This window comes from Cricetulus griseus, assembly GCF_003668045.3.
Source record: "Cricetulus griseus strain 17A/GY chromosome 1 unlocalized genomic scaffold, alternate assembly CriGri-PICRH-1.0 chr1_0, whole genome shotgun sequence".
Classification (NCBI taxonomy): Eukaryota; Metazoa; Chordata; class Mammalia; order Rodentia; family Cricetidae; genus Cricetulus; species Cricetulus griseus.
In genome coordinates this window covers 177,314,876-177,439,879 of record NW_023276806.1, presented here as the reverse complement: position 1 = coordinate 177,439,879, position 125,004 = coordinate 177,314,876, and the positions used below count along the sequence as shown (strand labels likewise).

General features: G+C 36.5%; 1 protein-coding gene across 4 annotated transcripts; it reads left to right on the top strand.

Moving 5' to 3' along the window:
* Positions 1 to 59,010: 59,010 nt before the first annotated feature.
* Hgf (hepatocyte growth factor) lies at positions 59,011 to 123,849 on the top strand. 4 transcript variants are annotated; one of them, XM_027393482.2, is made up of 19 exons: positions 59,109 to 59,264; positions 59,509 to 59,643; positions 65,965 to 66,130; positions 69,715 to 69,827; positions 71,338 to 71,452; positions 76,781 to 76,908; positions 81,356 to 81,476; positions 82,798 to 82,916; positions 95,227 to 95,401; positions 99,676 to 99,803; positions 103,543 to 103,645; positions 106,026 to 106,159; positions 110,030 to 110,068; positions 110,997 to 111,093; positions 112,738 to 112,812; positions 116,162 to 116,308; positions 116,807 to 116,913; positions 117,037 to 117,182; positions 120,142 to 123,849. In XM_027393482.2, exons 2-19 carry the CDS (start codon positions 59,553 to 59,555, stop codon positions 120,307 to 120,309), a joined length of 2,172 nt encoding a protein of 723 aa, XP_027249283.2. In that variant the 5' UTR covers positions 59,109 to 59,264; positions 59,509 to 59,552; the 3' UTR covers positions 120,310 to 123,849. The 4 variants fall into 4 exon arrangements, with proteins under 4 accessions (XP_027249284.1, XP_027249285.1, XP_027249283.2 ...); XM_027393481.2 differs by having other exon boundaries at positions 76,766 to 76,908; XM_027393483.2 differs by lacking the exons at positions 95,227 to 95,401; positions 99,676 to 99,803; positions 103,543 to 103,645; ... (6 more) ...; positions 117,037 to 117,182; positions 120,142 to 123,849 and adding an exon at positions 84,266 to 84,514 and having other exon boundaries at positions 59,011 to 59,264; positions 76,766 to 76,908.
* The last annotated feature ends 1,155 nt before the right edge of the window (positions 123,850 to 125,004 follow it).

Below are 125,004 nucleotides of genomic sequence, written 5' to 3'. Positions count from 1 at the left end.
GCTGCCAAAGGTGAAAGCTGTCCTGACAGCCCTGGAAGAGGAGGCCATGATTTTAAGAACTTCAAGTGTTAAATGAACTTCTTGGAGAATTTACACAAGACATTAAAAAGGGATTTCCTCCAAAGATATTGCCAAGTACACAGGAAATGCAAACCGAACATGAAATCAAAGAGATTATCAATAAACCTAGGAAGAAATAATGGAACAGAAATTAGAGTACAAACAAGAAAATAAGACGAGGGCAAACTCCTATCACCACAGAATTAGCATGTCAGAACAAAAAGCACGGTGGAAAGAATATCTTTAAGGCACATGGAAGAAAAGAGTGCTTATATTAAGTGCACAATCAATATTTTACTTATAAAAATGAATAGGCATAAATTGCAAAATGAATCATGAGAGGTGCAGCAATCAGTTTTATAAAGTAACAATTGTCACTTCCCACAGATGCATCTAGCAACAGCAGAAACATGAAATGTTCACAAGTCTTTCTCAAAAAAATAAAAAATCAAGCAGCCAAAAAGAAATAATTGTATTCGGTAATTAATCATATTTACCAGACTAACACTTCTCAGATTACTTTAGCAGATTTTCAAATAATGTATTTTTAGACAGCACATTCCAAACTGTGGAATACACCATAATAAATTATCAAAACAGTACTTACTGTAGGACATGTATCCATACATATGTATATGTGTTTATATGAACATACATGTGTGTATCTATTCCTTCATTCATGCATACACCCTTTCATATTTAATTATGTTCTCATATACTCCCCAATTTTAGTTTTTATGAGTTGCTCACAATTATTTTAGATCCTTATCTAAGACCAATGATGATCTCTTCAGTACATATTTGAAACATTTGCAAAATAGATATAAATATTCAAAAAGTTTCCATCATCCCCCCAAAATACACATGAAACACAGCTAAAAGTGACTGAGGTAAAAATTCATGGCCTTGTACTTTCCTTCTATTTAATACATAGTAAGTATGAAGAAGTTAAAATTTTAACAGAATGTAGAATTACATACAGAATGAACCTAAAGAAAAAGGAATAAGTAATACAAGTAGAGAAATGTCAAATCATACAGCCCTGATGAATAAGAGAGTCAAAGAGAAAAAACATAATTATAAAATAAAAAATACAAATTACAGAGAGAGGTGATTTAAATAAATATTTATGTATTTATGTAAAAGTATAGGAATGTAGAAGATGTAGAAGCTATCTTAAAGTGAAAACTGAAATTATCATTAAAAACAACAATAAAAAATGATAGAGAAACAAACACTGGATAAAACAGCTCCAGAAGCAATTGGTCATTGAATTAACACACTTCTCAGTGTGCCAGGCCTCAACAGTCTCCCAGGAATCTTCCAGAACAACCAATGCTGCTATAAGCTCATGATCTCTCGCTATGGAAATAACAAATGTTATTAGAGTCACTCCGTAATCTGTACAGCAACAGCTAGATTTTAAAAATCCAATACTCAGGATATTTTTGGGTTTCCATATTTCCTACAATTTCTTACCTTACCTAATTCCAGTATTGTAAAGTGTTTCCTGAGGTTATCTATGCTTGATATGAACTTGACAATCTATCAATAATAACTTTTTAACTGCCTTGCATGACACATACCATTTCTTCTCACTGCAAACCAAGTCATATTTATATATTGTGAAAAGACAAATAAATCCCAGTTTCTAGTGGTCTGCATACACTCATAAATGTATATTACACACACCCATATATACTACTACATATAATTTATACATCATTCTTTGTGAACATGTGAAGCTGATAATTATAGGATCAAATTAAAGACTAACTAAGTAAAGTTAATAAATGTCAAATATTCATCTTTCTCTGTCTGGTGAAAGTGCAGTCCACAAAAAATCCTGGGTAATGTTTATGAACAACATATCGTGAAAAGATATTTTGTTAATGGTAGCGATAATAAATAAGAGGACTATGAGGACTCAAAATAAAACAATATCAAATTATCGATGAGAAGTTGATTTTCTTTAAAAATAAAATGAAATCTTGAATTCTTAAGATGTTAACTAATTAGCTAAATTTTAAAAATTCATATTATGTATTATTTCACATGTAGAACCACACTACGCTAAAAATAAGCAGAGGCTGTTCATGCGAAGTAATTTTAAATTTCCTAATAAATGAGTTAAGCAGACACCATTTTGTTGATAAGCATCATATGGAAGAATAGAGGACTAGCTATTGTGGAGAAGTAAATCAATCATAGGTTTGAAAATAGAATCCACATGTGCAGAACTGCAGACCTGCCTGAGCCAGCAGCCAACACTCTCATCACACCGTTAGCTCTGTGCTGTCCAGGGAAGGATTGTTAATGGGGAGTCTGATTGGAACATGAAACTTGATCCTTGGGAAACAGACAGAACCACCATCACGGGCGCCATTTAAGATCACTTTAGGGTCTGAAGGATATCATTTGGTGTCAAGAAGTAAATAAAGAGCTTAATTATCCCGAACTGTTTGCTAAGTGCACCCACCCTGCATAAGCTGCCCTCACAGTTCTGAGGGGCTATACCCTATTATGAGCAGTAAAGTGAAGTGTGGTCATTTGAAAATAACCAGGGAATTCTCTCAGGTAATTTTTGTTTGTTGTAGCTAAAAGATAACAAATTTTTGTTATATTTAGCCGGCTAACATGAAATAACTCTTTCCCCAGTGTTGTGTTTGTCTCTTTATCCAGCCATCACCCATCCACCCATCTTTCCATCCATCCATCCATCCATCCATCCATCCATCCATCCATCCATCCATCAATTTATCTTAGTTAAGGTTTCTATCACTTCGATGAAACACCATGACCAAAAGCAAATTGTGGAGGAATGGGTTTATTTGGCTTATATTTCCACATTATAGTACATTATTGAGGGAAGGCCATGACAGGAAATCACACAGGACAGGAACCTGGATGCAGGAGCTGAGTCAGAGACCATACTGCTTATGGGCTTGCTTCTCATGGCTTGTTCAGCCTGTATTTTATAGAATCCAGGATCACCAGCTCAGGGATGGTACCACCCACAATGGGCTGTGCCTTTCCATTCAGTCACTAATTAAGAAAATGCCCTTGCAGGCTGTCTCAGCACCATCTTAGTAAGGCATTTTAATTGTGGTTCCCTCCTCTCAAATGATTTTGGCTTGTGTTCAGTTGACTTAAAGTTATCCAGCACATCATCTATTTCCTTCTAATCATACATGAATGCATTTTCTCCCAAGTACTGTCACAAAGCACACGATGCAGTTTGTGTATCATAATATAGTGGCAGAAAACCATGATCTATTAATCCAGACTTTGCTGGTTGGAAAAGATGTAGTCTCAACCCAAGTTATTTTTTCAGAAAAAAATTCATTGCCACAAAAATGTTAATATATCTAAGAGATATAGGAATCTCTATAGCCACAGCAATACTAACTAGCTTAAACATTATAAAGTAGCTTGCTATGCTACTTTGACCATAGATTAAATGTAACTGTGTTTTAAAACTCAAGGCATAACTTTAGTGTTATCTTGTCTTCCTTAACCCTTTCACTTCTCTAGCATTCAGAACACCACATCCTTTGTATCCTGATCAAGCTCATTTGTTTCTATGCCAGAGTTACACAAATAGATTCCATGAACATTTCCATGGTGGATATTTTTATTTTCTGTTTGTTTGTTTCTTTTTTTGGACAAATTCTTTCTGTGTAGTGCTGGATGCACTACAGCTGGCTATGTAGAAAAGGCTGGCATAAACTCACAGAGATCTATTTGGTCTCTTCCTGAGAGCCAAGATTAAGAGCATGCACCACCATGCTGGGCCATGATGGATATTTTAAAGATCTCTTGAATTGTTTTTTAAAGTTACTTTTTCTGACTTTGGTCTCTAAGGTTCAGGTAGAATGCACCTGAGATAAATATAAGACTTCCATCAAAGACCCTTAGAAGATACCCTGGGATTAACAATAGAGGCATCAAACTGAAAAGCAAAGTATGTTATAAGTTATTGGATATTAATTAGAAGATCGATGAATCATTTTGTTTAAACATGTGTTTAAACATTGTTTAAACAGTAGTTCTTAAACATTGCCGAGTTCCACTGACGCTTGTTACAACATTAGCAAGAATTCAACAGGAAGTAAGGGTTAGTGATGCTGCTTTCATTGTTGGACTAGTGCCCAAAGACATTGTGGATAATGGAAACTCACCTCTTAGCTCCATTGTCAATATTGTGCAGAACATGAAGTCTATAAAGGATATATGCATTTTGTATTTACTTAAATTTACCTGATTTTGATTTTCAGACTTTTTTGTAGCCCAGGCTTGCCTCAAACTCACTATGTAGCAGAGACTGACCTTGAACTCCTGATTCTTCTGACCAAGTCTCTCAAGTGCTAGGATCATAGGTGCAGGTTACTAGACTTTTGTGAAATGATCATTTTAGATGGCAACAAATATTAATGAAGTCTAGAGACTCCTGAATGGTGACAAATATATGCTTTTCCCACTGAGCTAATGTTTTGATATAATGAGACTCTGGTTCATAAAGTTCTAAAGTTGTTTTTTTTGGACACATTTCCATTGTCACAATTCTTTCTGAACATAATTTTTTCCAATTCCCAAGAATGTGACTTGGTCTTAATGGAAGCATTCTTGCATTGATGGAGATTTTTGATAATACTCTTTGTAGGTGGGTGGTTCTGTATTACTTTTTCTTGCTAGAAGAAATTTTTAATGCTTATATATGGGTCAAAAAATGGCTAAGTGGGTACTTTCTAGTAAGCCTGATGGAATAAGCTTAGTCAAGGAGCAGAATGATGTAAGGGGGAACAGAGACCTGGCAGTCATTCTTTAATATCCACCCATGTACCATGACATGTACAGCCCCACCTGCCAATCAAATACATTTAGTTTAAAAAATTAACAGAATAAAATAAACGCTTCAGATATTTTCATTTGGAGAATCACAAAGATAAATCAACTGTGTTTGCAAATTGTCATCCTCTTACTAAGGGCACTTCCAATTATCTGTCTTATTTTTTTAACAGATGAAGGAAACAGGAGAAAAAGATTTAGGGAAGTGAGAAGCTGACTTCTTTCATTTTGGATTAAAATATTTTTCTCTATTTTCTCTATTCTCTATGGTGAAATAAGAACATATATTTTACTATATGTGCTTGTGTGTAAGTAATTTCTAGCCCCATCTTCTATGAAACATATACTTTTCTGGTAAATATATCATGTGTTACTTTAAAACTTCAGTAAGTGTTTAAGTTTTGAATGCTATTCTGGACCAGATATGTATGTTAAAAAACTAGCGGGTGTATCTAGTCACCATGCAGCAATATATGATGACAAGTGGGTGCTGAGAGCTTGTATAACTGTAATTAACACAGTCCTTTGGAAGTTGAAGTATAAAAACACAAGACAATATTCCTAGAGGTTGAAGCACTATTTCTTAAATTTACGCCCTAATATGTTATTTTTGATTTTTAAAACTCAATATGACTTTAGACACACCATTGGACTTCACTGAAGTTGATTTTTATGAGTAAAATTAGAATATCATTTTAATGCACTTGTGATGAAAAATATACGGGTTGGCCACATATCATTTGATTTTATGTGTAAGAAACTATTGTTTTATGTGTCACACTATTGTGTGAGAAAACATCCATTGAAGAAGCAAAATAGATGCTAGCACACAACACAATCAAATGTGGTGATGATGCCTTGAAATAAAGACAATAGATGCTAGCACACAACAGGATCAAATGTGGTGACAATAACTTGAAATAAAGACAATATTGTCTGAAAATAAAAAGTGTAGCAGTGAGCTTTTCAGACGTTTAACAAAATACGAAAAGGACTCAACTTACAAACTCTCAGCTCCTGAGCTTTCAATTCACAATCAACTGGTTCTGTAGATCTGGAATTGTGTCTGGCCAGTATAGATGCTTACATATTGGAAACTCTTCTCCTGCTGTGGTGGCAAAAGAAAGGAAAGGGAGAAGGGAAAGAAGGGAAATTGGCATGAACCAGTGATCTAACTTCCAAAAATTTATACCATCCTCCTGTAATGCCCCCAGCTGGTGAGCAAGTAAATGCACGGATCATTCGAATATACAAGTTCAAATTACTGATAAGTGGTTCTAAGCTACAGGTAATCTGGGAAGAGTCCCATAAGTGCACATTCATGAAGGCTCAGGGAGTCTGAGCTGAGGATGTAAATTGTTCAGTCAGGTCCCGGTGTTATCCTTATTGTCAAGGTGAACACATTAAATTGTTCCCAAGCAACAGCAACATACACTAAATGATTTACCAGCCATTCAGGGTGCAAACTGCTTCTATTACCATTACCCCTTTTTGTGTTGTTTATTACATTTTTTTCCAAACAAATGAAGACTTGTTTGTGTCCCATGTGTAGGGTTCATTGTCAAGGAAATGATGTAAAATAGAAAAGGATGAACTATAGAATAGTAAAAAGTGAAAACTGATGTTGACAATTTGTCTGGAGTGCTTTGAAAATAGAAAGGTTTGCCCCAGGATGAATCATCAGCTGGTGCAACTAGATGATCTGAGCTACAAGTAACCCCACAGTGTATCCTCTTTATTAGCAGAGCAAATTCTCCCCAGTTTAGATTTGGTGATTATTACCTCTATGTGCGGTTTTGATCTTCATGACAATCCCCCAAAGACACAAAACCAGGTTGTCATATGGTACAATGTTTACAATATCCAGTTCAACTACAGCACTAGTTGTCAACTAGTATTTTGTTTGTATAGTATTTTATAGAGATAGTCATTTTGGCAATTGCAAAGGCTATTTTGAGCCAGACAGATATATAGTGCACTTATGCTTGGTATGTTGATGAAATAATGTTTCTATGGTATTCCTTCTTGGAAATGTGATAATGCTAGCTCTAAGGGTCTTATCAAATGATGGAGAACCCAGGAAGCCAGCTAACTGGTAGGACCCTGACAAGTCAGTGGTGCTGTCTGTAATGAGTCAGGTCTACAGCTTCTGTTTACATGCTATACTTTTAATTAGCATCTGTAACCATTGAAAAATAGAGTGAACAGATTTGATTACTCATTCAGTCTCCAGTTTCCCTCACAAACTTTCAGAAAAGCTGGACGTTGAGTCAGCACTTTTTTTTTTTTTTTTTTTTTTTTTTTTTTTGCTGTGTTGTCTCTGTGTTGACATCATTGCCTAATCCATAGCAGTCTGTTAATAGGAATTGTGTTGTATGTCACTGCATCAGGCCTTGATGATAGGGGTGAGCATCCAGATAGACATTGCCTTACTTGTGAAAGAAAGACGAGCACTCTCTTTTGCTTGCTGTTCCCCCCCACTCAATTAGAGAAAGACTCAAGACTATAAATAATACTTAAAAAGTGTTCATTTCCTGCTGCATCCACAAGCAATTGCTGTGTCGTCTGAAGTGTTGGGGCACCACATGATCAGTAGAAACTGGTGGGGTAAGTCTGGCACTGCCCACATGTCAGAGTGTCTCAGCCCGAACCCAAGACAGACAAAGGGCATTCTGAGTATAGTACTGCTTGTTCTTCAATTTACTGGGAAAAAATGAAAACAAACACCAAGAACCTTTACTTAGATTTTAGTTTGTACCACATTTATTTTCATGGCAAACCCAACCAGAAATATATATGGCATTGTAAGTATATTTTGTCATAAATGTGTGTTAAATTCCCTGAAAATAACTTCAGTGTGTCTGATGTGACAACATACAGAGATAAACTTCCCCTACCTTGCGAATTTGTCAGGGAGTCCTGTAGGGGACAGTAAGCTACGCCTGTTAGGGGCTGGCTACAGGTGTGCCTGATCACGACTGTCAGGGCGTGGTCAAGGTGAGGTCAGGATTTGGGATAGATTCTTAAGTGGCTTCGAGCACATGGGAGGCCCCTTCTCTCTGGCCTCACTGCTTGGCTGCTCTGGGCACGCTCTGGCTTGCGTTAGGCTGGTATTTATCTGAATAAAGATATCTTAAACCTACAGGCTCATGTTTTGAGTCGGATCCCAAGTCATCTCATTTTAGTTCTAGGTGGAACTATTTTTAAAAGTCTGAGAAGGCCTCTCTGGTGAGCACAAAGGTGCCACAGATGGCCTATAAGCCCACAGCAGTGCAGCCTTGAGACATTCCGGCTGGTGTTCCAGGATTCTTTTCTCTAATGTTCAATTTAATATGTTTTAGGAAGTCTACCAAACAGACTGGCCTCGCCTTGGAGCCCGCTCTCTTCAAAATGAGACCTGAGTGGAGGTTGTTACAAACCATCTGATCGGAATCTGAGGTGATTCCTTTCCTTCGCTCTGCAGCCAAGTATGCTGGGCCCTAGCCCCTGCCTCGCAGCCTGAGCTCTGAGTGGCAGAGGAAGTTGTGGGAAATCCAAAGTGAAAATTAATTCAGCTTTATGGCTTTTCATGTTTATGTGCATCTTAAACTGTGGTTTCATGTATCCCTGCGGTGAGAAGGATAGGAGGTCACGGTTGTGGTGAGGTAGTGGCAGTGATTGTGGGGTGTGTGTGTGTGTGTGTGTGTGTGTGTGTGTGTGTGTGTGTGTGTACTTGTGTATATGTGTATACACCTGTACCTGTTTCTAACCTCTGAAACGGCAGTATCATATGTCTTGGGGTTCTTAAGACAATTTCCACAGCCTCAAGTGCTAATTTTTTTTACATGAACTGTCCTCTCTCAACGTCGTGGTCAGCATTGCATCATTAGTTCTGTTTCATAGATAAAGCCATAGGGAACTAAGTCTGGAAGGAAAACCATAATTTCGTAGCTGCCTTACTCCAGGGTCTACACACTCTCTATCCTATCTCAGAGCATCATAGACGATGCTTTTATAATTGACACTACACGAAAGAAATTACAGGTGCAAGAGTATGAAATAGAGAAAATTTAAGTTTAAGTTTTTGACTTAGTTTTGACAAGTATTGATTGCTAGAGAATATAGTGTTTATAAATGATTTGTATAAAACATTGCATGATAGAAATAGCAACACAAAGCTGGATTTTTGTTTTCTTCAGGATTACACTAGAGAAAATAATGCTAATTCAAACATGCAATCATGTATCTTATTCATTGAATATAAAATTATTACAGAAAGGTCATTTGTTTAGCAAAACTGAGCTGAAATTTATTAAAAAGAAATATGTAAGTATTGTTCAATTACTAAAACATTATATTTGAAATTATAATGCAATTTTTAATTCTATTTTTACATGGAATTAACAACCCCAAACATAAAACAATTCTAGTATTGAATTATTTTTATGCTATAAAGGGCTTTTTTTTTTTTAGTTGGATACAGTGTCCATTCATAATTCAGACTAACACCATACATTCTGCCTTGGATGGCCGATATGTGCAGGTATATCTATCTTATTTAAATCATTATTATTTTAAAGACCAACAGACAATAAAGCTACATTTATTAAAATATTCATGAATTTCTTTTCAGTTTGAATTACTTGCTTTTGTTTTGTTTTTTGTACCCAATGGAGCTGGCACCAGGGAACATCCCAGGGTCTGTTCTGATGCCGCTTTAATGCTGTTATTTTAGTGTTATTTGCGTGTACAGGAGTGGACAGCTAGGAAAGAGAAAGTGCTACCTCCAAAGAGAAAATAGCAAACTGGGTAATGATTGTTCTATGATTCATCTTTGGGACCTTCACAGTGTCTGCCCACTTGTATGAAATTCTAGACACCAATTCATTATATTCTTGTTCATTTTTTTTTTTTTTACTTTCAAAACACTACCTGGAGTTGTGAATGTAGCTCAATTTATAGATAATTTGTTTAGCATGTCTAAGGCTGTGGGTATCCCCGACCCAAAGGCTTGGCTTGGATGTGATGGCAGCAGCACTGAAGGTCATCCGTAGCTACATAATGAGTTTGAGGCCAGTGTGGATATGTGAGACAATACCTACAAAATATAAAACTATAAATGTCTCAATATTTAAGGAATGTTTAACCTTTAGAGAATCATAAGGTTTTTGACAAAAATAATATTTAGTTTGTAATATGGTTTGATTTGCTAACATCATTACATCATCTGCCATTGAGGACAGCCCATATCCTAAATCATTTGTGTCAAATGGAAATGCCATAGAATTTTAAAGATTGTACCTAATAATAATAAGTATCATGTGCTCTAAACCTATTTCCCATTCTAATGTTCACATGAGCTCAGTAATATAAATATCATTATCCTCAGTTTACAATGAGGCAGTGGGATTTCGGGAAAGGGATAAGCGTAAAATGACCATTAAAAAAATGGTTTCGCCTGTTACTATTGCAGAGTTGAGACACAAATTAAGTTCTTTCCCATTGTGGTTCATCACTATCTCCCACACAAAACTATAGAGAAAACACGATATTAAATTTGAAAATCAAGAAAAGAGAAAACATTGACGAATTCTAGTTTAGACTTTTAAATATGAATTAAAACCTGAACTTAACAGTGATACTAAAATCTTTCAGCTTTAAGTGATAAAAACCATTTTACAGTGTATAAAATAACAGAGAAAATGTAAAATTAAAGCTTTTAGTGACATAAGCTTTTCTGTCCTTTATATAGAGACCTCTGACCTCCAGAAGGTCACACACAGTGTGAGGGGCAGAAAACTAACACTTCTCATTTTCTTATGTTTAAATTTATTTTATTTTATTATTATTATGTCTGTGCATGAGCAGGTATCTGAGCATTCACTCATGTGCACATGCTGTGTGTGTGTGTGTGTGTGTGTGTGTGTGTGTGTGTGTGAGAGAGAGAGAGAGAGAGAGAGAGAGAGAGAGAGAGTGTACATACGCTGAGGCTCATATACCACGAAATACAGCATGCATATGGGAGTCAGTGAATAGCTTTGGGCAGTCAGTTCCCTTTTTCCCCCTTTCTGTGGGTTCCAGAGATTGAACTCAGGTCACCAGACTTGTGTGGCAAATGCTTTTACCAACTGAGCCATCTCACCAGCCCCTCTCATGTATTTCTTATTGCTCTATCTCTCTGTGCCTGACTAGATGGGGACAAACTATAATAATAATAAAAAGGACTGCCTTTTTCTCTTGGCCAATATTTCTTAAATATTTTCTACTCATTGTTGCCCATGATATTTTACATATATTTTATATGTAGATATAAAACATAGGTATGCAAAACACACATTTACTAGTAATAACCACGAAGAAATGTTTACTACAAGTCTTTTGTATGCACATAATCTTACCATTTACTAGAGATTAATGTGAATATGCATATTAATGAGCTAGAAGTGCTTTGTTATTCTTACCAGTGAATTATGTCCTGACTGGAGATTTGGTACTTCAGGATGCAGAGAGTCTGCATGCTTTCCAGAGTTGACTGATAGTTCCATTTTATAATCACCAGTGCTGATAACTCCATTTCACACAAATATGCCATATAAAGTGCCAGAAGTATGTTTATGACTATTTAAGAAATTCTTGGAAGTTCTGCTCTACTTCAAACACAAAATTTGTTTAATTTTTTTAAAGGGAAAAATCAAGTAAGTAACTCAATCAGCAAATTTTGAAATATAAAGTTATAACACAATACAATCTGATTTGATATTTACATGCTGAGGAATAAGAGCAGGGATGAAATAAGATTGTTTGGTTCCCATAATTAAACCATCATGGTTCTATAACAGCAGAAAACTGAATGTACAATAAAATCACTACCAATCATAACAATGATAGTCTTTAATATGATTTGAGACGTTCTTGGCAGTGACCATGAATGCTGCATGGTGTGACTGCATGAACAACAATGCAAAGTGTAATTTTGTGTTCAGAGTCAAGGCTGCAGTGATGTCATGTGCCGTCTTTCAGAGAGATCTCTGATTCACTACTGAACTCACAACTGAATTTGGCTGGATTTTGGCCATTGATGTAACTTTAAGTTATACATCCTTGTACAAAATATGGGTCTATGGTGCCCAGTTTAAGAAGCTAGAATGTAGGCTGAAGGAAGTGTGTTTAATTCCTGAACCAAAGTTCATATAAAGCAAGACAAAGTAGACACAACAGAACTCAAGAATCAAAGATTGTGGCATGAGACATTGGAGTGGCCCATCAGAGTTTAGGGGACAACTTTAGAGTCCTCCTTGAACTGGTTACACAACTCTGTGATAAGGTGTGTGCCTAGTACGTGTCATAGGACACCCTGCAGTCACTCTCCAGTAGAGCAAATAAACAAAACAAAACAAAGCCAAACAACAACAAAAAACAACCAAATAAACAGACAAGAATAACAAAAAAAACAAATAAAGCACACCATGAGGACAGAAAGAGATGCCTTTGATTTTTTTTTCCTTTCCCATGATTTATTCTTCTTAACTTTCCTCTCTGAGTTTTCTGTCACAGTTTGATATCCAATAACTTGTCTATTACAGCAGAAGAATCAATGCATACTATAGTGGCTAAAAGCTGACTCAATAGGGAAGGAATGTGCACACTCCTTTTCACTTATCCCCATCCTTTCACATAGTTCTAGTGTCAGCATACTTCACCCTACCACTTCATTCTCCATAGTATGAGAAGCAGACAAGATAACATGGAACTGTTTTGATGGGAGATGTCCTTATGTGTATGTTTTTCTTACTGGTTGATTAATACAACACTGATTGGCTGATTGGCCAGGCGGGAAGTATAGGCAGGGCTAGGAGATGAGGAGAATGCTGGGAAATGTAGGCAGCCAGATTCGTCATGTAGAGCTCTGGAAGAGAGACGATCTCTGGTAAGCCAAAACCATGTGGAAATACATAGATTAATAGAAATAGGCTAATAATTAAGACAGAGCTAGCCAATAAGATGCCCAAGCCACCAGCCAACAGTTTTATAACTAATATAGTGTCTGTGTGTTCATTTGCGGCTGAAGGGTGATGGGACCAGCTAGGACAAAGAACCTCCACAACAACACTGTATTGTTCAATGTTGTTTAGAGATCAGTAGGATAAGACATCTGCAATCCTCAGACATAAGTACCTATAGCTGGCTAAATGAGGTTTCTAGCAATAAGTGTCTAATGCAAATTTGACTACTATTCAGAACCTGTTGTATGTAGTTTGCAACAGTAAGAGATAGTACCACATACAGAAATAAAAAATATTTTTCACCTAGTGACTGGTCCACTAACTGGTAATCTTTTACAAGTATAAAAGATAATTTGCATAAAAACATTTACGATTTTTAGATGGGAAAAAGCCAAGTCATTATTTCCTGTTCAAATATGAAGCTGATGTAACAAGGAGCTCAAACATGAATCAGGAGTTACTTAGGTGTTACATTATAATAAATGAAATGCCTAAATATAGTATTTTATTTTCCTTATGACAAAAATAAAATTAATTTAGGTCACCTGTTTTCCAGTTTATTTCACACACACACACACACACACACACACACACACACACACACACACACACAATGAGCACACATTTGAAATTCTTCAATGGTTGTCATACACACATATATAAGTATAATAGCTTAGACTTTCAAGGGTTCTCTTGAGACATATTCATAACTGTTTGCAGGGTGTTGCCACTAAACTGTCTTTCTATTACATCAAATTTATTAAGCCTTAACTGCACTATATCTCTCATAGATGCTATTATTCATCTAGTCATGTGGATGAGACTAGAAAATTTTGAGTCATCTTTTACTTTCTTCACTCTTTCATCTTCTAATTATGACCTGTCTCCAAGGCTTCATCTTTGCCCCACTTCATTCTCTCAGCTTTTCAGTACCTCCAGCTTTCATCACCTTAGACGTAAATTACTGGGAGAGCCTTTAGGCTCTCTCCCTTGCCTCCACTCCATCATCCTCTGCTCTGGCTTCAGATCATGGGCCTGTCAGTTTCACAGCCACTGGCTAGTCCAAACACTTCTTTGGGGGAATGTCTGCATTGTTCTCATCTAAATCTGTTCTCTAAAGTAGCCCAGCATTGACTTTAAACCCAGGGGAACCCATTTTCCACCCACTCTTGCTCAGATCATTCTGTATCTGTTTCAAATCCTTGTCTTGAGTTTATCTCTATTCCTTTCTTTCTCTCTTCCTCTTACTCATATTGTATCCATTATCAGAAACTCAACTCAAAATTTGTGTCCCCCGTGTTGGCATCTTGACAGCAATTCTCCAACTTCTTAAGTCATGATTTTCTTATTTGTCATCTACCTTGGCCCTTCATTACTCTTAAGCGTATTAATGTGTTTATCTTACTAAAAAGGTATATAATTCTTGTGTAACATTAGTGTTACTTCTGTCTTTCATAGATGTTATAAGAATAAATGATATTTTTACTTATGAATGTATTAAATAAGCATCGTTGCTTTTATAAATATATATGGAAAGTGGGGAAGATTTTTCTTAATGTTAAATATTTCATGACTTCTTTAGATTTCATATGTCTAATGAGTTTGGCTTTATTTATGATTTTATCCTGACTGAAATAATAAGAATAATCTTCAGTCAAGGGGAATATAGTGATAGGAGACAGTTTACTTGAGGGGGTGTATATATATATATATATATATATATAATATATATATATATAATTATTTTTTATTTTATTTTTCAAGACAGATTTTCCCTTTTAGGCTTGGCTGTCCTGGAACTCTCCCTGTACACCAGGCTGGATTTGAACTCAGAAATTCATTCCCGTTTCAAAATATATTTCTGTAGTGTGTGGTATAGTACATTTTCTACTTGTATTACTGCATTGAAATATCAAAACAGAAACATCTGAGTCTATACACATACTTAAATATCTTTAATGATTTGTATCAGCAGTATAACTTCGCAAAGTAAAAAATTAGAAGATACATGACTTGTAGTTAAGTGGCTTTGGATTTAAATAAGAACACTGCTATGTCAAGCTTGTGATTTTTCTGTTACTTACTCAAAGCTTTTGTGAGCAAAGACAGAAAAGAAATGAGTTGTTTCTAGTAAAAGGAAACTGCATAAAATCCCCAGCAGTTCAAACCTTGGCATTCTGGACTTTTTCACAAATTACAACTGCAAGTTTAACAGCCAACCTTTGGGACTTCATTGCACCAGGTAAGGGATATTGTTCCATAGAATAATTGCTCTCCAGGGAAAGGCATTTTGGTGACTTTCATGTTAGAAGCCAGCACAAGTCAGTGGGTCATTTATCATTAGTGAGTGTCACTGAAGAGGTAAAATATAAAGAAAAGGGCCCAATGACAGTAACTTTCAGAGGGAAACATTGTACAAATGTTTGTGATAATCTGACTTGCAATGATGCTTCTTATTTAAATTATATACAAGTATCAAGTTTTAAGGGAATCTGATCAAACAAATTTTGAAAGTTATTTTATTGACTAAAAGTTTTATGTTTCTACAATTAATTCTTTAGGGTCAGCATCAGACAACAGCAGAGTAAATTGACAAGGAGTCACGGTCTTAACAGGCTGAAATGAAAATTTATAATTTCTCTTTTGTAGAATTTCTGGTTTTGTATTAATAAGCATCAACATAAAAGAAGCAAAATGTGGCAAAAAGGCAACTATGTCATCGCAAATTGAAATGATGCTGAAAAGGTGCTAATAGTAAGAGCCAAGGGTATTGCTTTTCTGGTTGTCATTCATTTTGAAACTGTAATTCTTTTGGCTTTATTTTCCCTCTTTTTTTTTTATTTCTGAGATTGTAATTTAGTTGCAACACTCCTCTCTTCCTTTTACTCCTTACTAACCCTGTCATATATCCCTCCTCCTTTTCTTTAATGTCATGGCCTCTTTTGTCATTAATTTTTATTGCATGTGTATATGTCTTTATATGTCCATATGTATTCCTAAATACAGCCTGTGGCATCCACATAATTTTACTTGTATGTATGTTTTCAGGGCTGGCTGTTGGAGCTGGACCTCCAATGGGTGCCCTCTTCCCTGGTGTGTTGCTTTTGAGTCATGTGGCATCCCAGCTTGTAGTTGCCCACTGCAGTCATGGAAGAAGTCTATCTGCAAACTTTCAAGAAGTGAATGGAGGAACAGAATAGATGAAGAAACCGCTTGAATCCTCAACCAGGTTATTTCAATCTTTGTTATTAAGACGATGATGACCATTCCCTTTTTTGCAGTATTTCAGTCTCACTAGAACAAGGTAAGATGTGTCACCAAAGTGGAGAGTGTAGGGTGTCTCTCACTTTTCTTCTGTTGATGTTGCTTCTGTAATAAGTACTCACGGTCAGTCACTTCGAAACTGCTAAACTTCCCGGTTGTCACCAACCATACCTCCGCTGCTCTATGTTAGTAGCTACATCCATGGAGATCTCATTGAGGCCATTAATTTGGTAGAATTAATTTGGCCATGCTTAAAGATGAAGAGATATTGAACAGAGAGTGAAATTTAGTTAGCTAATAAAAGCCTACATATCACTGTACCATGTTGTGGAATATTAGTTTAAGATGTGTTACATTTGTTTATGTTATAGAATATTTGTTTAATGATGCAAAAATGTGCGCATTCTTTTATGTTGCATTTGACTAACTCTATGAAGCTATGTTACTTTGCCTGTCTAAAGCACTTGATTGGTCTAATATACAGTGGTAAGGCCTACAGCTAGGCAGGAGAGAGAAATAGGTGGGGCTGGCATACAGAGAGAATAAATAGGAGGAATCTAGAAAAAAAAGGGAAGAGAGAAAAAAGGAGGAGAGGAGGACACCAGGGGCTAGCCACCAAGCCACACTTCCAGGCTTGAAGTAAGAAAGAATGAAAGATATATAGAATAAAGAAAGAGAAAAGACCAGAGATAAAATATAGTTAAAGAGAAATGGGATAATTGAAGTTACAAAAGATGGCCAGAAGCAAGCCAAGCTAATGGCAGGCATTGATAAGTAAGAAAAAGTCTGTGTGTATTTATTTGGAGCCAGGTGGTGGGCCACTAAGTATAAAAAACACCAACTACAGTATCAGACACAGTTTATCAGAAGAGAATGTAACAAGTTCACTTGGCCTCTTACTCTTCACTTCTCTCTCTGTCCTCAGGCTAGAGAGGGAGGAATAGATATAAACGGCCCCAGGTCATGCCTGCTGTCTGTAATCCCATCTCAGAAATCTGAAGACAGAAGCAACAAGGTCTCCATGAGTTCCAGGCCAGTCTAGGTTACATAATGGATGCATCTCTCAAAACAAAATAAAACTACAGCAGCAAAATTAACAAAAGCCATGTTTAACATTGTTTTTCTTTTTTAAATATCCATCTCTAATAGAGAAGTGGCATACAGGGTGTTTTAAAATGGCTCCATAGCTCTACAAATCCTAATATTTAAACTTGGGAGACAGTGATTAGCTGAATGTGGAGGCCACAGGAGGATCATCTATGCAAGAACTTCTCTTATGTAGGTTACCTCCAAGGACCTCACCATCTCCTCTAGTGGGAAAGCAGACGTGGAATGTATAGTCCCAGTCAATGTTATAGAATGTTGAAAATGGCAGTTTACATAAAGTATATGATTCAGAGAAGGAGGCAGGGGCAGGGGTAGGGTTGGAGAGGACTGCTGGGCAATCAGTGCAAACAGGATCTTCATCCTATGCAGGTGGCACGGGCACAGAGTGGTGACAGAATCTTACTTACCTGTTGGGGACTGAGGGCTTGCATTTAGTAATTATCACAAGCTCTGCATAATCATGGCACTGACTGTAAGGGTGAGTTAATTGACACAATTTTCACAATGTCTCAGATAGTCCCTGTAGAACCAAGAACTGACTTTAAGTCCCATCGCCTTAGTTCTGAGAAAGACATCCAGTTACCTTTTAAAAATTAGACACAGAAGCGATGAACACACAGCTGCTTTTCAAAAATTAAAGGCAAAAGCCAAGCTCTCTGTATATGTAAGTATACACTTAAATGTATTTTGAGAATACATCTCTCTCTCTCTCTCTCTCTCTCTCTCTCTATATATATATATATATATATATATATATATATATAGCTTTAGTATTGAATTCAAAGAAAAAAGCTAAATAACCAAGGCAGTAAAGACTAATGCCATTTTATAGAAATTAAGAAATGTCTTAAGAGAAAGTTTAAAGTTGATCTCTCTGAAAGATCTGATAAACATACCTTTCTGATTCTCAATTGCTAGTCAAAATTTTCTAGGCTTGAAGTTTTAGAAAACTGTAGTAGTGACTGTCCCTATTTCTTCTGATTAGTTTTGGCTTGAAGTCTATTTTGTCAGATAATGTTATTGTCAGCAACACCAGATTGCTTCTTAGGTTCATTTGCTTAAAGATTTTTTTTAGATTTTTAATTTTTGTCTTACCAAAGGAAATCTACAGATTCATTGCAATCCCCATTAAAATCCCAACACAGTTCTGGAAGATGGAAGAGACATGGTCTCAGGGTCAGGGAAGCATGGTTAGGAAACAGCCAGGAAGTTGCTAAATAAAGAAGAGACTCCAGTTTTGCAGCATGGAACTGAGAGCTCTCTAAAGATGACAAGATTCCTATGTCTGGTCTCCATTGCTGTTGGGTTACTAGGAATTTCCAAGTCTAGGCTCCCCCACTGAGGCCAAACCTCATGGCTTCCATGGTTTGGAGATGAGACATGCCAGGCCACAACAATCACCCAGCAAACAAAAGATATTAGTGGATAAAAGACCTCAATATAAATCCAGATACATGGGCTGGAGAGATGGCTCAGAGGTTAAGAGCACTGACTGCTCTTCCAGGGACCCTGAGTTCAATTCCCAGCAACTACATGGTGGCTCACAACCATCTACAATTCAATCTGGTACCCTCTTCTGGCACATAGGCAGAACACTGTGTATGTAGTAAATAAATAAAATAAATAAATCTTAAAAAAAAATCCAGATACACTAAATCTGAAATGTCCTGACCGGCAGGACATCAGCCTGGGGCAAGAGAGTCAGGGATAGGGAATGGGGACAACAGACACAGAAAGAATGACCACAAGACAGGATTCTGATCAAGTGGCAAACTTTATTTTTATCTCAGGCTAGCTTATATAGTCGGCAGAGCAGGATATGGGGAGAGGTAGAATAGGTTATTTGTGATCCAGGTGTTAGTGTAAGCAGGATATTAGGAAGCCACAAAGAGGATGTTTGGCAGGATAAAGAGTTTATGAGTAAGAGGTCCAGGAAGGGTTGCGTAGGTGAGTGAGCCTGTGGGTGGAGGACTGGGTCAAGTTGTTTCTTTTCTTGAGCTGAGGTTCTAATGAGCTGCTATGTAAAGTTTGACTATGTGGCCTGCCAAGCATGGCTTAGGATCTCATGCCAAGCCCTGAGATTTGGCTCCCGACACTGAAAGAAGTGGAAGTGTGAAATAATCTCAAACACATTGGCACAGAATTCAATTCCCTGAACAGAATACCAATAGTATAGGTACTAAGATTGACAATTAATAAATGGGACCTCATGAGATTGACATTTCTATAAGGCAAAGGACAAAATCAATAGGAGAAAATGGCAGCCTACAGAATAGAAAAAGTTCTTCACCAACATTATATCCTACAGAGGGCTGATCTCCAAAAAATATAAAGAACTGAAGAAATAAGATATCAATAAACTAAATAATCCAATTTAAAAATGGGGTACAGATTGAAACAGAAAATTTTCAATAGAAGAATCTCAAATGTCTGAGAAACACTTAAGGAGACATTCAACATTGTTAGCTATCAAGTAAATGCAAATTATAATGACTTTGAGATTCTGTCTCATACCCCTCAGAATGACTAAGATCAAAAACACAAGTGACAGCTCATGCTGGAGAGGATGTGGAGCAAGGAGAATATTCCTCTACTGCTGGAGGGAGTTCAAAATTGCACAGCTACTTTGGAAGTCAGTGTGGCAGTTTTTCAGAAAGAAAATGTGGAACATATATACTGTGGAGTGTTACTCAGCTGTTAAAAACAAGGACACCAGGAAATTTTAAGGCAAATGAATGGAACTAGAAAAACATCATCCTGAATGAGGTAGCCCAGACTGAGAAAGACAAGCTTGGTATGAAGTCACTCATAAGTAGATATTAGCTGTAAAATAAAGGATGAGTGTGCTACAATCCACAAACCCAGAGAGACTAGGTAACAGGAGGGTTCATGGGTGAATACCTGCATCTCCCTGGGAAGGAAAAATAGAAGATATTTCATGAGTGGGGATGGGAATATAACTGATCAGATTGTGGGGTGGTATGGAGGGATAGAGTTCTGAAAGTGACTACTGGAAAGGGGAGTGGGGAATTCATGGTCAGATAAAAACCTGGTGCAAGGGAATCTCCCAGGAATCTATAAGGATGACTCCAGATAATACTCCTCAAAATCAGGGATATATAGACCAGATTGGTGTCTAGCCTAGTCATCAGAGAACCTTCATCCAGAGGGCCCAGAGAGATGGTTCAGTGGTTAAAAGCACTGGCTGATTTCCCAGAGGGCCTGGGTTCCAGCACCCATATGACAACTCACAGTCTGTTACTCCAGTTCTGGGTCTTCTGACACCCTCATACAGATATGAATGCAGGGAGAACATCAATAATCATGAAATTGAGAAAAAAAGAAAAAGAAAAATCTGGGCAGTGCTGGTGTATTTCTTTAACTCCCAGCATTCTGGAAGCAGAAACAGGTGGACACCTATGAGTATGAGACCAGTCTGGTCTACAAAGTTCCAGGACAGACAGAGTTGTTACACAGAGAAACCCTGTCTTGAAAAACAAATAAACAAACAAGCAAATATTTACATGCACTCCTTTTCACCAGCCATCTAGGTCCCACTGCCCCTTTAGCCCCCAAATATTACACATGAGACACTATATTAATTATAAACTGTTGACCGTTGACTATAGCTTCTTATTGGCTAGCTCTGTCTTAATTACTAACCCATTTCTATAAATCTAAGTATTTCCACATGGTCTTATCTTACTGAAGAAAAGGTTTGGGCTTCTTACTCCATTGTGGTCTACATTGTGTCTCTCTGTGACTACATTTCCCATAACCCTCATCTCCTATAACCACCTATCTTGCTTCCCTATTTGTCCAACAGTGCTTTATTCATCAACCAATAAGTTAAACACATTAACAGAATGACATCTCCCATCATCTCCTCTTTTCTGCCTAAATAAAAAGAAAGGTTTTAACTTTAACATAGTCAAATTATATATAACAAAACAGTTATTAAATAAGAACTATATTTAGTCCAATAACATTTAGCAAGATTTAAAGACAGTATTTTATCTATCCTATCTTTGTGAGTCTAACGTCTTATACGTAATTTATCTTTTATCATAACAAGGAAAAACTATAACCATAACTATCTGTCTTCAACTCCATCAAAGGCCATAGAAGGATAATATATAAACTCTAGAATTGACAGAGACATCTTGCTGCCTGGACTGTCATCCAAAGTTCTTTCGTAATGTTGGGGCATCAATTTTCAGCCCATAGGCCATAGTTTGTCTGGCAGACTCCTCAGCAAAGCAGAGGAAACTGTCCACCTGTATTGGCAGTTTGTCAGTCATTTTTCCCTGTGTCCTGTAGGATGTCTGGCAGATTATTCCATGAAGCAGGAAACCTGCAGCAATGTCTCATCTTGTTTCAGCAGTCAGTCACTTTTCTGTGGACATGCAGGAGCCTCTTAAAAGATCCTTGCAGTTTTTTCCACTTATGCTGAGTCAGGAAACTTCACTTAAAAGAGCCTCTCAAGTCTCTGCTTGTCTCTAGCGAAACAGAGCCCACCAGAGAAAAATGCTGTTACCAAGAAGACTTGCTTGTCTCTGTTCTTTTGTTTCTAAAATTCCTTTTTTAAGTTTTTGTGAGACTCTAAAGGGAAGTTCTTATTACCGATGTTGCAGGCACCATTATGTAGCATGTACTCTTTCCATCCAGTATCTGGGTCCCACTGCTGGTTCAGGCCCCCAAATATTACTCACAAGACACTATGTTAATTATAAATATTGCCTGTTGACTAGGGCTTCTTGTTTGCTAGCTCTGTCTTAATGAAACAAACAAACAAAAACAAAAGAAAAAAGGAAGAAGAAGCACAATCATTGAGGTGAACCCAGGGAAATGTTTCCTCAGGATCAGCACACTGATCATAATCAGCTGAGGTTGTGCCTTGTGCTGGCAGCTGAATTTGGTAGTGTAAGAGTCAACCAGTTGGTACTGGTTTTGAAGGCATGAAGGGGTTATGGAGAGCAGCTGAAGCTTGGCCCTGCTGAAGAGAGCCCCTGAGGAGTGGCTAATGGTAAAAATGCAGCCCAGTTGCAGAAGACCCCAGCAGTTGTGGAGATGCCAGTGCCATTGGATAGCCACCAAAAACAGCAGCATCAGTGGAGTGGAGAAAGCTGAAGCCTAGAGGACAAGCTGTGTGTGTTGCAGAGGGCAGAACTGGGAAGATGCTCCAAGCTCCTTGAAGGAGCCTAGAAGGTTCAGAATGTGAGTGTGCCCTGTTTTTTCTCTCTGGAAGTAAGCATGTATTTGACTTATTTTTTACTTTATAGGAGACCACAGTTGGGAGACTAAATTTTCAAAGATTTTTAAGTTTAAAAAAAGACTTTGAATTGTAAAAAAAAAAAAAAAAAAAACTGAATTTTTAAAGACTGTGAAACTTAAGTATGCAAAATATTTTATATTGTGATGTTGAAATAAACGTGTCATCTTGGGGATGAACAAAGTAAAGGTTGTGTCTTTACAGTGATTTGTTTGTCAAGTTGACACGTAGTCAGTTGTGCTGGATAGAATTATGTAAACTTGACAAAAACTAAAGACACTTAAGAGGAGGAAACTCCAATTAAGGATGTCTCCATAAGATCTGATTGTGGGCAAGTCTGTAGGGCATTTTCTTGTTTAGAGGCTGATGGCCTAGCCCATTGTGGGTGGTGCCATCCCTGGGTTGGTGGTCCTGGGTTCTATAAGAAAGCAGATTGAGCAAGCCATGATGAGGGAGCCAGTAAGCAGCTTCTTCCAGGGCCTCTGCATCAGCTCCTGACTCCCAGTTCTTGCCCTATTAAGTTCCTGTTCTGACTTCCTTGTTCCAGACCGACGTCTTCAGGACTGTGAACGGAGCCAGCTGTACAGTCCCGGGTCCGATTATGAGTGGAGGTGTGTGGACTAGTGGAGTGTCGTTTAATTACCAAACGACGCTAATGATGAGACAGGAAACACCATATCATTTCAGGAGGGCTCCCAGCTGATGCAGAGCAGCCACATTTTATTGAGAAGTCAATTTAAATAGTCCTCCAAGGGCAGGGACAAGAAGTATCTATTATAATGTATATACCTAACATCAAGTGATTCTATTACCTAAACAACTCTTGGTCACATAGGCTGAGTCCTCAGTCCAGGCATGGGCCTACTCAAATCTTAAACTACAGAGATGCAAATTAGGAGGCATATTACCCTGAGGCCATGGCAAACAATAGTAGCCCTACTGGCAATTAACAATACAAAGGTGAGCCGGTGTTTTCCGGTGCCCCTGTTTATAGGAGCTAGAGGTTGGGCCCCAAAATATTCCATAACAGAATTATTTGGTCCCCCAAACTTCCTTTGATAATGAGCCTAGATTTCTCCTCCTATTCATTCTTTCTGCCCACCAGCCACACCTATCCATTCTCCTGCCTATTGTCTGTCATGCAACTCTTAGACCAATCAGGTGTCTTAGGCAGGCATGCTGAAACAAGGGCAGCACACCTTTATATAATTAAACAAATGCAGCATAAACAAAAGTAACACAACGTTACACAGTTAAAGTAGTATTCTGAAGTGTAAACAAATGTAATACATCTTTGCCTGATTAAAATAATATTCCACAACACCTCTCCAACTTGCTTTTGGTCATAGTGTTTCATTACAGTATAGTAAAACTAAGACATCATAGTATAGTAAAACTAAAAAATTCATGCCACTCAAGTGTTTTCATTTTAACTTGAATCTTTTAAATTGATGAGTTTAACTTTAGAAATTTGTACAGGGCAATAAAATTCGGAAATAAGCTTTTCATGCTATGACATATATACTAGCTTATTATTTTGCTATGATTTTAAGTATATAAGTCACAGTGATTGAGATGCTGATGCAAAGTTTGAATACTTTTGAGGCAGGCACGAACGAGGAATATTTTAGCAACACAAGAAACTCCTTGGCTTGAACAACACACATCCCCATTTTCTAGTAATTCATCCAGCAACCTATTGGTAACCTAGAACCATACTCCAAACAATGGGACAAGTTTCTCCTCTCAAAAACTCCTCTTTCAGCTGGGTGGCACTTGGTAGTCAGAGGTGTTATTCTTTTGTTTAAGCTTCAGCTGCTGATATACAGAAAGGAACAATGGATGAACAACCCATGTGGAGTTTATTTACCAGAAAGGGGGGGAGAGAGGGGATGGGTAGTCAGCCAACCTGAGAGGAGCCAAAGAGAAGGGAGGAGAGATGGGAGGCAGGACCTTTTAAAGGGGAGGTTGCGTATGCCCACTGGGGTTTTGCACCTGTGCAAGAGTCCTCACAGGTCACAATGCATGGAGGGTGCATGCCCTGTCATTAGGGGGTGGGGTCATCCAGGTGTATTGTTCTTACAAGAGGTAGGCAGATCTCTGAGTTTGATGCTAGCCTGGTTTAAAAATCGAGTTCCAGGATAGCCAGGTTTACACAGAGAAACACTATCATGAAAAAACCAAAATAGAAAAAACAAAACATACCCTTTCTTTGAAAGTTTCTTGTTAATGTCTTTCCAGGTATGTCAGGTATGAAGGACAGATAGTGCTTAGACTACTTTCTAATGTATATGCAATAAGGCAAACTATGTCCTCTGAGTAAACTGTTAAGGAAAAAATCCTTATTTGCCAACTTATGCCTGTTCACAATTGTGCATGCATATGATTAAAGTCAGATACATCATGGGAATAAGCAAGCCCGCCAATCAAAACTGAGAACCACCTATGTTATAGCCTTTGGTAACCAAGTTGTTCCTTCTTTTGAACTCCATAAAAGCAAGCCCCAAGCGATAATTGGAACCCTTGAAAAATCTTTTACTTATGTGGCCTGCTGCCATTCTTAACAGTGTATCCAACCTGTATAATTACTGTTATGAATACAGCAACATTGGTACAATTGCAAAATTGTAATCTGTGTGCACTTTTCTTTTTCTTTCTTTCTTTTTTTCTTTCTTTCTTTCTTTCTTGTTTGTTTTGGATTTATTGTTGGTGGTGTCATTGTGTGTGGATTTTGCCCTCCTGTTTCTTTTTGTGTTTGATAAAATTAGATTATCTATTCCCTGTGTTTTTGTGAGTGTAGTTATGTTCGTTGGGTTGGAGTTTTCCTTCCAGAATCTTCTGTAGTGCTGGATTTGTGGATATGTATTGTTTAAATCTGTTTTTGTAATGGAAATTGTTTTCTCCATCTATAGAGATTGAAAGTTTTTCTGGGTACAATAGTCTGGGTTGACATCCATGCTCCCTTTGTGCTTGTAGGGTATCTATCCAAGACCGTCTGGCTTTCAGAGTTTCCATTGAGAAGTCGGGTGTGATTCTGATTGGTTTGCCTTTATATGTTACTTGGCCTTTTTCCTTTGCTGCTCTTAATATTTTCTTTTTATTCTGTACATTTCGTGTTTTGATTATTATGTGTTGGAGGGACTTCTTTTTGTGGTCCAGTCTGTTTGGTGTTCTATAATCTTCTTATACTTTCATAGGCATATCTTTCTGTAGGTTGGGGAAGTTTTCTTCTATGATTTTTGTTGAATATGTTTTCTGTACCTTTGAGCAGTGTTTCTTCACCTTCTTCTATACCTATTATTCTTAGATTTGGTCTTTTCACGGTGTTCCATATTTCCTGGATATTTTGTGTTAGGGATTTGTTGGACTTGAGGTTTTCTTTGGTTGATGAATGTATATCCTCTAGCGAGTCTTCAGGAGCTGAGATTCTCTTTTCCATCTCTTGAATTCTATTTGTTATACTCACATCTTTAGTTCCTGATCGTTTATCCAGCCTTTCCATTTCCAGCATCACCTCATTCTGTGTTTTCTTTATTGTGTCTATTTCAGCTTTCATGCTTTGAACTGTTTCAAGAGCTTCCTTCACTTGTTTGGTTGTTTTTTCTTGGGTTTCTTTAGATTCTTTAAGAGATTTGTTTATTTCTTGAATTTTTTGGTTTGTCTTTTCCTCCATTTTGTGTAATTTTTTGCTTGCATTTTCTTCTATTTCTTTAAGGGATTTTCTTGTTTCCTCTTTAAAGGTCTCTATCATCTTTCTGAGATAAATTTTGAGCTCCATCTCCTCTTCATGCTCTGTGTTGGGCTTTTCAGATCTTGCTGGAGTGGAGTCCCTAGATTCTGGTGGTGTCATATTGGTCTTTCTGTTGTTGAGTGAGTTCTTATTCTGTCTTCTTCCCATATCTTCTTTCAGTGGGTGCAGGGGGGGTCTCTCTATCTCCTCTTGTGACCCAGTGGTATGTGTGGGCCAGGAATTCAATGTCTGCAGCTCTGAATGGTCTTGCCTCTCCTGGTAGTCTCCTCATTCTGAAGGACTTAGGCCTCCGTAGGGGTCAGGTCAGTGGGACAGGAAGGAAGAGTGGGGTGTTTTGAGACTCAGGGAGTTCCTCCCTGCCTGGGCAGGTCTACCCCAAGTAGGCGGAGGCCCTTAGAGATTGGAGTGAATGGGGCTTTGGACAGGAGTTGGGTAAGAGCAGAGGATCACTCACCTCATTATGGATCAGAATGGCAGAAAGCAGAAATCCTTGTCTCTTTTAGGAGTTTCTCCTATGCTACATTGAGACTAGGCCTTCCAATCATACTAATAATGTTAGCTATAATTTGTCAAATTCCTTTGGCACAATAGGCATTTGACAGACATCATTTGTCTATCAAACCAGCACAATTCTGAGAAATCTTTGTTGTTTTCATGGTTTTGAGATGAGAGTAGTATGGTTCAGAAAACTGAAACAAATCACATCGATGTTCTATCTGGTTTCAGGGTTGTTGTATCAAGTCGTCTAGGAAACTTCTCTTAAGACCTTGAAGAGAAAATTGACATAACTTTACATATTCTTCTTACAGAGCTTTCTCAAAACCAAAGCAGCCTGGATCTCCTGTGGAGTTTAAACTCATTGTATACGTAAAGGGTTCTGGATACTGTTTGCATTCATATTTATTTCCTGACTTCTGATAGTTTTCCAGATCCATTCTCCTTTAGTAATACTTTCTAATTCTTTTGCCAAATTTTTTGATTACAAGGTAAAAATTTCCAAGTGCTTTAACTTAAAAACAGAAAACAAGCCTATGCTAGAGAATCTTGAGTTCAATTCTTTCAGTATTTAGCATTTACATGGAAGAAGTACAGATGATAAAGACAGATGAAATTGATTTCTTTAAGAACCAAGAAAAAGAACAAGAAGAATTGGATGGCATTAAGAAAGCACAGCCATGAGAGAATGAGGGTCTGAACCACAGAAGTGCTGAAATTAGTGGACTTCACACAAAGTTTCCCATTTTAAGGCTTGTTGCATATTAGTCTTTATGTTATAAATATTCTGTCTTGGTATATAGATTAATTCTCTAGGTCAGGTCAATTATAATTTGATTTTTATTTCTTAATTTAGTCTGAAATTCTATAGAATTCTCACAAGTAAGAATGAGAGTGAATGGCACCCTGATTTCTCTTGACCCTCTCCCATTTGAATGAGCAGCTCTTTAACTCATAGGATCCCAAAACAAGCTGTCCCTTCCTACTCTAGCTCATTTATGGACTTGGGTCCACTTGTCACAGAGAATCATAAATATTGGTAATAGAACAGCAGGAATTGAACTAGTTTATTTAAATGACAGAGAACTGTTAAATACCTCATGTGTTAGCAGTAACACATTACTTTCTCAGGCTGGGACTGTTGCTCAGTTTAAGTACACTTAATTGTCTAATGTGTATGGGGCCCTAGGTTTAGTCCCCAGTACTGCAACAGAACAGCTAACATCAAGTCAATCAACACACACAAAGAAAAGCTCTCAATGATAACAACAAAGAACCTGTATGTTGTTTAATTAGAGCACTTCTTTTCTTTGCCAAAAGTATCTAAACATGGTACCTTTTCCTATGTGAGTAAATGTTCACCACATCTTATATTGCAATTATTTTAACCTCTAGTTAAGTATGCCCAGTTTTTATTTTTATCACTTATACAGATACATGCAGGCTACTTCATGAGAGACACCATGGTAATTTTTTTTTAAGTGTTCTGGACTTGAGTCAGACAAGCATATCTATTTAGTTCTACTGAGCAGTGACTGATTCTGCACACAAAACATGTCACTCACGACAGAGCTTTCAGACTTAATTTCTAACCCATGAAGAGTTCCTTTGGTTAAACTATGACTGATCACCCTGTGTCTAGGACTCTAGTTTATCTCTGTTTTTTTTTTTTCCTTTCTTTTAGTAGGAAGTTGCAATAATGAAGAAAGAGAAAGGAACACCTCAGAATGTAAAGTTTTATTTCATTTTATTATGGACCTCAGGAAAAAAATAATCACTAGTTATTTGTTTCTTTATGTCTATCTATGAAACTTAAGCATTAGATAAATTCACTGGGTGTTCTTTGGTAGACTGGTAACTATTAACTTAATGTGACATTTCTTTCTTATTTTTCTTTCCAGAGAAAAAGAATCAAACTTAAAAGTAGACACTGAAAACCTTATTATTTCCTTCTCTGTAACTGCATAAAATGGCTTAAAATGAGATTAGTATGAATTTGAGAGAGAAATTTGCAGTTTAACCTTCTTGATATTAGTTAATTGTAACCTTCTGTTAGTCTGTAGTAACCTTATTTCCAGGGGCTAGAGCCAGTTTTTTCTCTTTCCCTTTTTTTTTCTTTCTTTTTTTTTTTTTTGCATTAGTTCTTCCAAAGGGACCACATGTCAAAGATCCTTGGAACAGGGTATAATTTAAATTACTGGTGGTCCACTAGTTATTTTCATTTTAGGAGAACAAACACCAGATGTATTGTGGACAGGCTTTAAAGAGCATTTGAAGAGGCTGCAGGGGACAGATAGTGCATTTCTCAAACTGTGGGATACACACTGCATCACCCTGCATAACAATCTCATTCTACACGAATTCAATTCATACATCATGTTCTTTGAAATAATTCCATGAATAAAGAGTCCACATATAAAGTATTTTTTATAAAAGCAAGACATGATTCATTCTTGATCTCTAGCAAGAGACCCAATTTACATGCCTGAGCAAAAGTGAGGTTGATGCTTGGTAGGAAATCTTATTTAAGGGTGCTGGATAATATCCAGTTGTTTTTATTTATTAAAAAAACAAACTATTTATTAGCTCAAGAAGCAGTGTAGAGCCATTATCTGTGGAAGAATTCTGCTTATTAAGGATCAAATGAGTTTTAAAACCATCTTTCTTGCCTAGTAGATGAATACATGGCTGCTGCTATGTTTAGTTTGTCTCTTTCCAGGCCAGGCTCTTCACCATTTCCCTTCTCTATTCTGCAGACCTCTGCTGCTCTTAGGGTGACATTGACACTCAGCATAGCCACTAAATGTGGTTTTGCTAACTGCTCCATGAGGGCCAGGTGTGAACTGAGCAGCCACTGTGGCCAGCTGTGTGGTGCCTTTGATCTTTTATTTACATGTTGGTTTCATGTTTTTGGTGCTAGATGGTTCTTAGCCAATCTTGGCTAAATGGATTCTGAGTTTCCTACAAATGTTGGATTTCACCACCAACTGATACAGGGAAACCTGTTATTAACACTTTGAAAATAGGGCTGTGGCACAATGAAGTAAAAGTCTTTCATTTATGCTTCCTAGTCACAAAGAAATAAAGACCCCTTTTCTGTGGCAAATGGATTTTCTATTTTGTATAACTATTTCCTAAGCTACATTTCCACTGAGAGTGACTTAAATACAATTTATTATTTGTGCCCTTTCATGAACTTAATGGGACGATCTGGATGATATCAGAAACAAAATTGTACTTTAATGTAACAGAGGAAAATGACTTCATGGTGTTACTTAGGGAGATCAAAATCTTTGGGGGGGGGGTTCTAAAACCTGTCACCTTGTCTACTTTTAAATTCTTTAAAATAAAAAGAGTAATATGAGGAATCTAGAGGCATGGCTCAGTGTGTTAACATTTAAATATTGAAAGTTTAAGAGTTTTAAAGCATTTTGATTTTTTTTAAAGAAAATTATGGTTTTTTTGTGTGTTTGAAATCACTGTTTATAGGACTAGGGCCTGTATCAGCAGTACACTGCTTACCTAGTTTGTACAAGGCCTGGGCTCAATCAGTAGCATTTCGAATAACACAAAAATTTGTGGAGCTGTTGATTGACCTACCACTGTCATGTGAATGAAAGAATTGCACAAAACACAGACAGTTAGAAGCAATAATACTATTCTTTCATTTATAAATGCATTTCAAGGCCTAGTTTCTACAATGTTTAATTTACTTAACTTTTTAGTGCTAAAATATTGTTTTAGAATGGAAACTGTTAGCTAGACCCAGACTTCATTACAGTAAATCCAGAAACAACCAGATCAAGAGTAAGCACTTGGTTACCTACAGGGATGTAATGATTGACATGGTTATTAGCCACTAAAGACTCCACTTTTATCCTGGGCAAGATGACTGTGGCTTCTGCATTTATTTTGCAAATTGGACAAGCAATGTTAAATCAAATAGAGGTGTAGGTATTAAAAAACAAAACAAAACCCAAACCCAAACCCAAAACCAAAAATGTAAAATCAAAGATAGTGTTTCAGGTGCTCCCCTTGGGATTTTATTTTATTTTTTTACCATGGTCACAGTATCAAAGGTCCACACTTCTCCTAATTTCAATTTGCCGTGCCCTGAAGACCTATCTGCAGGTATAGATGTTTGCTATTACTTCTGCTTTTACATTTTCCCCATTTGATTTCATTTGTTTTGGTGATAATCTGAGATGCTGTTTTCTATTGTTTGCTTGTTTTGTTTTGTTGGTTGGTTTTGTTGTCAGCCTCTAGTTTTGTTTTAAGATCTTATCTGAGAAATAGACACAAATGCTTCCATTTGTGGAAAGAAAGTACTGCCAGAAATCTTGTCTGAATAGATTGTGGATAGCCATATCAGGAACATTGTTAAAAGGCTTTCTGGAATTGACTTGAAGATTTGGCAAACTTTTGAATTTAAGAAATTCACTTAAAAGATACTCTGAATTTAGGTGTCAGGGTTAGCTGGTTAATATTTTTGTTTTGAGAAGAAAGAAATGATCACACCACAGAGGGGATAGATTGTAAGAATGAGTCAGAACCTAATTTGTTTCTTCCAACACAGTGAGTGAATGATCCAGAAACATTTCTGTGGGAAGCTCAAGGCACACTCATATAAAGTTTTCAGTAGTTCCCATTAGCTTTGCCATTGTGTTGAGTCATGAAGACTAGACATTCTGATTGGAACCATTTTTATTGGGAAGAGGTTTATGTTCCAGACAGTGGAAATCATGAGAATTCATCAGGAAAAAATTATCATATGGTTATATTTCAAGATCAAAAAACTTTGTCATAAGATAACTTCAAGTATAGTTAATGGAATCAATGGGAAAATGTAGACTATTAATATAGTAGCATAAGAAACAGGCAGCAGAATATAAGTAATATGGAATACTGTTGTGATGAAAATAATGGTAACTATTTGCAAAACAAAATCTATGAAAAGGCATTTGTGACTAATTTAACATGAAAGGGGGAAATATTGTGGTATGGGCTTTTTAATAAATTTCTGTGTGTGTGTGTGTGTGTGTGTGTGTGTGTGTGTGTGTGTGTGTGTGTGTGTGTGTTTGTTTTTGTTTTTTGAGACAGGGTTTCTCTGTAGCTTTGAAGGCTGTCCTGGCATTCACTCTGTAGACCAGGCTGGCCTGCAACTCACAGAGATCTGCCCGCCTCTGCCTCTATCTCCAGAGTGCTGGGATTAAAGGCATGCAACACCAACACCTGGCTCATATTTCTTTATTTTTTATTATTTTTTAAATTTCATTTTACATTCCAATCAGAGTTCTCTCTCTCACCCCTCCTCCTGCCCTCCTTGCCTCTGCTTCTACTCTTCCCAACAGGTAAGGGTTCCCATGAGGAGTCAATAAAGTCCGGCACATCAAGTTGGGGCAGGACCAGGCCCCCAACACTTGGATTAAGGCTGAGCATGGCATCCCCTCCTAGGGAACAGGCTCCAACAAGCTAGCTCGTGCACCAGGGATAGATCCTGGCTCCACTGCCAAGGGCACATCAGCTAGTCCAACACTCCTCAACTGCTGGTGGGAGTGCCAACTTGTACAGCCACTGTGGAAATCAGTATGGCGACTCCTCAAGAAAATGGGAATGAGTCTACCACAAGATCAAGCAATCCACTCCTAGGCATATACCCAAAAGAAGCACATTCATACAATAAGGACATATGTTCAACCATGTTCATAGCAGCATTATTTGTAATAGCCAGAAACTGGAAGCAGCCTAGATGCCTCTCAGCCAAAGAATGGATAGAGAAAATGTGGTACATTTACACAATGGAATACTACTCAGCAGAAAAAAACAATGGAATCTTGAAATTTGCAGGAAAATGGATGTAACTTGAAGAAACCATTCTGAGCGAGGTAACCCAATCACAAAAAGACAAACATGATATGTACTCACTCATATGTGGACCTGCTTTATGGTACATAGTAGTGACCATGCTTTATCAGAGCTGTTTTGAATGATGTTGCTCAGAATGGTTTCCTCCCAGATGATGACTGAGACCCTAATTAAAAAAAAAAATGGTGCCAAGTACCACAAGAGTAACAGAACTGTGCTGTTTTCTGGGATTTTTTTTTTACTTTTATGTTGTTGTTTGTTTGTTTGTTTGTTTGTTTTTTGTTTTTTAAATGGAGTGTGCTGGATGTCTCTACAATTTTGTTCAAATGACTGCAGAACCAGGAAAAGCTATTGCTGCTATTGTTGCATAACATATTGCCAATATTGATATATATATATATATATATATATATATATGCTAATTGAAACTCAAATATGTGATGAATCCAAGGTGTTTCAGAGAGTGCTCATCTGTGCATGCAAATTTGATTTCATCTTTAGTAAGTAGTAAAGTTATATGCTTGCCAAAAAAAAATATAAGTGACACACTGGAAGACAAATGTCACACAATTTCAATTTTATGTGTAACCTAGAAATGATGAACTTATGGGAACAGAGAGCAGAATTGTGGCTATTAGGCTTCAATGTGGGTCTTTTAACAATGGGGAAACGATTGGTTTAAGTATATAAAATTGCAGTTGGTCAAGAGGCATGGACTCTGTGAAGTCTTGAGGTCTACTGAGAGCATGATAAATATGGTTGATAACAATATGCTATATTTTAAAAGTTGTGAGATAGTATACTTTAAGGTTTCTCAAAACAAAAATGATGAATATGTGTGATATAACACGTTAATTGGTTTAATTTAGCCATGTCATTGTGAACATACTGTATTGTGTATCATAATTGTGCATGACTTTATGAGCTAAATAAATGAATGAAAAAAAAAGGATTCACAACCATCTCCCACATACAGAGGGCCTAGTTCAATCCCATGGAGGCTCCACAGCTGTCGGTCTAGAATACATGAGTTTCTATAAAAGTGGTTCAGCTGTCTCTGTAGATTTCTCCATCATGATCTTGACCTCCCTTGCTCATATATTCCCTCCTCCCTCTCTTTGACAGGATTCCGGGAGCTCAACTTGGTGCTTGGTATGGGTTTCTGCATCTGGTTCCATCAGTTACTGGAAAGAGTTACTCTATGATTATATTTGGGGTATTCACCCATCTAGAGGCTGCAGGGATAGGACTCAAGGGATAGATCTCCAAAGGACTCAAGAGTGATTCTCAGTACAAGCAGAAGTGGCTCACAACCACCTGTGACTCTACATCCAGGGCATCTGAAACCTATGGCCTCTGTGGACCCCCACACTTATGTGCACCCATGCTCATATGCATGCATCCCCATAAACATATGCATAATTTTTAAAATATATAATAAAAAAGAAAGAAATCAATCCATCTGTCTATTTTTATATGGGTACCATGTGGTTTTTATTACTATAGTTTTGTAGTGGAATCTGAAATCAGGGATATTAATATATCTGGAAGTTTTCTCATTGTACAGGTTTATTTTAACTATCCTAGATTTTTTTGTTTTTCCATATGAAGTTGAGTATTGTTCTCAAACATCTGTAAAGAATGTTCAATATCTGTTTTTGGAGACTTGAACTTCTGATCATATGGGTATTTCACTTGCTTGGTTAGAGTTACCCCAAGATATTTTATATTATCTTGATCCCCTTCAGTTGTCTTATTGCTCTGGCTAGAACATCAAATACTATATTGAAAAGGAATGGAGAGAGTGGACAACCTTGCCTTTTTCCTGATTTTAGTGGAATTGCTTTGAGTTTCTATTTAATTTGATGTTGGCAATTGGCTAGCTATATATTGCTTTTATTATGTTTAGGTATATCCTTGTATTCCTAATTTCTTGTAAGGCAAGCAAACAAACAAACATACAGATAAATAAATTTAGACAAAAGGAAAAAGTTTCTTCAGAAGTCCAGAAAGGTAGGGATTACATTAGAAGATAGACAAATTCTGGGTCTGGAGAGATTGCTCCATCTTTATGAGAGTGTATTTTTTTTTTTTTTTTTTTTTGGTGAAGAGGACCTGAGTTCAGTTCCTGTACTATATGCCTCTTCCAACCATCTGTAACTCCAGCTCTAGGGGATCTGTCACCCTTGTCTGTCCTGCTTGAACAACTGAACTCAAGCACACAAAGCCCCTACATATAATTAAAACATTTTATTAATAATAAAATAAAATCTCTTTTTGAACTTGTAGGGACAGTAAAATAATCCATGTGGGTTGTGTTCAATGATTGATACTCTAAATCCAGGGACCAGGAGGAGGTAGGGATGTGACACAGAGTTAGAGCTTTGGGATAAAGAGCTGGTGTCCTACAATGGAAGTGTGTAGTTTATCTTGCAGGTGCTCTTCAGGAAAGTAGTTTCCCTCCATATTGCCTAAGGAGAGTCCCAAGAGAATAGAAAGCGCCAAGTCCTTCCAGCTTACTCTTGGGAGAGGATTCCCAGATTCTGGATTCTAAAAGTGAAACTGTCTTGCGGATGGTAAGGGAACTAACAGAACAGAAGGACAACTGACCTATCAGTTGGCAACCCCAAGGCTGTGTTAGGATTCTTTCCCAGTATAAATATTAAGGAAAGAAAATTGTTTTAGGAGCCATCAAACAGCTAAGAAAGTCACAAACACATATGCAGTGTTCTTTGCCTCTCTTCATAGTAAAAAGGGCTTCCAAAATCAATCATCTAGATTCACAACCATAGAAAACTAATTTAACATCAATGAACCTTTGCCTACTCATCTGACAATAGGGGACACTGTACACGTAGCTGTCTTATTTGAATTGTTAAATATATGAAGTGCTTTGCATGACTTCTGATATATGAAAAAGCATCCTCTAGCTGGTGGGTGATAGGAATTTTTTTGCATGTCAGAGGATTAAAACTCTGGGGCCATAGAATAAGGTAAACAAATTTATGATGTTAATCCTGTCCTGTGATTCTTTGACTTCTCAAAATAGTAAAAAGTGGCAAGCTAAGTTTTCTCTTTCCTGCTACCATTTATGTCCAGTGTTCACTGAGCCTTAGGAACAATGTCACTTTTGGAATCACAAACTTCTTTAGTGTATTATATAACTTCTAAGCACTTTTAAATAAAAGGAATCTTCTGGAATTTTGCTTGTATCTTGTATGAGCACATATATGATAGAATGAAAATATCAATTATTGATAAATAGCAATTTTTACATATGATATGTAGATGGCCAAATGGCCAATGATTTTTAATTAGTAAGATTGTTGATTCAACTGAATTACAAAAGTTTATAAAGTTTAAAAAAACATGTTCAAAACAGGCCAATCATTTTAAGGTGCTTCATGGTGTATACTTGCTATGAAAATGTCCTATTTGTTTTTTGTTTGGTAGCAACCTAAAGTTCTGCTCAGTGTTTCACAGTTCATCACTGTGTTACCATAACAATGAACACAGGAAAATTAATAGTCCAGTCTCCATACTGAATCTATTTAGGCAGTTATGTTCCTAAAAATACTGTTTCTGTACTTGTTTCTAGACTAATTAAACTCTAGCATCTATAGAGTTCACCAGTGATCTCTGAAAATGATTTGATCACAAAATAGAGCTGAATGTCTATAAGTAAAGCCAAATACTGTTGACCTGAAACCTATCATGAGAATATGCTTGTAAGGATCGGTATAAGGAAGGCAGCTGGGCTGTGTCAATTTCTGTTCATCCAACTTGACCATGGGTGACCAAGAATTTGAAAGCCATGCTGTCATACTAAGGCTCCATTTGCCTGCACCATCCAGCTCATTGTTTAGTCTAATAGGCTTTCTGCTTAGCCCGTTCCATTCAGGATTTTCTAATTCCCATCCCATTTGGATCTTGTAGTGCATTCTTGTGACTGGGTGGGCATCCTGAAAGTTTCCATTTTTCTTATTGGGAAAGAATGTGGCACATAGACCCATTCTAATTTTTGCTTAGTAGAATTACATTCTGTAAGAGTTCCCTGAGAAAAGAATTATAATACTATTAATAGTAATGCAGCTGAAAGTGTACTCAGTTTGCAGGAGGTACTGCTATGCCTACCATCAAGCATTTGCCATTTTTATCCAGCTCTTAAAACAACCGTTTCTGACTCTGTACCATAGCCAGTGTATTCATAGTCTCCTGACATTTGATAGAAGGATGGAATGTCATATAGTGATAGTAAACAGCTTTCTTTTATGTCATAGCAGTTTAGTGGAAGAGTCAGAGTTGGAGTCTCTGTAGATGATTCCAGAGAAGTACTTCTTCTGAGTACTCATTGTTTGAACATCTCAGACTTAAGGAAAAGCAAACACATGCAGTGAGTGGTACTCTGCACAACACCTAGCATGCAGCTAAACAGTATGATTTCAATAGTTGCTGTAGTCATTTAGAAGATATCAAAGAATTTGGTAATTTTCTAGGAAATTGGAAGGTGCTTAGTTTTGTTGGCTTTTCATTTTTGGCTTGGCAAAAAATTTGAAAAGTGTATCAAAAGTTCCATTTAGGAATTTTAGAGAAGAAGAAACAGGTGTTGGAAAAGAAGGAAGTGGTCTCCTAGTTCTTGGGGTATGCACTCTGGCAGCTCCTGGAAATAAGTCAGACACCTGCCTTGAATGTATTAACTGGAGTCATGTTTGAGGAAAGCAAGGCAGGGGACTTTCACATTATACACATGGCCAACTAAAGTAGTCTAGTGACTCCAAGTCAGTTTTGGTGTTCGGCTATGTGGCTCAGATATAAATGGAGGACTAGATATATGCATAATTAAGCAGTCCGGATCAAGGTATAGTCCCATCCATCCCTGGTCCTCCTTGATCTATCTTGCAAGGTGGTGTATAAGTTATCAGTACAGGGGGGAAGAAATCTCTTCCTGGGAGACAAGTTCCTCCTTAGCCTAATGACAGTATTTCTGCCTTTCCCCTCACCCTTGGTACTGTGAGATGTTTTTCTTTGGGATCTATTATTTCAATAGTCTGACAGCGGGAGAGAAGGGCACAAAATCTTAGAAAACATTTCTCCTGTCAGAATCGTTATAAAAGTATTTCAGTGACAGCATAAAATCACCCAACTTCTTCCAAAGGGCCAGGGCACCCACAGCAGACAGGGAGGCAGGATACTTTCTTATGGCCCTGTGCCTTTTTGAATGTTTCCTGGAATGTTTCTGTTCCTGGAGTCAAACAGCACCATGCCTACTTCACCAGGAACTCCTCTGCTCTTTTTAGCACACATGTGCATAGGTGTGCAATTCAGCAGACAGCATGCTTGACCTGGAATCATAGCTTGACATTTGGCCCCCCTGTTTTTTGTTTTGTTTTGTTTTGTTTTAGGCAGAATAGCAGATCATGTCACATCTGTTGATTGCTTCAGCAGTTCACACCACTGGTTCTATAACTTTTTATCTTCTGTTCTTTCCCACAGACTCGACTAAAAAGGTGCCCAGTAAATGAATTAGAAAAAAAAAAAAAATGGAGAAAAATTCTTGTGGTTCGTGTAATAAGAAGGCCTGCTTTTTTATTTTCCCCACAGCAGATTTCTAACTGGTCAAAAATTTAATTGCTAGGATAATCTTTCTCTCTTAGATTAAATGTGGGAGAGAGAGAGAGAGAGAGAGAGAGAGAGAGAGAGAGAGAGAGAGAGAGAGAGAGAGAGGAGAAAAGAGAGAACTGGGTTTCTTTTTCCTTGCTTATAATTATTCTCTCCAATCAGGAGGTAGTTTCAAGGGTGGCCAACACTGTCAATCACCCTGTACCCTCCTTTGAAACTCACTGATTATGGGAAAGTGCTTTGCATGTAATCACTTCAATTACTCAGTCAAACTTCCTGTGTTCTTTCTGCTCTGTCTTGAATTTCGGATTTTCAAGAAGCATTGGTTCACTTTCCTTACCTTCTTACATGTACACAAAAACTTGAAAGACATAGAATGAAACAACTTTTAAGTGACCACACATCGAGTTATCCAAATTAGCTTACCCTGCTGCATAGTCTTCTAGGATTAGCATGGACAATGGAGATGGCAACGTCACAGAAAGGAGCTTTCTGCAGAGGTTTAATCCAGGCCTGCAAATTCCAGGGAGATTGCAAGCTGGGAACTTGGTCAGCAAGCTATTGCATTGGAAACCATTCATTTTGTCAGAAATTCCTTTGGCATGAAGTGCTGGGGTTACTTTATGGGTGATACACTTCTCTGGCCTTGAACTTGGATAAAAACAAAACAACACAAGCAATAACTAAAAAAAAAAAATAAAACAAAATCCTGAACCGCAAATTGCCCCCGAACAAAGCATGCAGAGCAAAACCCTCCTTTGCTGGAACTTAGAACCCAGGGAAGTGTGCTTTCAAAAGAGATTGTCTGCGCTTTTGAGGGCAACGACCTGCTCTACGGTATTATAGTTAGTCTGTTGGCAAAGTTGTCAGGGGAAGCTGCCAGGCTTCTGACCATGGGTGGTGTGGGGTTTGCAGGACTAAACTGAGGATTCTTGCCCCAATTGGCTCAGTGATGGCTGTCCTTTCAGAATGGCCAGTCACTCAAGCAACATGGTGCCAGGGGTCATAGACTCTCCGTGTGAACCTCTGCACCCTTAGAAACCCAGTCATGGGCAGTGTAATGAGATTTTAGTGGTTTCTCGTTCCATTGATGGCCTTCTTTAATTTGCCCGCTCAGGACTGTGTCAGCATCTTAGGGAAAATATGCACACAACTTAAATAGCACCTGCCACCTTGTAGAATGTGTGCCCGATACTGAGGTGCATGAGTTCTGGATTGCCCTCCAGTAGCTCATAGTTTAAGGGAGAAACATCTTTTCCTAATGTATGATGGTTAGACGCCTCCCTACTTTACAATGGGCTCAGGCATTCATTTCAAGAGTAAGAATAAATAAGGCATCTGGTAGAATTCTGTTCTCCCTGGCAGTTTCTGAAGCTGAATGTTTCTTAAAACATTATTTGTTTGGTTGTTTATTATTTGTGTGTAAATGTGTAGAAATTTATAACTCACAACTCACATGTGGAGAGCAGAAGACTTAAAGGAGCCATTTCCTCTTTTCATGTAGACTCCATGGATCAAACTCACATTGTCAGGCAGGACAAGTACTCCTGACATGTTTTGCTGGCCCAACTTCTGAGTTTTTGAACCTATCCTTAGCTAGAGCTACTTAAACATTTTCCACTTAAGAAATTTTTATATGACCCTATACAGGTGTTTGTAGGAGAAAACTGAGTATGCAAATCAAGATTTAGTAGTACTAAATCATGCAGAAAATTACTTCCCAGCAATGTATATATATATATATAATATATATATATATATATATATATATATATATATGCAAATTTGCATACTAATGACATTACTATGCTTACTTCTTTCAAGTAAAGAATTTAATGTTGGTAGAATATTTGATTCTATAGGGCACAGAGCATCTTTAAATTCTTTTAGAATTGATCAACATTTTACTGTTATAAATTTTAATGTTGAAAATGCCACTTTACCTACAGATGCAGTACAAAATAGCAGAAGTACATTTAGGGCCATTTCATATATTATTAGAATATTTGTCCTAGTTAAAAATCACCGTGTGTGTGTGTGTGTGTGTGTGTGTGTGTGTGTGTGTGTGTGTGTGTGTGATTATAGTGCTCTAGAAGGCAGAATAGCCTGCATCCACATGTGGAGGAGCTGGAGTTCTAGGTGGCATCTGAACCTTGTCTCCAGCCTCGATTTATTTTTTGATGTGTACTCCCTGATTTCTCATTTTGCTGTTCTTAATATGACAGAATCCAAGGCAGAAAAACCGAACTCTTCATTTACAATCTGTTCTTTTCTGTTTGGTATGCTGTAACACAATATCTTAAATTGGATAACTTACAAACCATAACAATATATTTCTACCAGCTCTGGAGACTAGAAGCTCCAAGTGCTGGTAGATTTGGTGTCTGCTAAGGGCACTTCCCTAGTGTGTGAGCTCCTGATACCTAGCCTGTAGTTCTTTCTCTAGGTCTTTTTTTTCAAGGGTGTTAACCCTAGTCATAGGAATGCAGATTAGGACAGCAATCGGAGTAATCTCTGTTATATGCCATTCCCCTGGGAGTGAACATGTAGAATGTGTCTATTGCTCAGTGTTGCTCTTGATGGTTGTAGGTCTTAATTTGTGTACATTTTTACCTTTCCTTCTCCTGGAATATACTTGATATTTGTTATCACCAAATATAGTTTTTGTAACAGGCTTAAAAACATCTTTTTTAGATAAATGGAAATTATAGTGGCATCTTGCCTTGCCAGTGAAATTGTGGAGGTAGCCACACTTTTGGGCATGGTGCAGACATGACCCAGTATAAGGTAGAGGAGGAGCTGGCTCATGTTTTTTTGGTGGCAGAGAGAGTAGAAAGGGCAGAAACTGCATCTTCTGGAGCAAGAAGGCCATGGTTTTTATTTACTCTCATCTGTGTAAGTGCTTCCCTAATAAATACCTATTTATCGTTTATCTGATGGACTCATTTAAATGCTGCCTTCACCCCCCCACCTGAATCTAATACTTTTAAAGTCTTGTCTCAACATAATCATTAATCATTGAGGTTATGGTTTAGATATAAAAATTTGTGGGCTTATTTAAGTACAGATATTTTGAAGGCAGTTTGATAACATGACCATTTTGCAAATAATGGCAATTAGTAGGTTATCTCTTATGATCTATTATAACCCCAGTCATGAGCTTATAATAAAGTTTACCATTACAGACATGAATTCTGTCCTATGTATAAGACAAAAATCCGGTGAGAAAGCGATTGTTTACCCCATAATTGTCATGCCACTATTATATTATTAAGCACAGCTTTCCTAGTAGGTCTCTATTGTAATATGGAGGGTTCATGGCAACCAATGCCTTTTCTCTATCAGTGACCTCCATAGCACTTTCCAGTACAATCAAAGAGATCCAGCCATGGAGGAAGTTTCTAGATCAGTTGGAAATTGATTTCTCTGCCTTATAACCAAGGTGTGTGATGTCTTTGTAGTGGGCAATCAATTGTTGTTTTGGAGACCGCTGAGGCCTACCTGACCAATAACACATAGGGACAAACCTCATGACTGATATTGAGATTTTGTTTGTTTGTTTAATAGCCCATGTCTCTTGGGCACAGCATTTTCCACTGTTTCTGTTAAAAATCCTTTAAAAATGACTAATGTGTTTATAATAAGGCTCTTCACACATTCTTTGTTTGGTTTTCCTACCCTCAATCCCCTCGTCTTCCTTATGCCTCTGTCATCATCCACCCTCAACTTTTAACACCCACAATTTATTCCTTTTCTTTCCTATTACACATGTTATAATATCCCTTCAAGTTATACTGTCAAATTGCTCTGAAAAAAAAAAATAGTAGGCTTCCATATAATCTTTTGCTTAAGTCTCTATCACTCCTTCCTTCCCCTACTGCAAACCCTTTTCTGTTTAAGTTTTTCTACTTCAAGTATTCTCCCTTTTTTATTTATAGTCTAATAACTGCTGTCTATTAAGGCAGCCTCCCATCTCAACTGCTCCTTTATAGTTTCCTGACTTCTATATGTAGTCCAAGATAATCTTGCCTCTCAAGGGGTTTCTCAAAAATGACAACAGCACAAAAAACTAACCCAAAACAACAACAACAAACACTAGAAATAGAATTACCAAGTATACTACTCTTGTGCATATAAATAAAGGACTTTAATATCTACTACAAGGTGCTTGGACAACCATGTTCATTGATTCTGTATTCATTATTGCTAGGAAATAGAATCACCCTAGCTCTTCATTAGCTGATAAATGGATAGTGAAAATGTGATTCATATACCTAATGGGAGTTTTTTTTTTTTTTGAGCTATAAAGAAAAATGAAATTTTTAGGTAAATAGATAAAACTGGAAAATATTTACTGAGTGAGGTTATCCAGCCCTAGAAATATAAGTACTGCATGTTTTCACATGTAGATAGGTCCTTGTTATGTGATAATTTCCTTATTATTTACAAAAGTCATTGAGCAAGTTCATCTGGAGACTAGAAACTCCAAGTGCTGGCAGATTTGGTGTCTGCTAAGGACACTTCCCTAGTGTGTGAGCTCCTGATACCTAACCTGTAGTTCTTTCTCTAGGTCTTTTTTTCAAGGGCATTAACCTTAGTCATAGGAATGCAGATTAGGACAGCAATTGGAGTAGTTAAGAGGAAAGTGGCAGGTGAACAATCTAAAAAAATTTACTAATGAAAAGCAGCTTTATGTTTGAAAAGGGAAGACATGAGTATTGGCTAACTCAAGACTCTGATGATAATGATTGTAAAAAGTGTACATCACTGAAGATGTATTAGAGTTTGCTTTGCTAACTAATGGGCATTTCTATTGGGTTGATAGTCTGACATGAAAATGATTTTTGTAACAATGAGCAGGGCTGAAGAAAGCTAATAGTGAAGACTGGGTGATAGGTATAGCTTGGAAATCAGCTGTCAAACTATATTTGGTCTACCTGGAATTTTTCCTACCTGGTTTTTCAAAAAATCATTTCATTAAACATCTAGTCTTAACTTATTATCTCTCCTTCTTAGTCTTTGAGTCCAATTTAATTTTTCTAGCCTGTTGGATTCCCAGATCCTCATGCCTTGTATCATTTATAAGACTTACTCTCTGAAATCATTTCAGTCATTAGTAGCAAGTCTTTGGATGCTCCTTCACACTAAAAATATCATTTCTGGATATTGGAAGTCTTGGCTTAACTTTCTTAGGAGAGTATTATGAGAGCTTGAAACTATCACTAGAGGAAAATAAACACTAAATGTGTTCTTTTAGAAAAGGAAAAGAAAGAAAAAGTGCATGCACACAAGAGCAGGAATAGCCAAGTCTCCAATCAGTGAGCAGTCAAAGTTTGGTGAAGCAATGTTTCCAGGGAAAGCCTTTGAGCATCAGAGTAACAGAGGCACCTCTAGAGAGTGGTCTAAGAGAGAGTGTGGGAATGAAACTGACCCAGAGATGGCAAGGATAACAACAGAACATGAGGAAATACAACATTGGGGAGACAGAGGCGGGTAGATCTCTGAGTTGGAAGCCAGCCTGGTCTACAAAGCAAGTTCCAGGACAGCCAGCACTTCACAGAGAAACCGTGTCTTGAAGTCCCCAACCCCCCAAAAAAGGGAAAGAAAATATTATAGTATGATATTTGGAAACCAAATGAAAATGCACTTCTTCACAGTTGTGACTGGTTAGGGTTTGAAGAAACTAGGTATTTCCCGATTAGAGATGATTGAGATGAATACGGACAACATAAATGGTAACATTAAATTTACTCTTTGGCAGCCTTTAATCCCAGCACACGGGAGGCAGAGGCAGGAGGATATCTGTGAGTTCCAGGCCAGCCTGGTCTCCAGAGCGAGTGCCAGGATAGGCTCCAAATCTACACAGAGAAACCCTGTCTCGAAAAAAAAATTTTTTTTTACTCTTTTGTCTTTTATTTGAAAATAAGTAATATGTTTAGAGTCCCTGTAAAGTAATTCTATATTTGTCCTAAAATAATCCTTTAAAGTTTCCATTGTAGAAATATGAGTATTCTTAAATACAAATTTTGGTTTTTTCATACTGAAAATTCATGTCCTATAGTTTCAAGCTTGGATCCTAGAACACACTTGTAGCTATGTGACAGAGAGAAACACAGTTTAGGAAGCACACTTGCAAGCCTTTGGGGGTGATTTCTGACTTAATGCAATGAATTTTTATTGTTTGTTTTTAGTTCGGTGTTAGGGATTGGTCTAGGGACCTTGTGTATGGCAAGCTGTCACTCTTGCCACTGATTTTCATCCTAGGCCCCAGTATTTCTCATTCTTACATCACATGTATTGATTTACTAAATTTTATGGAGTTTATCTTAAAAAAATGTTACCAGGCTAGACATGCTTAATGAGTTGCTGCCAAAAGAGTCACAAATAAAACAAACACATTTTTGGCAAGAGGATGCTTTAGAACACAACTACTGCCTATTTGAAAAATAAAATGGATTTACTATGTGTACTTTATCGAAATACAACTTGAATATGTGCAAATATAGTTGTATGCATACTCATTTTCATCATTATGTTCTTAAATTATATGTAAATAAATGCAAATCATTGCATGCAAAATTTGGAAAGTACTTGTTTGTTTTACTATTCATTATGGAACACTCTGGGTCCAATATTTCACATCTAATATTATTATCTGAACCAACATACCAGAAGGATGATTTATAAACTCCCCAATGAATTCAAGATGCAGGTGTGTGCTGGGAGTATATGAGTATAGGTCTGTAGTAGAACGTTTGCATAGTATTAACAATACCCTGGTTTTGATTGTTAGAACTGAAAAAAAGACAAAAAAGTGACAGAGGTAAAGATTAATACAGTGCATCAGGGTAACTGGCAGCTTCATTGGGGAGTGTGGTTTCTTCTCTCCTTCATTTGAATGACAAAGATTTACGATTTACCTTGATGAGATTTTGATTGCCACCTTCCTGAACAACAAAGTGTAGGAAGCAGGAGGATGGAGGCAGCAGTGTGTGTGTGTGCCTGTGTGTGTGTTTGTGTGTGTATGTATGTGTGTATGTGCCCTATGTGAGTTTGAACGAGTATATATATATATATATATATATATATATATATATATATATATATATATATTCTTAGAGTTTCACCAGTAACTGCAACCTGCTTTGGGCTCTGCAGTTGAATTCAAGTGCTTATTTTTCTTACTCATTGTAGACTTCCTTCTGAAGGAGGATTTTTTCTTCTTTTGCTTTTTGCACAGGCAGTCTGCCAAATGTTAATAAATTTAGTGAGATCTGACAACCCTGTTTATATTTTTGTGAACTATGAATATCAGGAGGGTCCTGGAGCAGATATGAAAAGAGTGTAAGGTGTCACTTTGTTAATTTAAAACACATTACTGGACAGTTATTCTTGCTCTTAAAGCTATTGTAATTGAATTTTATTCCTGTTGAAAAACAAAAATTTCTGGTTTTGAATGTGGATAAATATTTCAAAGACTTTTTCATTATTCATGTATGCTTTTGTGGAGTTCTTTCTTTCCCTCATTTTTTGTGTTTCAAACAACTCTCTTAATGAAGCATATCTTTTCTGAATTCTTGTTAATTTCATCTTGGATAAACAGGCACAACGTCTATGATTAAGTATTTACCTGTTAGTGCTACATAATTGAATCACATGTAAATCTTTGAGCTGACATAACCTTGTAAGCATGAGCTAAAGAAAAAATAAAATGGGAAAATCATACTTTAAAATTATTGCATTTATCAGGATTTATAATGTGGAAATCGTTTTATTACATCATTTTAATACTACTATAAAATATATTTATGCACATTTATACTTTATTACTCATAAATATCCACCAAGTAGGTAAAGGAAGTGTTACGAAGCTGCTGGAGAGTGATCCTGAGTGGGTACCAAGAGACTGAGAGACTGCAGTGACAAAATGCAGGGAGGGATATTTGCATCTGGATGGAAATAGCATGTGGCCCCACCAGCAGTGCCTACATCGGAGGCTTGTTATAGGGACACAGTGACAGAGCCTTGTTAGACAATGGCCTTTCCAAGTTCTCAGCACAAATAGCTTGCTAAGAGATAGCAGGACCAGCACTGACTGGAACTGACACCACTATGGTTTTTAGTTTATATAAACAGATAGAAAAAATGTACGTGTGTCTCTGTCTGTCTGTGTTTCTGTCTCTCTCTGTCTCTCTCTCTCTCTCTCTGTGTGTGTGTGTGTGTGTGTGTGTGTCTGTGTGTAAAGCCAAAGGCCAAAATTGGGATGTTCCTTAGTTATTCACCACCTTATGTTTTGGAGACAGGGTCCATCGCTGAACCTGGAGCTAGTCAATTCAGCCAGACAGATGGTCCATCAAGACACAGAGATCTACCTGTGTTTCCTCCAGGCACTGGGAGGTGTGCACCATTTCCCACCCAGCTGATGGGAACCTGAGCTCCTGCACTGAGCAGTCTCCCTAGCCTTTGTTCCTCCTCCACCTGCTTTTCTTGTCTCTCCCTCCTGCCCCCCCTCTTCCCCTTTCTTCTTCCCTGTGCTTCCCTCTCTCCTTCCTTTTTGCCCTCCCTCCCTTTTGTCTCTGTCTCCCTTTCCCCCTCCTGTCCCTCCTTCCTTCTTTTTCTCCTTCTGTCTCTGTCCCTGTCTCTTCCTCCTATTCCTCATTCTTCTTCTTCTGCTGCTGCTGAGAACTAAATCCAGAGGTTCACCCATGACAGACAGCACTTTACATTTGAACCAAATCCCTACCCTTAGCTTCTCCATTCTTGATAGATCGGATCATTTTTATGGGGCTGTATTTTCAGCTGGACCTAGTGGTTTGAGAGGCCATTTGAACTAGACAAGGGCTGAGAATGAGTAGTTTCAGGACTACTGTGGTGTGCATCCTCTGACTGCTGACCACCTTAGATACTGGGAATCGTTTGTTTTTCTTAGGCTTTCGAAGGGAGAATTATGGTAGAACTTATGAGACTTATAAGACAATAAATTTTAGATCAACATGAGGGGGTGTTTTCTAATGCTACAACAATTCAATAGCAGGAAAAAACTGTACAAATGATAGTGAATTTCTGATCTTTGAGGAAGAAATAGGAGAGAATGAACGACTATATTGGTTGAAGGTGTTGTCAAATGCAAGGGGTTAACTAGTATGCTATAAGCAACATTTTATTTCAATATCCAAGAAATGTGTGTAATCATTTATAGAATTCAACAGATAACCCAAAGTGGGATAGGATTATGTAAGGGATTGGGAAACCCTAGAAATTACTAAGACAAGTAACTCATCTATCTTGCCACTTAAGAGAGGGAATCTTTCTTACTGTTTATACCCAATTTCTACTTTTAAGTTCAAAATTGAAGAAAATCCTTACCTTCAACCTGTAGGCTTCTGTGCCATTTTTTACTTCTTGTCTTTACAGGTGCATAGCTTGAATGTTTGAATTTTAGTATATCTTTTCTTGCATTATATTCATAGATTAGCTGTTTGTAGCTAAACTTAACACTTACCTGTTGTTATGGGAATAAAAACACATTGGAAATCATGAGGCACAGCATGTGCTTAGACTAGAAATTGAATTGAGGACTTTATTTATGGTCTAGAGTTGATTCAATTAAATATTTACTGAAAAATTAATATAAAAGATATTACATGAATGTTACATGCATATCTCTTACATACATTAAAATGGCATTTTATGTATGGAAAGTAACATGTAAATATAAATAACTGGAAAAGTATGGCTATTTGGCTAAACTGACTGACAATGCCTGAATTTTAGGGAAGTCAACCAAGTTATACTTACTCACCAGCTAAACCATTACAATACAGTTCAGAAAATAAAAACACAACATTGAAGAAAACTTGAAATAATATTATATACATATCTATATGTGTGTGTTATATGTATATATATATATATATTATATATATACTTTACTAACAATACTTATGCTATTGTTGAGTGGCTTATTGGTAAAACCATAGTTCCTTCTTTGAATAGGAACCATGTCTCCTATTTCTTTGAATGACTTCATATCAATTAGTACATTAAATATACAATAAATATAATTGTCATTTCCAGGTAGGTGCAAAAATTGGAGAATGTTTTGAGATATTATTTATGCTACTAATAAGATATGAAAAACAGTAATCACCGAAGCACAATAAATGGGACAAAGAGATGAGCAGAGAGAAAAATACTTTCAATTAGGTACTTTGCACCCACAGGCTCTAAAGGGCCTGACCAGGACTTTGTTTTTGCCTCTAGCTGTGCTTGCCAGACTTTGTCCACTTGCTAAAACCAGCTTTTCTGTTTTTTTGTTTGTTTGTTTGTTTTTGTTTTTTCTAATAAATGATTTTCTTTTCTTTGCTACATCAACTTTTCTATTACATTTTGCACAAGCACTTCGGATCTACATCCCAGAGGAGGCTCTGGGAGCCTTAGGCTATCAGATAAACTTGTACTGGAGGTGTGCCAGCAGCATAAAAGCCTCTCCAGCTAGGATAATACAAAGTTGTAAATTCCTCCTTCCTAAGGAATCTGAGTAGATAAAGGACAAGTTAGTTTTGCAACTTCCCTTTTCAATGATACAGATCTCTGTCTTTCAAAATAGCACTATTGTTTGCTAATCTTCCTGCAAAGTCAAGTGTAATTTTGGGGCTTTCTCCAGATCACTTAAATAAACAGCACATTGCAACATGCTTCTCTCAGAAAGCAGTTAATACATTGTTGCATGGGCAAGGAAGACAGGGCTAGGAGGCTAAGATTGCCATCAGAATCTAAGAAGGACAGATCATTTCTTTAGAAGAGAAGCTTCCTTATTATATTAATCACCAAATAAAGACTACTCTTAAGACTATGTACACTAAAATCTGAAAAGGTACAATGAAACAGACCACTCAGGACAGGTCATGCACTGAGTGTTTTCATTGTTGCTGTAAACAGATTACTACAAATTTGGTGCCTAAAAGGAACACAACTATATTCCCTTTGAAAATTTAGGTTTTAAATCTGACATTGGTCTGACCATGATAAAGTCAAGGTACCTTCAAGCCAGCATTTATTCCTCAACACTCCCAGAAACAGTTTCTTACTCATTTTGAGCATTATAAGACCACATCATTTAGTCTGTGGTTACCTTAGTCAACTTTTAAAGCCAGTGACTTTGTAATGATTCTTTAGCCATCATGCATTTCTTTAAATATGATTGGGAAATGTTCTGTGTTGTAAATACTTCACAGGAAGGGCACATCTGGATGTAGAGATTCTGGGGTTTGACCCTTGAGTATACTCCAAAAGTCTTATGTTAAAATTTAGTTTATGTGATAGGTTGGGGGGCTTGGCAGGGGAGGATGGGAGGGAGAGGGAACTGGGATTGACATGTAAAACAATCTTGTTTCTAATTCAAATGAAAAAAAATGGAAAAAATATTGATTATCAGGCCAGTGTTTTGGGGAGATGGTAGACTCTTTAGAAGAAGCCCAGTGCAATGTCATTAGGTCACGGGGAATATGCCCTTTGGTGCAGGTGGGTTGTAGGGCCTGGCCCCTCTTTGCTTTTGCTCATTACTGATGAGCTGTTTTCCTCTGCCATGCTCTCCATGACATGCTACAGTTTTTCAGGTCCAAAGCAAAGGTGCCTGTCCTGACAATAAAATGGAAGGCTCAAAGTTGTCAACCAAAATAAACCCCTTGTCTTTATGAGTTATTTATTTAAGGTGTTTGTTACAACAGTGGGAAGCTGACAAATACACGAGATGTCATAGTTTGGGAATTGGGCATGTGTGTCTTTGGGAGGCATCATCTCATCCTACATGCAAAAATATCCCTGTGTAATTATTAGAAGTGAGAAGGGTACTCCATAAGTATTTTGAATCAATAAATGAATATAAAGATGTGTGAAGTAACAAAGATATAAGGGGACCATATTTATGATCATGTACACTGAAAACTTTAATGACTTGTGTGTGGCTCCAGAAATACCATTAAACTTTTCAGGGCAGAGATGTAATGATTTCAATGTAGAATTTGTAAATGTATGCTTATTTATATTATTGAATGTTTTGGGAACTATATAATTGAATTCTATTGTCCAATGTTGATACCTTGTAAGTTTTGTATTATAAACCACAGGCAAAAGGAAAAATTAGTATTCTCAATGGAGTGTCACTGGGTGTATCAACTATATTCCAGGGAAGGCCTGGTGCCAAGGGGTAATTGGCCAACACAAAATGAACTCCATTGTTTTTATTGTGGACATGGATATTGGATTTTGTCCTGAATTTACATATGAAGATAAATATCAGAGAACTGGATCTTTTAGAATCCTAGAAAACAAACCCTTTCTAGTTTCATTTATGTGTTTTGCAAATTGATAGGTCTTACATGACTTAGAGACCTGGTAGTTCACTGTGTGGTCGCAGCTAACCTTAGAGTCATTTATGATATTGTATAAAAAGATTTGATGTAGGCATTCATGTGTGTGTGTGTGTGTGTGTGTGTGTGTGTATGTTTGTCTAAAACTAAATAAATGGTGAATTTAATATCATCTTCTTTTGTTTAAAGCAATAATTCTCATGGTTCTTAACCTTCCTAATGCTGTGACCCTTTAATACACTTCCTCATGCTGTGAGGACCCCCAGCCATAAAATTATTTTTATTGTTACTTCATTACTGTAACTTTGCTACTGTTATAAATCATAATGGAAATATTTTTGGAGATAGGTTTGTGACCCACATGTTGAGAACCCCTGCTTTAAAGACAAACACAAAATACTGAGTGTGCTAGCTGTAAGTGACTAATACTTACTCAGAGTCTATATAGTTGTCTTAGTCAGTATTCTATTTCTGTTCAGAGACACCATGGCTGTAGCAACTCTTAGAAAAAGAAAGCATGTAATTGGTCCGTACTTATAGTTTCAGAGATTTAATCCATTAGCATCATGGCAGAAAACTTGGTGACATTTATCCAGGAAAGATGCCAAAGCAAAGTTGGGCATGATCGAAACTTTTTTACATTGTAAAACTCTACTTAGTAATTTTTCATTAGGAATCCTTTATAAAATGGATTTCTGTTTTTTCTTCTCTTGAACATGAGTTAATATATGGACACATATGGAAAGTCTAGTTCATATTTTGTTTCACACGAAGTTTATTATAATATTAGCCGACATTCTGGACTAAATAATTGTAAAACACTAAGGGATCTCCTAATACCCCATGCCAAAATCATGTCTTCACTCTTTATTTTAAATTAGGTGTTTTCCATTTGAGATATCTTAAATGTTTTAGTATCAAAAATAATTCTAATAACTAAAACTGAATGTATCCTAAAATGTGTCCCTTGAGTTTTGTATGCCTAGTCTCTGTAACCAAAATTTATAATTGCATTTCATATTATAAATATAACTATGAGCATCTGTTGCAATTTCTATTATTGTAACTTTTCAAAGAAGTACAACCAATTATTCTTTTAGGTTTTTCCAATTAATAAATTACATAAATACAATCTGAGCCATCAAGTCTGGAGTTTACATTATCTCAGTATGTGCATTAACCTGGAAATAAATAAATCCATAAGAAGTACCATTAATTGCCAGGTGTTGAAATCATATATCATGGAAAAATAAACAATTAAGCAAAGTACTTTTTTGATAAGTAACACTCCAGACAATGCTGAGGTGCAAGATGTGATAGTGTTAAAGAGTTAAGATATATTAGAAGACAGAAGAATTCTAGCACAGCTTCCAATGGAAGAAATGCTAGAGAGATGCATGGCTTAAAAAATACTTTGCTTTACCTCTCAAGGTGAAAGCTGAAACCTTTCATATTTATATCAAGTGATAAATTATTTCGTCAACCATTCACAAGAGGATGTACAAATTCAATGAACACATTTTGTTTGTCCAGAAAAGGAAATTTTTTTCTTTTTTTTAACCCACGTGTGTGCTTGCATGCATGTGCGTGTACGTGTACATGTGCATGAGAGACAGAGACAGAGAGAGAGAGAGTAAGAGAGAGAGAGAGAGAGAGAGAGAGAGAGAGAGAGAGAGAGAGAGAGACTTCTGGGCATGAAAACCATTTAGAGCAGGCACTCTACCACTGAGCTCCATTTCCCAGCTCAAGGTTTGATTTTGTATTTTAAGGAAGATATAATCTAATGTTCTCCATAGTGGGTGTTCTGCTTAATGTCATCGCCTATTCAGTATACGAGGCGTGATTTTGTTTTAGAGGTATGGTGGGAGAACATTTGGCTCATTTTCTTTGTCTCTTTTCTTTCTGGATTAGATTAAAGCTTTGGGAAAGGTACCATATCCAACCTATACACTTTGCATGTTCTAGAATTTTGATATTTCCCAGTAGCTTTACTAATTGTTTAACCATGGCAAAGTTAAATAATTAAAAGGCATGGGAGTTTAAGATACTATGGATTTCTTCTTTCAAAGCTAATGTTCCATAGCTAGAGAAAAGCAATGTTTCTGGCAGATCTGGTAATCCTTCAGCTCTCTACAATCTCCACAGGTCTAAGGAAAGCCAATATTCCTGAATTTAAGTATAAAAGTAAGAAGTTTGCCAAGAAGTCTACCACTTACCAGGAAGACTCTAAGGATTATAGACGAGGGACTCCTGTGTAAACTGTTTATAAACCAGAAATACTGCCATCCATTATAAACCAGATATAAATTCAGGTATTCAAAATATGTTATATAGCACCACACTACCATCTTATCAAATAGGTAATATGTTGTAAGTAATTATGAATATAGCTAATGCAGCAGATGAATTGTGTACTATATAGTGTGTGTGTGTGTGTGTGTGTGTGTGTGTGTGTGTGTGTGTGTGTAGCCTTTTCTCCCAAGTTTGAAAGGTAATTCCTGTGCCATCTGGCAAATGGAGTTGCCCTCAGATATCCCCAAGACCACAATAAACATGCAACATGTACATATTGTGAAAGAGAAACCTCAATTTTATGGCACGGCTTTTAAGACGCAAGATGAATGGATTAAACAGTTGCTTTGAAAAATCCCTTACTATGAAGACTATTTTTTTTTTTACACCGAAGTTTTTATTTTTATCTTCATTGGATTCTAAAGTCAGACAAAAGAAGGCGATTTCCCCCAATTCCTGAATTTTACTGATATGCCTGGGTTCACATGCCAGGTGTGGAGTGCTTAGGGTTTATAACATTCGGGCACTTCAGATTTAACAAAGCAACCAACACCTGGAAATACATAAAAGCTGGCCTCTAAGCTCAAGGTGATGAGTGTTAGTTAACTAGACCCCTGGATCCAGAGAACAGTCCCACGTGGCTCAGAACACAAAACCTAGGAGGCAGCATCAGAGTTTAGTTTCAGCTCAGATTTCCTGGGGCCCTCAATGCCTGTCTTCTCTTTCCTCTCAAAGGCAAGCATGCTTCAAGCCATGCCTGCTATAGAACAATCTCTCCATATATATTATGGTATTGTTGCTTCATAGATATCAGTGAGCCATATGAAAAATTATGCCTGCCTGTCTATCTAGCAAATTTCTAGAGAAACAGTGACTCTTATCTGTTTTAAGAAGATGATGATTCCCACCCTTGGTGATATGCTCTGCCTCTTCCTGTCATGTTCCTGGATGCTATATTGTGGTCTCACCACAAATTCTGCAACACATTTCCTGAGGGTGTGACCAAAGTCATGGGGGAATGGCTGAGTTTGAGTTACTTAAATAACCAGTAGAGTTCTTTTAGAGGTTCATCAATATTGATCTAATTATGAAAATTGACTTTGCCTTGAGTCTATAATGTGTCCTAAAATCCGTTCCTTGTTTCCAGTCAAGCCACATGTTTCTTCTGTAAAACATGAAGACTTGCCAGTTCTTAGCTCTCAGCGACTTCTTGGCATCATGGATTGCATTGCATTCTTCCCTGGGCAGGTACTTTGTGAACAATAACTAGTTGACAATGTTTTCTCTCATGACAGTGTTCCCTGGGCTTGTGTCATGCATGGAGGACATGAGTTGACTTCCAAACAATGAGTACTTTTTTGTCCATTGTTTCTTTATGTTCAGCAAAACAGCTATATTTGTCGAAAAATCTTGTGGTAAGTATAGGATTTCACATTACAATGATATCAATAAATGCTTTTAGTGTTTCTGGGTTGTTTGTATTTTGATTGTTATTGTTATTTTGCATCAATTATCATTGACTGGCTGTACCTTTCTGGTTGAGTGTATAATCACATTTAGATGACCTTTAATGAACCATCTTAGATTAATCAGTATTATATCCAGGGACTCTATGAAATGATAGGTATGCTGGTTGTTTTTTGTCGACATGATACAAACATTGACATATTTGGAAAGAGGAATCTGAATTGATAAGTTGCCTCCATCAGGTATGTAGGTATGTTTAGAGAGATAGAGAGAGAGAGAGAGAGAGAGAGAGAGAGAGAGAGAGAGAGAGAGAGAAGAGAAGGAATGAAGAAGCACCGGAAAGGATCACAGGTATGTATCAAAGATCACAGGTATGTGGACATATCAAAGATTTCACATATGTGAAATCATAAAGTTTCAAGGCTGGAAGGAGTGTTGGGAATCACAACACAAGTTTCTCTAGGTGTTGCTTCAAGTCATACTTTAAAAAATCTTTTTAACATAAAGTAAGTTACTTGCCAAAACTAAGCTTCAGTTTTATTACTTGGAAATCAGTGACATTTTATTAACATATGCCTCTTAAATATACATAACAGTCCCCCATTTTCCTTAAAAAGAAGGAAGAAAGAGATAATAGGTATGAAGTGTTTAGCTAGTAACACAGAGCATTGTATTCTGTTTTGGTGATAGGGAGACTCAGTTATAATTATACACTAATAAATTTAGTAAGTAATCCAGCTAGAATTTGAAAAGTCTTGGAGATAACTTGAATCTAAAGGGGGCTAATCAGAAAACATAATGCCAAGTGGTGTATGCCAGGCACTTAAGGAGTGGAATGAGTTTTCCATATGCAGGGAAATCGGCAGTGCCATGAGATTACAGGATCACATCACAGATTATCTTATTGAGGGTAAGCTTTCTACATGCATCACTTGCAGTTGACAAAGACGGGCTTTTGAAAAAGATATCAGTATGTGCATGGTATTGTCATTCTCCATGCTCTGAGATTTAACTTAGGGCCTCACACTTTGTAGGCAAACACTACACCACAGAGACGTATTACTACCCCTGGCATATGTTCTAAAGGCCTAGACAGCTTGTAAAATGTACATTAGTGTATATGTTTCCTTTCAGTTCATCTCAGGCACCTCATGCACAAGAGAACCCAATTTCAGGACAGATTTAAAATGATAATTTATGGCTCGTGTTTAAATAATTACATGATTAATTAATATAAGTTTATATAGTTACAAAAATTATCGCATGTAAAATAGTCTCTTAGAAAACGTCTCATTTTATGTAAATTTTCACAAGCATATTTGAAAGGTTTATACAAACCAGTTAAAACATGGTAATTAGCACCAGAAGGGGAAATCATTATGATTCAGAGAAAGGATAGACCGGCAGATAAAACAATGGCAGTACTAGTAACTTATTAAATTTAAATATTCCATTATAAATTTCAAGGCTTTCAAATTATTTATGTCTTGAAAGTGTTTTTAGAGATGGGATATTGCTATTTTCACAAGCTTGCCTGGGATTTATAGCTTCCCATGTTGTTGGGACGTTAGGATGTGTGACCCAACGTGACTTAGAACGGCGCACATATGCGCACATAATAACTCCTTAGTTTGTGAGCTGCTTGGTCAGGATTAGGAGGTGTGTCTTTGTTAAGATAGATGTGTCTTTGTTGGAAGAGGTGAATTACTGCGGGTGGGCTCTGAGGTTTCAACAGCCCAGACTAGCTCCAGATTCTCTCTGCCTATTGTCTGCCAATAAGAATGTAAAGCTCTCAGATACTGTTCTAGGACTATGCCTGTCTGCTTCCAGCCATGATGCTAATGGACTAGCCCTCTGAAGCTGAAAGCCAGCCTCTAGTAAATGCTTTCTTTTATAAGAGTTGTCTTGGTCATGGTGCCTTTGCACAGCTATAAAAGAGTAACTAACACCTGTACAAGTACACATTTTTTAAAGTTCTGAGTATTTCTTATATATTCAGTTTTAGACTAACCTTGGTCATTACAATCTTGAACATGTAATTCTAGCTACCCATGAGGCTTAAATAACTTTATTCCTTCCTACAGATTGTGATCAGTGTATATGAAACAAACACCTGAGTATTTACTATTTTGTGACCTTGGGCAAACATTATTTACTTAAGTTTCCTTAACTATACTGTGGGGCATGTAATGGTCCCTTCTTATGTTTACCCCAAGATTTACATCAAACACTGTGAAGACTTAAAGTGCTTTGTGTGTACTAAAACACAAGTGAATATTAGCTAATATTTCAATGAACCAAATAACTTGTCAGAATAAAATAAAAAGAAAGTATAATTTAAAATAGGCATAGAGTATTTATTGTATTGTGTTGCTCTGTTTTATCACAGATTTATTTGATCCAAATTTTTTAAAAAAAACTTGTATTAGCAGATATTATTTGCATATAATGCGTTTCATTATAACATTTTTCCACCCCTATATTCTGATTAAATTTACCCCCAAATTGTCCTTTTTCTTGTCACTTTCCTGTACTGCTGTCCCCATTCATCTTCCCAGTGATCCCCTTTCTACTTCTCAAGTGTTTTTGTTTTTGTTTTTGTTTTTTGTTTTGTTTTGTTTTGTTTTGTTTTTTTTGCATGGAGTGAACCAATAGTTTCATTAGAATGTTTCACAAGAGTGTGGGCAACCACTGAAGAAAATGTTATTTTTCCAGCAACTATTAACTGCCTATAGATGGACAAGACCCTCAGGAAGGGCAAGGTCCTCATGAGCCCTTCCCTAATCTGTAAACTCTGAAGACTACACTACTCTCTCTGAGAGAGAGAGAGAGAGAGAGAGAGAGAGAGAGAGAGAGAGAGAGAGAGAGGAAAAAGACCCAAACAGAAAATCTGACTGCCTCTCTCCACTCATTATACTTACGAAATTTACAGGGGAAATTATTTTCTAAATATCTCCTCTACTTTCTAATATAGCATTAGAGATGCTTTGGGCACCCCAGAGTCATGGTCAGTTATATACTGAAATGAGATGTTTTAGAAAGTTCAGTGAACTCTTAAAAAAGTAAAATAGACAATTGGAACATTGGAGAGGAACTGAAAAAATAGTATATTTGAATTACTCTTTATACAGAAAAGTGATGAAAAGAAAGAGCAATAGGAAACAAGTAATATAAAAGGGGGCTGGAGAAATGATCCAGCGGTCAAGATCTCAGCTTGCTTGTCCAGGGTTCAATTGACAACCACCTCAATTTCAGTTCCAAGGGATCAGGCGCCCTCTCTTGGTCTCTGAAGGGAACAGTCATGCAGGTGGTACACAGACATACATGCACACACATAAAATTTAAAAGCAAAATCCCCCAAAGGAGCTCCCCTTCAACACTAGATACCCATATCCACAAGAACCTATCCCTTCCCTCCTTCCCTCCTTCCCTCCTTATTTCTTCTTTCCTTCCGCTCTATCTTTTAGTTGTCTTCTCTTTGTCCCTCCAATCTGTCCCCCTCTCTTGTCTCTGCAGGCAGTTGAAGCTGTTTTGGAGTTTTGCGGTGGAGGTAGAGGAAGCCATCCTGCTACCGACTTTAATTTTGCCCTTGGTTACTTCTTTATTTCAAAGATTTATTTATTTATTATGTATACAACATTCTGCTTCCATGTATATCTGCACACCAGAAGAGGGCACCAGATCTCATAACGGATGGTTGAGAGCCACCATGTGGTTGCTGGGAATTGAACTCAGGACCTCTGGAAGAGCAGTAGGTGCTCTTAACCTCTGAGCCATCTCTCCAGCCCGTCCCTTGGGGACTCCTGTAGGGCAGCCGACTTTAGAGAGAGAGTCTCACATTCTGATAATGTTCCCTTTCTCTGAAGAGGTACTAGTTCTTATGGATATCCCCCTCAGAAACACAGAGGCAACCATTCCTCAAAGGCCAAGAGAATGAAAGTACTCTGTCATCTGACTTATCAGAGCAACCCCCACCCCCATGTTGGAATAAAAGGAGAAGTCTGGGCAATGATCTCACCAAAATGTGATGCTCAGGGGGCAGGCCCCCTCCACCACTGCATGTGCTTCCTCCTCCCCCTCAGATTGTGTGATTCGTGCGGGGGGTGGTGGTGAGCAGGAGAAAGGTGGTACAGACATTATTTAGGAAAATTAGAATAGCTCAAGGGATCTCAGGCAACTGTCTTAGTGCATGCAAACATATGTGACCATGTACAAGCTCAGAAAGACGAGCATCTATTTGCTTGTCAGGGATAAGCAATGGGACATGTCTATGTCTTAAGACAGTTTAAGAGAAAGCATCACCAGATACATCAGAAAAGAGACATTTGAAAAACGTTTTTGGAATCCATTCGGGGTGATTTGGGGTAGCCTATCCCAATCCCATGCATGGGACAGGGCAATTTTCTGGCCTGAAAACTTGGGTGCTTTGTTTCTGCTGTTATTTAGTCTCATTCCTCAAGACCACCCCCTTATTTATTTATTTTTTTTTTACCTGTCCACTTTCTTTCTACCTGGGCTGTCCTAAGCTCTGACCCCTGCCTCCCTCTGCTCACACTGGCTTTAAAACCCAGGGAGCTGTGGGTCAGTGTTCCATCCATAGATCTCTCCAGCACAGCAATCTCGCAGACTTGGGCGCTGGGCTCATTTGACAGAAGGACTGCTCCGCTTTCTTCTTATGCTGCTTCCCCTTCCTCTTTTCCCAGATAGATATGTAAACACATTCATTTTCCTGTTCAAACGGGGCGAATTGGTGTTGTGCCTGTGCCTTGACTTAGCGATTGGACTGAGCCTTGCTCCTCCCTTCCCTACTCGGATAGGAGCCACAAGGATCTGGAGCTCGGGCTTCCAAATTGCAGCTGGCCTGGGGCCAGGTGACCTTTGCTTTTTAAGTTTCTTTCTGGAGGGGGGGGTGCGTGGAAGGGGGAGCTGGGATCTGTTGGGGGGAGAGTTTGAGGAAAGGAAGGGGCTGGAAGAGAGTAAAGGGCTGTTGTTAAACAGTTTCTTACCGTAAGAGGGAGTTCAGACCTAGATCTTTCCAGTTAATCACACAACAAACTTAGCTCATCGCAATAAAAGCAGCTCAGAACCGACCGGCTCACAACAGGATTCTTTCAGCCCGGCATCTCCTGCAGAGGGATCAGCCTGCTCGATCTGCAAGCATGATGTGGGGGACCAAACTTCTACCGGTCCTGTTGCTGCAGCACGTCCTCCTGCACCTCCTCCTGCTTCCTGTCACCATCCCCTATGCAGGTAAGTTTACTTCTGCTTCATGGAAACTGTGATTGCTTTAACTCTCCTGCTGACCTTGCTCTTTCCTTCCAAGAAGCTCTCTACCCTTCTTCCAGCATCCTTTCTTAACTCCATGTGTAGTGTGGGGCTTCCTAACCTCTCATTATGCTTTCTTTTGACATTCCTTTTCTGTTTGAAAAACATTTAAAATGATAATTAACATCCCCCAGTGATACCCCCACCCCCATCAGGCCCCACCTCATTTAGCTAAGCAGTCCGGAATTATGGGATAGGAATGAAGTGCTAACACTGGCTGGAACTTTGCTGGTTTGGCTAAGTTTAAGAACGAAGACAGACTTTGGCTTGAAGAGGGGAGAGTGATGGTCAGTCTAACCAGGGACTCCTGATTTCCCAAAAGGAGAATTTCCTATAAGTGTCCATCCAGTCAACCTTCAGCTCCAAATTCTGACATTGTGCAGGTCTTCATTTGGAGGAGGCATATTAAGCTCTGAGTATATACATGTTATAAAAATGAAACAGAAAGCTTTTCCTTCCAAGCTTCTCTTCTCTCTCTCTGGTATGGATGATTGCTGTTGATGCTGCAGTGCAGGGAGGAACACATCTTTGATTTGTATGGATACAGCACAATTGTCCCTCTTGGAATAGTTCAGAGTGCCTGGATATTTAGGGATCTCATGTATTGGTATAGGAAGTTTTCTCTTATTAGCTAGAGTAGAGGAAACATCTGTATCTATTGTGTTATTATTGCAGTGTCTGGACTGGGGTGACAGCAGGAGAAGGCAGTGAACTTTGGGGAAATAAAGACTGTACCAAGTGCCCAAATAGCAGATAGGTGACTTTTTAAAAAGCAAGAAAACAAGGAAACAGGCTGATAATTTAAGATAAGTTAACTATGACATTTATCACACCTCTGATCTAGTATCTGATGTAATACAAGAAGTAGCTAGTGCTAATAAAAAATATTGAAACCACCTGTTTTTTTTTTTTTTCTGCATTGGGAAGTGACTCCTTTTGAAAACAGACACTTTGGAAAGGGCCCTTTAAAAGGGCATAGGTAAAGGTTCCTGACAAAGTGTCATGTTAGGTGAATCTTTAAGACATTGCTAGGTTAGGGGGTACTAGCATAAATTGTAATCTTGGTCCAGTTTTCTTCTTTCACTTTTCAAAAACAAAATGCTGTTGCCTTGAAGTATGGTTACCTGAACTCAGTTGAGCTAATGCAAGATCTCAGTTTGGAAAGTCAAACAGTAGATCGACCAAAGACAACTTCCATTTGTTTTTTTGGCGTGCATGACACACTTTTGGCAGGAGGTATACATTTGTAATTATATTTCACTTTGGCTAATGTTGAAATGACTTTGTTTCCTGAGTATATAGAGAGCAGTCTGAGAGTGCGCTGGCAGGCCAAGAGAGGGCCTTTGGGAATTACAGATATATGTTATGAATAATTCCTCAAGTGGATAATACTAAAATTGTCATCAGAAGTGGGCCCATCTTTGTTGCATTTGCAACTTTGTTTTTAACAGTTTCCTTGTCTTAAACAACTTCCCAAATGGAAACAGTAGCTTTTTTCAAATATGTAATGAGAGTTTGTTCCTGACTTTTCATCTAACATTGAACACTTACTTTGTTGTTGTTACTTGCATGGCTATCCATCAGAAAGGAAGTGGGTACCCCAGTATGTTGACAGGCACTCATGAGCAGAATATGTTGTGGAGATAACTTTTTAAAAGAAGATTCTTAAGAAATATTGATGTGGATGATCCAAGCAGTTTTGATAGGAATTCATCTACTGCATAACATTATCATCTATTCTCTCACACTAAATCGCTAAACAAATACTGAATACTCTGTCTCAGAAATTAAACACTAAGAGAATACCTGGTATACAAGGGTCTTTAGGAATACAAAGTTCAGCAAACAGGAGAGGAACTTGCTTTTGTTGTACCATGGTGCTAAGAAATAAGTTATAAGTAAAACTCAGTTCTGATACCTGCATTCTTGGATTTATTTGATACATCTTAAAATTTATCTTTGTTAACTAAGGGACTAAACAGAAATTTCTGAATTCTAAGTGAATGGAAAATACAAGTTTTTCTTATAGTAAAGCTTAACACTACAATCAGCTCAAACATACTTTTAAACATCATTTGGCTAAGTAATATAAAGTAGCCAGCATTATCAAAAAGCAAAATAAAACAAAATTTGTGTTGGTAAGTGTCATTATAGAATAGCCGAGACTTCATTAGCTTAGTTTTCAAGCTTGACTTGAGAGGTGTGCCGTAGACAGGTCATGTGTAAGAAGATGAGCTATAGCATGATTGGTACTCTAGTCACAAGAACGGGCAAGTTGCCTGAAGGGCAGGGGTAACAAAGTATGAGAGATACTCCAGAAAGATCTATAAACCGAAAGTGAAGGTCACCTCTTAGGACTGGTAAACTGGGTTCCTAGTGGGGCTACAGCCTGTAGTTGGAAAAATAAGAAAGATGGGATAGAATGGTAGCCTTGTATGTCATAGGAAACCAAGAGATCTCTAGTGATTATTGGAAGCAGTGACTGAATATTCTAAACCAATAGGACACAGTATTTGCACTTCCATATGGCTGCTTTATTTGTTGAGTGGAAGAGAGTTGCTGGAAGAGAAGGACAGACACTGGCACATCTACAATGAGGAATTCCAGAAAATGAAGTAGAAAGGAGGGAATAGATTCTTAACTTCCCCATGAGCACTTTATCCTATAAGTCTTCAGAAGCGAGGTTATTATGTTGCATCCCAGCCACCAGTACTTGGTCTAAACCTGCCAAAGCGCTTCCTTCTCACTGTCTTCATTTACCATGAAATTAACTTCTCCAAAATGGAGTAGTACATTGCTGGCAAAGAGTGAGTCTGAGTCCTAGACAGTAACAGTGGAAACTGGGACTTCTTTTTGTGATCCTTGTCTTTAGGAGTTAAAATTCTCCAGTCACAACCATTGCCTTCCATCAATTACTTGTAGACTTTCATCTTAACATCTTGCCAGTTCAAACTGTTAATCACTAATCATGTGGGTAGTTTTCTTCAGTTATGGGGAACCAGACTCCTGCTCTTTCCACACCCTGCAAATCCTTCCTTTGCCTGGCTTTCCTTTGAAGTCCAAGGTTCTTCCACACAGAAGAAAATATATGAGGTACTGAGAGAAACGACTGTGAGGCCCAGGGGCCAGGGGGAGAATGTGTCTTTCCACAACTGCCTTGATATGCTTGACCTCGCTTTCTGTTTGTAGGTTTCAACTAGGACCCTAGTGATCTCAGTTCTAAAACAGGGGCCTCAGGTTCTTCAGGAAAGGTACCTTCCAGAATATTTTACTGGGCTGGGAAAAGAGAAAGGAACATAATTTAAAATACAGGAAATCCTGATAAATTTGCAGTGTTACCCTTGGATTTCTTGTTTATAAACTTCAACTAACAGACACATTCAAAAAATAGTAGAAAAAATCTGATCCAAACATATTTTTGAATTTTTTCCCAAATTAAGCTTGGCTTTTTAATTATTTTTAGTAAAATAAGCATCAGTTGATACATGAGGAAGAGACAGTGAAATCTACTTTCAGCAAAGGAATTGCATTTTCAGAAGCTAATTTTGAATGACCTCTGTTTTGCCTTTTTTTCTCTTATTAAGGAAATAATTAGTTTTATAGATGGATGAATTAAATGATGCATAAGTACTTAGTTACTGATCTAGTATACAGACTGAGTTATGCAGGAAAGTTCACATGTCACAGTGCCGAGGGATTCTTGGTATCTGGTTCTGATTGGTCCTTATTAGCACTGTGAAGCTCCAGGCCTTCTATTTATTACACAATAAAGGGAGATTATGGATTTACTTATTTTTCAGGATGCTTTTTGGTCTCTTGTCATGGAACTCTTACTAGCAAGTGAGAGTAGCTTGCTTTATGAGGCAAAACCATACATTAACACATTTCAATAGGACAAGTGAGGATCTGTAAAATTAATCAGAGCTAATAACTGCAGAGACCTCCTTTCTCCAGAACAGTCTTCACTCTTTTATAGCATTGGCCAGAGGCTCTGCATTGTTTTATAATTACTAAAATGCCTTAGGAACATAATCCTGATCATAGCTATTTCGAAACTACTTTTGTGTTCTTATTTTACTCTTAGACACATACAAAAGCACATTGTACATAAGACCAATGCTATATTCTTAGTTGGTCGAATTCACACATGTTGATATATACATAACATACATATAGTCAATTTTGGTAAAACTTAAGCATTTCTCAATGTAAGCTCCTATCACAGGAAATATTTAAATTTATAAGGAATGAAATTATTATCATGCTATGAAATATTAGGAGCACCAAAGAAGTAGTGTAATAAGGCCACAGAAAAAGAAACTCATGATGGAAAAATTATTTCTCACTAACCAGATTCTGTGACAGAAATGTCAATCTGCAAGTATCATGACTTCTTTTATTGTAAGAATAACAGTTATGTCAGAAATTAAGTGAAGAAATTTAAAAAACAATACCAAGTTCTTAAAATTTTCATTTTATTGCAATTACTAGTTATACTCCCAATATTTACTAAATGAAAATAACTCAAATAACTCAATTTATTAATTTAACCTTTCTTTTATAAATTAAGAATTGGTATATTAAAATTTCATGTAATTAAACAAAGTCACTTTGCAAGTCATTGACAATGCCAGCCTTAGCTGCCTGTCAAGGAATTTTGACCCCAGATTCATTAAATAAACATACTGATTAATTATTTGATTGAATTTATGTAACAAGGTTTTCTTTAAATAAAATCTCTTACATCATATTGTTTGCATCTTATAGCCCATGTACCAGTCTTTTGGAGACTGTGTTCTGGAGTTTTGAAAATAATTCAGAACTTAGAGAAGTACATGTTTTCTCTTATTTATTGTTGACTTTAGGTTAGGATAGATATTACTGAGTACCATCTGCATACTTAACAAACCAACCAGAGCCAGTGCTTGCTGGCAACAGGATATGATGCCATTCTTGGCACTTCACTCTGGTAGCCATCTTCCCAACTTTTCTGCATAGAAAACGTTACCCTCTTTTCTTGACACACTTCACCACATTTAAAGACCAGGAATGCATTTCCTGCTGTAGCATGCAAGCTTCTCTTCAGCTGATAGCCCTGAATCAAATCTTCAGGAAATGTTTACAAATCACATTTCCACATACATTCTTAGATAAATGATGGCAATGGGAGTTGTTCTGAGTGCTATCTCTGAAGCTGAGCCTCTAAATTTCCAGGCTGAAGTCTTCCAAGTGGCCAATTAATTTCTCATTGTCTTTACTCAGTTCCAGTTAAAAGTGAATGTATTCAATTACCATTGTTATAAGGGATATTAAACAAATTTACATGTAGATATGCATGTTTCTATATGTGATGATTTACGCTAATTAGTTTGATCAGTATTAAATTGGGATATTTTTAGGAAATTAAGAATGATGGAACACATTCTTATTATCTTCAAATTATTCACAAATTTAAGATCTTTAGGATATATTGGTTCTGTTTTTCAAGTTTATAGTAAGTTTCATACTATCTAGAGGTCTTGTCCTTTCATGAAGAAAAATGCCGTTGCTACATTAAAGGATAAAGCTTTACATACATTTGATTTACAGTGTTTGGCCTGATCTCAATACAAACAGTTTTATGAAATTGAGAAATAGTGTCCCAAACACTGAATACATTTTTTTTGGTACAAAAATAAAAAGAGAGGGGCTAAAATATGTATAGTATGAAGCACTTAAAGAACAAGTCAGCAGAATTTGTCCAATGCAGAGTTTCTAGTGAGAAGTTTCTCACTGCAATGCCTTTGGATAGACTTACCTAGTTAGCACCGTAATTTATATAAAGAGCCACAGATCGGAGAATGAACAGTTTAATTACAAAGCATACATATGCCTCTGGCACTGATGCTTGACTCTGTGTTGTCTGGAGAACATCATCTCTTTAGGGTGAGTTTTGTCCTAATTTTGAAATAACTCTTCTTTAGGGTTGTTTATTCTTTGGGGTGAACTTTGTCCTAATTTTTCAATGCATCCTTCATTTGAAAGGATGTAGATTAGTAATTTACATAGCAATTATCTGTTTTTACATAATTATAATGTTACTTTCTCTTGCTCTTCTGCATCCTCATCCAACTCTCTCCACCCCCTAGAGGTATACTATATGATGTACTATAAAATCATTATCATGAAGATGTTCCTTAAGGAATTTACCCCTCTATAATTATTAAAAACCTTTCACATTGAACTATTTAATTTTTGTATTAATAGAAGGGCAGAAGAAAAGAAGAAATACACTCCATGAATTCAAAAAGTCAGCAAAGACTACTCTCACCAAGGAAGACCCATTATTGAAGATAAAAAGCAAAAAAATGAACTCGGCAGATGAGTGTGCCAACAGATGTATCAGGAATAAGGGCCTTCCATTCACATGCAAGTAAGTCATTTCACTTTCTTTATTGAAAAGTTTTCAAATAAAGTAAATATATAGTGATCATATTTCATCTCCCTTTTGTTAGTCAATGCAATTTGTCCTTTAGAGTAGTTTTGAGTCTAGCTTGAACTCATTCCAGATAGATCTCTCAGTTGACATGAATGACCATTTGAGGTTCTGTGGATTCTGAACAATTAACATAGAGCTAAAACCAAATTGGACTCTTTCTTATTCTAAAATGTTGTGTTTCTTGTTTTCTTTTGTAGCAGAGCAATGCAAGGATTTTCTGGGTAGGAACTGGGCAACAGCCAAAATTTACTGCAATTTATACCATCTCTGTAGGGATTTAAATAAAAGGTGTTGAGAGAATTATATAAAAGCCTAGAGAGATCGGTGTCAGCAGTACAGACTGCTTCAAAGAAGTCAGAGAAAGTGATGATAAAGGTAGGGTGGGAAGTGATGGAGCCATCTGAGACTTGAGTGGTTTGAAGTAGAGACAGTCTTACCTTTTGACAGGCCCCTTGTCACTTAGAATTCCTTATTAATTTGCCAGTGATCTCAGAGGAGAAAACTTACAATTTTGAAATAGCAAGGTGAAAATATTATCCAAAATGGCAATAAGAACATATATTTACTGATCAAGATGTGGTAGTGCACTCTTATAATCCCCAAAACCAAAGGAAGCTGGTCATTATGAGTTCAAGACGAGCCTGAGCTACAGAGCTACACACACACACACACACACACACACACACACACACACACACACAGACACCATTCTTCAAAAATGTATTCTCTTGATTAATTTTCTATTCTCTTTTGTACCTTAAAAAATAACATTGGGTGCTAGAAAGTTCATTTGGTGGTTAGGAACACTTGCTGCTTTTGCTGCAGAGGACATGGGTTTGGCTTCCAGAACCCATATCAGGGTCCTTACCAGAACTTGCATCAGTTCCAGGACATCTGGTGTCCTCTACTGGCTTCTAAAGGCATCTGCACACATGTGGTACACATGGATTCACTCCTGCACACACATGAACTCCGATAATAAAGAAATTGTTCACAAAAGGTTGTGTGGCTGGAATGTAGCTCGGTGTCAGTGTGCCTGCTTAGAATGCAAGAGGCCCTAGATTTTTTTATTCATGTTATTAAAAGTGGTATTTTTGAAGAAATTCTATCAATGTTCAATTCTTGCATACTCTGTTTTCACAGTGGCCCTTTATGAGAATACAGAATTCAGTGATTTCATGTGAGATGTTCCCATTTAGTGTTCCCTGTCTCAGAGAAATGAGGATTGTGGGCTCCTAGGGAAGGACACGGTCTCAGAAGGTCTTCAGCTTGCTTGGGCAGGGGAAAGACTATCTCTTTTCTATTTTTAAAGCCAAACTGCCACTCTCATGAAGACATTTCCTGGCAACCGTAGTGGGAATTGGATTTGTAAGCTTATCCCTGGGATAATTGTGTTTTATTCTGACTTTTGCATAAAAGCCTTGGGGTTGGGGAAAATAAGGCAGAAAAGGCAACTCTCAATCAGCGTCTGAGCTGTGTAAATTTATGGAGATGCTCTGTTGGCAAACTGGAGCTTCAAGTCCAGTCTTCCCTCCTCAGAGTTGAAAGGTAGGGGAAGAGAATAAGGGAAGCACATTTTGTTGTGGATTTCTAATGCAGAGTTTGAAAATAAGATCTATAAGAAATTTATAGAAAAATCTAATGCAGGGAATGTGATGGCCCCACACACTTCTCAGAGAAGTGTAAAATAATATAAAGCAGTACTTTTTGGAGAGCCTATTCTATTACAATGGAAGGAAAGAAAGGTTCTTATAGACTTGGAAATCAAACCTACTTTTCTGGTTCACAGTACTTTAAAAAATCTGAAGAACTTTGGGGGTACCTACTAGTTTTTTGTTTTTGTTTTTTTTGCAAATACTTTTAATAGGCAGTGGAAAAAGCAGTCTAGCATTAGCTGCAGGAGTGGGGACACATGTGGACATCTTCCCCAAGAGCATGAATTCAAAACATATTGTCTAATGTTAATAGTTTTGAACTAAAAGGTCCATGCTGATAAACTTATTTAGGGAACATTGACTTAGGAACATAGCATCCCTACAGTAGGATTTCCATTCTCTGTAGTAAATTTCACATTTTATGACTCACCAAACAAGGATATTAATGTGACAGTTTCCAAACATTTTGTTCAATTTCTTCCTTCTGAAGACACTGTTTAGGAGTGGGGATTTGCCTAATACATTTTCCCTTGAAATCTTTTTATATGATTACAATGTGTCTCAGTCATATCTAGCCCCCAACACTTCAATACCTCCCAGGTCCCCCAATACATTTCCCTTCAAAATCCCTGTGCTTAATAATAATATAAAAAATACCCAATAAGTTCAGTTAGTGGTACTTATCTGTGCATGGCTTTGGGCCATCTACTGAAGTATGCTTGGTCTACCAGTGGCCACACTCCTGAAAGAAAAGTGACCCTTTCTTCCTTAGCAGCCATCAACTGGCCATAGTGCCCCAGCTGGGGGCATGTCATCCGGAGCCTGTCGTCATTCCATACTGGAACTTTCAACTGTCTTGGCCTTGTGTAGGCAGTGAGCACTGCTGTGAATTCCTATGTTGAGCAGCCAGGTTGTGTCCAGGGGACAACATTTCACAGCACTCCTCCCCATCTCCCACCTCCTACATTCTTCTTCACTCTTCTCTGGGAAGTTCTTTGAGCTGTGAGGGGGCCAGGTTCCTACAGTCAGTTGCTATTCTCAGTAAATGGTCAGGAGTCTGGGAAAAACACACTGCCTACTTCAATAGGAAGCTTCCATGACTGAGAGATAAGAGCAGAAGAAAGTTATCTGTGCCAGGTGCCTGGGTACTCAGCCTAACACAATTTAAGGAATATGATTATAGTTATTTTATTTGCAGGACTGAGACCGAACTCTAAGTCATTTTTCAAGCTAGGAAATTACTTCCACTGACTTATATTCCTATCCATTTTATATTGTTTTGTTTTGTTTTGAGGCAGGGACTTGCAAAGCTATTCATGTCTGTCTTGAAGTTACTCTGCAGTCTATACAGGCCTTGGATACATTTCTCCAGTCTCAGCATCCCAAAAGTTGGACACAGGGCTACATCACCAGGGGACATGTCATTTTTAGAACATATTTGTATATTTACAAATTTTGCATGCTAATTATAATATTGCAAATGTAATCACTTTCATTTAACAAAAACTTCCAACTAACTGGGCACTAACAAAACTACTGAAGCCTTCAGAAATTATCTAGGTAGTTATATGCGATGATTTGCTTGTTGAAACCTTCATTTTTCTACATATCATTGAAATTAATGTCAAAACTTTCTTCAGAGTATTCATCTGTTTTTTCCTAATCTATACTTATAAAACAATTGTTTTGTCTTTGTTGTTTGTTCCATCAAAATAGGAAATACACATACCACCATTGTATTTTAATATGTAATAATGTCCTATTCTATATGTCCTCCTTGGTAAATCATGTGCCCATTAAATAAACAAAGCAAAAACTGTTAAATTGTAGTATTCTTTCTTTTCATTCAGCTATCTTTTTCAGGGCCTTTGTTTTTGATAAGACAAGAAAACGATGCCACTGGTTCCCTTTCAATAGTATGTCAAGTGGAGTGAAAAAAGGGTTTGGCCATGAATTTGACCTCTATGAAAACAAAGGTAACTGCCTTCTTCCTGAGCATTACATAACAAAATGAAAGATAAAAATATAGACTTGCATTTTATCAACACATAGGTCTTCTGTGCTGATGTCCTGGTCAGATTCTGACCTTTGCTATCGTCAGTCACTGATTAAGGTAGTAAAATGTTGTGCCCTGACTATGATGACTGTCAGGACACAACATTAGACAGAAGGCTGTGTTTCACAGATGTTCCTTAATTTAGATCACTCTCTCTCCTCAGCTAGTCTTTTCTGCATTCATTTTCTAATGTCATTTAGGCTGTGAGATCGGTGTACCTTATACTGTGGCAAATTTTAAAGATTAAGATAGTATTCTAAATTATAACAACTTTGTGTGGCTCATGTCATTGTGGTGGTGGGTGATGATAACAAAGCATGGAGATTTTGGGCAAATAAGTTGAATTCATGTATAAATGATTTAAAATTATTTAAATGAGAAATAGAAATTGTTAATTTGTCTTTTATGTAATATTACATTATATGTGTTATGGTATGTAAAGTATTTACAGTGTTTAAAAGCAAAGTATACTAATGAGATAATTGTAGAATATTGAATATACATTTTACAGGTTAAATATTTATTCATATGAACTAACAATTATGGATTGAACCTATGAAATTAATGCTATTTTGTTAGTGTTTTTTTACAAGAACATATTGTGTTTATTGAATTAGGTTATGGATACCAAATACAGACACCTTTATGTCAATTGACTGAATCTTTAAGTAAAAGCTAATAGTAGAAAATAGAACAATTTTGCATATCTCAATGATTTTACATGTCTGAAGTATAATTTGTGATTTTTATTCAGTCTTTCTCTAGTTGGCTAGCTGCACATCCTCTTGTTTTGTAACTAATATGCCCCTATTTAGAATTCAGTTCTCTATGTTAGAAAGTGAAATGTTATTAAAAAACATGTAGAATAATAACTAACCCAATGTAGTTAATTCATGCAAATGCACACACACACACACAAACACACACACACATACACACACACACACACACACACACACACACACACACACACCACAAAAAAACAAGTTCACATAATTTTACTGAGATAAGACAAATCAGTTTTGTTTGCTTACATTTTATTTCAGAATTTAAAATAGATTTGGAAGTTACCTAAGTTTTGTTTTTAATATTTTCTTTGGCACATTTATTTAATCAAGTCACAGTGGTCTACCCAGTTGAGTATGTAAACTAATCCAAATTAAGGACGAAGACTAATCTCTGTAGTTAGCCTCTACTATATAGTCAAAAATTAAATTGTATGACAACTTGACTTGTTTGCTTTGTATTATTCTGAAATGTGTGGCTTGAAAATACTAGTACAAGCTTTAGCAAGAATTTTCAGTATTATTGGAAACAGTTGGCATCCATTGGTGACTCACATGCTGAAGTGGATTCTTGCTTTTCCTCTCCAGTAAGTACAGTAGGTGTTTCACATAGTTCTAACATTTTCTCTCTGTGCTATTCAATAGACTACATTAGAAACTGCATCATTGGTAAAGGAAGCAGCTACAAGGGGACAGTATCTATCACCAAGAGTGGCATCAAGTGTCAACCTTGGAGTTCCATGATCCCCCATGAGCACAGGTAAGAACAGCATGATAAAAAGAGGAAGCAACCTCACCTGTCTGCATGTGAACAGTTGCCCATTAGTCCTTTGGGTAGCACTACCCTTCTGTTATCACCTAGTCTGTGTTGCTGAATTGTGCTAGGCCAAAACTTTGATGGAATCATGATTAATGAGTACCAAGAGATTAACAGATTTGCTATTTAAATATGGCCTAACATTTTTTTTTTTTTACCTCAGTGTCTCAATTTTAGATGTTATTGCAAATGACTCTGTTTTTTTGCCTTTGAGAGGGTACTGTGAATTAACAGGGAGAGCAGGATTTAGACCTCACAAAGCATGTGTTGAAACTTCAGAAGATCTTAGCTTTGGCTGCATCTTACAATGACTTATTGCCAATCCTGGAAAGTCCCACTACCAAAGGTACAAGCAGACCAGTTAAATTGGATCCTCTGGAGTAGGGGTGGGGATGAGGCTCCTCAATTGGTTCTGAAGTGCAGATCAGGCCAGGACCCACTAGTCAAACTCTTTTACCCCAGATCACTTGCTTTCTCATCCCTATGTCACCCGTTGCCTAAAGTCTCCAGAAGGAGTTTTTTCTTTGACACTAAATAGCTACACCGAAGAGAACTTTATTCATTATAGCAGAAAGATGTTATTTAGAGATCAATAAAGATAATATCCATAGGCTTATGAGATTTTAATCATCATGGAGTAAAAACATAAACATTTTATATAAACATATATAAGCATTTTTATTTACTAGGGAACTGTGTCCATGATCTCCAGACATATTTCACATATAATCTCAGTAAGAACTCCAATAGTTTAAAACAGCTCTACCTGGTTAGAAACTTCTGTGGAAGGTTTAGCTTACCACATCTGAGTACCTGGTAGACAGTTAACTTTCATATGTTTTATGGTCTTAAGTATGTAGTGTAAATGTAGGCCAAGCAATCTTAGGATTTTCACAGAGAACCTTAGTGTTTTCAGGGTCATACATAGATGGTAAGTGGCATTACCAGTTCCATAGTACATCCAGTGTGTGCAGCAACCCTCCAGTGTGAGATTGTGAGTTTATCTGTAGTGCTTGTGCTCTGACTTGTCGGTAGTAACAAAATGTGATGGCCTTCCCGTGATGAATACACTTTCATTCCTTTCTGTTTTTTAAAAGCCTTTGCTTGCACAATGATTGATTTTGTTTTAGCAAACAGATATGATTTAATCAAGTGATTTATTAATGTAAAAGTTAACTTGTTTGATGCAGTAATGAAACCTTTAGACTTTGCCTTATGAACACTAGCTAGTGACTGTCCAAGTTGATCAGCTCTGTAGTAGTATAGGGTATAATAACTTCCCAAAGTTATTTACAACAGTTATAAAGGAATGCCTCTAAAACATGGTATTGCTTCTGGATTAGAAAGCAAATAATACAACTACTTTTGTTCTCTTTTAGGGGTGGGCATACTGATGAAAACCCATTGGTTGAATAGTTAGATCTAACTTTTTACAAACAAAAGAATACCATGGAAATCAATCTTACCTTAGACCAGGAGAGTGTGCTGGACTCCCCAGTAGAGTTTTTCTTTCAACCCAGATTCTCTATGATTGTTATTCTCTGCTTGAGGAGTAAATGTGAAATGTTCTCCCTGGGAAATGGGTTTCCTATTCAATCAGATATTTTGCCAAGGAACATGGGTATCTTGTATATTATTCAAATCCCTTTTTATTTGATGAAAGCAATACTTAATTTTTTATCAATTAGCAGTGTTATTGGAATAGCTTCATGATTGCTTAACACTTTAAAATTAGGTGTTAACTAAAGATTAATTTTATGAGAAATGGAATAAGAAATATGTTTTTGTCTAGCAGAGTGATTTATTGTTGAGTTTCTAAACTGAAATATTTTATAAATGGCTTAATGGAAAGATGATGATAGATGTTGAAATTAACACAAAAGCTTAACAGAAAATCAGGTGACCTGATATCTACATCTATATCTTTCACTGGCCTTCTAGCATTCATTAGTGAAGCAGATGATAGAATAGATCAAGTTTCTTATGAACATAGCTTATATTAAAAGAAAAAAAGGGAGGCTAGCACCCAGAAGACCTAGTTTATGGTTTAGAGTATATTTGGACATAACCCAGTTTTAAATATTTCTTCACTTATCTCTCTTAAACTTTGCTAACAGCAAGGACAGAGATAAAAATAGTATCTGTGTGAATAACAGCTCAGTTCAGATTCCACAAGCTGGCACAGGCCTTTTGTGTAACAAGTTCTCATAAACATTTGTCTAATGAACACCTATAAGTGAAAGAGTGGGTAAGGCTTCATACCCTGGCCAAGTATGGGGTGTTGAAGATAATCAGACTGAACACCTGTGAGACAAAAGAAAGCCAGCTGGTTGTGGGTGAAGGACAAAAAGACCAATAAAGAAGTGAGAAACACTTTAACCTCTGTGACCTAAAGAGGGATTTGATGTTCATTCACTCATAATTATAAAAACAAGAACAGCCTTTCTCTTTATTTTCCGACTTTAACTCCAGTGAGAATAGTTTTCTTCTTTTGGCCATCTTTAGTTTAAATTTCTACTTTTCTCTGATTCTTCCTACTTGTTTTTTTCTTATAAAACAAAACAAACAAACAACAACAACAGACACACACACACACACACACACACACACACACACACACACACACACACACACACACACCCCACTGCTTCTTCACAGCTTTTTAAATTTTGGGAGGCTCTACATCTTACCTTCCCATTTCAACCTTAATGGAATAGGAGTCTTCTGAAACTGTCAATATTGAATCACTAGTTTCTTACTTCTTCTGATTTACTGGGCAATTTTATTTTAAGGTTTGAAACTTCTTTCTTTTATTGAAAATAGATTATTTTTCTTACACAATATATCCTGATTATGAATCACCTTCGTTCTAGTTCCTTCACAACTCCCCTCCCATCCAGTTCCCACTAGTTCTCTGTTTCTCTTTAGAAAGCAAACAGGCTTCTAAGAGATAATAATATATATAAAAATATATTAAGCTAAAACAAAAACTATTACATTGGAGTTGTATAGGAAAAATAAAGAGAGAAAAGAACTCAAAGGAAGGCACAATAATCAGAAACCCATTTGTTCACACACCCAGGACTTATATACAAACACTAAACCTGAAGTCATAATATATAAGCAGAGGACCTCTGCAGACATGTGCAGGCCCAGGGTATGCTGCTGCAGTCTCTGAAGTCACTAGTGCCCTAAGTAAAATATTGTTCATTTGATGAACCTGCAACTAAATAAATACTTTATTCCTATACCAGATAGGTGATATGTACCTATGATGCAGTGATTAGTAATAACTAATATCACCACTGCTTTTTCCTAACATAAAGTTACAGTGGACTTTAAGTAAATTTATTTGAGTTACTTCATCAAATATATAAAGCAAAAGTCAGTTTTATTTCTAATAGAGAAGTATTTTGTTATAATTTACCATGCATATTTGGGGAAGTGCCAAAAAGTGAAATAAAATTTATTTCAGGCAATATTAAGAACACAGGACACAGATGCAAAATTCTTCCATGATGGAACTACAGCTAAGAAAAGACAAATGTCTTATTTTTTGAAAATCAATCAAGAAAATCAAAACCTTCTGGCTAAGATTTTAAAATTTTTAGTTATCTTTAACTAAAAGTTCCACCAAACATATGAACTAATTTCTTATTTCTGTGCTATATTTAAAATGCTGGTGAAGTAAGGATGTAAATGCTTTTTTTGAGACATACCTTGAAGTTGCTTAATTCTTACAATACTATTTTGGTTCCTTGCACGTTTTTAATAATATCTTTGAATAGACTGTTTAATTTTTGACCACTGATTTATGTCTTCTGAAGGCCTGACTGTGGTGTTTCTTCATGCTCAAACAAAAGCCTTCTACTGTAAAATTTGCTTGGAAAATGATTCTCATGCCAGTATCCATTGTGTGGTATAACATCTTTATTTTTTTAAAGATTTTTCTTTCATTTTCCTTGTTTTGATTAGTACATAGTAACTTTAAAAGTAGTGTGTGATATTCTGATTCATGTATATGACCAACTCTAGATAATTAGCATATCCATTTCCCAACAATCATGTCACTGGATAGAAAGCACATTTGAATCCTATTTCCTGAGAGACTCAGATCTGTAAACTTTGTATTCACACAGAACACTAGGGTCAATAAAAGTAGAAACAGGTTTTAGCAAAGACTTGTGATTGGGTTGAAATTATTTTACTGGTATTATCCATGGAGGAATGTTCTTTTCTTATATTGTTTTGCAGCAGACAAATATAGGATGCACTGCTGTAAGCATTACAAATATAGATAGCTTCCACCTTTTCTCTTGCTGGAGGATACTTCTGGGTCACAGACTACCAGTAGAGCTTGAGATATTTTAGGTGAGGTTATCAAATTGATCTCAATACACCCAATGAAATACATTTATGGACTAAAACTGAGAACTCCAAACCTCAATCTCAGTCATCACTATCAACGCTTTTGAAGAGATTAAAGCCATTTGATTCCTTGTTATAGCACTGACAATGAGCAGGGTGTGCTTGATTATAGGTGCCATTTGTCAAATATCACATCATCTCCTTCAACTTCCCCAAACAGCCATATGAAATCTAAACTGTTACAAGCTCTGGCTTTTCTTAGTGAATTAGTAAGCAAGTTAATGGCTGGAGGGGTTCAATTATGTGCTGGTATCTCACAACAAAGAGTTGAATGTGGGATCAAGCCTTAGTTTGAAATCCTGGATTCTTGGCTCATGCTGTGTCACCAATCTTTTTCTTCAATTGTGAAGAAACAAAGGTGTGTGTGTGTGTGTGTGTGTGTGTGTGTGTGTGTGTGTGTTAGCCATTATGAGGAAAGCTGTATACAAGCAGATGATCCTGGATCTGTAGCATAAGGGTCAGATCTGGAAGCCAACTGCAGAGATGATGGCTCAGGTTTTACTAAGTCTGAGAATTTATTACTTGTGATTTGGAGTGTTGAAATTCGATCTTAAAAAACACAGCTATGTTTTAGAATATTTGAACTTGTGGGAATTCAGAGGCTAGTAATTACTAATTTGGTGTGGAATACAGAAGTTCAGTTAGGTAAATTTTAATAAAATTCAAGTATTTAAATTGCAAAATAGAAGTACGGATACACTAAATTACATGAGATAGACAAGTTTCTCCACTTTGGGGGAAACCTAGCCAGTAACTAGTATAATTAATAGGCCAACACTATTAAAGTTGCATGCTCTTATACTGTGATGATTATCATTTTAAAACTAGCTTTTTGCCTTCGAGCTATCGCGGTAAAGACCTACAGGAAAACTACTGTCGAAATCCTCGAGGGGAAGAAGGGGGACCCTGGTGTTTCACAAGCAATCCAGAGGTACGCTACGAAGTCTGTGACATTCCTCAGTGTTCAGAAGGTAAATGAACCTGAATACCACATGGGGCGATACCCCCTACCCCCCATGTATAGAACTGTAACTCATTTAAAGATTAACAACAATGAATCCTTTACAATGAATATGTTGTTCATTCAAGTACAAGCATAGACAGTTGTGGGAGTGTTCTCACACAATGCGTCACAAACTTGTGGTCAGCAGATTCATGTAAGGTAACAGGGCCAGTTACCAAGGTGAATTTCAACGTTGGCCTGGAGTAGCCTTCTGGGGAAAGGAATAGTGGGCATTTACTTGTTCTCTTAAGCTTGTCTACCTCTAATTCTCCCATAGACCACCTGAGAGGACCTAAAATCTAGGTCAACCTTAGGGGGTCACATATCAGATAATCTTACATACCAGAGATTTACATTATGATTCATAACAGTAGCAAAACTACAGTTATGAAGTAGCAACAAAATAATTTTATGGTTGGGGCTCACCCCAACAAGAGGAACGGTATTAAAGGATTGTAGCATTTGGAAGGTTGAGAGCCACTGACCTATATAAAACTAGTCAGTTATTAGCAGCTCTGGTGCTATTCATCCAGCACTTCCTTTGGAAAAATGTGATTGAAACTACTCTTGAAGTATCACAACCCAGGCTGTATAGATTCAAGAGACCATATGCCAGGGTGCCCTGAAATGCAACATTTCCATGTGATCTTGGTGAAATGTGGCTGCAACCAAGTGTGAGTCATGTCTGCAGCTCAGTGCCATTCAAAATAGTACCCGAGAAGATCACAGCGTTGATTCCAAGCTGCCTTGAAGGCAAGCGCCTAAGCCATGTTCTCACTTCTTACACTGTGTTTTCAGTGGGAAAGAGTGCTATATTTTCTTTTGTGTTGGAAATCTGAATGACCAGCAAGATGGTAGAGTGATCATTTCAGCATTGTATGTATTTTCATTTTTCTCAGTTATTTGGCTACAGAATAAATTGAGTTTTTCAGTTTTGTCAAAGCTCCTATGATTTCATAAATCCAGATGGAACATGGATTAAATCATTTTCAGATTTATTAGGGTTTTATTAGTCATTGGGGAAGGGAAAAATGCTGTCCATATTTATAGTAAGATATACCTGTATATTAACCCAGTATTTTCTATATCCTCCATGAATATCCATTTCATACCATGTTGCTATTTATCACCAAATGAGTAAAGGCATTGTTAGCTGATTGTCATGGAGAAGGTGAATGTGTTTGTCATTCTTTAAGTTACAACCCTTGACTTCATGTGTAGACAGCTTGTCTCTGTATATTCCTACTCTCCATTCCATGTCATATTCTGTTCCCTCCAACATCTTCATTGTTTTCTTTCCTTTTAAAAATAATAAACTTATCTGTGATAACATTATGAATAAGTCTGTTTTGTATGAATAAGTCTGTAATTCATATTTGTCTCTAAATAACACATGGAAGAAAATAAATCTCTACTTTTAGAGAAATCTCCACAAATATAATTTTCTGAGATTGAGAATCATTGGCAAGTATATTTATTGGTGTGTTTGGTCTGAGAAAGAATTTTTGATGTCAGGTAGATTGTACAGCCTTGATATAGCCTGACTCTTGCTTTACCTTCCTAGTTTTCACTGGGATGTGATTTTTTCAACCCCTCCCCTTTTTTCTAAAATACATTGACATTTATTCTCAGAGGTGATGTAAAATAAAAGTGCTAGAAATAGTACTTTAAAACACTCTTGTTTTTAGCGATCCTCAGGAGAATATAATTCCTTAATATTCTTCAATAATTTGAACTCACGAAACATCTCTTAGTGGAGAACGTCATTCACTAGTATGGAAGACATGTGGTACTGGGTCATTAAAGGTTGCAGACAAGCTCTTTCTGGAGGTCTGACAACAGGACAATGAGCCTTTAGAATCAAAAGGACACCTGCCCTACAGGCTAAACATTTTCCAGAAATCATGAGTTGAACAGTGAGATTTTAAATTCAAGCTAAAATGAGACAAGTTTTATATGTGTTTTAATGAAGTAAATTCAAAATAAGCAGCATTGTCAATATATCTATGAACCACAGAGCTGTTAATAAAAAGGATATTACAAAACATAAAAGCTAATAAACATATCATGTGAATGGAATAAGAAAAACTCTCAAAATCCACTGAGCTTAAACAGTATCATGTGGTTGGCTCTCTCTGTCATTAGCTTTAATTTATTAAGTGATAACTTACAAAGATTACCTCATTATGAGTAAGTAATTTTCAAGTAGCTTTGTATATTTGAAATTAATTAAATCCTATGATCAAATTTTATTTTATAGTTTTTAAAAGAGGGATTGTTTGGGCCTCCTAGAGGACCTGTTCATTTTTTTTACACCAACAATGGCTTTGCCTCCTAAAACTTAACATCATTTTCTCAAACTTATGCCTAATTTACTTTTTTATACATATCACCACCGTTTATTGCATATTTGTTCCTGTACACTTTATCAATTTTATCTAGACTTTAAAGTCCAAGAAAAACTAGTCTCCTAAAAACTATTCCCTCAAATACGTAGAAGTTTAGACTGTATCACACAGTAAGGGACTGCTGCCAGCAGCACCAGGGTCTTCTGAGACCTTATTACTGATACCCAGCTCAAATCTGCTCAACAAGGATTTGACAGTTAAGGAGATATGAAGGTGACCTTATGCACATTGAATGTGGGGGCATATTAATCTACCACCTTTGTTCTGGAAAGTACTCATGTTATGTAGTCATTAATTTCATCTGTGTAGCAACTCTTTCCTAGTACTTTAAAATCTAAGTCTGAATTATAATAATTCCCATAGTAATGCTTCCAAGAAAATAATTATATTCAATTTTATTGGCAGATATATTCTTACAAACTGCAAAACTTTTATGAATAGTACATTACAATGGACATAGGTAATCTATTTCTCACTGAATACAAAGGAGCAAGCAACAATAACAAATGCAGCACCATTTTCATTGAAAATATCAAAGCTTAACATCCTTTAAAAAATCGGGAGAACTAAATAAACGTGTTCCATTCAAGTGGAAGTCTGAACTGTGATGAGGCTTCACCACGTGGAGCATTTCAGTGTGGAAATGACAATGATTAAACCGAACACCTTTACTCGGGAGTGCTCACACACCCTCATTTACAGTTCAGGTGCCTACTGACTGTATCCTGGGCCAGCTTCACATCACGTGAAAGGAACTGAACTGGTCCTTTGTCTTAATTCATGCATTATCCTGTATGAAAAGAGATGGGTCACTCCAATACATGGATCATATATTCCAGACACCTAACAGTTAATGTCCTGTTATGTTATTAAAGTAAACATTTCAAAAGAAGAGATCATTGTAATGTCACATGCAAAAACACTTTCAATATTTATTAGGCAAGAATCCAGCAGATAAATTAATTTTAACATTAATATCTTTCCTCACTTCAGCTAAAGTTAGATGATCAGTGCTCACAAGATACAAATGATGTGTTTGGGGAAGTTGGCCGGATTCGTAGGAGAGCCAAGTGATGATTTATTCCACAGGATGCTTGCTGCGCTACAAATCAACCTTCTATTTGAGAAATCTCATTTGCAGTTGGTTGATGTGACTCAGTTTTCAGTGTGACTTGAGACCAGCCAGAAAGGAACAATTAATTAACCCAAGAATCATCAGTATGATCCTGCATAATTAGATCAGCTTATACATTTTTTAAAGAGTGGGTGCACGGAGTTCAGTAGCAGGTCATCTTCTGTCCTAAGGTAGGTAAGAATGTTAGCTTGCCCACCTACTCAGCATGAACATTTACTAACAGAGTGGAGCTGTAACTATATATATAATATATATATATATATATATATATATATAGTTGTAAAGCTTTACATATATATATATATATATATATATATATATATATGTAAAGCTTCTGTTCTTTAAGTAGTAGCAGACTAGTTATTTGATTGATCTCTTGAGTATGTCAGTTCTTACTGGACTGTAAGAATATAATATACACTCAGTTGAAGTCACAAGATCATAAATGTGTGTGTTTAGAAGGTGAGTGGAGAGAGAACTACTAGTGTGTTAGTGACACACACACACACACACACACACACACACACACACACACACACACACACACCCCAAGATTTTGTACAGCAATTCACAGGGAAGCAGTCTGCAAGGGTCCACCTTACATTTTCAATTTTGATGTATTTTTGAATAATTATTGAAAACCAGGCAGCATTCTGACCTCATGCTAAATCTAGATGGCACTAACTCAAAATATTTAAATTACATTCCATAGGCATTTTTTTATACTTCTAATTATGGGCATAAGATCCTAATTTAAAATTAGGATGGTGTGTATGGCTGTTTCATAACTGATTAATTTACTATTGTAAACAGAACAATGGTATTGGTTTTACTACCAGAAACATTAACATAACATACTTTAATTTTAATAGTTGAATGCATGACCTGCAATGGTGAAAGCTACCGGGGTCCCATGGATCACACAGAATCAGGCAAGACCTGTCAGCGCTGGGATCATCAGACACCACACCGGCACAAATTCTTGCCTGAAAGGTAAAATCTCCCCTGATCTTTCTCCCATAGATTTCTCTTTACAAACTTGTTGGTTCTTTAACAAACCACCATGGAAAATCTCCCTCTATACTTTCCTTATCGCACACAGGCAGATAATGTGGAATTAGTCTTAATATTTTGGCTTCTGCCACACCTGCTGGTGGCTTGAGGCTTGGGGTGATAGAATTTATGACCGACATTTGAGACCAGTAAACTTCCAATTGAGTTGCTAAAGTAAGGAAGAGTTTTGAGCAAAACTTCCAGGGTACAGAATGGAAGGAGTAGCAGAGCCTTCTCTTGTTTCCCATAGCAATAAACAAACAGTTCGATGTGGTTAATAAGATAATGGCTACTTTAATAGACCCAACCTTTTGGCAGATAGTATATTGCTAACTATGACCAAATTTCTTCTAGCATCTTCAGATACTTGGGCCATACATTTAATACCTTAACATTCTTCATGTCCATGGTGAAAAGCAAGATAGCACAAAACAATTCTCTGGCTGTTTTACCCTCATGTATTTTAAAATTGCCAATAGAGACATTAATTTCATGTAAAAACCTTGAGTTGAGAAAAGAAAACAAAATGGAGTTAATTTTATAATAAAGAATTAAAATATAAATGACGAGTCTCCACCTTCCTTTAGAAATTGGTATGAATTGCTTTTTGAATTTTTTCTCTGTGTTTTTGTTTATTTCTTCTCTTTGTTCTTATAAATAAGATGAAAACTTTTTTTTTAATGCATGTCATTTCTTTTAAGTAAGACCAGAAAGGATATGGTAGCAATTAAATTCCAATCACCAGCTCAGGGCGCTGCTAATTTAAAGGGGGGTGGATTGTGGGGAAAGTGGTGTGATGGGGTTTGTCTCTTGCTCTGGTGGAGGTGAGGGCATGACCTAGCAAGGCTCCATTTCCAAAATTGAGCTGTCATTAGTAGCAGAGCTATTGAAAGCGGACTTCAGTTTGAAGTTTAAGCCTGCCCCAGGAAAGAACCTGCTCCCCTAATGAGCATTCTACACGAGGTCATGTTTGTGGAATTTGTCTTTAATTGGACTCTGTGAAAAGGAGATGCAGTTGGAGATTCTAATTGGTGGACAGGTCCAAAATGGACTTACCTTCGTAACAAAGTGGGTGATACTGTATCCTTAATGGAATGGGTAGTGAGATTGGACAGTTAGTGACTGACAGGTCCTGTAAAGGAAAAGGTGGGAACCCCGTTCATTTCCAAGCTCTCATTTCCAAGTTACGTGGAGAGCTATTGCGGCCTGTACGGTGTTTCCAGGCAGATTTACGTGACACTTTTCCTGGTGTGGTTTGCAGATATCCCGACAAGGGCTTTGATGATAATTACTGCCGCAACCCTGATGGCAAGCCCAGGCCGTGGTGCTACACTCTTGACCCTGACACCCCTTGGGAATATTGTTCAATTAAAATGTGCGGTAAGTTAGGGTCAAATTTATTGCTTCCTTTCCCTCTAACAGACTCGATCTAAGCAGCAATTATAAGGAAGATAGGTTAACAACTATTATATCTGTTATTTTAGTATGAATGATTTCTAGTTTTTAAGATTGTTGTATCATTCTACCTAATCTTTTTCCATTTTCATATACAGTTGTTTTGGAAGGGATACATGTGTAAGTGGTAAGTGTACACATATAAACACACTTATACATATGATAATAAATATTTCACTTTGATGCTACCAAGAAATTGTTTTAAAAAGTCCAGAGAGAAAATGAACAGGGAATATGTACATCACTACAAAGTTCTTATGTCTGCAATCATTAGTGAGTTTAATAACTTCTTCTGAATCTTTTCTCTGTCTTTTCTCTCTGCATTGTATCTTGAGCCATTGTTTGATGGCAAACCTCTTTTGGATAAAGGTAGACCCGCAATGGGGAAAACTATGCCTCGTTGAAGCAACTCACAGGTGTCTGTAAGCTCTAGAGAGCGATGTCTTCCCTCTGGCTAGCCTCAAACATGGCCTACATTTTGCTTCAATTTGCTGTGTTCCTAAGTTCTGTTTCTAGATGCTGGCTCTGAGCTAAATCCTCAGGAAAGAAGCTAAAGCTTATATCCTCTTACTTGTGATATCCCTTTTAATTTGTGCACGTGGGCCTCTCTTTTATATCTAATCCAGGTTTTTTTTCCCTCTTCTTTGAAGTAATACTGTGTAATAATAATTAGAGAGTGACATGCTTTTACATGATTAAAAGTTCTTATTTTTGGAGCTGGAATCTAAAATTCTTTAAGATTAGTGGAGTCACATACATTTATGAAAATACAATGTTGTAAATTAGCCTGATAGTTCAAAGTTGTGTATTGGTACAGAGACATATAAGGAAATGATACATAGAAAGTGATGCATCCACACCCAGCATAACATGAGATTATGGGGCCATGGGTAGATATTTAAATGTTTCCCTGAACCAGGTTGATGAGGAATGTCTTCTGAATATGCCCTATAATATTATTCAGGGTGTTTAATTGTCAGTCTCTTTCTTAGACCCACTAACAAGACAGTGTTTGGGCAAGTCATAGAGAAAGGACACAGCATATGCAAGTGATTGCAGACTCTGGAAGCCTTTCAGCTGAAACACAGTGTTCCAGGGAGACTGAATCATCTGTTTTTTCCTTTAAAATCTAAGATGACTACTATGACAGTGTTGCTCTGTTGAAACTGGATTAGTTCTACCCATTGACTTATTTAATCACACTCGTCTTTCCCTCTTTTTAGATCAGTTAGAGACAATATACCAATTGTTTCTCTTTTATTGTTTTGTTCTAGGTATTATTAAAACCCCTTCCTGGAATAAGGGCCAGTAGACACACACATGAATGCACAGTGAACCAACCCATGAATGCACACTCACACCACATGAACACATGTTCACATGTGTACTCATGCACACGTCCACCTTTGGACTGGACCATGTATACTGGGGAAACTCAATGTGTTTTTCCTCTGTGATTCTAAACCAAATCACAAGGATGTTTAAAAATAGGTTGGGAAATGAAATAAAGAATGATACCTTCATTATTATCCTTTCCTGCCTTTTTGGACAAAGGCATGTGTCTAATACCACACGAATTTTACTATAATACATTGCCTTGAGGTTCAAAAACACTAAAGACACTGAAAAAAAGAGATATTTGAAAATGCATTAAACATTTATGTTATTTGTCAGCATGCATTATTAATAATTGTTTTTCTCCAGCTGTCACATAGACACACACACACACACACATATATATATATACACATGTATATATATATATATATATATATATATATATATATACATATATATATATATGCGCACATAAGTGCTTAGGTTTGTGTGTATGACTTGCAAACATAAGAAATTTTATAATTCAATTTCAATGCATGAATTTATTTCAGAGCAATGCAATGAGGTGAGAAATCAAAGACATGCCCACAAAAGTGTATGAAATACTGGTACAAAGTAATAGAGTATATAAATCAGAGGCGCAGACAGTGTGAAGACGGAGTGGGGAAGGATGTGAACAGCATTAGAGAACTTGAATGTCGAGTATATATGTCACATTGGGAGGAGTTGGAAGTGGGTTGCGATAGAGCTAGTTTTTCCAGGGTATCATATAGATGCTTATGTGAGGAGTAGCAATCTAAGGATGGGGAGTGCCTGTATTAGATGGGATTCAGGTAAATCCATTCTTCTGTAAGATGCTGGGGAATATCGAGGCAGCATCAGCCAGCTGACAGTTTCTGTGGGGCCTGGATTTGCTGGGCAACTGCTCCATGCCATACACATGACTAGTTGCAATTGATGAAAATGTGACAGAGGTGGACAAAGGGATTATGTTGAAATTTCAGAGCTTTAGCATTAAAAGCAAAGCATCTCTAACAGTCTTGATAGAGAAATGTATGACTTTCAGAGCCACAATGGGAATGCTATTATTTCTTTTTCTGATGAATGAACTCCAAGTTAGTGGCTGACACTCTTTCTAAGATTTTGCCCAATGATCAGGGTGTCCCTGGTAGTGAAGAATGGATGCTGCTCACTGTCTGCCAATGTGAGCCTGAGTGCTCTTCTGAAGGCTTCTTGTCCTTCTGTACAAAGGGTTATCTCCTAAAACGTTAGAAGCCCACAAATGTTTCTGCTATATAACTTTTGACAGTAACAATGATATGAAATTTAAGATACTACAAACAAATAAGAACCTTGTAAATCCTGTGGTGCCTGAAAGGAATACTAGCTTTCTTGATAATGCTTTTCTCTGGGACAAGTTTGTATTTTGCAGGTTTGTTTTGCATATTATACAGCAATAATGTTGGCCAAGATTAACTGCATCAAAGACATTAGTTATTATATACATTGGTCTTCAAGTGCTCTTGAGCCTCCCCAGTGACTCATGTCCCTTAGGAAGGTGCTCTCATTTTTTTAAGTCAATTTACAAACTTCAGGGACTGAAAGTGCCTTCTACTCTGTCTTTGTGATCCACAATATATCTGTGAGGGTTATGTAAAATTAAAAGCACGTCAATTTATTAGTAATGGTGAAAACATTGGCTAGTAATATATGCAGTTTTAATCAGAAAATCTGTAATTTTCAGAAAATAAAGAGATCTGTGGCATTTTAGCCTTTTGTTTTTCTTTTTTGTTGTTGTCTTGTTTTTTTGGTTGTTGTTGTTGTGGTGTTTTTTTTTGGGGGGGGGTCATCTTACTAGAAGGCATCCAGGCATGTTGTATTTGCTGTGCCTTAAGTCTTTTGAACACAAATGAACTTATAGTAGTATTGTGAAGATAGTCTTGACTCTGCAGGTCCCTGAGGTTCTCAGGAATGTCAAGTATATCTGAAAGTACCTTTCCTTGAGATAGATCACTGACTGTTGCATTGGTCCCTTAGAATGCATGGATTAGAACACACCTGTTGCCTGCTCCAACTGATCTCAGTCTCTCACCACCAGTAATTTACCTGCCTGGTGACTTCTGTCAGATCTTTCTCTTTGAATTTCTTCTTGCAGAAGAGTATGTTCTTTGATTGCAATTCTCATCTGCATGATTGCAACAACCATTTATCTAGTTCAGAATCTAAAATCATAGAATAATCCCAGCACCATAACTCTCCTCTGTATTTCCTGTTTGATACTTTACCTAGAGCTGTTTGTTTAGATTTCTGTGAATGTCTTAATTGGCCATTTTGTTTCATCACTGTCCCCTTTTGTCTGAAAAAGTATTATTTTTCATCATCAGTAATTGGATGAATCATTTTCTGAGTAGAGATATCACTCCATTCACTGTTTTCCTCTTCTATTTTCTTTTGCACACTACAAAAGATGTTTGCAAAATTTTGGTAACATTCTTTCTCATCCTTAAACTTTATTGTGTGTATATTGCACACACACACACACACACACACACACACACACACACACACACAGAGAGAGAGAGAGAGAGAGAGAGAGAGAGAGAGAGAGAGAGAGAGAGAATTGAAACACTTCAGAGATTCTCTTTGATCCCAAATGAAGATAAACCAAAGCATCTTTTACTCCTCTTACATATTTTTAATGTTTTGAGTGACCCCATAGCCTACTGTTTCTCTCTGGGAGTCTTGCTTTCTGTTCCAGGTACATTAAAAAAAAACTTCTTACTTTTCCCTTTTCTTTCTGATATCTCATGTATTTTGAATCCCCATGACAGTTCCTTTCCTCTAATGCTTCTTCTGCCTTGCGTAATCATCTTCTCTGTTTCTGTTTCCTTGTCTAATTTATATCCATATCTTGTATAAATTTCAAGTTAGCCACCATCCCTAACAGCAATACTTTCCTCCTACTCTTCTTCCTTACCCTTCCTCCTCTACCTTCTCTTCCTCTTCCTTCTCCTCCTCCCCCTGCTCTCTTCCCCTTCACCCTCCTCTTCCTCTTCTCTGTCTCTTCTTCCTCCCCATGTCCCCTGTTCTCCTCTTCCTTACCCCTCCTCCTCTTCTCCCCCTTCCTTCCCTCTTTCCTTCCTCCTTTCCCTTTCCTGATCTGAAGCAGCATGGCACACTGTAGTTCTGGCTGACCTAGAACTTACTGTATAGTTCCAGCTGGCTCAAACATGGGCATCCTTTTGCCTTTGCTGCCCAGCAGTTGGGATTACAAGTGTGTACCACTAAGTGCTGCTTCGCTAAGAATTTCAAATCTTATCCTTGATTCGGTCAAATAACTATTTATTTATTTATTTGTTTGTTTGTTTATTTATTCTAAATGGGTTTTATTATGTGGTCTTGGTTTCCTTGGTTTTCTGTAGACTGGACTGGCCAATTCACTGAGATCTGCCTGTCTCTAACTCCTGAGTACTAGGATTAAAGGAATGCGCCATAATGCCCAGGATACCTTCACCTACACTTTATTGTATATTCACACCACAGAGTCATCTCCTTTCATATCCTTAGCTAGTCTGAATCTTTCAGGTATCTTTTTTATTTCTATTTTTAATCTTTCTACCCAAATCTGTAGACTCCACTTAAGCAGAGTATTTGGTTATTGCAAACGTTTAATGAAGAGTTGTTGATGAATGAAGCTTGATTTTTAGAGACTTGGAGATTTTCATTTTTCTTTTATGTTTCTTGGTATCTTTTCCCCCCTCTGATTCTTGATTTCCATGTAAACAAGACCTAATGTGCTGTTCCATATTTTTCTACCATGGCCTCAGCTCACACAGCTTTAAAGGTCACTGGGCTATTGTGGTTTTCACGCTGATTGGACTTATATGGTTTTCTTTTTGTCTTGTCTTATCTTACTACTTTTATCTTCTTTCTTTGCTTCCCTCTTATTTTTTAAATATTAACTGATTAGTGCTTGACCAGAGACATTTGAAAAGTATATGCTGCCCAAGTCTTTCATAGCTCGGGCATCTATTTGTTGTATGACAATGAACTGAATTCTTCGAACATTCTATAATCTCTAAATTTAAATATTGTTACCTTAAATCCCTACATGCTTATATTTTGGCATAAATATTTTTTAATATTGTTATTATCATTTTCTTTTTATTTTTTTCATTTGTATACCAACCCCAGTTTCCCTCCCTCCATTTCTCCTGCCCCCCATCCTCCATACCACCCCTCCTGCGCTGCTCAGATGGGGTAAGGCCTCTCTTGGGGAGTCAACAAGTTTAGCATACCAAGTTAAGGCAGAATCAAGCTTTTCCCCACTATATTAAGGTTGAGCAATGCATCCCACCATAGAGAATGGGCTCCAAAAAGCCAGTTCATGCACCTGGGATAAGTCCTGGTCCCACTGCCAGCCCGCCCCCAAACAGATCAAGTATATTAGAAGGGATTTAACATTAAGTAGAGTTCTAATAAAGGGCCCAGAGCCCTTAGCAATGATGGTCTGACAGCAAAAGGAAGAGAGATTTCTCCATCCATTCCTCCATCCTAGGAGGGCAAAGTGAGAAGCCAGCTGTCTACCTTCCAAGAGGACCCCTCATTAGTAGCCTGTGTACCATAACCTTTTTCTTGGACTTTCCAGTCTATAGAAACTGTGAGAAAATAAAATACCTTTGCTGAAACTACCGAGCCCTCAGCATTTTGTTATTGCAAAATAGCCATTGATAATGAATACAAAAGCCCTTCCTTGTAATAAACCTCAATATGAGCATTGTTAAAAAAAAGTGTATCCGTGTCTTTAAAACTTCAGTGTCCTCAGATGCTGGGAACATATTTATGACAAATTGTTTCCTTCTTGAGAAAATCTAACTGTTTCACTGAGTTTTATTGGGAAGCCCAGGCCAGAGTAGAGAGAGATTCATGGAAATAAAATTGTATTATATACTCAGTCAGACAAAAAAATTCATGCTATCAATACCCTTCTCAAGGGAAAAGTCTTTCACTTGGATGGCTTTTCCAAGTCATCTTCTAAGAAATAATACTACAGAATTGAAGACCTTTCATGAATGCCTTGTCTCCTGTGTATTTTGTACCAGAAAAGTCTTGGAGAAAGTCCAGAGAAATGTTTCAGTATGAATACTGGCTTCACATGGAGAGCAAACGTGCAAGCAATTTGAGGTTTGTACTTTGGAGGTCTTTACTACTTTCCCATGTCAACTTTAAAGCAAGAAGCTCTTTAAATTTACAGTGGGCCTGATCCTGCCCTCTGTGGTGCAAGGAGCACAAGTACTGTTGATGAGAGTGGCTTTCTGTACTGTACTCAAGTCCCTAGGGACCACCAGGAGATGCACTCTGTGCCCCTCAGAAGCTTATAAAGCTATGAGGTGGGATGAACTCCAGGGGATAATCAGGTGTTTGTCTACTGGCATGTTAAACAATTTATTCTTAACTATTGAAAACCTTAATAGGATCATGGGACTAGGGAGGTGCATTGGGGTCCGTGGCTAAGAGTGATTTCAAGTCTGTATCCCTAACATCCATGTGCTAGTAGGGCACCATCTGGAATACCTGCTGTCCTCTTTTAGTTTCTGAACACATGTACACACTCTCTCTCTCTCTCTCTCTCTCTCTCTCTCTCTCTCTCTCTCTCTCTCTCTCTCTCTCTGCCTGTCTCGAGAGTGGAGGGTGTCAGGCACTTTACCTCTCTAGGGAAATCTGAATTATTTTTGGCAAGAACTGTAACTTGGTAAATGGTTGTGATTGAATGATTTACTTGCCTGTCTGGAGCTTAGAAACCCCTGGGTGTGGCTCTTTGAGACTCTTACACTCTATCTCCCATTCACAGACATCCATTTAAAAAAATATAGTTTCTCTACAAAGACCTGGCAAGATTTTAACAGAGGATATTAATATAATTAATATAATTGAATGTATTTGTTTACTTACTTATCTAAGATAGGGTGTTTTTATATATCCAAGCTGGCCTTGAGTTTTATGAACCACCCTCTTTAGCACACCAAATGCTGGATTACAGTTGTATGCTACCATACCTGGATTAATTTGTTATTAGGGATCTGTTTCTACTGATACTGGTCTGGGAAAAGATGTCTACCCTGAGGATTAGATGAATCAACCCTCTTTATCTAAAAATATCTATTTAAACTTGCAAACAGCCTTCAGATATTCTGGCAATCAGTTCACTCTACATTCAAACCAGTGAAGTGAAAAAGAATGTTCCAAGAAGCTCCTGCTGTAACTGATTGTTTTGTAACAAGACAGTGGAAATTTTAATAGCAAATGTTGTATTCCTTAAAGTATTTCCAAACAGAACATTTTGTGTCAATCACCATGGACAGCCATTCCTCCACTCCCAGGCCACGGAGGAGCACTTAAACATCTTCACATCTGTGTCCAAAGCCTGGCCACCACTGACAAACCTGGCAGAATATTTTATTTTGAGGGATTCTCATAAGAGTGCCTGATGTGTTCATTGTGAACTTGCAAAAATACTTGTGTGTGTGGTGGTGTGATGTATTTTAAAATATCTTGTTTTATCTCAAGTTGATCAACTTCAGCAGATAGTTGGCAGGGCTGTGGTTCTTCTTTCACTCTCAGTATGGCCACTGGAGACTCTTTGAACCTTCCTCAATCTGAGTCCCATGTTGAAGGATTAAGTACAAAGGAATGCCTTTCCCAGTATTGACGGCCCTTTCCAAATCAATTATCATGAAGCGTTTGTTTCAGTTTTGCTCCAGGTTTTGGTGTTTATACAGTAGGGCAGCAGGAAGAGCCTATTTTATTGTGGTTCAGAAATGTTATTTTATTTACATCATAGTTAAATGGTGTATGGATATATTGTTTATCATGGATAATATCATCCATCAGATAATATTTATTGAACAGCTTCAAATAGTCTCATCATAACTCTTATTGATGAAAATTACTTAGCTATCCTAAGTAATTGTACTAATATATCTTCATCCATCCAAATTACTTATTATATGCACTGTAGAATTATATAGTTCTTGATGAAGTCTCTTCAAGCAGCTGAATGTGGAGTGAAACAAATACAGATATACTAGCCCTGCATTTAGTAGTACAATTTGTGGTTAATAAATTGCAACAAGGAAAAATAAAAACTGAGATGTTTAATATTCTCTAAAGTTATAGATGCTCATTAAATTAGTAGGTAAGCATGATGATAGTTATACTTTTTTCATCTCTAATGAAGCCTAATGAAACATAGTATTTATTTGACATATTATTTTTCATATATAAGTCTGAGAATAATTTATGTAATCCAATCCCTCCATTTTTCGTGTTTGTGGTATTTATATGTATTAGCATGTGAGTGTGTGCACATGTGCATGTGTGTGTGTGCAAACATGTGTGTATCTGTGTTGTGGAGACCAAAGTTTAGCATCATGGTTCTTTCTCAATTATCCTATGCTTTTAGTTTTTTTAGATGGGGTTTCTGAACCTGTAACTCAGTGATTTGGCTAGACTGTTTAACCAGTCATCTACAGGGCTCTGCCTATCCCTACCAGCCCAACAAATGATGTTGGGTTAGCATACCAGCTGGCAGACCCAGCTTTTAGGTAGATGTTGCAGATCTGAATTCAAATGGTCAAGTTTGTGAGGAAGGTATTTTACTGACCAAACCCTCATAACTTTGGTTTGATGTTATCATACTAATATGGCTTTGTTGTTGTTGTGTTTTTAGTGAATATTGACTTTTAAAAATGATTTTTCATCAAAATCTGTAAAATATCCTCCTGAAGTGATAAGCATGGTGATTTATGTCTTAACCCAATCTTCGAGTTTTAAAAGGAAGCCATCACTGTATCAAAAACTAGCTTAAACAATAATTATGACAATAATAATGATTTAAATGATGAGTGTCTTGTAATAACAATTAAAAGTGGGCTGTTTTTAATTAACTCTTATTTGGCAATTTCTTCATCTAAGTTAACTCCAGCAATACAGGGTTCTCAACTTGACTATGAAATTAGAGTTGGTAAAATATTAGTGAGATAATTTTCCTGATGTCATTACACAATTGAGTTTCTTTGCATTAATTAGTTTTATTTACAATATATTTTAAAAACATTCTTAACTTCAGCAAACTCCTCCCTAACTCTATCACTTTCCAGTCTATCTAATTTCATGTTCTTTTCTCACTTTGATTTTATTAGGGACAGAATTTTTATGCTGTAGATTTCCTGAAATTTAAAAATGTGCCCACTCATTGAAATTATTTATCTTGTATTGATATTTTAAATTTGTTTACTTCTCAAGTTTTTTGATAACTATGTTGTTGCTCACAACCACTCATTGTTTTTGCCAGATATTTATTTCCTAATAAGTTATGGTCATCTTTACTTATTTTAATAATCTTCTCACTAAATACATTTCAACTTGTCTTTGAACTGAAAAATCTATGTAGTATTTCAGATATTAGCACTCATAGATTTCATTCAATATTTAAGGTCATACTGAATAATGAACAGTGAGTTGAGTCAAAATGTCCTGTTTCCAGATATCCCTCCTGCATCTTTTTTTTTTTTTCTGATCTAAAAGAAGCCTCACACAGTAGAGAAAGCAGCATTCAGAATCTGTTTATATATGAAAACATTCTATCAGGTAATGGCCAAATTCCAGGTTATGTCTGAGTATCTTATCTTTTCACTTTTCACCCTTGGTTAGTATCTGTCAAGTCAGACCATGTTCATTTCTTTGGAATTAAGCTTGAGCGAATTTCTGAGGGAAATTATCAGCCCATATGTAGTCATTGTGGCCATGACTGATATCCAGGAAACTGAACTGTGCTTTACAGGAGCATAGGAGTAGCATACCAAGGGCAGAGCTGGGCAAGAGCAGGTCACCAGTAAACAGAACAGAAAATGCACAAATAAGGGGACAGTCAAGCCATAGCAACTGAGGAACCTATGGATTCCTTAAGACATATAACTTAGTCCTATCATGGTATTATAGTACAAGGTTAGCATAATTATCCTAGAGTTATTTTCATTCAAAAACATTCCACATAAATGTAGTCTCCAATAGATTTAAAACTATCCAACTTAATAGTATTCACTTTGATGAAATATAGTTACCAGGGACTATGAAATCCATCTTATTTTGTATAATATTAAAGACTTTTAGGTAATATTAATATTAAGTCTTGGGTCTTCAGTACAAACTCCTATCTAAGCCATTTACTAGAACAAAAATTTATCCATCTATCTATCACCTACCTATCTATCACTAATATCACTGTTATTTTATGTGTTGCTCTCAAACAGCAATATAGAGATGGATCGCCAAACATTTTTATCTTCATTTAAATTTCTTTATAAATTAGGATGTTTCTGAGCTACAGTTCTGTTTTCTAAAGGCATGCATAAAATACAAAATATTTTAAATGAATTACAGCAAAGTTATTATTTTAGTAAGTTTTAGGGGGAAATTAGAGGAAATCCCGTCATTTCAGTTTCTTTTCTGGTTATTGTTAGAGAACACCCGGAGAAAGATGCTTAAAGGAGAAAGAATGTGTTCTGGCTCGCAGATTACAGTCACAGTCCTCATGGTGGGAATGTCAGGGTGGTAAATCCTGAGACACTGGTTCATGTTCCAGGAAGCAGGCAGCATGAATGAGTGTTGCTCAGCTCCCTTCTCTGCTGTCCAGGATCCCAGCCACAGAACTGTGCCACTCATATGTGAGTGGTTTCCCCCCTCAATGAAAATTACCCAGGCCACAGGCATGCTCTGAGGCCCACCTTCCACAAATTCTAGATTTTTGTCAACTAGAAGTGACTTTTTGTATAATTGCCATATTTATTTTTATTGTTGTTTATATGTATTGAACAAAGATTCATGGGACAATGCTAAACATGCATAAACATACCTCAGGAATCTTAATGAAATGAAATATCTATCTATATATAAAAGAGAAATAAACTTAGGAAAAGCCATTTCTGATAACCTTATACTGCTACATATAGAAATCATGTATAGAACATTCTGTATTTGAAAAGGTGACCCATCGAGTTCTATAATGTAATGCCACAGAGAAACTTACTTAAGTCTAAACAATCTGCAATGGTTAAAAACTTGGCTTTTATCCAGAGATTGTTGCATGATCATTTGCCATCAAGGTATCTGGGGACTTTACCTCTGACTTCATCAAACCTTTTTGCATTTTACTTTGGGGTTTGTTTAGAAGAAGGGTGTTAGCAAGATCCTGGCTGGTCTCAAACCTCAGTCTCCCCACCCCCTACCAGCCTTCTGAGTGCCCAAATCCTTGTGTACATCCTCACACTCACCTCCTAAATTGTTCCCAGTTACACTTGGTTGAAACTACATTCAACACAAAAAGAATGACTCAGGTTTATGGCAAAAATTAATTTTATGATGCTTTTTACACAGTAACTGAGATTATACATATTTCATGGTGTGCGATAGTTGGAAAAGAAAAATAGGAACAAATCAAATTTTAATTTCCTAAAATTTGGTTGAAAGGAAAATAATGTATTAACCTACATAAGATTTAACCATATAAAAGAAAATTGGTGCTCCTTAAATTATTGAATTTGTATGTACAGAAGAGAGGACTTTAGGAATGATACTGTAGTCATTTCAGAAAGAACTGATTTCAGCATTCATATTATAGACTTATGTGGAAGTAAGTATCTTTACAAAACTCTCCATGAAAAAAAAATAATTTAGGGTTGAAATGAAAGGAAAATTGGAATGGAGGTAGAGTTAATTTATATTTAAACTTTACAAATGACAAAAAAATCCCTGTACCACCAATGCAGTGGTCACTGAAAGGGCGAAGCCATGATGAAAGAAGGGTTTTCTTTACGCTCATATTTGTTTCCACCACCAGCTCACAGTACTGTGAATGATACCGATGTCCCTATGGAAACCACCGAATGCATTCAAGGCCAAGGAGAAGGCTACAGGGGAACCAGCAATACCATTTGGAATGGGATTCCCTGCCAGCGCTGGGATTCTCAGTACCCTCACCAGCATGATGTAACGCCTGAGAACTTCAAGTGCAAGTGAGTCTGCTTTGGAAATGCTGCAAACTTTAGCAGTTCCTAGGGAAGTGGGTCAGATTGGTTTTTGCTCACTTCTGTATTAGTAACCCTCAAAATGTATTGGCCTAGATATACTTAAGAAAAATGGTGGATGCTCTTCTTTTGGGGCTTCAGAGAGCATTCTGTGTAGCACTGATCTAGGGGACTGACAAGGCATAATATATATATATATATATATATATATATATATATATATATTATATGTATTATTTTTATACTGGTAATTAGACCAATTTTAAATTAGAAACAAGGTTCACTTACATGTCAATCCCAGTTCCCTCTCCCTCCCCTCCTACCCTGTCTCCCCACCCTTTATTCCAATCCTATATGCTCCCCAAAGAGGGTGAGGCCTTCCATGGGGGAATCTGAAAAGTCTCATATCTTTTGGAGTAGGGTCTAGACCCTCTCCTTTGTGTCTAGCCTGAGAGAGTATGCCTCTGTGTGGAATGGGATCCCAAAGTCCATTTGTGTACTAGGAATAAATACTGATCCACTACCAGAGGCCCCATAGATTACCCAGACCTCCAAACTGATATCTTCCCTCAGGGAGTCCAGAACAGTCCTGTGCTGGTTTCCCAGCTATCAGTCTGGGGTCCATGAGCAACCCCTTGTTCAGGTCAGCTGTTTATGTGGGTTTCTCCAGCCTGGGCTTGACCCCTTTGTTCATCATTCCTCCCTCTCTGCAACTAGATTCTAGAGTTCAGTTCAGTGTTTAGTTGTGGGTGTCTGCTTCTGCTTCCATCAGCTACTGGGTGAAGGCTCTAGAATAGCATATAAGGTAGTCATCAATCTCATTATCAGAGAAGGGCATTTAAGGTAGCCTCTCAACTATTGTTTACATTGTTAGTAGGGGTCAAACTTGTAGATCTCTGGATATTTCCCTAGTGCCAGAATTCTCTTTAAACCTATAATCGCTCCTTATATTATGGAATCTCTTTTCTTGCTCTCCTCTATTCTTTCCCTGACTAAATCTTCCTGCTCTCTCGTGTCCTCCTCTCCCCTCCTCCTCTCCCCTTCTCTTTCTTCTAGCTTCCTTCTCTCCTCCCTCCATGCTCCCAATTAGTTCAGGAGATATTGTCCCTATCCCCTTCTCTGGGGGACCATGTATGTCTCTCTTAGGATCCTCCTTGTTTCCTAGCATCTCTGGTGGTGTGGGTTGTAGGGTCGTAATTCTTTGCTCTATGTCTAAAATCCATATATGAGTGAGTAATCCCACTTTTGTCTTTTTGTGACTGGGTTACCTCACTCAGTATGGTTTATTCTAGTTCCATCCATTTGCCTGCGAATTTCAAGATTCCATTGTTTTTTTCCACTGAGTAGTACTCCATGACAAGGCATATTTTATAAAACTCATCTCTAGCTTCTTCCTCATTGCAATTTGGCTTGTAAAGATTTCTTTAAGAAATTAGTTTTTCATGATGGCTGTCTAGTTTTAGACTAGATGCTTTTCAAATTTTCTTGTTTACATAAAGGCAAGGATTGCATTTTCTTTCTTTTACAGTGTGGCACACTTTGATTTTCATCCATGCTTCAAACTGCTACATTTCCCGCCTTAAAATCTGTGATCAAAATTATTTTCAATAGTGTAAATATTTTTCCATTATTTCTGGATCTGTGCAAATAATGGGTGTCAAAAATGTAAATCAGCCCATAAACCTGGCATCAATTATTAATTGCATTGTGGACATGAATGTACACACATGGATATGAACCTATAGCTCCTTGTCCATCATTTGTCTTTTTGAATTGCCTAAGCCACACTGCCACGTGTTTTTAAATTGTCAATCTTGTTTGAAGGAACATGAAATAGTTGCCTTTGAAATTTAAAACATACATTCCATGCATAGAGGCTTTGCTGGAATAGCACCTATAAATGACATATAATTCCTGTATATAATAGACTTTTAATAAGATAACCTGACTAAGGAGGGTGGTAAGCCCTATACTCTAATGGCCCAATTGGAAAGGAGGTTTGTGCGTGTGTCATTGTACATGCTTATCCATGGGCTCATTTGTTAACACACTAGTTCTTGTTCTGATTTTGTCTTCATTGTTTTATAAGCACATAATTTATACTTATCATTGTGGTTTAAATGTTTGTTTGTCCTTCCCAGAAATCTATTCTCTACAACTTATCCAATATCTCATACCTCAGAGAGAATTAATGATTGGAACAGGAAAAACAACAAGAACAAGGAAAGATTAGTAGAAGGGACAAAGAAGTCCATGCTGGTGTCCATCCCACCATGTTACTCCTTAGTTATTGCCAACATTCAGATAAGGAGTTGTGTTAATAGACAGACAAGCTAACACAGAAGGGAAAGTCCCACAAGGCCACTTCCTCGATAGAGAAACTATAGCAAGTGGCCACTGAGAGGAATAATTAGCCTTACCCATGGATGACCCCCTTACCCCTGACTGGTTACCCAGTACAAAATGTTAATCCTTGAAACTATGCTCATAAAAACAAAAAAAAAATGGACCATGGAACTAATATTATCTTTGGTCATATACAACAATAATAATCAAAGAAAAAGGGGCCATCAATTTGAGAGTTGGGAGGTGATATGGAAGGGGTTCTGGAGGAAGGGAAGTGAAGTATTATAAGGGAAGAAGAGAAGTGATATAATTGTATTTTAATTTAAAATGCCAGAATAAGTAAGTACACAATATGAATTTAAAATAATACTAGCTAGTAAGCATATAAAAATACCTGGTTAACTTTCATCTATGAAGAGGACAGTTATAGATATCTGGTTTGTAAACTGCTTATTTGAAACTGAGTCATTGAGTTAAATTCTGCATTTTATTGGAATTTAAATTTTCCTTTCTGAATTAACTTATTTGACTAAAGTAACCCAGTATAAATTCCTCTCCAAAGTCTGGGCTATTATAACGCTACTTAAATGTGACACAATACTTTTCTCACGATATTGGTTTTCTATTTCCCCTTTCCAGTCTAGCAGAAACGGGAATTTTGGTTAGATGTCTTTGCTTTTATTAAATGGGGTTTGTCCCCATATAGACAATACTGTAATTGAGCAATGCTGTTTATCATAAATACACACTAATTATCTAGTAATCAGTTCACTTTAGGAACTGCAAATAACTCCTCAACTAAGTATATCAGAACCTAGAGACAATTTGGGCAAATCTCCATATTTGTTTGGGTCTGTTCTGGGCTAAGCTGGCAATTTTGGGATAGATTCTAAAACTAGGCCCATGAAGACTTTTGCAGTTTTAGATTCATTTAATTATCTTGCTTTGAATTAGAAGTGCAAAATAATTTAATTGAGCAATCATGTATCATAAATTTATCTGAATGCAATATAAAATATTGTAAACATATGTATGTATATGTATTTTATACAGGCCTAACAGTTTAAAATGTAATTTTATAATATTTTAAAGGAAATAAAAATTTTATTCATGTTTGGATATGAGTTGAACCCTTCCCATATTATAACTAATCATTGGTCCTTTTGACTCATTTTATTGAAAGGTTGTGTCAGTAACAAAAAGTCCCACAGAATCAACTAACCAGGCTCACAGGGGCTCATAGAGACTGAAGCAACTTTAAGACGCATCTTAGACTAGGGAACTGTATGCTTCTTATTAAAAAAAATGATGAACTATATACATAACTTACTCTGACAATTTACTCTACTGTTAGGCATGTGTATTATAACTGAATCTTAATTAATTGTTCAGCAACATTTATAAAGATAGTAAGTAACCTCCCTAAACTGAGAAAAACTTTGATTAGAAGAAATCTATGCACTAAACTATGTGTACCACGGAAATACATAAATCAGGGAAGAAAGAGACCTTTAATGGGCTATTTGGATAGTTTCAAATTCCATTTTAAATAAGAAGTGGCTGTTAGTAAGTTTTCTTCTACAAAGAGAATTATGAGCTTCCCCATTATTTATATATTTACTATGAATACTATATGTATATATATATGTATGTATGTATTATAGTGGGAGTCAAACTTTGATACTCAGTGAGGAGAAGTTAGTGTTGCTGTCTCTCTAGTCCCTCAGACAGCAGTCTGCCTGGAGACCTCTGAGGACAGTGTTTATTTTACAACCCTGGTGAGCATGTGTGTTGTCTACAGAGTTCTAAGTTATTATCACTGTTCTAATCCAAACCATGCGTACATCTGGGATACTAGAAATGTAGTGGTGATAACTTCACTAGGCGATTTACCTAAACATGCTTCCTCTCAATAGGGACCTTAGAGAAAATTATTGCCGCAATCCAGATGGGGCTGAATCACCATGGTGTTTTACCACTGATCCAAACATCCGAGTTGGCTACTGCTCGCAAATTCCCAAGTGTGACGTGTCAAGTGGACAAGGTAATAGCTGACATTTTGTAGTAGGGGTGTGATTAAATCCAAGGGAAATGCTTAGAAAGGGACACATTCTATTTCTTGTTGAACTGTTGTTGAGGCTTACAAGAAAGATCACGGAATAGGAATGGTGTAACTTATCCATCCATTCCTTCATTAATTCGTCCAGTATCCGTTTGCTCATTTATTTAGTTAGCTATTATTTAAGGAAGGCTGTGGTTCTGTTCCAGATAAAGAACCAGGACCAGAACACAAAGAACTGCTTTCTAGCAGGCAGGAAACGTAAAATGAAAACACTAGTGGGCTATTAAGGAAATTTGTGACTAGATGCCAGGGAGAAAATGAGCTGTGAGAGATATGATGATCTCTAGGTTTCCAAGATCAGGTGGATTTTCTCTGTCAGTTATGGGGGGGGTTAAGGAGAGTCGGGAGGACAGACAGCTACGCACCCCACCCCCGCATCCATACATGTAAAGAGCATTCTGGGAAACTGTAAATGCACATAGTTCAAGAGGAAAAAGTATTGCAAAAGTTTAATAGGAAATTAATCCTATCACTCTGGCTGTCACTAAATGAGCAAGAGGGACCAGTCAATGAAGTTATAAAGACAATAGGGTAAATTGCCTTGGCCGAACAGGAGCTCTCGGGACTGATGAAGGAAGCTCAGAAGTTATATGATCTGATTTGAGCTTCAGCTAGATCACACTGGATGCCTCATCGAAATACATTTCTCAGGGAGGGTTCCAGACAGAAGGGCCAATGAAGCAGTGCTCCAGCAGGCCCTGCAAAGCAAAGTGACTGGGACCTGTGTGTTAGTGAAGGTGACCTTTAAGGCGGGGCTTAGGGAAATGCCATTGACTTGGAAATGTAGGTCCCTTTAGATAGCCAATTCAGGGAGCAGTAGTAGACAGATTGAAGTTCACTGTGTGGAAATAATTGGCCAGTGGTGAATAATGTTGTTGCACTCTAGACACATACTGGTGTGCAATAAATTGAGAATTATACTCTTAATGATCATATTCTAGTTGATAGAAGCTTAAAAATCATGGCCATTGTCATGAAAAGTCCAAGCCTCCTTAAACTCCCCCTTTTTAGGCTCATTGCCTCTATATACTTCTGTCCTTTAACGTGTCCTCCAGGAACAGCTGTTTGTTTATAGACAGAGGCAGGGAGGGACTCCTTTCAGTCCATTTCACTATTTGCCAGACTTAAAGGTCAGCTGGAAATAAAGTTAAAACAATTAAGGGCAGTCTTCTGTGGCCCTGTCTCATTCACTAAGATGGTTGCAGAACCTGCAGTAGGAGAAATGGACACAGCTGTTTTGAGAGCTTCTGGTGTGTGCTGAGAGGTTTTCATACACAGAGGGCCACTCATATATTCTGACGTTGCTCTTATCCTTTTGGGTAATAGCAAGTATAAATTTTGTCTGTAGATTAGTAAGTTGGAAACAATTTCCAATTGGATAATAATAGAAAGTAAAAAATAAAATCATATAATTTCTTTAAAGTCTTATTAAAACAGTATTTGCTAGGTTATGAAGATATACAGCTTTATATATTTAGTCAACATCAGAAAATATAATATTCTGTACTAAAAGAATTGAGATGAAAGAAATCAAAAGAAAGAAAATAATCACTGTAAAGGCATAAAAATGCACCTCAGAAAAAAATATGGAATCAATGAATAAATTTGAAATATTTAAAAATTAACAAAATAGACAATAGTCAGCTATCCAACTCAGGAAAGAGAAAAACAAAACTAATAAAATAGCATTTGTCCAAGAGGAGAAGCAGCTACCAGAGCAAGTTATTAGGAAGTACCTATTACCTATCTTATGCATGAACCTTGAAAATACAGACACAATAACTAAATCATTTGAAACGTCTCTTCTTCATCCCCATGGAGAAAGAAGAGTGATGCCAAGGACCAGACTACTTCTCATCCGAGACAGTTTCCCACAATCCTGGGTATTCAGAAATACAGAATTGATATACAAGTTAAACATTTATAGTCAATAAATAATAAAGAAATTAATTTAAATACACATTTCTTAGGTATATTGCTACTTATTAAAGATTAGATAAAAATTGCATACTAATGAGATAGATAAGATTGTTTTTAGAAAACTCCAATCCTGACTGAATATTTGATACTCCAAAACACAGAATAATGCCAGTGTTGTTGGGTATTTTCATTTTACAATTTCCAATGTTGAGAATACTTTCACATAAATAACTAGCACAAAAAGACAGAAGTATGTTTAAGGCTATTTCAGAAAGCTTTCCTAATGCTTTTCTCATGCCAAGACAAAATTCATTAAACTACTTTCTGATATTCAAGTTAATAATTCAAAGCCCAACTTTAAAACATAAGCATTTAAATCCAAAGATTCTAATTTGTAATTTTGTACTGATTAATGATGACAGGAAAACATTCAACCTTTCTTATTCACAATAAAAGTACTGTGTTTTCATAAGAACAGAGACATTTGGTATTACAGTAAAAGCAATGACATCCATAGCATAGAGTTGGAGCAGATCAGAGTGGAAATGTTTCTAGCAGTGTTTGTTAGCATTACAGCATCATAGCAGGATGTGAATGAAAAATGTGCATGTAGCATGTCAGAAACAACGCTGTAGTGAAGTGTGAAGCAGCACAGGTGTGAGGCAGCGCAGGTGTGAAGCAGCGCAGGTGTGAGGAGCACAGGTGTGAAGCAGTGCAGGTGTGAGGCAGCACAGGTGTGAGGCAGCACAGGTGTGAGGCAGCGCAGGTGTGAGGCAGCACAGGTGCGATGCAGCGCAGGTGTGAACACTGGCAGGGAGGTCAATTGATAGTGGCTTATAATGGCTATTTAAACATTTTCACCATCAAAAGGAACATTTGAGCATCAGAAACGGAATGTGCAAGTCTCTATGTATACCATGAATCCTATAAATAATACCTAAGTGGAAGAGACAGATGGAGAGAAAGATTACCAGAAATAGAAAAAAAATAACCATTCTACATGCAACACAGTAAAACTGACTCATGGAACACCATCAAGATATGCCTCAGCCTTTGTGAAAATTTGTTTGGAAATAGGATGGTTACTCAGTTTCAAAGCCTGGCAGATTTAGGATGTGCTGTTATTGTTACATGCGAAGAGAAGTTTTTCTTTTCCATCACTTAACCAAGTGACCAGATGCTTCAGCAGTGATGCACCACGTTGACGTCATGTGCCCAGGCAGGGACACTCAGAAGAGGACAAACTATCACCTGTGCATTATTCCTGTTGAGCATCTCCAACTTGATCTCATAGCTGAGAAAATAATCAGGCTGATTGAAACTGAAGAACATTTGTACAACAGCTGTCGTGGGTGACTCAGGATGTCAGCATCACAAGAAACCAAAATCTAAACACAAGTAACTAACTGGAATAGAATTTTATTATGTTATTTTTGTACATTTTCTGCACAGTGAAACATTTCAAAAGAAAATCCTGGAACTACAAAAATCACTTTAAAACTTTTTATATCATTGGTGTCCCAAGGAGTCTCCTTTCTGATTTTTTTTTTATGTAAGAGCTGTTATTTTGGGGGGTGTTCAAATTAATATAAGCATTTACAATTGAAATCAAATGTGGGCTGAAAATAGAGATATTTTAGTCTGGTATGTTTCTCATCAATTTACACCTAATATTTCTCATTAATTTACATTAGCTTTTGTTTTCATTATTATGTTGTTGTTGTTGTCATTTTATGTCTAGATTGTTATCGTGGCAATGGGAAAAATTACATGGGCAACTTATCCAAAACAAGGTCTGGACTTACATGCTCGATGTGGGACAAGAATATGGAGGATTTACACCGGTATATAGATTTCTTTCTTCCTACTTCTAAAATGGGATGATAGTAGTAATTATATATTCAAATATACACACCGTTATTTCCTTCTATTTTTTAGTAGAGTTAGCCAATAGAAGTAATAAATTGATTCTGTCTATATAACTCAAACGATTGTTTTCTGTCTATAGTAAACAATAACATATAATTTAATCAGTACACACTTGTGCAACACTTAATATTAGATTTTAAATATAATACAGTGAGGAACCAAAAATGTAGAAATGTAGTTTCATGAATTTTCATGAAGGGATCTAGTAACATTGACAAAAGCATTACATAACTCAACAAGACAGTGTAGTTGCCAGTTCAAGGGTGATAGCATTACCAAAATTAAGATTAATAGTGGTTTGTGAAATAAAAATAAATAAATGATCTTTTATAAGCATATTTATATTAAAAACCCACTGGACTACTAAAATTAATTGAAGCAAATTTTCTCTAGTACCTGTAATGTATAAAACTTTGAAATCAGGACAGTAATGCACTTGTAACTTAAGAAGATATTTATATTTTGAAGAATTATAAATATTGATGTTGGCTACTTTCTTTTCTTTGTGGTTTTTTTGAGACGGGGTTTCTCTGTGTAGCTTTGGAGCCTATCCTGGCACTCACTTTGGAGACCAGGCTGGCCTCGAACTCACAGAGATCTGCCTGCCTCTGCCTCCTGAGTGCTGGGATTAACGGTGTGTGCCACCAATGCCTGGCTATGTTGACTATTTTCTTAAGGAAGATAGTATCCACATGTCACTATAAATAATATTAGCACTTGTAAAACTATAAATGAAGACTGACATATAGTTGTCACCTAAAACAGATCCCTCGTATGCCCCAGAATAAAAGAAAAGTTAGGATCTCCAGTTAAATGCCTGCCACACAGCTTCTTAGATCATATTTGTGATACTTTATCTTCATATTATTATATGGAAGATACTTCTACATGTGTATAAGGAATCGAGGTTTCTGGGAAGTTGAATCACTGTACTTCAGGTTGTATTTTAAGTGTGAAGTTTGTCTCTGCTAACTTAGGTACAACCATGATTGATATTTTTTAATTAATTGACTTCACAAATAATTAGTAATAGGATATATAATTTTTTAGACAGGGTGCCATTATATAATTCAAGGAGGCCTTTAACTCATGAGCATTTATGATGCAATTTTGGAATTTCTGAGAGTACAGATGTGCAACAATATATCTGTTGCTAATCATTCTTAATTTACTCACATTAGCTTTATTTTGGGGGGACCAATTAAAAGTCACTTCAAGACATTTTGGAGGAAATTAGTGAATTATTGAGGTGTATATTAACATTTTGGTTTAAGAATGAACGACTCAAGGATGATGTAGACAATGGTGATTGAAAACAGCCTTTGGTTCCAACATCACCTCTGCTATTCACAAGTCAAGTGACTTAAAATAAGTAGTTTTCTCTTAGATTCTTGGTGTCTCCAAGCATAATAAGTACAGCATTGTCTTAGAGCCTCCCTTGTAGGGTTCATTGAAGAGTGTATAAGTAACAACAAAATCAGGCATATGGGAATTATACAGTCTTCTGTTTTGATAAGTCTGGAAAGTGAACCTGCATGGAAAGATAGTCCAAGCTTCCACATGCAAGCTCTTTCCAGTTTTAATTTAAACCATGTTTAATTATATTCAAAAATAGTAGTAATTAATAACACAAAGCATTTATTTACAGTTTTTAGTGACAATCAGAAGTCACTGTGTAGAACTTGACTTAAGATTCCTGATGCATATACAAATACAGATGATAACAAAAGTTGGCATAATCTTATAGAATAATAAGTTTTTTTATTTTGAAGTAGAAGTTCATATACAAGTTGGAAAATTTTGTTACTTAGGTACCTGCCTGAAAAACTCTAATTTACTAGTATTAAACCAAGGAAAGTTTAGAATTTAATTGGAAATTTATTAATAACTTTCTCATTCATTGTGACAATTATGTTGCTGGTGATGATTTTTATGTATGAGAAAGATAAAAAGTATGTTGTAGTAGCCTATATTGTCTACATATTCTATATTGTAATCTTCAATATCTAACTGCTTTCCTTTTAGATAGTGCTTCTCAAAATGTATTTTTTTTTCATCATAAACATTAAGTAGAAGCAAGGTCACAAAATGTCTCCCAATTTTATATGTGCTAATTATGTAGCCCTATTTTCTATTCCCTAAACTTGTAAATTGAAAGTATTCCTCCAAGCTATGAGAGCAGTACCCTTTTGTTGAAGATGTAATGAAAGAGGTGTGTTGAGATCATATCTTCTTGTAACATATTCTTCTCTTGGATGGAAAAGACACTTCCTAATGTCTAGCTTGCTTTTATAGTCATATTTTCTGGGAGCCAGATGCAAGCAAATTGAATAAGAATTATTGCCGGAATCCTGATGATGACGCCCATGGACCTTGGTGCTACACGGGGAATCCTCTTATTCCTTGGGATTATTGCCCTATTTCCCGTTGTGAGTACATGTCATGTTCTTTTTTAGATAAATGTATCAAATCAAAAGCAACAATATTACATATGTGATTGTACTACAAACATTTCAGGGAGGCTGCTTCATGCATTGTAGGAAACTTAGTTCCTTTGATGTATTTACTGGTGGCCAGAAACAACATTTTCTCCACCAGCCCTGGAAATCAGGCCCCTCCCCTGCTATTCTCTTTCCTTACAACCCCTTCTCTTCCCTGACCTCTACCACTTCTTTCCTAGAATAGAAGCAATTGTGCTTATTTTACAAAATTCCTACCCTAAGACATTTTCTGTTTGGAAGAAACAAGCAGTAAATTGTCTTGGGGTTAGTATGTTTGGGGTTAGTGATTCATCCCAGCATCAGCATCACCTATTCATCCTCTGGCTACAGCAGAGCTCTTAGGAACTTTCTAATTCTGCAAGATAATTACTAAAGCACATGGAGATTGAACTCTACTTCTCTAAGTGAAAGATAACGTCTTAAAAAGTATTAATATGTAAGTGATAGGTATAAAGTATCATTTGACATGTCATATATTCCACATTTAATGAAATATGACAATAAATAGAACCGTGAGAATTCAGGAGAAAAAGACAAAATCGGTCGTTTGGAATAAATATAGTTAATAAATTAAATGAATTAAAACCAGCAAGGAAAAGGCTGAAATTTTTAAGAAACCATTTCTAAAATCAGATGCAGCAATTAAATTATTAAAATTGAAATATTTAATCTTTTTTGTAGTTCTGGGGATCAAACCCATGGTTTACATGTTTTCACTGTCACAATTCTAGGGACGGCCACCCCATCACTCCCTTTTTCTGAGCATTCATATTATTTCATTGCATCTTTACATGACATTTTATGGCTAAGAATAATAAAGGCTTATGTAGTATACAGCCATGGAAGGATAAAGAAAAATTACCTGCCTTTCAAAGTGGATCATAGCGATTTCCCTGTTAAGTCTAGCTTAACCTTGAATAAATGTATAGATCGGAGCAATGGAGGGTTTGTGGCTTGGTTTATAAGCTTAAGGTTGGCAGCACTCATGATTTTCAGGTTTTCAAAAACAGATAGATACTCAACAGACTTCTGCAAGCCAAAAATCAGCAAGATGCCGTTGTAAGATGCCAGTGTGTTGTCAGTGTTGACTTAAAAACTTTTACCAATAACTCACTTTTATTTCAATGTGTACTGAACATTATTTGCAATACATATTTTTACACAGTCATTTTTTCAACTTATATTTACAGCTAGGATTTATTTACATTTTCTCCTCGTTGAAAGGCTAATGCAATTTATCTTTAGGAGATGTGAATTCTTATTATTTATTTAACCTCAGAGACAATATTCATCATTTTTGCATTCACAAAACATGTGAAGATTTGAGTCTTTAAAATTACCAACTAGTATCTAGCATATATTGTGGCCTGAAGTTTATCAAATGGGCAATAACAAAGAAATGGCTATGTTTTGTATATGTATATGCACATTCGCATTTGATGTATTTTACAAAACCTATAGGTATTGATAGTGTAGTAGTTGATTTCAATTTATATTTTATAAGTAGAATACCAGTTGTACAGCTCTAAGTCAAGCTACTTATCCTACTTATGATACGTATTCTGTATTTTCAGAATTTTATAATGAAAGTAGCAATTTTACTGGACTGTTATGAATATAATATGTAAGAACAAAAGCTGTTTGTATGTATTCATTCTTTTGTAATGTTTATTGTGCTGCTATTATATACAAATGCTTATACAACATGTAGTAGTTCAAAGTTATCTATACATCTTTTCTTTACCTCAAGTGCTTTACATTATGGAGGAAACAAAAAAACTATAATCATGTTGTAAATTTAATATATATTCATATTAACATATAAAATAATGATGAGAATATGGATGTTTGGATGGAAACATAAGGTATATCCATAATCCTTTGAATTTTGGCCAGAATTTAACTATACAAAATGAGGTTTCTTCATGTTTTCCATAAGAGCCCATAAACTATAGTTCGAACTCTGTTCAAACACACACGCGCGCACACACACACACACACACACACACACACACACACACACACACTAAAAAGAAAAAAACACTTCCAATCTTATAAAAGTAAGACTTTTATAACTGATGAAATTGTAAAATGGTTTCCTTCATATTTTAGTTGAATCATGGGAACAAAAGTTAGTCTCCATAGGTCAGATTTGAGTTGTGGGGCAGGTGGAGAAAAGAAAGCCAAAGGGAGAGATACGTGGCAGTTTCTCAGTGTTTTTCTTACAGTACGCACCAAAAGAACTTACTATGTTCAAACAAACCCAGAAAACTAAAATTCCCAGAATCTGGTTTTATGTGACATTTCAGTTTATTCTTAAGTTTGAGAATGCTGAACTAGAGTAATTGAGCTCTTGATTATTGTTAAGCCATTAATTATGAAAACTTCAGACCTAAAATCCCTTTAAATCTTTCAAACTAAATAAAGATAAAACTATGAAGTTGTGTAACATATTTAATGTGGGATTAACTATAGAATGAATATCTTAATCTTTGTTGTGACAATGTAAAGGAACGGATATCAATTTTGCTCAAGCATTTTAAGTAATTTACTAGAGTAGACCAACCCATATCTTTCCTGTGTTAGTGGCTCTATGTGGGCCTCAGTGCTTGCTTCCTTTTGTTAAGGACTGAAAACTCAGGTCTCAGATGACTGCAAGGGAACACCCTCACATAAAGTAATGATGAAATTTATGTTTGCCTGTATCTTTATCCACCTATAATATCTCAACCTGGAACGCACGCATAAATAAAAACCCTTTAGCGAGCATTAATTCTCTCAAGTACTCTCATAAATAACAATCACATTTGCATTCCAAAGGTGTCTATGTGTCATTATTGTTTTGTTGCTAGATTATCCGAGCTCAGGGCATTTCCAGGGATTAACGGCCAGCTGGGTCTAAACCGTGCCTGGCTGAACTCTATGCCATCAATTCTGAAGAGTTAAGACATTAAACCCCAGGAAATGTCTTGTGTCTCATTCATTACTGTTCAAGTACTTCCAAAATCCTAGCATCCTTTAAGCCTTTCTTTATGCAGCAATTAAACCCCAGTAGAGAGTTCAAGGAAAAGGAATAAGTCATGAGAGTTCAGGTAGAGTTATGTGTAGTATCCAGTGTTTTTTCAAACTTTTTTTCAAACTTTTTTTCAAACATCTGGAAAAGCTAACTTTTGGCATATTCTATCAACAAAAATAATTATTTACCCCCATTTCTCCAGAGATGACATTAATTTCTATTTTCTAAATTCTTGCATAGGTTTACAAAGCATGTGCAGTTTCAATTATCTTCAATCAAGTATAAATAAAAGTAGCTTTTAGAAAAAAGAAAGCCAACAGTTTAAATTGCACTAAAAATTAAACAGTCCGTCTGCACAGCCTCTGCTCAAACAATAATGAACATGAATTCTAGTGTATAGAATGGCCTTGGTGTACAGTACCGAATATCTTACAGAGTGGGATAATCTTTAGCTCCTGTTTGTAATCCAGTCTGTCAAAGGCCCTGAAGTTACACATACCTGCAGTCTTCAGAGTCACAAAGAAGGCTTCTTCATATTATGTAGTGCCAAGAGGCAGATACTTGCAATGATAAATGGGAAAAGGGATAGAATTATTCAGAAAATATCTGTTAAATTAATAACTTATTTTGATATCAATAATGTTAGGAAATTATTCATTTTTAGTGAATGAAATACCAATAAATTATCATGAATAATTAGATTTCAATGCCATAGTTTGCTTTTATATAGATGAATATGTATACATGAAATATAATATGTATCATAATATTCGTTTCTGCAGGTGAAGGCGATACCACACCTACGATTGTCAATTTGGACCGTGAGTAATATTCAAAATATAAAATATAATTGACTATATGTCACAAATGATTTCATTATTATCTTCATAGAATAAAGATAGAAAAATGTTACAAGTAAATCTGTGGTTTGTATGAAAAGTATTTAGCACTGTAATAGCATCCCCTCTAAAGTCAATGTATTGTTTTCTATTTTATTTTAAAATTATTATGCATGTATGTGTGTCTGTAAGGGAGTAAGTGCACATTGATGCAGTAGCTCAAGGAGATCAGAATATGGTGTCACATGTCCTGGAGCTAGTAGGAAGCCACCTGAAGTAGGTGTTGGGTACTCCAAGAGCTGTACTAACTGAACCATTTCTCTGGCCTCTATTTGCCTTTATTTTAAAATTTGTATTTCCCTGGTTGTGATGTAAAATAGTAAAAAAAAAACCTGTATATGACTTTGAAAAGTATATTTACACACTTTTAATTTGGGGAACACCACATGTAAAGGATCACATTTATGTACATTACCGTCCAAGAGACATGAGATTACTAAAGGCAGAAATAGAGAGGCCAGGTTTTGGACAGTTCCATAGCTTCTGGACTCTGTTCACCCTTAAAGCTCTTCTCCAGCCCTGTGGTCTGCTAGGTAAGAGATGACAGCATCTGAGATAGTGACTTCAGGCTCAGAATAAGGGTCTGGTGAAGCACTTTTTGTTTATTTGTTTGTTTGTTTGTTTCACATACTTCTTAGACTGAAAGAAGTTATTCAAGTATTTTGTTGTTTATTTAAAAATGGGGATGGCAAGTACCATGGGCCTGACAATCAAATGTAGTTCTTCCTCCAAAATGTTGTTTCAATAAATCACATTAGTTACATCTGTCTAACTATCATAGAACTTGATGAAAGTAAAAGTCACTGCGTAATGCCTTGATAGCATGTTTTATGTGGTCTTGTTTTTTCAGATCCTGTAATATCCTGTGCCAAAACAAAACAACTGAGAGTTGTAAATGGCATTCCAACACGAACAAACGTAGGATGGATGGTTAGTTTGAAATACAGGTAATTATGATCACTAATCACAATATTATGAATATTTACAAAAGTATACTTTCAGTTTAAGATTGCAGGAAGACTGTGCTGTATACAAGACAGTAATCTGGAGATGAAGGACTGATTTGTGTCTTTCCAAACTGCATAATGGATTGTATAATATGTGCACATGATAATCTTTATAAGTTTTAATATTTTCCATTAATACTGATTCTATGTAGCACTGGTACTGATGAACTGGAAGAAAATGATACAAAAGACCTATTTATACCTTACTGTCACCATGATAGCTATGGTACATATATTAATTTTTAAATCTAGGATATTTTAAATTTATTTTCCAAGATGTTTACACAATCACAGAAATGATGTTTTTGTGTCCAACATCACTGAAATGAAAAATACAAATTTAAAGTGCTTTTATTATGAGGATCAATTTCCTATTATAATAATTGGGTGTTTTTGATTTTTGTAATCAGCTTGGATACAGAAGTTTTAATATGTCTATTTCTCAAAGGTCTTAAGAATTAACAATATGATCTGTATAAAGTCAATATGCAAGTTATATAATAGAAATGTTTAGAACTATGCCATAAAAATCAAATATCTGACTTATATTGTGTATATCCTATACATATTAGTCCACAGAGCATTTTCAGTCAAAGTTCTTAGCAACCACAGCTGTTTGGTTATTTTTCCAAAACACACACTGAAGGGAATAGAAGCTAAGGCTCAATATATATTGTTATCCTCCTGTGTGGTAAGGCATAAATAAGTGTCCCTTCATCTGAGAGTTTCAAGTGCTGCCCTCTGAAGCCCTGAGCAGCTGTTCTCCTTGGAAATGAGACTTGTGGAAAACTATAGTCTCTTTATTTTTCTGCCAAAAAAGAAATGGATATACAGATTTTGGAAATCATCATCTAAATTCAATAGTTCTTATTCTTCTGTAAAAATATTTTAAAATTTCTTAGATGATTTTTCTTGAAAAATTATTTTACTTTCATAATTGGAGAACTATATTAGCGATCTTACAATTGACAAATTTATCCAAACCCAGTTGTTTTTATCACATCAAAACTAAATAGTGAATCTGGAAGTATAGCTCAGTGTAGAACACTTTTAGTGTATGCAAGACATTTGGCATATCCAGGGCCCCACCAAAAAGCAAAACCCAAAACTACTAAACAATGGTCAAGGAAAGAGAATGGCGTAAAAGTAAAAAAATAAAACATTGCCTCCATCGAATAGTTTTTCAGAGTTGTTTAATGAAATCTCAAATTATCATTTTTATAATTAAATGCTCAACTTTAAATACCTCTACAATCTTATTCATTCAAATTATTCTATATTTGCACCATTATTGTAGATGGTCATACACATGAATGAATTCATTGGGAATATGTACTGGTGTATAGTGACTGTATTTTCTATTGTAAACTTGAAGCCCTAAAATTTGGTCACACTGTGAAAATAATCATGGATGCCACACTGCACAAACACCATCATCAGATGAAAGCACTGTTGTGTGTTGTTCTGAGTAGATTGTTTTCATTCTTCTGGACAGTTGACTTGCTTTTTCAGTAGTTTGCAGGCAAATTTTGTTTTTCTGTAATGATGTTACTTGGTTTTTTTTTTTTTTATCTCTTTTCACAGAAATAAACATATCTGCGGAGGGTCCTTGATAAAGGAAAGTTGGATTCTTACAGCTAGGCAATGTTTTCCTGCCAGGTAAGGTGGTTTTAAAATCAGCATTTGTTTGTCTCATTTCAATACATCTATTTTTATTTTGTTATTTAGCATTTTTTTTACAGAAATTCATCAGAACAAGTGAACCATTTTGTTATTTTAAATTAAATATAAGGTGAAGATGACAGGGAAGGCTTGTAGATTCAAAACACCTTTATTCAGACAAATACCAGCAAAGTGCAAGCCAGAGCGTGCCCACAGGTCACAAGCTAGGGTGGCCAGAGAGAAGGGGCTATCCAGTGTGCCCAGTCACTTAAGAATCGTTCCCATGTCATCTTTGACCTCCCCTGACCACACCTGTGAGGGCATGGCCATGCATACCTATAGGGGCTACTAGGAGACTGGGCTACAGTGTCTCCCTATAATAAGGTGTGTGTGTGTGTGTGTGTGTGTGTGTGTGTGTGTGTGTGTGTGTGTGTGTGTGTGTACTTGATGTGGCTTGCATGTTTACGTAAGAACTGACTTGTGGGAGTCAATCCTACCCTTCTACCACATGGGTCTCAGCGATCAAATTCAGGTTATCAGGCTTGGCCATAAGCATATTTACCTACTGAGTCATGTTGTCAGTCCTTCCTTTTCAAATTTGATTATAGAAGTTTAGCTTCACTGATATTTTCATATTTAGTGCTTCTTCAGTATTTAGTGTTTATTCAGCTAGCTTTTAATTCATGATTGGCCTAGGTCTCACTTAGAAAAAATATTTCTTTGAATTATGTAAATAAGCCTTATCCCAACTTCCCATGTGCACTCCGTGTTTCTGGAGGCAAACACTTCCGATGATCAGCAGGCTTCCTCAAATCTTTGTGTGTAGAGACAGCTTTAGGACCAACTTGGGAATAATTTCAAAGGCAATGACATCAGCAAGGATAAGGAGGCTGTGCTTAGAGCTTACTTCTTAATTCTTTTCATACCACAGGTTTTTGTGTGTGTGTGAAAAAAATGTTTTTTGGATATAATTCTTTTCTTTTTTTCAACTTTTTTTTATTTGAATTAGAAACAGGATTGATTTATATGACAATCCCAGTTCCCTTCTCCCTCCCATCCTCCCCTAACATCACCCCCAACTAAAACCCTATGTATCACATATCCTTTCTTCTCCTCTTGGATGATAGGCCTTCCATAGGGTGTCATCAGTGTCTATTGTATCCTTTGGGATAGGGCCTAGCACCCCCCCTCCCCCGTGTGTGTTGGCTCAGGGAGTATTCCTCTATATGGAATGGGCTCCCAAAGTCCACACCTATACTAGGGATAAGTACTGAAATTCTACAGGTGTCCCGTAATTTTTGAGGTTACCTCACAGAAACCCATGTTCCTGGGGTCTGGATCAGTCCCATGCTGGTTTTCCAGCTATCAGTCTGGGGAGCAAGAGTTCCCCGATGTTCAGTTCATCTCTTTCTGTGGGTTTCACCAGTCTGGTCTGGACCCCTGTGCTCTTCACTCATCCTTCTTTGCCTCTGGGTTCCAGTTCCGTTCGGTGATTAGTTGTGAGTGTCTGCTTCTACTTCCACCAGCTGCTGGATGAAGGCTATAGGATGGCATATAAGTTAGTCATCAATCTCATTATCAAGGTAGGGCAGTTAAGGTAGCCTCTCCTCTGTTGCTTAGATTGTTAGCTGGTGTCATTTTGGAGATCTCCAGACATTTCCCTGGTGCCTGATTTCTCTGTAAACCAAAATGTCTCCCTCTATTATGATATCTCCATTCTTGTTATCATCTATTCATCCCTGACTCAACCTTTCTGCTCCCTTATGTCCTCTGCATCCCCCCTCTTCTCCCCTTCTCATTCTCCTAGCTCCCTCCCCTCTTCCCGTGCTCCCACTTTGCTCAGCATATCTTGACCCTTTCCCCTTCTTCAGGGGACCTTGTATGGCTCTCTTAGGGTCCTCCTTGTTCATTACCTTCTTTGGCAGTGTGGATTGTAGACTGGTAATCCTTTACTCTATGTCTAAAATCCGCATATGAGTGTTACATACCATGTTTGTCTTTTTGTGATTGGGTTATCTCGCTCAGAATGGTTTCTTCTAGATCCATCCATTTTCCTGCAAATTTCAAGATTCCATTGTTTTTTTCCACTGAGTAGTACTCCATTTTGTAAATGTACCACAGTTTCTCTATCCATTCTTTGGCTGGGGGGCATCTAGTCTGCTTCCAATTTCTGGCTATTACAAATAGTGCTGCTATGAACATTGTTGAACAGATGTCCTTGTTGTATGAATGTGCTTCTTTTGGGTATATGCCTAGGAGTGGAATTGCTGGATCTTGTGGTAGACTGATTCCCATTTTCTTGAGGAGTCGCCATACTGATTTCCAAAGTGGCTGTACAAGTTGGCACTCCCACCAGCAGTGGAGAAGTGTTCCCCTTTCTCCACATCCTCTCCAACATGAACTGTCATTGGTGTTTTTGATTTTGGCCATTCTGACAGGAGTAAGATGGTATCTCAGAGTTGTTTTGATTTGCATTTCCCTGATGGCTAAGGATGTTGAACACTTTCTTATGTGTCTTTCAGCCATTTTAGATTCCTCTATTGAGAATTGTCTATTTAGTTCTGTAACCCACTTTTTAATTGGTGTTTTGGAGACTATCTTCTTGAGTTCTTTGTATATTTTGGAGATCAGCCCTCTATCAGATGTGGGGTTGGTGAATATCTTTTTTCAGTCTGTGGGCTGCCATTTTGTCTTGGTGACTGTCTCCTTTGCCTTACAGAAGCTTCTCAGTTTCAGGAGGTCCCATTTATTAATTGTTGACCTCAGTGTCTGTGCTACTGGTGTAATGTTCAGGAAGCAGTCTCCTGTACCAATTAATTCAAGGGTATTTCCCACTTCTCTTCTAATAGGTTCAGCATAGCTTGATTTATGTTGAGGTCTTTGATCCATTTTGACTTAAGTTTTGTGCAAGGCAATAGGCTTGGGTCTAACTGCAGTCTTCTATATTTCTGCAACCAGTTATGCCAGCACCATTTGTTGAAGATGTTCTCTTTGTTCCATCGTGTACAAAACCAAATATGTACACTGCTGAAAGTAAACAAAATTTCTGTGCAAATTATAATTCATGAAAAGAACATGGGGATTTTATAACAGGTGTCTTTCTTTGTAGAAATTATAATAAAACATTTTATAAACATAATAGCCTTAGAATTTCTGCAAGCTTTCTCTGCTTCAATACCTCTGTGGTGTTCAGAATCTCCCTAATAATTGTGTGGTTATGCATTATTCTTTGCTCAAACTTTAATGTAGGTGTTTATCTTTATAAGTTAAATAAATAAGTTTATATGTTAAATAAATAACAACCTATACATATACACTATAGTTTGGATTTTAATTTTCTACTTAGAAACAAAGACTTGAAAGATTATGAAGCTTGGCTTGGAATTCATGATGTCCATGGCAGAGGCGAGGAGAAACGCAAACAGGTTCTCAACATTTCCCAGCTGGTCTATGGACCGGAAGGCTCAGATCTGGTGTTGCTGAAGCTTGCTCGGTTGGTTTCTAGACACTATTTTGCATGTTAATGAAAACTTGATTTCCTGAAATATTGTTTTTCAGCTGAGTTTCTCTTGCATGTAGTTTTATTACATGTATTTATTATATATATTCCCATATATCATGGGTACATATTTATGTGTGCATGTGGATGTATATTAGAAAGTGACATCATATGACTTTCAAACAGCAATAAGTGAATTTGGTACAATATTCTTACAACCTGAAAATTAAAGCTTAAAAACAACTATTTGATTCCTTAGGAAAAAAAATCAAGGTAATTTTTGCACGGTGAGCATTTATTGAAGACTATTACTAGTAAATGTCTCCTTCCTCTGTAACTTATCCCAAGCTTTGTCCCATATTTTTTCCTGTTGTTGTAATAACTAAGATTCCCTTGATCTTAATATTGTACTTGGCATTGCATGTACATGACAAACTTGTTTCTGTAGAGTTGTATCCCACAGAGTACTCACACTGTACTTTGTCTTTTCAGGCCTGCGGTCCTGGATGACTTTGTCAGTACAATTGATTTACCGAATTATGGCTGCACAATACCTGAAAAGACCACTTGCAGTGTTTATGGCTGGGGCTACACTGGATGTAAGCTAATTTATAAGACACGTGGGAATAGAATAGTTATTTAACATATAAAACATTTCTATTTCTTGCTTTCCTTACTTTTACTCATTGCTCATTAACTGTATATTTTCTGTGTTGTCCTAGTGATCAACTCGGATGGTTTATTACGAGTAGCACATCTGTATATTATGGGAAATGAGAGATGCCGTCAGCATCATCAAGGGAAGGTGACTCTAAGTGAGTCTGAACTGTGTGCTGGGGCTGAAAAGATTGGATCAGGACCATGCGAGGTAAAGAAAAAAAGTCCTTTAATAGTCGTTTAATAGGCTATCTATGGAAGCTGATACAAGAAGATTGAGTTTTTGACAAGAGTCTGCCTTAAAAACCAAACTAAAACAAAAATGTCTTAAAAGCCAATGTCATATTTTCTTGGGTGTTTTCTGTTTATCTTTGTCAAATCCTAATATTTGTATGCCAACCTATTCCTAGAGAAGGGAAGTGCAGAAAAGACACCTTCTTAATTCTTGATCATTTCTTTTAATTGACTAGAGAGCCAGCCCATACTTCATTCACAAAACATGGTGAAGGCATTTGTCTCTAAAAAGAATACTATATGAACTGAAGAAGTCTCAAAGGAAGCACTGGTTAGAAGTATGAAAACTAGTCTTCTAGTGCTTTTATGAATTGGTTCATCTTCATGAGTCCCTGGGTGAACTCTACTGTTGATATTAGGGGATACATGCCTCATTTGAAGTTCTCAAGGGTGCTGCGGGAAGGGTGTTTACATTTCTAATGAAATTTTATATTTTTTTAACCAAAGGTCAATGTCAGTGACTTTAATAGTGTGGTTATTTTCATGTGTTAAGCAACTTTTCCTACAACTTGGCATGGTTCTCCTTCTTGTTTTACACAGACAGGCTGCTAAGTTATCATTTTAGATAGATTTTGAATATGAGAAGCATATTCTTCAAGCCTCAGTTGTGGCATGATGGAATACTTTGTGTAGAAAGTTGTGGGATGCTGGAATACTCTGTGTGGTGAATTGAATAATTGTGTGATATTGATATGATGTTGATATGTGAAAGAATGTATGTCCTAAGTGTAGAATATAAGCATGCTAAAATGTATGCCTGACATATACATATTTTTTATTCCTGATAAGTATGTGTTTATTGTGTTATGGAGTTTTTATATAAATTCAGAAAGGGTTAGTTTCTTTCTAGACAGTGAGCATTATTATGGTATAGTGGGAGGAATATTTAACAAGGAAAAAAGATAATGTTTAAGTCTAAGAGCTCAGGGGTTTGAAATCAGGTGGGGTTGTGGGATCCTGTATAGAGAAATGTAGGTGCTTCCCTTGTTTCATCACCCATCATGTGGTAACTTGCAAAGTTGCCTTCACCATCATTATCTACTGTACAGTCTTAGTTTCCTTACTTTACCCTTGAAATTTTTGTCCTTCTAACCTTTGTTTAAATTTCTGAACTCATGGCGAAGAGTTAGCTTTCCATCACTTTCATACCTTCCAAGGAGATGGCTGTCATTCCAAAGACTCACATGTTCTCATGTGACCTCCCCTCCTCCCTGCCCTCTCTCCTCTCACCCCTTCTTTCCTCCCAGCCTCTTTGCATCTTTCATTTGGTTATTTTATCCATCAAGAATATTTGAAGAGAATGACCCTAAATTTCTATATGGTAGAAGTGGCAGAGCATCTACACAAAAATCTCCCAAGAAAGTCATTTTGAAAAGTTCCTGTCATGAATCACTGGTATATTATTTAAACCTTAACTTTATTCCCTTATGGGGGCTGGTATATAAAAGGTGTCTTTAGAAAAAAGACTTCTTGTTTTGTTATATTTTTAGTCTTTAAATTAGAAACAAGCTTGTTTTACATGTCAATCCAAGTTCCCTCTCCATCCCTTCCTCCCCTGCTCCCCACCAATTCCCCCATTCCTTCCCCTTTCTGCTCCCCAGGGAGGGTGAGGCCTTCCATGGGGGATCTTCAAAGTCTGTCAGCATTTTGAGCAGGGACTAGGCCCTCCCCCATGTTTCTGTACTGTTTGACATTTTATATCAGGTCTACCTTAATTTCCCTATCAAAATATATCAATGTCTCACTCTTTCTGCCCATAATACAGAAATAACTTTTACAACATTTATTTAATTTTTTTTTAAATTGTATCGCTTTTAGAGGAAAATGAAGATAATCTCAAACATTCTTACTTATATAAGGATGTCTAAAGCTAGCCACTGTACTCTTTTTTATGTGCATGTATGAGTGCTTGAATGCTTATATGTACACCATATGCATGCTTGGTACTTTGGAAGCTAGAATAGGGTGTCAGGTTCCCAGTAGCTGGAGTTACAGGCAATTGTAAGTCACTGCCTCTGGGTTGTGGGAACCAAAAGTGGGTCCTCTGATAGAGTCCTATTAAGCAGAGAACAACCACTCCAGCTCTGTACTGTGTTCTTAAGAGGCTGCGTGGCACATGAAAATCGTACAGCACAGTGGTAGCAGTAATCTATACAAAGGTGTGTAGTATGAATACATGCATATTCATATAGTTTACATTTGTGCATTAATGTGTATATATTGTATACATGCACAAGTTAATCTGTGTTCACTTGTCACATTTTTGACCTGATGATATAATGAAATATTTAAGTTACAACTATATTAACTAATAGTATCAACTATGAATAGAGGGATATTTTATGCTTGGCAAAGTAATTTCCAAATTATATAGAATTATTATTTTGAATATAAGGATTTCCTGTTGGAATTGTTAAGACATCTTTTGGGGGGAAGGCAAAGAGTATTTTAGATAGAAGAGAAAGTTTAATGAAGCTTAATCATTAAATCACATGATTGCAAGTGGATTTTCTCTCTATTTTACAATTCTATACCTTTTCCAAATGTTAATATTGAACAAATGGTGATTATCAACAACAAATAAATAAAAAATTGACATTACTTGGTATGTGTGTGTGTGTGTGGGGTGAGATACTGAGAGATGGCTCAGTTTGTTAGGGCACCTGTGATTAAGTCAAAGGACATGAGTTCAAACCCTCAAATTGTCTTTTGATCTCCACGTGCATGAAGACACACACAATAATTAAAATGTAAAACAAAAAAGTGACACAATTGCAGTACTATATCCTTTAGCTGCAAGTCAACAGTGGATGCTTTTGAAGAAATATTACCTTTTTACTTACAAAGTAATTTTTTGTCTTGCCTTTTCTTCTTAGGGAGACTATGGTGGCCCACTCATTTGTGAACAACACAAAATGAGAATGGTTCTTGGTGTCATTGTTCCTGGCCGTGGATGTGCCATCCCAAATCGTCCTGGTATTTTTGTCCGAGTAGCATATTATGCAAAGTGGATACACAAAGTAATTTTGACATACAAGTTGTAATAGCCATAGAAGAAGCCAATGTTTTTGAAGCGTCCATCAATACATGAGGATTTCAGAGACTTCAAGATTAAAGTGTCACCTAAACCAATCCTAAAACAACTACTTGAGTGTTGTGAGTGTTCAGATACTCATTAATATATATGGGTGTTTTCTGATGTTTTTTTTTGTCAGTGTTATTTTGTAAATGTTGAAGTAAATTAAGGTACCTGTAAGTGCAGTAACATATCTCCTGAAGATACTTGAATGGATTTTAAAAAAATGCAAAAGTATAGTTGCTAGATGATAAAAGATTTAAAAGAAAAGGTTAATCATCCTACACTGCTTTCCAGGTTAATATCTTAATGATGAATAAATCATAAGTTAAACATTATTTTAACCCTACCAAAATCATTTATACCTTGTGTTTTTAACTTGTAACTCTGTATTAAATTATATTATGCTTCATATGGCACAGGTTATAATTCATTCATTTTTTCACAACATATAACTTGTAATATCAACACACAAATATCCTTTTACAAAAACACATGACTATAACACCTGGCTGAGTACACATACAGCAATATTACAATTCAAAACATGATGTAACTAGTGTAATCTCTAAATATTTTGGATGTATGTGTCTGTATTTATTCTAAAATTTAAAATATTTGAAAGGCCAGTGGGAATATTCAGGAAGGGTACAAGGTATAAATGATGACTCTGTGCATATCGTATATGATCTCCACTGGAAAGTGTTTAAAGTCAGGATAGGACCCATAGGATAAAATAATGACTAGCCTTGATGTTTATTTATATTTATTATCATAGTTTTTGTGTGCATTCTAAGTCCTAAAAAGCAGAAAGTAATATGTGTATTTGTATTATTTCTTTCCTCCAAATCTGGGCTACTTATTTATGTATTCAGTTTTCAAATGTGTCTTAATGAAGAACTTTAAAGGTGTCTCTGTCTTCAAACATGTATTTATATGGGTTAATATTTAAAGTTGCTGCTGTGATTGGCTCCTAGCTCACTCTTACTAAATTTAAAAAATAATTTATCATAAAAATATCCATGTTTGAAAAACTTTGTGGATATCCCTTCAATAAATTTTACTTTGAAATATTTTGGAGAAACAAATGAAAAGAAAATATTTTTCTCAATCTAAAAATTCTTAGCCTTTGAGAAATAGGAAAAAATATGAAGTGAAAATTTTTTTCAAAATTCTTTGTTTCAATTACTTTTAAAAGTATAATTGATTCTGAAAAAAATCAGATATGATATAAAGACAGCATCATATTATCTCATGTCTTTTAACAAAGCTCTTTGCTAATGACATGGAATATTCATTTACATTTTATGATATATGATAACATTAAAATTATACTTATTAATCTACTTGCCATGACTAGTTGAGAGTTGTATATCCAGAAACAGGATATTAGAAAGTGATCAGACAACTTCTAAGTTCTCAATCTTCATGTATCAATCAGGATTATTAAGAGTTACAACTTGAGTGTTGTGAATTCAGTGTTCACATTTTTGAGATTGAATTCTTTTAAATTATCTGCAGGCCAAAGATTTAATCATTGCCCTAATGCATCCTCATAACTTCAGGAAGTAAATCCAGAAGTTCTTGCACAAGCTGTGGCATATGTGTATGTGCGTGTATGTGCATGTATAAACACATACACATGCATATATGTTTGGGAATAACTTAGGTACTGTGTTCATAATCAGTGGATACGGAGAGATCCAGTGAATTGCCAGTCCATATCATTTTACAATCATTGTATTTTTCTTTCCCTTTTGTAACAACACATCCTTTTAACAAAACAGAAATATCAAAGATATATTATTAAAATATTAAAGTGCTTTTATAGCTTCTTACTGGATTGTCTAAATTTAACTGCTATGTGTAGTGTAAATTATATTGGTATAGCTGTTATGATAATTGCAATAGTTTACCATACTGACATATTACAGTACTTCTTTCAGTGTATTTTTTTGTAATTATCCATGAAAAGTGAAACAGAATTTACCTAGAATAATATGTAGTCGACTGTTCAGATACTTTGGAATCAGTGTTTCAAATTGTATTAAAAAGCAAACAAATGTCATTACATCACCAAACATAGCTTGTAAAGCAACTCTCCTCATGAGGTTTTGTTTGCAATTTGCAAATTGGATGGCATTGACAGTGAAGAAGAGCAGTAGTATCTTACTTGTTTGGAAAGGGTATAGTTAACTTGTAAACAACACTATGTATGGGATGTTTTTCTATGAATGAATTTCAAAGGAAGAGAGAGGAAAATTCAAGTTATCTAAAAATCTGCATTATATTGTGTCATGGACAAGAGGGCCATTTAAATTATGAGCTTTCAAGGTTGGTTTTGTTTTGACTGAGTAACAGTTCCACGCTGTTACAATTGTAGACATTTTCTTATGTCTGCAGGAATAGAAGTGTAGAACTAAAATGTTAGTCATATGCCTCTGCTGTGCAGAGGGGTGATAAATTTTTTGTATATTTCTTTAATGTTATTTTAAATGTAAAGTAACTTTTACCAATTTGCTGTGGGCAGGTCCTCAGTATACTGGTTTCTATCACGTTAGTCTCTACTAACAGGCTCTGGTTTGCTATCTAAGTGTTTCAATCTACAGGAATGGGAAACACTGGAAGGCAAGAAAAATAAAAATAATGGCATGTATTAACAAAGCTGTATTTCACTTATTACTGTGGATAATTTTTGCTAGTACCAAGGGTACTGTGCAGAGTGGATGTTCCAGCTACAACGTTCCTGAAAAAAGCACTGTCAAGAACTGGGAGTCACTGTCAGGCATTTTCTTTTCTTTTACATTGACATGTAAAACAAGCTTGTTTCTAACTTAAATTTAAAAAATGAAAAAAAAAGCAAACAAAAAAAAAGCTGGCTTTGTAACATAGAGGAAAGGAAATAGAAAGTATCAATACTATCTCATGCTAAGTAAAAGCAAACCTTAAATTGATTTACTGAAGTTCAAAAATAACTAATTCCATTAACTGTATGTATATAACCACTCATTTACATTTATAGCAAACTCATAAAATAAAAGGAATTTGGGTAAAGACAACATATTTGCCTTTTTATAATGAGTAATTTGCAATGAATCACTTTTCATAATCAAGTCAACAAAAGAATGTATGTTTCAAAATTCAACTGAAGTTTGTACCAAGAATTTATTAGAAAGAGCAAACAAACCAACCAAACAAATAAAAACATTGAACTATCCCAGGTCCTTAACTCTTGACAGTGCCGCTTTCACATAGGTTCATTTCTGTTTGCACAAAAGGCTTCTGTCTTTTGGGAGCTGAAAACTGAATCCTGTGGATATTGCAGCTTGTCTGCCTATGTAAATAGGACAATGATAAGCTGCCGATTGAGTGGGATAGCTGGATGCTTACGCTCAAAAGGAAACACTGTGGTATGGCTTGTATTATAAATTCTCTGTAGTTAATAAAATTGTTATTTTTATAACCATAATTATTATTCTTAATAATAATAAAATATTTTACCAAAATGTCTCCTTTCTCTTTTATAATTATCTACATAGATAATTATATAACTGTCCTGGAACTTTAAAGTGGCATGCAACAACAACATTGATTTAATTGACAGGAATGACATACATTTTATTGCAAGAAATATATAACTTCTTTATAGAGCTATGTAAAAATATCACATTTTCTTTCCAAGGTATTGTCTCCAAAAAATCATTATCTATAAACTTGAATACCTCCAAGTGTAAAATTGGATTATGTTCTCATTGTTTATATTTGCTAGGAAGCTGCTGTGCTATAATTTGCAACTATATACAAAATGTTATAAATGTCACTTACTTTCCCATACAACTGTATATTATAAAATTGTTTGTAAGTTTTAATTGATTTACGGCATCTTTACAGGATGCTCAATAATTTCACAATACATATGAGTCCAAAGAATCTGTTCACTTCACAGTGTAAGAGCTAATTATTAACTTTCTAACAAAGAACTCTGTAACAACATTGGTTATTTCTAAATTTACCATGCTATCTCTCCCCCAATGATTGTCAAAGTAACTAACCTTATATAGATTCTGACTTCAAATGATGATTCTTATATATAACCTGATAAGCATAGTAAGACAGCTGATCATTTTTAATGATTATGCTTAAAGTAGACATGCACACGTCTTCACTAATGTCAGTATAATATTTAAAATTGTATACAATGAACTTTTAAAAATTCAATTCATTCTCTACAGACGATCTCATGTATTATTTCAAGTAAAGAGTGGAGAAACCTTTAAGAAATGGCATTTGCAGACTTTCTCAATAAGAGAGCAAACTTTTTAAGTAAACTCAGAAATGTTGAGTCCCTAATACAGGATTGCTTACTCTTCTGTATTGTCCTGTTCTAATTAATCTCTAATTAACCATTAAATCTTAATTTTTAGTAAGTATTTATTCATGCTTAAGGAATGATAACTCATTCATGCTCTCTTGCAGAAGTTCTTAGAGCTATTTTTGTTGAGTGGTTAGTTATTGAAATCAATTTTTAGTTGCTGAATTAAACTAATATTTTAATGTGTGCTGTAAAATATTTTATTTAGTATTCAAGAATTTCATACACGTATACAATATATTTTGATCACATTTACTCATCCTCTCAAACCCTCCTGAATCTCTTTACCTC

Coding starts and splice junctions, on each gene's coding strand:
- Hgf (XM_027393481.2), top strand. CDS start 59,553: ATGATGTGGGGGACCAAACTTCTACCGGTCCTGTTGCTGCAGCACGTC. Junction 112,813..116,161: donor AGGCAATGTTTTCCTGCCAG/GTAAGGTGGTTT, acceptor TTTTCTACTTAG/AAACAAAGACTTGAAAGATT. Junction 116,309..116,806: donor GTGTTGCTGAAGCTTGCTCG/GTTGGTTTCTAG, acceptor TTGTCTTTTCAG/GCCTGCGGTCCTGGATGACT.